Source organism: Scyliorhinus torazame, chromosome 1 (genome assembly GCF_047496885.1).
Source record: "Scyliorhinus torazame isolate Kashiwa2021f chromosome 1, sScyTor2.1, whole genome shotgun sequence".
In the NCBI taxonomy this organism is placed as follows: Eukaryota; Metazoa; Chordata; class Chondrichthyes; order Carcharhiniformes; family Scyliorhinidae; genus Scyliorhinus; species Scyliorhinus torazame.
In genome coordinates, this window is record NC_092707.1 from 177,874,857 (window position 1) to 178,019,035 (window position 144,179).

The window sequence follows — 144,179 nt, forward strand, 5'->3', positions numbered from 1 at the left end:
TGTAAGACTTCTCACTGAATCAAATAACAAGCATCCCTATAAAATGTGCTGCCTGGATTTAGCTGAATTATCCAGGGGTTGTTTTCATTCCAGCCTGATATCTCATGGTAAACAAATCCTTTTCCAACAATCAGATGATAAGAGTTTGTACTGTGGTCACTCTGATTGGAATCCACCTGTTGGGACTGAATCAAATCCATTCTCAGAAATCCAACCGCACCTAGACATCGCTCTCTCCTCCCTAGAAGCTCCTACACTGTCTCTGCCATCAGTCTGGCTCTTTTACCCAATACCTCCACCTGACTGCCTCTCCCTCTGCTGCCTGCTTCCTGGCTCTGAGAGGGAGGGGGGGTCAAAGGTAGCCAGCACCAGTCAGGTGATGTTAACACATGACGGCGTCAACCAAACCTGCTTGGCGTCCAAGTGCTGATGGACGTGCGAGTGGACCAATGGCGGTGCGGGCCGAGGGAGAGGGCGGCCGACGCACTGGAGGCGCTTAGCCAATGAACGGCGAGGCAGGTGAACTGAGCTAGGTTGCACGGCAGCAGAGCTCGAGCGGCGCCCAGAGTGAGTGCGGGCTCCCCGGGGCCGGTCTTCCCTCTCCTTCCCTTTCTCCCGAGCCCCGCGACATGTCCATCCAGTATGCGGACGAGGAGCCGCTGGCCGGCAGCTATGGGGTGGTGGACTCGTTCCCCAAAGACTTCGGTTACGGGGTGGAGGAGGCCGACATGGAAGGCAGCGAGTCGCAGTCGGACAGCAAGCCCCGTATTCTGCTGATGGGCCTCAGGCGCAGCGGCAAGTCCTCCATCCAGAAGGTGGTCTTCCACAAGATGTCCCCCAATGAGACCCTCTTCTTGGAGAGCACCAACAAGATCTACAAGGACGATATCTCCAACAGCTCCTTCGTCAACTTCCAGATCTGGGATTTCCCCGGCCAGGTGGACTTCTTCGACCCCACCTTCGACTATGAGATGATCTTCAGGGGCACCGGGGCTCTCATCTTCGTTATTGACGCGCAGGTAAACCGATTGCAGCCCCAATGTTGACTGAGGACTTTCCCATTGCACCCAGCCGCTTGAAACCAATGATGTCATTTGTTTAAGATGGAGGGGAGGGAGCTGGTAACTTGTTCAGGTTTTAATCCTCCCCCTCTGTGGTCACTGCACAGCTCTAAACATTTTCAATCAGGTTTCATGGTATTGCTTTTTTCCAACAAAAGAACCCCCCCCCCCCCCCAGGTCTCCAAAACATAGGACATCTGTTTGTCCCTTTAGCCCAACCATTTCTTGAAGCGTGCAGTGATTACATGGCTAAATTGAGGGAGCTTTGCTGTGAATAAGCCCTAAATTGGTTTGTTTTTCACCCAATGTGGGCAGCATGTGCTACATTTAGTACAGTACGAAGTCTTACAACACCAGGTTAAAGTCCAACAGGTTTGTTTTGATGTCACTAGCTTTCGGAGCGCTGCTCCTTAGGTGAATGAAGAGGTCTGTTCCAGAAACACATATATAGACAAATTCAAAGATGCCAAACAATGCTAGGAAGGCGAGCATTAGCAGGTGATTAAATCTTTACAGATCCAGAGATGGGGTAACCCCAGGTTAAAGAGGTGTGAATTGTCTCAAGCCAGGACAGTTGGTAGGATTTCGCAGGCCAGATGGTGGGGGATGAATGTAATGTGACATGAATCCCAGGTCCCGGTTGAGGCCGCACTCATGTGTGCGGAACTTGGCTATAAGTTTCTGCTCGGCGATTCTGCGTTGTCGAGAGCAGAAACTTATAGCCAAGTTCCGCACACATGAGTGCGGCCTCAACCGGGACCTGGGATTCATGTCGCATTACGTTCATCCCCCACCATCTGGCCTGCAAAATCCTACCAACTGTCCTGGCTTGGTACAATTCACACCTCTTTAACCTGGGGTTACCCCATCTCTGGATCTGTAAAGATTTAATCACCTGCTAATGCTCGCATTCCAAGCATTGTTTGGCATCTTTGAATTTGTCTATATATGTGTTTCTGGAGCAGACCTCTTCATTCACCTGAGGAAGGAGCAGCGCTCCGAAAGCTAGTGACATCGAAACAAACCTGTTGGACTTTAACCTGGTGTTGTAAGACTTCGTACTGTGCTCACCCCAGTCCAACGCCGGCATCTCCACATCATTACATTTAGTACAGTTCTGCTTTCGCCTGTTCTGTTCTCCCATTTGCAAAGCTGGTGCATGTGTTTATCTCGGGATCTAACATCAGTTTTCCAGAGGGGTTAGCAAATTTCTTTTGAAGCGGCTTTGTTGATGCATAGACAAGATACACTACATCTTTTGTGTGCGCGTGAACCAAGCTCAGCTTTGCATTGTGGCAAATTGTGTTGCAGGGAAAATGTGCAATTGCCAGATTATTGTTTTTAATTCATTCATGTGATCTGGGTGTCACTGACAATTTGTCTGATCCCTAATTGTTGTTGAGAAGGTGGAACTGAGGTGCTGCCTTGAGCTACTACATTCCAATTGGTGGAGGCACTCCCACAATGTCGTTAGAAAGGGTGTTCCAAGATTTTGACCCATTTATGATTAAGAAGCAGCAGTAAACTGCCACGGTGGAGGTGATGGTACCCCTGTGTGCCTGCTGCCACTGTCCTTCCAGGTGGCAGAGGTCATTAGCCTCAGGAGGCGCTGTTGAAGAAGTCTAGGTAGGTTTGGTGTGCATATTGCTGTCTCTGTTTGCTAGTGTTGGAACATCTGAAATTCTGTGCTTTTGTTCATTTTGGTCCATGGTGGTAATGAGGACCGGAGCTGAGTGGCCCTGGCAGATTACAGACTGAGCATTGGTGACCAGGATATTGTTATGCAAGTACTGCTTGATAACACTGATGCCACCCCCATTCGGCACTTTGCTGCTGATTGAGAGTAGGCTAATGGTGAGGGAGTAGTTGTCCCAGTTGGATTTGTCGTGCTTTTTGTGGGCAGGGCACATACCTGTTTTTTTTGTGGATGGGGGTATGCCTGGCTAATTTTCCATTTGGGTAGATGCCAGTTCTGTAGATATATTAATGGAGCTTGACTAGAGGTGTGGCTAATTCTGGAGCATAGATCTTCAGCACTGCAGCTAAGATGCTGTTAGGGCCCATAAGGTTAGCTGTAACCAGCACACTCCGCTGTTTCTTGATATCATGCGGAATGAACTGAATTACTGGTGTCTGGCATCTGAGGTGGAGACTTCAAGAGAAGGTGAGTGATCTTGTCCATTCGGCACATCGGCAACTGGTGATTGCAAATGCTTCAGCCTTGTGTTTTGCCTTCGCAAGCTGGACTCTGCCCCCATTGAGAATCGAGATATTCATGGAGCATCAGTCTCCATTATTTGTTTAACTGTCCACCACTATTCACGACTAGGGCTGCAGAGCTTTGATCTGATCTGTGGTTGTGTTCGTTTTTAGCTGTCTGCATGTTGCTTCGGTTGGTTAACATGCATGTAGATTTTTGTAGCTTCACCAGGTTGACACCTTGTTTTTAGGTATGCCTAATGCCGTTCTTGGCACACATTGAACCAAGGTTAACCTCCTGGCTTGATATGAATGAGAACGTGATGGATTGGTTAGGTAATGAGGCTACATATATGTACTGGGGTAAATACAATTCTGCTAGATCAGTTCAAAATCTATTTAGCACTGGTAGTGCTGCACCACACAATAGAGAATGTCTTCGTGTGAGGAAGGAATTTTGGACCCACAAGTGTGTGGTGGTCAGTTTTATTGATTCTGTCATGGACTGATGCACTTGCCACAAGTAGATAGGTGAGGATAACGTCAAGTAAATCTTTGTCCCGTGTTGGTTCTCTGATGATTTGCCATCGGGACACTGGCCAGAGTGGTAGCTGACATTCAGTATGAGGCTTTCTAGTGTTATGAGCCAGGGTTCAGAGAACCCCAAAGTGTATCATGGAGTTAACCTGACCCACAACTTTTAATAGATTGTGGTATGGGGAACACACAACCCACTCTACAGGTGTGGTACAGCAGAAATGGAGAACTATTTTTTAAAAGCAAAACAATGTTTATTCTATGAAATCAAGTTAACCCTATTAAAACATAGTGAACATCTTGGCAACCATTAATTCAAATACAACCCCCAAAGAATACAACACTAAGTAATCCTTTAAGCTTTCCTTTTGACATCCATAAGACTTAAAACACCTTTTACCAGAAGCACAATAGGTTTACATTCACTACTGAGAACATTTATAATTCTGAATTCACCAAATGATCAAGAGATAGTCTTTTGATGGCAGAGAGATCAACAATACACCTGCTCTGTCTGGCCTTAGCTCCCAACACTGAAAACGAAACTAAACCACACCCTGCAGCAAACAGCCTAAAACGAAAGTAAAAAGCTGACAGGCAGCCCAGGTCCACTTACTCTGACATCACTGCAGTAGTAAACACCCATTTCTTAAAGGTACTCATTACAGAAATTTATATACACATCCATTTATAAACACCCATTTCTTAAAGGTACTCTCACATGACACCCCCCCCCCCCCCCCAAGGGAAAAAAACTCAACTTCAAGATGGTTTCATTTTTCACCTTTTCACTATCCTTTAAGAACTGCACACAGTAAATATACTTTTTGGTTTCAAAAAACAACACTCGCAAACAGGTATAATAATATAGTCCATTTTCTTTTTTGTTCTTCCTCCAACTGAAATCCTTCTCAATTGACAGTCTCGTTGAACAAGGTCTCTGCACGATCCGTCCATTTCTCTACACCTCGGCATTTCTCTTTAAAGTCAGATACTTTAGTTGAATCTGATCACAGGGTCTCTTGTAATTCTCCAACACAGGAGCATTGGTTATCACAGCTTTCAGGCAGTCAAATGCCTGTCGAAAGACCGCTGTCCATGGAAATTTTCGACGTTTCTTCAGCAAGTCCATCAGTGGAGCAATCACGCTATAAAGCTTTTGCACAAATGTTCGATCAAATCCACTCATGCCAAGAAATCGCATTATTTCCCTTCGTCTTGAGGGTATTGAAAACACCTCATTAACTGTTATTTTCACATCCCATGTGACCATTCGACCCTGTCCGATTGTATGGACAAGGAAAGTGACCTGGGCTTTTCTAAATTCACTTTTGGCTAGGTTTATCACCAAACTAGCCTCCTGAAGTCGATCGAATAACTCCATCAGATGTTTCAAATGTTCTGTCCATGTCTGGCTGAAAATTACCAGATCGTCGATGTATACTGCACAATTGGGTAATCCTGAAACAACTTTGTTAGTTAACCGTTGAAATGTGACTGGTGTGTTTTTCATGCCAAGTGGCATAACTTTGAATTGGTATATACCATCTGGAGTCACAAAAGCTGAAATCTCCTTCGCCCTTTTGGATAAAGGTACCTACCAGTAACCTTTAAGTAAATCCAGTTTGGGAATAAAAGCTGATTGGCCTACTTTCTCAATACAATCCTTCAAACGTGGGATAGGATAAGAGTTTGTTCTTGTAACTGCATTAACCTTTCTATAGTCACACACAACCGTTGGGTACTGTCTGGCTGAAGTACCATCACTATGAAGTACTCCATTGGCTGCAACCCACTTCAATTCTGCCATTTTTAAGTAAACTCTCAATCTCTTTGTTAACCTGTGCCAATTTTAAAGGGTTAAGTCTATAGGGATTTTGTTTGACTGGAACAGAATTTCCCACATCTACATCATGTATAGCCATTTTAGTACTTCCCAATTTATCTCCACAAATATGCCCATGTGATAGCAATAACTCTTTCAGGTCAGTCCGTTTTTCCTCTGGAAGGTAACTCAACAATTTATCCCAATTTTTAAGAGCATCCTCGTTTTCCAATTTAATTTGAGGTGTGTCAAATTCACAGTCATCTGGATGTGGTTCGTCACTTTGAGTTCGAATCATTTAAACCTCCTTTTACTCTCCTTCCCTTTCAAAGTACCTTTTAAGCAGATTCACATGACACACTTGGTGAGTCTTTCTTCTATCTGGTGTTTTTGCCACATAATTCACCTCCCTTAATTTCCTTTCAATCTGTTAAGGTCCACAAAACCTTGCTTTTAAAGGTTCACCTACCACTGGTAACAATACTAAAACTTTATCTCCACTGGCAAAACTACGAACTTTGGATTTCTTGTCCACTACCCGTTTCATCACATTTGTGCAACTTTTAAATGTTGTCTCGCCAATTCACCTGCTCTATTTAATCGTTCCCTAAAATTTGACACTTAATCAATTTCTGATTTCTCACTCACCAATTTTTCCGTAATCAATTTAAGTGGTCCTCTTACCTCATGACCAAAAATTAGTTCAAAAGGACTAAATTTGGTTGACTCATTAGGTGCATCCCTAATTGCAAACAGTACAAATGGAATTCCTTCATCCCAATCCTCTGGATAATCTTGACAATAAGCCCTCAACATTGTCTTTAATGTCTGATGCCACCTTTCTAACGTTCCCTGCGATTCTGAATGGTATGCAGTTGATTTAAATTGTTTTATTCCTTAGCTATCCATAATTTCTTTGAATAACCTTGAGGTAAAATTTGATCCTTGATCTGATTGTATTTCTGTGGGTAGTCCATATCTAGTAAAGAATTTAAGTAACTCCTCCACAATCTTTTTAGCTGTAATATTACATATTGGAATGGCCTCTGGAAACCTAGTAGACACATCCATTATCGTCAAAAGATATTGATTCCCACTTTTCGTTTTAGGAAGCGGTCCTACGCAACCTATTAGGTCCCTCAAATGATGAAATGGGTATTAAGGCCGCTGGTTTTATCACTGCTTGAGGTTTCCCTATCACCTGTGTGACATGATTGACAAAATTTAACTACATCTTTATGTAGTACAGGCCAATAAAAATGTTTCTGGATTTTAGCTTGAATTTTCCTTATTCCCAAATGACCTCCCACTGGTATGTCATGTGCAACTCGCAACACCTCCTTTCTATACCCTACCGGCAATACTACTTGATGACCGTCTGCCCACTTTTCATCCGCCTGCATATGTAAAGGTCTCCATTTTCTCATCAGGGTATCACTTTTACGGTAATATCACTCTGGTATACACTCAGATTCCTCTTCCGTATATGCTTTCCGAAACATCCGTTTTAGTTCTACATCTTTCTGTTGTAACTCCACCAATTTTCCTGAACTAAAAATATCCGCCTCATCTTCCACCTGTTCTTGTTCAACTATCGAATCAAAATCGTTTCTGATAATTGCACTTCATCTTCACTCTTTGATTTATCCTCTTGTCTTTATCTGTGACTTTGCGACCTTGTTACTACACAATCCGGAAAAATCCCAGGATATTCGTCCTTCAACACTTCAGTTGTCTGATTTTCCACTGGCTTATCAACCACAGTAGGCATCACTCCCACCTGCAATCCAGCTATACCATTACCCACGATAAACTGTATTCCTGGACAAGATAGTTTCTCTATTACTCCTACCACTTCACCACTCTTCACTGGACTTTCCAACCTTACCTTATACAATTCAACACTACTCCTCTCACCCTGAATTCCACATATTACCACCTTTTCTGGCAACATTCTTCCCAAACTACATAACTCCTCATCTCTTCCCATTAAAGATTGACTAGCTCCAGTATCTCTTAAAATTGTGACTTATTTACCTGCTCCTCCTGATACACGTGAGTAAATTTTACCCACACAAGTAAATTCTTTAAAGAGATCTGGCACCTTCTTATCAATCATCTCTTGATCAGGCTGTACAATCTTTTGCACCCCCTTCGCTTCACTTGTGCTTTCCTTTACCACTTTAACAAACCCCACTGTCTTATCCTGTTTTACCACATCAGCCTTCCCAGTGCTTTTCTTCAACCACCAACACTGACTTTACATGGCCTAGTTTATTACAGTGAAAACATTTGAAACTTGTCATGTCTCTCCCACCCTCCTGGATTTCTTTTTTAATCTGAGGTACACTCTCCTTATTATCTCCCATCAGATCACCTTTACCATTACCACTTGAGTATTTCTCATGTCCCAATTTCTATCCCTCACAGGCTGAAACTGATGTCGGAAGCCATGCTTCGATTTATGAACTAATTCATAATCATCTGCCATTTCTGCTGCTAACCTCGCAGTTTTAACCCTCTGCTCTTCCACATGAGTTCTCACTACATCATGAATTGAAATTTTAATCTCTAAAAGTATAATTTCTCGGAGAGCTTCATGTGTTTGGCCTATTTTCAAAGCCCTTATCCACCTATCAAAATTACTATTTTTGATCCTTTCAAACTCCATGTATGTTTGACCAAATTCTTTCCTTAAATTTCAAAATCTTTGTCTGTAAGCATCAGGCACTAGTTCATATGCACCTAAGATGGATTTTTTCACCTCCTCGTACGTCTCCGATACCTCCTCCGGTAGTGATGCAAACACTTCACTAGCTCTACCTACCAGCTTTGTTTGAATCAGTAATACACACATGTCCTGTGGCATTTCATTTGTTTAGCCACCTTCTCAAATGAAATGAAAAAGGCTTTTACGTCCTTCTCGTCAAACCTTGGCAATGCTTGGACTTATTTAAATAGGTTCCCACCAAGCCTTTGACTTTGATGCTCTTTCTCACTATCCTCATCACTGTCATCCAACTGTACGTTTCCTTTACGCCTGCCAATTTTAACTGACTTGTCATGTTTCATGGCCATTTTCTGAACTTCAAACTCTCCCTCTTTATCTTTTTCCCTGATCTGTATCTCCCTTTCTCTTTCTTTTTGTTCTGCTAAGGCTATTCTCTGTTTTCCTTTCTTTCTTTTTCCTTTCTTTCTTTTTCCTCTCTTTCTTTTTCCTCTCTCTCACTTTTGTACTCAAGCTGCTTTAATTCTTTCTCATGTTCCATTTGTTTAATTTGCAACTGAATTTTTGCCATTTCCAATGAGACAAACTATCTCGGGCAACTTTAAATGCTTAGCCACCCCCATAATAACCTCATCTTTTCGCATTTTGTCAAGTAATGTTAACTGCAATGTTTTTGTCAAATCTAACAGTCTGCTTTTAGTCTCTGTTCATAAGGCACAGCGTGTGACCGTTTCCACCCCCAAAAATTTCAGAGCCTCTTTGGGGCGGCGCGATGCCGGACTGATTCGTGCCGTTTTTGGCGCCGGTGGGCGGACATCGCGCCGATTGCGGAGAATCCCGCCCATTATCCAGGTCAAAGCAGCCCACTTGATTACCAGCTCATCCACCAGCTTAAACATTTATCAGCTGCACCGCGGATGCAGCAGTGTTTACAATCTACAAGATACACTGCAGCAACTCACCAAGATTCTTTCAACAGCATCTTCCAAACCTGCAACCTCTATCATCTAGAACAGTGTTCTTCAAACCTTTTTTCCGGGGACCCATTTTTACCAACCGGCCAACCTTCGGAACCCAACACGGCCGACCGTTGCGGCCCACGCCGGCCGACCTGCGCGGCCCACCATTTTCTCTTACCTTGTTTGCTGCTGACAAAAATGGAGGAAATGGTTTTGGGTCCCTTTGGCCTCGTACACGCTCCTCCAATGGAACCTGTTCGATGAAGGTGAAGCCTTCTGGTGTCGGAAAGTATGGAGTCTCCATCTGTCAAGTTCTGAATTTTTAAACTAAAATGTTATCAAATAAACCCCCCCCCCCCCCCGAACTTGTAAAAACAAAATTTATTAAAATTAATGGAAAAAATAAATAAAACCCCCACGGAACTTGTAAAAAGAAAAGAATAAAATAAATGAAAAAAATAAAAATTAAATGAATTAAATAAATGAATAAAATATCACTACAGAACTTTTAAAACAAAAAGCTGCAACCGTTTTTAAAAAATAGCCGCCGCACTGCGCATGCGTGCCCGATCATCGTGCGCGCATGCGCAATGCGGCCCAATTTTTTTTACATGTTCGTGGCCGCTTGCAGCTGCCGTTATGAAAAGCCGGCTGCTGCGTGGGGATTTGCGCGATCGGGAGAGCCTGTGACAACGGCTCCGCGGCCCTCCCGACACCCGCCCGCAACCCACCTGTGGGTCGCGCCCCCAACTTTGAAGAACACTGATCTAGAAAGACGAAGGCAGCAGATACATGGGAACATCACCGCCTGCAGGTTTCCCTCCAAGCCTCACATTATCCAGTCCTGGAAGTATCGTCATCCTTTCACTGTCGCTGGTCAAAATGGTGGAAAACTTTTCCTAACAGCAAAGTGGTGCAGTTACATCACATGGACTGCAGTGGTTCAAGAAGGTGGCTAACCAGCACCTTCTCAAGGGCAGTTAGTGATGGGAAATGAAAGCTGGCCTAGCCAACAATGTCCACATTGCTGTGGTTTTACAGATGTAAATTACATATACACATTTGTCAGGTAGCACATGCTCAGCCCAGAAATAACCAGAATATGTAATTGTCTTGTCGTGACACACATGTAATTTATTTTTATTACGAATAGCCACCTGTTTATTGCAATTTTATTCTCCGTACATGTTAGCTGCACGTACCCATGACATGTCTCCCCAAGATACGTAGGCTGTAAGTTAATGCAACAGATGGTAGATAACAGATTAAAAAGGTTTATGCAGTATTTTGTTGATTTTTGCATATATCTTTGGATTACTCATGGAAGTTCAGTCTTTCCACTTTGTTCACTTGTACTAATTATTTTAACCAGAACAATGCAGCATTTAATTTAGTCTCTGTTAGATTTTGTCCTAGGAAATAAAATTTCCATTTTGTTAATTTTAAAGAATGGGACATTCTAAACTCCAGGGGGAAAAAATAACAAATAACAGAAATTAACACCTTGATCTTTACACCTGGTTTCTTTTATTTTCAACACTGATGTTGTGTTGCTACGGCAGTTTAAGCAAAACATTAGTTTTCACTTGCACTGATGACACCCAGCTCTATCTCGCCACCACCTTTCTCGACGACTCTGTTGCTAAAATATCAGATTGACAATCTGTCATCCGATATTGGATGACCAGAAATTTCCTCCAGTTAAATATTAGGAAGATTGAAGCCAAGCTCCAAACTCCGTTCTCTACCCAGTGACTCCATCCCTCTCTTTGGCAACAGTCTGAGATGAAAACAGTTTGTTTGCAACCTTGGATGTCTTGACCCCGAGGTGAGATTCTGACGGCGTATATACACCATTACTGAGTGCCTATTTCCCCCTCTCCGTAACATTGTTTGAATTTTCCCCTGTCTCTGTTCATCTGCTGTTAACGCTCATTACCTCTGCGCTTGACTATTTCAGTACACTCCTGACTGTCTGCCACATTATACCCTCAGATCATCCAAAATTCTGCCCGTGTCTTAACTCCCGCATCACCCTTTTATTCATTGACCTACATGAGCTGGTTAAACACCTTGACTTTAAAATTCTCATCCTTACTTTCAAATCCCTCCATGGCCTGGCCCCTCACTATCCTTGTAATCTCCAGCCCCCGAACATTTCCAGATACTTGCGCTCATCTAATTCTGGCCTGTTGAGCTTCTCCAATTTTAATGGTTTGCCTGAACCTTCACTTGCTTAGTACATAAGCTCTGGAATTCCCTCCCTTGCTCACTTTTCTCTTTAAGGCACTCCCTAAAAAGTAGCCTTTGGTCATCTGACCCAGTATATCCTTATTTGGCTCAGTGTCCTATTTTGTTTTATAATGCTCTTGAAGAAGCACCTTGGGATGTTTTATTATGTTACAGACACAATATTAATGGTGCTTCTCTTTCTGTATGTAAATCATTGCTTTTTGTTAGCATCGCACTGAATTTTCTGGGTCTCCTGCAATTAAGTTAGGGACTTGTACATCACCTTCAGCATTCAGTCCACCCTTGCTAATCCTGTTTAAAATGTCACATATTTGCCTTTCCTGCACCAAAACCACAACTTGGTCTTGATGTCTCAGCACGTCATTTATATTTTCTCTTTGTATTTATACTTCCTGATTAGCGGTGGTGCCCATCATGCAGCTGTGCAGGTAGGGGAATTCTTTCATTACTTTCAGATCCTCTCGTGGTTTTTAAAATTTAGGTAGTAGGAGCTGTCAGAATTATTGTAAAACAGCTCTCGCTGAAACATGCATCTGTTTTGATCAGTAGACATTTTCAAAATGTGATTCCAGGGTTTGGAATATATATTCTTAATTGTACGCTTGGTCTCTGACCTTATTCTATTTCTGAATCTGAAGCGTAGATGGTAAAGAGAGTTATCAGGTCTCCTTGCAACTGGATGTTTCATCAGCTTTCAGATACATTGAGTGATACTGTGTTTTGGGGCTAATATTTCACTGCAGTTCACATGTTAACACACTTTTATGGTTAATTGCAAGTCATTTTGTACTTCTAAGTAGTTTCTTTGTCATAACAATTTGAATGAACTGAAGTGAGTGACGCAGGAACGAGGAACCTAGTGCTAAAACTAATCATCATCACTTCGTATTAGAATACGTGAATCAAGAGCAGACTATAATGTTGCCAGCTTAAGTTTGATCCTAATAGAAGTACCTTTTTGTGTCTAACTTTTATTGAAGAGTTCACTTGTACCACCATTCCATTCCATCTCTTGAGACTAGCTGACAATCAGAAGAACACTGGCTGTTTTAACTTCATATATGGATGTCAGTGATGTGAACAGCTATTTTAAATGGTTGTCTGTCTCTTTAACTGCTTTGTAAATGGTGCCAGTGGTGTAACTGAAGTGACAATGTTAATAATGGGGTATTGGAATGGAGTGCCAGGGCAATGCAAATATCTGGAGATTGTATTGCAGTGTTGTGATCGCTGATGTCTACATTGAATAAGTGGAAGTAGCTATACCTGTCTACGTCCATTCTCTGCTTCTCCAGATTTGGCGAAGGTTTCTTTGTAAAGTATCTCCTTTATCCACATTTTATTACACATGTGCAATCTGAGTCATTGATTCTACTAGCAAAAAGTTACTTTATTCCTTACTCTTTCATTTTGTTGTACTTGCTACATGAGTCAACGTTACTCCAGTACTATGAATCTGAGATTGTGGCTACAAGATTCTCCCCTTCAGGGAGGATAGTAACTTCTGTTTCTCAAAAATTCATCATACTGTATTTTGTGTTGCTGCATGAAAGTTGCAGTATGTCTCTCCTGACTTTAGAAAGGAGCAAGCAGATCATTTACAAGAGGCAGTCACACATTCTGATAGGGTTAAAATATATTATCTGACCTAATAAAGACCAGAGGCAACCTAAATGAAGGTAAATGTGTTTTAAGGGCTTGGTTCTGCTTTGATGAATTGAAGAGCAGGAAGAAATGAAGTTGTTGTAATTATCAAACCCTCTTTGAATATTGTTTAAACTATTAATGATGACATTTCCACCAATATATGCCTGAATTGCTTATTGAGACAGATGGTGTCATAGGAACATGACATTGGGGGCAGGAGTAAGTCATTCAGTTCTTCAGATATGCTCTGCCAGTCAGTAGGAACATGGCTGATCTGGTTGTGTCTCAACTCAATTTAATCGTCTGCCCCCCATAACCCTTGACTCCCTTATCTATCAAATATCTGCCATGAAAGTTGCAGTATAACTCCTTTTTAAGTGGAAGCATCCTCCCATGACCTACTCTTATAGGACAACTGGCCCATCTAACCTGACTGCTGGAAGATTTTATACCATCGCCTACAGAACTGACTCAAACTCTACATGTCGACTTGATCTTGGGACGTCAACACTGGTCTCCAGCCAGCCGAATACAAAATGCCTATATGAAAGAATTCCTTGTTGGCCTCCTACATTGGACTCTGGAAGTTCCAATGTTCAATTTTTCTCTGTTGTACTGTAAATCTCCTTTTCTCTACCCTCCCTTTACTGTGTGAATGCGGAGTGGTCATGATGTTGCGATGCCGGCGTTGGACTGGGGTGAGCCAGTAAGAAGTCTTAGAACACCAGGTTACGGTCCAACAGGTTTGTTTCGAATCACTAGCTTTCAGAGCACAGCTCCTTCCTCAGGTGAATGAAGAGGTGCGTTTCAGAATGTTTCAGATATGCTACATCTAGTTGTTGGGTCATTTGGTCTCCAGTGAATTTGCAAGTATAGCTTCAATGCTAGTGTGAACTAATTTCACTCTATACTGATGAACATATAGAATATGAATTGTATGTGAATATCAAACTCAGGGAATGTCTCGTTCGGGTGTCAGAGCCTACATTGCATTTGGGTCCATTTTACAAGGGCAACTTGTATTCATTATGCCTTTAGTGCAATTTTCAAAGTCAAAATCTCGACCTGCAGGTGGGTCGTGCGGGCTGTGGGGGACACCAATGGTTATGGTGTAGGAACATAAAGACAAGCCATTGCAAGTGATTCTCTGGCTAGGATTAGATAGATAAGGTTGGAACCAGGTGAGAGCAGTCACACCCAGCTGGATAACAGTGAAAAAGCAATGGAGGAGTATGATGTGGTTCATCCTGTCAAAGACTGTAGAGAGGTTAACAAAGGTAAGGAAGGATTGTGCAACGTCCAGTTGTGGCAATGCAGTGAGCGGTCGGGTACAAGGCGACTCCCGTTCAGTGATGCGCTTTTGGCCCTTGTCACCCAATTTTTTATATATATTATATATATATATATATTTTTTTAAATTTAGAGTGCCCAATTCATTTTTTCCAATTAAGGGGCAATTTAGCATGTTCAATCCACCTACCTTGCACATCTTTGGGATGTGGGGGCAAAGCCCACGCAAACACGGGGAGAATGTGCAAACTCCACATGGACAGTGACCCAGAGCCGGGTTCGAACCTGTGACCTCGACGCCGTGAGACTGCAGGTCACCCGATTATTGAGTGTAATTTTTAAAAAAAAGAGTTTGCCCTTACTGGTCTCTGTTCTGATGTGGGATGCCTGCAGGGGGTAAAACCAGGCAGAAGACACTTAAAAATTCCTCACCTGAAAAAGCAGCACTTTGTGGTGTGGGGAAGAAAAACATGGCAGAGCCCACCAGATCGCCGACGCCTACCCTGGAGTCAACAGAGAAATTGATGAAATTCCTTGTGGGGTAGCTCTGTAAACAAAGTTGATGGCAGAAGATGTTTCTTGAGCAATTGAGGAAGCGGTGGCCCCCCTTCAGTTAACCTTGGAGAGGGTGGAGCAGCAGATGGAGGCACAAGGCAAGAAGATCCATGAGATGGAAGAGGTGGTCTCCGATCTTAGTGACCGGATTGCCTCTTTACAGGCTGAGGTTAAGTTGATGCCGGAGACCCAAAAGGTTTTAAGAGCCAAGGCTGAAGACCAGGAGAATAGGTCCAAGTGCCAAAATCTGCAAATTATTGGGCTACCAGAGGGTACCGAAGGTATGAATGCCACAGAATTTGTGGCGAAGATGCTTGCTGAATTAGTGGGCGTCTTTGCTAACCCTCCCGAGATGGACCGGGCCCACCGGTCACTACGACAGAAACCGAAATCTGGCGATCCATCATGGGCAGTCATAGTCCGACTTCGTAGATTAGTCGACAAAGACCGGATCTTGAAATGGGCGAAGGTCACGACGGAAAGCTATTGGGAAGGGCACAGTGTTTGAATTTACCAGGACATTGGGGTGGAACTGGCAATGTGATGAGCTGGGTTCAACAAGGCCAAGGCAGTACTTTACAAAAAGAGAGTTGGGATTCGGAATGTGTACCCAGCTCGACTGTGGGTCACGTTTAAAAACAAGGACCATTAATTTCATACGCTGGAGAAGGCGAATGACTTTGTGAGGAAGACCGGATTAGGAGAGATTTGATTGTGGTTATGGGATTTTTTTGTTTTTTTGTTTTTTTAGAATGTTCATGTATACAGTTCCTATTACAGTTAGTATTTGAGCTATTTGGAGTTCTGTGTTCTTATTCTTGCTCATGATAGTATGGAGTAGTTGGATTGGTCAATTAGGGGTGTGGACTCATTTATTTATTGTTTTACCTAATGTGTCCTTTTGGTTGGATGAGGGACTGAGCTAACTGGGTGACTGGCTCTTTCTGGTTGGGATTTCCCTTGTTTTTTTTTCTCTTTCGGACTTGCTCGATGGGGGTTGCCAGGCTAGTAGTTTCATTAGTTAATGGTAGCAAAGTGGGGGTGGGAGCTGCGGCTAGATGCTTGGGATGGGAATGGTTTCTGTTTTGTTTGCTGGGTGAGGTTGGTTAGGTTTTCTGTGTTTAGGGAGGGGGAGGGAATGGTTGCCTCTTTGAGCTGGGAGGAATGGTTAGCAGGTGTTTGGAAGGGTGAGGGAAGGCGAGGGGGTGTTGGGTGGACAGCCGCGGTGAGGGTTTGGAAGGTGGGGGTAGATAAAATGCTGTCCACAAGGGTGTCTTTATGTATGAGCTGACCAACCTGGGGGTGGAGGTGGCATCCATCTTGGGCGGGCCTGGATCCAAGGTTGGTTGGAGCCCATTTGGAAGTCTTCAAAGGGGATATGGCTGACTCTACTAGAGGGAAGGTCCGGAGGCCCCCCCCCCCCCAAACACACACAAGGTTGGTGACATGGAATGTTAGGGGACTTGATGGTCCAGTTAAAAGGTCTCGAGTGTCTACTTGTTCGAGGACTGTGAAAGCAGAGGTAATCTTGCAGGAGACACATTTGCAAATTTGGGATCAGATGAGACTGAAGAAAGGGTTGGGGGGGTACAGGTGTTCCACTTAAATTTTGATTCAAGGTCGTGAGGAGTTGCGATCTTGATCAATAAGCGGATGCATTTACGGCGACTAGAATTTTGAAAGGCTCTGGGGGGCGTATGTTATGGTGAGTGGGGTGTTGACTGGTGCACCAAATTGGGACGACGCAGATTTTATCAAAAGCCTGTTAGCAACCATCCCTGATCTGGACTCTCACCAGTTGATTATGGGGGGGAAATTTTAGTTGTGTGTTAGCCTGTGGATGGACAGATCAAGTCCCAGGTCTCTGGTTACTTCCAGGCTGGCAAGAGAGTTGGCTGTGTTCATGGAACAGACGGGGTGGGGGGAATTCTTGGAGATTTAGTCACCCAAAGGAGAGGGAGTTTTCCTTCTCTCTTGTGCACTGGGTCTACTCCAGAACAGACTTTTTCCTAGTGGGAAAGGCATTACTCCCAGGGGGTGGTGGGAGCTGAGTACTTGGCGATCGTAATATCGGACCATGCTCCACACTATATGCAGATGCGATTAGAGACGGGCCAAGCCCAGTGCCCACCATGGAGGTTGGACACATCACTCCTGGCTGATAAGGGGTTTTGTGAAAGGGTGACTTCGGCCATAGGAAATTCTGTAGATTCCAACTAAAATGGGGAGGGCTCTCCTTCCACGTTCTGGGAAGCGTTGAAAGCGGTGATCAGGGGAGAAATAAGCTTGTACAGGGCCTACAAGGCAGTGCTGGCAGCACTGAAAGGCAGTGGTTGGTAAATTCAATCTTGGAGTTGGATCGGCAGTACTCCACGGCCCCTACGACAGAGTTGTTGGCAGAGAGAATAGGCTACTATGATGTTTGAGCTTGAATCGACGGGTAATGTGGTGAGCCAGCTTCGCCGTTTGCGAGGGTCATTATGAGTACGGGGATAAAGCCAGTTGATTATTGGCTCACCAGTTGAGACGGCAGGCAGCAACACGGGAGATTTCTCCGGTTAAAGATGAGAGGGGAGAGTTGGTTACTGCATCGGATGAGTTTAATGGGGCTTTTGAGGATTTCTATCGAGGGCTGTACTAGTCTGAACTGCCAGAGGATGGCTCCGGAGATGGAGCAATTTTTGGGCAGATTGGACTTCCCAGTGGTAGAAAGGGTGAAGAGGGAAGGGCTGGAGGCACCTTTGTGTTGTAGGAAGTTATAGACTATATTGGTTCCATGCAATTGGGGAAAGCACCGGGGCTGGAAGGTTTTCGAGCTGAATTTTATAAACTGTTTGCAGCCTTGTTGGCAACGCACTTACTGTGAATGTTCAACGACTGTTGAGAGAGGTGCTGCCTGCCACGCTAATGCAGGCCATGATTTCTCTAATCCTGAAAAAAGACAAAAGATCCCCATTTCACTATTAAGCACTGACGCAAAAATATTAGCTAAGGTCCTGGCGAAATGTTTGGAGAGGTGCCGACCAGAAATGATCTCTGCGGACCAGGCCGGATTTGTCAGGGGCCGTCAGTTGTTGTCCAGCATCAGGAGGCTTTTGAATGGTCAAGTCGCACTCTTGTGGAGCAGGTGCCAGAGGTAATCATCTCCATGGATATGGAGAAGGCCTTTGACTGTGTGCAGCGGAACTACCGCTTCAAGGTCTTGGGGTGATTTGGGTTTGACCTGCCTTTATTTCCTGGGTGAAACTGCCATATAATTCCCCCATGGTTAGTGTCTGGATCAATGCTGTGAGCTCGGATTATTTCCAACTACACGGGCATGAGACCGGGATGCCCGCTGTCTCCACTATTGTTTGCGCTAGCGATTGAAGCATTGGCCGTTGTGGGGGTATTAAGAAGGGGGGGTGAGGAGCATGGTGTCCCTTTATGCGGACAAATTGTTGTACGTTTCTGATCCTCTCGCAGGTATGGAACTGTTGAAAACATTTGGATCCGTTTCAGGGTATAGATTGAATATGAACAAGAGCGAGATGTTCCCGGTAAATTCCCTGGAGAAGTGGACAGATATGGGTAGGCTGCCTTTTAAGCTGGCCAAGACAAAGTTTAGGTATTTAGGGATTCGGGTGGCGCATGATTGGAGCACAGGGTGTGTGTGTTGTTCAGGGGGGCCTGCAAATCACTCTCACGTTCTGGTCCTGCCCCAAGCTAGTTGGGTTCTGGGTCTTATTTTTTGAGTACATGTCAGAGATCTTTGGGGTCAAACTAGAGCCATGTATGCTGGTTTTTGGGGTGTCCGACTCCCCGGATCTCCTTGAGCGGGGTGGGCGGTGGGGGAGCGGAGACTGAAGTCTTGGCCTTTGCCTCCTTGGTAGCTCAGAGGTGGGTCCTCGGGTAGAGCTCGGCAGTGCCACCAGGGCCTCAACGCAGGTGAGTGACTTGGCAGAATTCCTCTGATTGGCGGGCGGCACGGTAGCATAGTGTTACTTTACAGTGCCAGGGACCCAAATTTAATTCCTGGCTTGGGTCACTGTCTGTGCTGAGTCTGCATATTCTCCCCTTGTCTGTGTGGGTTTCCTCTGGGTACTCCGGTTTCCTCCCAGAAGTCCCGAAAGGCGTGCTTGCTAGGTGAATTGGACATTCTAAATTCTCCCTGTGTACCCAAACAGGCACAATAGTTTGGTGACTAGGGGATTTTTGCGGTAACTTCTCTGCAGTGTTAATGTAAGCGTACTTGTGACACTAATAAAGATTAGTATTATTAAAAGATTAAATATACCCTGAGAGGGTCAGAAGAAGGGTTCTATTCCAGGTGGATGCAGTTCATCACTGGGAGGCGAAGTTATATAGTCAGCTGTTTAGTTGGGAATAGGCTTGAGGGGGCAGGAGTTGAGTCTCTTGAACAGTGGATGTTTAAAGTAGTTGGGTCACTGTATCCTTTCAAGTCTGTGGCCTTTGGACTTAAGGTAACAACAGGCTGTACAAGGGGAAAGGCAAGGGTGAGAGAATAAATAGTAAGCAACTGCAGGCTTAGTGCAAAATCTTAATCGTACAAATGCATCCTTAGGGGCTTGCAGACTGTCCCTGGGCTTCTGTTTAACACGTGTGCTAAATCATTTAAGTTTTCTAGGTATTTGTAAATTTGCCAATTTCACATTAGGGTGTAACATTTCCTTTTTTTGTAAATTTAGAGTACCCAATTCTTTTTTTCCAATTAAGGAGTAATTTAGCGTGGCCAATTCACCTAACCTGCACATCTTTGGGTTGCGGGGGTGAGACCCACACAGACTCGGAAAATGTGCAAACTCCACAAGGACAGTGACCCGGGGCCGGGATCGAACCCGGGTCCTCGGTGCAGTTGTGTAACATTTCCATGGCACAGCCTGTCATAGCTAAATCAATATATTGAAAAAATGCTTAGCTAACCAGTACTTGCTACCTGTCTATCAAGTTAGTCTTAATGGTGAGACTCTTGGAGTAAAGCAAGTTGTTACCTTATTTGAAATTTCCTAAAATGAAAACCAAACATTCTGTCCTACCTGCAGCATAAAATTAAGCTAGTGGGCAGATTTATGATTGAGCATTGTCATTTTCCTTTTTCTTTATCCCTCCTGCACTTGCACTCTGAGCTTTATTTTTTGCAGTGCGTTTACAAAGATTGAGGTGCAATGAACTCCCTGATATGCTGTCCTCTAAATCGGAAAGAATATGGAGGTCGGCACAATTAATTAATACAAATTCTGAAGATTTGAAATGCACCAATTACAAGCTCTCATGATAAAGCATATATTTGACTTTTGTGCCATCACTTTGGGCTTGGCCATTAATTCGTTTACCTCATTTGCAAAAGTACTTTTTTTTTAGCTTAGAACTTTTAAATGCTTACAAGATTGGTACTAACTTCCCTTGCTTAAAAAGCAAGCTTCGGTCTTCAGTGCAATGCAGCTGTAAGTGAGAATGACAATGAATGTTAGCTGCAAGAGTTGGTTGTATTTGCATCACTTGAACAACTATATCAAAGAATTAAGATTTTATAAGGTGTTGCTGCAAGTTTTTTTTTTTTTATTTCAAAGTTATTCAATGTTCCTTTAATTTATGGAGCAACACTCACTAACATTTTCAAAATGTCAATTCTATCTACATTTGACACTGTTGGAAGGAAAATGTGGATTCAGTGCCGCTTGCAAGCAATTTAATACAGATTTTGGTCTTGTGCAGCTGCCAACCCCTCTTTCTCAATGTGCAGTTGATGTAGTTTACAGGGATTTTAGCAAAGTATTGGACAAGGTCCCACATGGGAGACTTGTAAAGGAGACAAATGCACATGTAAAACAGGAGAATTTGATCTGGTGGATTCAAAGTTGGTTGAGCTGTAGGGTGATGACAGGTGGCTGCTTTAGTGACTGGAAGCCAGTGTCCAGTGGCCTATCTCAGGGATCTGTGCTGGGTGCCTTAATAATCATCATTTATATAAATGACTTGGATGACTATGTGGGGGGTAGAATCAGTAAGTTTGCGGATGACCCAAAGATAGGCCGGGTGGTTAACTGAGGCAGAGAGTCTTGGCTTACAGGATGGTATAGACTGGGTGGTCAATTGGGCAGAAAAGTGGCAGTTAGAATTTAATCCTGAAAAGTGTGATGGTGTTACACTTTGGAAGGTGCAATTTGACAAGAAAACGTTCAATGAATGGCACCACACTGAAGAGACCTTGGTGTGTTTGTAAATAGATCACTGAAGGCAGAAGGGAAGATTAAATGGTTTGGATGGAGCAGATTTTGTCAGAGGTGTCCAGGAAGCATTCCTGACTCAATATGTAGTAGGCCGACTAGGGTGAGGCCATATTGGATTTGGTGCTTGGCAACGAACTAGGCCAAGTGTCAGATGTCTTGGTGAGAGTGTATTTCGGTGATAGTGACCACAACTCCTTGACCGTTACCATAGTCATGGAGAGGGATAGGAACAGACATTATGGAATGGTATTTAATTGGGGGAGGGGAAATTATACTGCTATTAGACAGGAGCTGAGGAGCATAAATTGGGAACAGGTGTTCTCGGGGGGGGAAATGCACAACAGTAATGTGGGGGTTGTTTAAGGAGCACTTGCTGCGAGTGCTGGATAGTTTTGACCCACTGAGATGAGGAAGGAATGGTAAGGTGAAGGAGCCTTGGATGACAAGAGAAGTGGAGCTTCTAGTCTAGAGGAAGAAGGAAGCTTATGTAAGGTTGAGGAAGTAAGGATCTGGCACAGCGCTAGAGGGTTACAAGGTAGCCAGGAAGGAACTCAAAAATGGACTTAGAGCTAGAAGGGGGCACGAAAAAGCACTTGTGGGAAGGATTAGGGAAATACCCAAGGCGTTCTACACTTATGTGAAAAATAAGGGGATGATCAGAGTGAACATAGGGCCGATCAGGGATAGTGGAGGGAACTTGTGCATAGAGCCTGAGGAGGTATTCTAAATGAATATTTTGTTTCACTATTCACTAGAGAGACTGACCTTTGTTGTTTGTGCGAACCGCGTGAACCAGGTTAATAGGCTCGAACAGGTTGATATTAGGAAGGAGGCTGTGCTGGAAATTTGGAAAAGCACCAGAATAGATAGGTCCCCTGGACCAGACTAGATATACCCAAGGTTACTACGGGAAGCGAGGGAGAAGATTGCTGCGCCATTGGTGATGATCTTTGCACCCTCACTCTCCACTGGAGTAGTACCGGATGATTGGAGGGAGGTGAATGTTGTTCCCCTGTTCAAGAAAGGGAATAGGGAAATCTCTAGGAATTACAGACCAGTCAGTCTTGCGTCTGTGGTGAGCAAAATACTGGAAAGGATTCTGAGAGATAGAATTTATGATTATTTAGAAAAACATAGTTTGATTAAAGATATTCAGCATGGCTTTGTGAAGGGCAGGTCATGCCTCACAAGCCTCATTGAATTCACTGAGGATGTGACGAGACACATTGGTGAAGGTCAGGCAATGGGTGTGGTGCATATGGATTTCAGTAAGGCATTTGATAAGGTTCCCCATGGTAGGCTCATTCAGAAAGTTAGGGAGCATGGGATACAGGGAAACTTGGCTATCTGGATATAGAATTGGCTGGCTGAGAGAAGACAGCGAGTGGTAGTGGATGGAAAGTATTCCACCTGGAGGTCGATGACAAGTGGTGTCCCGCAGGAATCTGTTCTGGGACCTCTGCTCTGTGTTTTTTTATAAATTACTTGGATGAGGATGTGGAAGGGTGGATTAGTAAGTCTGACGATGACACGAAGATTGGTGGAGTTGTGGATTGTGTCGCAGGGCTATTGCAGGTTACAACAGGACATTGACAGGATGCAGAGCTGGGCTGAAATGTGGCAAATGATGTTCAACCTAGATAAATGTGAAGTGATTCATTTTGGAAGGTCGAATTTGAATGCTGAATACAGGGTTAAAGGCAGGGTTCTTGGAAGTATGGAGGAACAGAGGGATCTTGGGGTCCACATACATAGATCCCTCAAAGTTGCCCCCAGGTTGATAGGGTTGTTAAGAAGGCGTATGGTGTTTTGACTTTCATGAACAGAAGGAATTGAGTTTAAGAGCTGCGAGGTTTTGCTGCAGCTTTATCAAACCCTGGTTAGACCATACTTGGAATATTGTGTCCAGTTCTGGTCGCCTCATTATAGGAAGGATGTGGATGCTTTGGAGAGGGTGCAGAAGAGATTTACCAGGATGCTGCCTGGACTGGAGTGCATGTCTTATGAAGAAAGGTTGAGGGAGCTAGGGCTTTTTCTCACTGGAGCGAAGGAGGAAGAGAGGTGACTTGATAAGAGGTGTGCAAGGATGAGAGGCATGGATAGAGTGGATAGCCAGAGACTTTTCCCCAGGGCGGAAATGGCTTTCATGAGGATATAATTTTAAGGTGATTGGAGGAAGGTATAGCGGAGATGTCAGAGGTAGGTTCTTTACACAGAGAGTGGTGGATGTGTGGAATGCACTGCCAATGTAAGTGGTGGAGTCAGTCATTAGGGACATTTAAGCGACTGTTGGACAGGCACACGGACAGCGTAAATTGAAGGGGTGTAGGTTAGGTTGATCTTGGATTAGGATAAATAGACGGCACAATATTGTGGGCCGAAGGACCTGTGCTGTACTGTTCTATATTCTAATAGGGTGATGAAAAAGGCACATGGTTCACTTACCTTTATTAATCGTGGCATAGATTACAAAAGCAAGCAAGTCATGTTGGAGTTATATAAAACATTGAGGCCACAGCTGGAGTAGTGTGTGCTGTTCTGGTCGCCACATTATAGGAAGGATGTGATTGCATTGGAGTGGGTGCAGAGGCGTTTGACCAGGGTGTTGCCTGGGATGGACCATTTAAGTTGTGAAGAGAGGTTGGAGAGGCTTGGTTTTTTTTCACTGGAGCAGAAAAGACTGAGAGGTGACCTGATCGAGGTGTACAGATTTATGAGGGGCATGGACAGAGTGGAGAGGGAGCAGTTGTTCCCCTTAGTTGAAAGGTTGGTTACGAGGGGGACACAAGTTCAAGGTGAGTGGCGGGAGGTTCGGGGGGATTTGAGGAAAAACCTTTTTACCCAGAGGGTGGTGACGGTCTGGAATTTACTGCCTGGGAGGGTGGTTGAGGAGGGTTGCCTCACATCCTTTAAAAAGTACCTGGCTGAGCACTTGGCATGTCTTAACATTCGAGGCTATTGGCCAAGTGCTGGCAAATGGGATTAGGATTGGCAGATCAGCGCCTTCATGTTGTGGTGCTGACTCAATGGGCCGAATGGCCTTTTCTGCACAGTATTATTCTGTGAATCCTCCCCTTCCTTCAGGTACCATACCCTAAGAGGACATTGATGACCATTGTCTTGCACTGAATTGGTCCCTGATTATGCTTGATAAAATATTGCAGTTATTTGCCATTATCTTCTGCAGTGGGCTGACCAGGAAACTCTATTGCTCTTACTGCCTGTCATCAAGTGTATTGGAAGGATTTACAGGCTGATAAACTGACCTGTTGGCCATCAAGTCCTGAAATGGGACATGAACTCCAAGATTCTGGCCCAGTGGTTGGGACACTATAAATTACATCAGAAGATCCCTGCCTTCCATTCCCAACACCACTAAATTAAACTGAGCTGTCAATGATTTTACTTAATATTGGTCCATATGGTGGGTTGTATTACTCTTGCACCATAAGATGCCAATTTTCACAGATAGAAGCTGGTGATGAAATCAAAGTGAGAATGAGAACTGACTAGGAGCAAATGTGGTATTTTAAAGTTTATATCTATTGAAATAGTTCTGACACTTAGAGCTTTTTGTTTTAGTGTACCTATCATTTTCACAGTCTGAACCATTGATTGACTGTGTGATTTATTCATACTTAGATTCTTCAGTGTGGACACATTGATGGAATGAGTATATGAACCAGAAGATTGGGTACTGGTGAATTATTTTTACATCTTGAAAGTACTTTCTGGTGTCATAAGACTCTAAATGCAAGTAATTATTTTTTAATTGTTTATTTGAGCTTTATTCCAAAACTTGCAGCTCATTAAGAAAAAAATGTTTCCATCACCAAACCGTATTTATTGAGCCCCTCTGATTCCCAGTATCCTGTAGCCTGACCCTGTGTATTGAGGACCTTCCTAAGCATGCATTATTCTCCATACTGTTTCTCATTGAAAAATGGTTTTTTGAGCTTTTTCCACAAAATAATTGAAAACAAGATAGATTAATTTGAAAGCTTTTCAGTTTTATATTTAATTATTAACTGCTTAAAAATATTTGATTAGAACAAGTGGTTTAATTTTTTTCTTCTCTCGTGTGTTACGGTCTCAGTTGATATAACTGGACAGGAAGATCCTAGAATGGAACCCTGGCTCAAAAGACCGCAACTTTTACTTTTTTTATAGAACGTGGAGGAACAAAGTCACAAGACAGCTAATTAGTTTTAACAACAAGGAAACATCATTTATTAAACATAAAGTTGGATTGTTATACAATACTCCTTTACTTCTTAGTTTAACAAATACACAAGATTTGTAAATTAACATGGATTTAACAGTACATCTTAAATTATAATGGTCTCATTAATGCAAAAGGCCCCTTTAAGCACACAACATGATTAGTCAAATACACACTCTAAAACCAAGTTAGTGTCTGTGGATTTCTCCTCAGAATGCCTTCAGATGATCACATGAGAGTTTCCAAATTTCACTCCCAAAAACACTCTTTAAAATCGGCTCTTAATAATAATAATACTTTCTCTTAGTGGTTTGTATTCCAAAATCCAGACCAGGTTTTTCAAATTATACATTTAAACAAGGCTAGCTTCTGCTCCACTTTTAACAGCAAATCCAGACCAGGATTTTCCACCAGCCTCTTTAGGATATCTTTGTTTTGACTACTGTGCAAACTGCTTTAGCTGTTTTAGCAGCAAACTGTGCTTTAACTCTCGATTCTCAGACTCCATTAAATTGGCATCAGACATTTGTTTTAACTTTCGAAGGCTGCTGTCACACTTAAATCCAGTCATTGCAATTGTCTCTTTAACTCAGAACACTTTGTTTACTCATCCTTGAATTCTTCTGAATAATAATAATCACTTATTGTCACAAGTAGGCTTCAATGAAGTTACTGTGAAAAGCCCCTCGTCGCCACATTCCGGCGCCTGTTCGAGGAGGCCGGTACAGGAATTGAACCTGCGCTGCTTGCCTAGCCAGCTTCATTACAAGCCAGTTGTTTAGCGCACTGTGCTGAATCAGCCTACCATACCTTGGTCTCTGTTCACTTAACTCTAGACTTCTTGGACACTTTTTCTTTCTCTTGTTTTTTTAACTAGCTGGTTTTAGATATCTGGCGTCTGTTTTCTTAACCATTATTCCATGGTATAGCTTTACTTCTGCAAAAGCTGTGAGATGTTCCCTCTAACGTTCTAAACCAACTACTACTAGCAGAGCTTTGAGAGCTACCTTCTCTCTCGCTACATATCTTCAGCCGCAATCAAATTAGCTAAACTAAAACTTAAAAGCTTCTCTTCCTTACTAGGCTCTAGTTGCTAAGCAGCCACTGCTGATTTGTTTAATTTTTGTGCCATAGCCCCCTCTAAGCACAATATAAACACAGTTGGAACCTAACTAACCCCAACACATACAAACCAATCCAGCATGAATCTAACTATAGATTTTAACCCTTCCAAGCACAGCAACATTAAATTAAACCCACTTAAAACTGTACCATATTTCTTTTTTTAAATAAATTTAGAGTACCCAATTCATTTTTTCCAATTAAGGGGCAATTTAGCGTGGCCAATCCACCTACCCTGCACATCTTTGGGTTGTAGGGAGTGAAACCCACGCAGGCACTGGGAGAATATGCAAACTCCACACGGACAGTGACCCAGAGCTGGGACCTCGGCACTGAGGCAGCAGGATAGAAGGTTTGGTCTGACCTATATGTGGCTCCGGACCCATGGCAATATGGTTGACTCTAACTGCCCTCGGTTCAAGGGCAACAACTGCTTGCCTTACCAGTGACACACACACCCCGTGTTTTAAGAAAACAAAGGTAGTTTTTAAGAGACATGTAAACCAGATGGGTTTTCCCAATGTATGATAGTTGCCATAGTCACCATTACTGAGACTAGTTTTATATTACAGGTTTATTAATTGAATTTTAATTCCACCAGCTGCCATGATGGGATTTGAACCTATTTCCCCAGAGGATTAGGCTGGGTCTCTAGATTGCTAGTCCAGTGGCATTACCACCGGGGCAGCACAGTAGCATTGTGGATAGCACAATTGCTTCACAGCTCCAGGGTCCCAGGCTCGATTCCGACTTGGGTCACTGTCTGTGCGGAGTCTGCACATCCTCCCTGTGTGTGCGTGGGTTTCCTCCGGGTGCTCCGGTTTCCTCCCACAGGCCAAAGATGTGCAGGTTAGGTGGATTGGCCATGATAAATTGCCCTTAGTGTCCAAAATTGCCCTTAGTGTTGGGTGGGGTTACTGGGTTATGGGGATAGGGTGGAGGTGTTGACCTTGGGTGGGGTGCTCTTTCCAAGAGCCGGTGCAGACTCGATGGGCCGAATGGCCTCCTTCTGCACTGTAAATTCTATGATAAACCACAAAACCACCATCTCCCTCAGGATTATTTTTCAATCCTTGCTGTAGCTAATGTTTTTCTTCAATGTTAGCACCTCTGATAAATTTGTTTTTCCAAATAATTTGAAAACAAGCTGGAAGGTAAACGTTTAAAACCTTTTGAACTAAAATTTCACATTAAAGGTGTCATCACTTATTTTTAAACTTCAGAGACAGTTAACAGATGATGGTTTCATTTCTTTATACTAAATTTCAAGGATGGTTATTGTTTTTGCTGTGTTACCTGTACCCAAACGGTAATGTCAGTAAATCATAAATAACAAAAACCATGACAGTCAAATTTTTTTTTTTGATTTAACTTTTTGTACATAATGCCAGGGGAGAGGCCAACCTTTTCGAGCAGAATATCAAATGGGCTGCACATGCAAAATCACTTTGGGCAAACGATCACAATTAAACAGCGTGAATGACCGCATCATTTTCTTTTTCAATAAAACATTCGCATTTTTATTGAACAAACATCTGCGAGTTCCTTTTGAATGTCACTTTGAATGCCAATTCATGGCTTTATATTTACAACAAAACACACTTTGCTTTGGACAGCCATTTCGCTTCTGCTTTTCCTGGTCTTTCGTTAGTGATGCCACCTTTGGCATAGATAACCAAACACATTTTCATCCTGCAAAATGTTACCAGGAATTTTGCATATTTGATTGTAGGAATACTTACACACTTACATGCTATCACATAACCACACCACAGACCTTGCAATTCCTCTCAGCAGCTTCTTAGAATGTTGACACACCTATTTTCCTCTGTCCCATTTGATGTAGGGCACTGAAAGGATGAAGGCTTCCAAACCCCCCCCCCCCCCCCCCAAAAAAAAAAACTATGCCAATCTGTTCTAGAAGTCTTTAAATTACAAACAAAGTTGAACCCTCCTCATTGTTGGAAAGTAGTGGCTGCAGACTTGACCCTGAATGACAGCACCTGAAGGAAAGTGCATTAGCTTGCCCATTAACCAGCTGGCTGTCAAACAACAGAAGTGTGCTTTCATAAGCACACATGACTAAACGCCGGTTGACCTCTTGTTGAGAATAGGGTGTTTGTGACATGCACCGCCTACCAGCATATTTGATCAGGTTTATCTGGAATCACTAGCTTTCAAAAGGTGAGTGATGAAGGAACTATTGTAAGACTTCTTACTGTGCCCACGCCAGTCCAATGCCGGCATCTCCGCATCATAGCATATTTGATGTTCAAGTTATAACAGGATATTTTCTTCTTCTGTGAATCGGTGTGCCCATTTAATGACACAATGCAAAGAATGCCAGAATGCAGCATTGTAATCAAGCCGACATGCATAGGAATTGCAGGGTCTTGTTTGTGTACTTCATTAAATTTCAAAATTGATAATGATTAAGTCATCTACTTGAATGAAGGACCATGTCCATTGCTGACAGTGGGTTGCTCATGAGTGCTATGCAATGGTGACGGCGACTTGAGCTGGCTCAAATGGGACTATTTGGTCACTTTCCATGGCAGCACAGAAAACAAAAGTTACCTTTTATTGGTGGGTATCATCTTTATACTTGCCGTAACTCCATGTATGTCCACAAATATCACAGTAGTGGAACTAGTAGTCAGACCAGTAAGTAGAACATATAGTGCAGAAGGAGGCCATTTGGCCCATCGAGTCTGCACCGACCCACTTAAGCCCTCACTTCCACCGTATCCCCGTAACCCAATAACCCTTCCTAATCTTTTTGGTCACTAAGGACAATTTATCAAGGACAATCCACCTAACCTGCACGTCTTTAGACTGTGGGAAGAAACCGGAGCACCCGGAAGAAACCCACGCAGACACTGGGTGGACGTGCAGACTCCGCACAGACTATGACCGCTTCAGGCATACAAATGTCTGCTCGAGAACTGTGATGGATACTTTTCACTTTGAAATAATAGTTTTATTTATACGTTTTTTTTTTTTTGTTTTGTGGTTCGCTGTTTTTCCTACTATATATGATTAACCCACTAGTTTGAAGGAGTGACCATATTTTTGCTGTTTTATTCAGAGCATGGCCAGACCACACACATATCAGGATCTTAAACTTTGATTTTAAAACAGTTGGTGCATTGTCTTTGAATTGTGTTGTGGAAAATCTGTTAAAAAAAATACATCATCTATGGACAAATGTTTTCTACTCTGCAAAGCTTAAAAGCACTCGTCTGATTGATTGTTTTACAACCATGTTTACGAAAGGAAGGCTGGATATAAACCTTGTCTCTCCCCCCCCCCCCCCTTTTACTCTTAAGCTGGAAAATATGGTGCTGTACTTAATATTTTAATTCATTACCCATTCATAGAGGAAAATATTGCTTTGTCTGGTTTGGTAGTGTCGTTGCATGGTGTACTCTTTAATAGTGCCTTCTGACACAAATTATGTGCAAAAGAACTGGCTGCTCTGTTCCGCAAAATTGTACTCATCAGTCCTGGGAAAAATGCAATCCTTTAAATCTTTGCTTTTCTTGGAGATGTTGGATTCTCCAGGTCCTTCGTGACATAACTTTCCTCCTTTTTGGTGCTAAAATTTAGCAAGTCAAAGTAAATAACCCTGCTATTTAAACATTACATAATACAGTTATTGTACGGTTTAACATTAGCATCATTTGTGATTCAGGGTCCAATGATTGGGTTTTGTATTGATATTCGTATTTCATATGCAAAATTTAAACGTATAAGTTTTAATTTTTCCATTGGTCATTTGTGAGCAAAATATGTGCAAGTCACAGCATGTGGAAGTGCTGGTGGTTCCTTGTGCCTTAATCCCTCTTCGCTCTTGTGTACGCAGTCTTAGCCCACAAGACAATAGAAATCCACCCCCCCCCCCGCACCTCAATGACCCTTTTGCTCCTTGTTTGCTCCTCGGGCCTTCTGCCATGCTATTCACTGGCCTCTTGGTTCGCTGGCCAACCAGTATCTGCTCCTTTCTGTCCACTTGCCCTCCATGATGTTACAGCTTCACTGGCACTTGTCACCATTGTTGCCGGTTCAAAATCCAGAGCTTGGAAGCTTCATTGGCTGAAGATTCCAAGCCCTGATGAAGGCTTCTCACTTATAGCAGGAAGGAGCATTTCTTAATTCTTAAGGCCTGGCTAATTTAAGTATCAGTCTCTTCATTGTACATTACATAAGATTGCTTTTTTTCTTGATATCTACTGTTGTGCCAGGATTATTTATGTAATATTAATTGAACTGCCTATTTCTTTATTTGCTATTCGAAAGCACAAGCACGCTAGCTGCTATGAATAAGGCAAATGCTACCCTGTCCCAAAATCAAATCAAAATACCTTGAAGCCTCAACTTCCTTTCCCAAAAAAGTTATTTCATTGTGTATGTCCATGCTGTACAGCCATGCAGCGGAGTTACCAAATTTGGAGCAAAGTTTTTAACAAACATTTTATTGATGTATTTTTTTTGGCATTGTAACAGCCACAATATAAACAATGTACATGAGAATATAAACAGTGCAAATACCGCATCCCTCCCCAACAGGTCCCACCTTTATTCACCCCCTAATTTACTCTAACCTAACCCCCTCCCCTCCCCCTCTGCTGACGATTAATTTTCCGCGAGAAGTCGATGAATGAGGTGCCAGGTTCGATCCCGGCTCTGGGTCACTGTCCGTGTGGAGTTTGCACATTCTCCCCGTGTTTGCGTGGGTTTTACCCCACAACCCAAAGATGTGCAAGGTAGGTGGATTGAACACGCTAAATTGCCACTTAATTGGAAAAAATGAAAAAAATGAATTAGGTACTCTAAATTTATTTAAAAAAAGAAGTCGATGAATGTTTGCCACCTCCTGGTGAACCCTAACAGTGACCCTCTCAAGGCGAACTTGATTTTCTCCAAACAGAGAAAGCTAGCCATGTCCGATAACACGCGCGGCATGTGTCGATGTGGGGTCCATTTCGTAATTTCTCATCAAGTGACAAGAATTGTCTCGGTGCCAGTGCTTCATGTTCCGTAGGGAGGTTGCAAGGGGGGAGTCGCTATCGTCGGGTGGCGGGTCAGGTTGCGGTGTGGGCAAATAAATTGTTTCAAAGAGGCTGAGTGTATCGTGGTCGGGGTCTCTGTGCCTATAGTGACTGGGGCCTGTTTCGTGGGATTTCCATTCGGGTCTCTCAGGGGCTTCAGTAGTGCTGTCGCTGGCAGCCGAATCAAGCGTCAGGGTGAAATTTGATTCTGGGGGGTGGTCAAGGTCGTGTCCATGGATGTGTTGCTGGGGGAGGGGGAACTCTGGTTGTTAGTGGGCGGGTCCTCATTGTCTGCCATTGCCAATGAGAGGTGGTGCAAGTGGCTGCACTGTTCCATAAACCGTAAGCAGATTTACATGGAACCATCCAGATTTTCCGTTTGGAAAAGCGATTTTCTAAACCGAAGGGCTTCCTTTGTCTGAAATTGAATAGGGTCCTGCAAATTTAGGGGAGAGGAATGAGCTGGGGTTGTATAAGGTGATCATTACTTGTTGTCCGACCGTATACTCTGTCGGGTGTACTGTTTTATCAAAGCAAGCCGTACTCTGCTTTTGTTTAGCGCCTAGTCGAACAGCTGCAGCGAGCTGTGCTGCTTTAATATTCTCTACCATGTGTTGGACTGCTTTCTCATGGGTCAGGGCGATGACTGCGGGGCTGGCCAAATCAAGTCCGAATAAGTATTCGGTACCCTGCATGGATCGTCCGGTCATGAGGGTATGGGGGATATATCCTGTTGAGCTCGACACTGTTCCTAATAAACATCAGTGCGAATGGGAGAACTGTGTCCCATGTTGTATTGTGCTGCTGCACCATTTTCCTAAGGGTGGCCTTTAGCATCTGATTCATGCGCTCCACAATGCCGCTGGACTACGGGTGATAGGCAATGTGGAACTTTTGTTTAATTCCAAATATCTTCATTACATTTTTCATGGCCCTTCCCGTAAAGTGGGAACCTTGGTCCAACTCAATATTACGGGGGAGTCACCATCTCGTAAAAATCTGTTCTGTTCAGATCTTTGCGGTGGCCTTGGCTGTGTTTGTACTCAGTGGGAACGCTTTGACCCATTTTGTAAATGTGTCTATCACCACTAGCACATACTTGTATCCATTTCTGCAGGGGGGAGGGGGCCAATATAATCCAGTTGGAGGTTTGTCCACGGGCCATTTACAGGGCGGGTGTGTTGTAGCTGGGCCTTTCTCGCATACCTATTGGGGTTGTTTTGAGTGCAAATTAAACAGTTTTCGATGTAATGGGACACGTCTGTTTTCAAATCGGTCCACCAGCAAAGGGGTCTGAGGTGGGAAAGGGTGGATTCAATCCCTTGGTGTCCATGTCCATCATGGAAGTTACAAATTATCTCATAAATTCCATCTTTTAAAACGATTCTCTCATGCACCGTCAAAGAATTTTTAAATTTTTCATAGGGAGCTGGGAAGTTTCCTTTTAAAATGTCTCAACACTTCGTCGTCTTTCTGTGCCTGGGCTAGGTCTTGGATGTTGGTCTGTGAGACCTGAAGTGCATGTACTGGGGCACTCTTTGGGGGGGGTTGGGGGAGGGGGGGTGGGGGAGTTGCCAAAAGTGGCCATGTTGTGAGCCTGCCTTCGCTAGGGCGTCAGCTTTCACATTACTGGCCAGGGAGGAACGATGGTGGCTTCTCACTTTGACAATGCCGTATTTTCTGCCTTTAGCTGTCTGAAGGACATGTTTGAGCAGTGGGGCGGAGGGTAGAGGTTTTCCGTCCGCGGAAATAAATCCTCTCGATTCCCACAGCGATAGGAATTCCGTGAGGCTGTTGCAGACATACAAACTGTCCGAATATATGTCTGCAGGAGTCGGGAATGAATCGGGGCGCTGAACAATGTAAGCAATGGCCGCTAACTCGGCTGCCTGCGAACCTAAGTGTCCAGGCAACTTTAAAGCTATCTCTTCTTTTTTTTTAAATATTTTTATTAAGGTTTTTTAACAACACAATTTTTTCCCCTTACAAACAATACCCCCCCCCCCCCCCCCCCCGTAACAAAATAACGCAAATTCTCCCTGAGCAAGATATATACAAGGCAAGATGGTATATTTACATAGCTTTATACACTGGCTCTTGGCCGCGCGTACCATTTCCCCCCCACCCTCCATGCTATCTCCCACTCGTCCATCCCCTCAGACAGTCTCTCGTTCCCCCCTCTTCCCCCCCCCCAGGGTTGCTGCTGCTGCTGATCGACCTTCTTCTAACACTCCGCGAGATAATCTAGGAACGGTTGCCACCGCCTGTAAAACCCCTGTGCAGACCCTCTCAAAGCAAACTTAATTCTCTCCAATTTTATGAACCCCGCCATGTCATTAACCCAGGCCTCCAGGCTAGGGGGCTTCGCCTCCTTCCACAATAGCAAGACCCTTCGCCGGGCTACTAGGGACGCAAAGGCCAGAATTCCGGCCTCTTTCGCCTCCTACACTCCCAGCTCATCCACTACTCCAAATATTGCTAGCCCCCAGCTTGGCTTGACCTGGACTTTCACCACCTGGGATATTACTCCCGCCACTCCTCTCCAGAACCCCTCCAATGCCGGGCATGACCAAAACACATGGACATGGTTCGCCGGGCTCCCTGAGCACCTTCCACATCTATCCTCTACCCCAAAGAACCTACTCAGCCTCGCCCTCGTCAAATGCGCTCTGTGAACCAGCTTAAATTGTATCAGACTGAGCCTGGCACACGAGGAAGAGGTATTAACCCTACCCAGGGCGTCGGCCCATAGCCCTTCCTCAATCTCCTCCCCCAGCTCCTCCTCCCATTTACCTTTCAGTTCTTCTACTAGCGCTTCCCCCTCTTCTTTCATCTCTTGGTATATTTCTGATACCTTGCCCTCCCCGACCCATACCCCCGAGATCACCCTATCTTGAACTTCTTGTGCCGGGAGCAATGGGAATTCCCTCACCTGTCGCCTCCCAAAAGCCCTCACCTGCATATATCTAAAGGCATTTCCTGGGGGTAACTCAAACTTCTCCTCCAGTGCCCCTAGGCTCGCAAACGTCCCGTCAATGAACAGGTCCCCCATTCTCCTTATCCCCGCCCGATGCCAGCCTTGGAACCCCACCGTCCATCTTCCCCGGGACAAACCGGTGGTTACCCCTGATCGGGGACCACACTGATGCTCCCATTGCACCCCTGTGTCTTCTCCACTGGCCCCAGATCTTTAATGTTGCCGCCACCACCGGGCTTGTGGTGTATTTTGTCGGCGAGAGCGGCAGCGGTGCCATTACCAACGCCCCCAGGCTCGTTCCTTTGCAGGACGCCATCTCCATCCTCTTCCATGCCGCCCCCTCTCCCTCCATAACCCACTTACGGATCATCGCCACATTTGCTGCCCAGTAGTAACTCTCTAGGTTTGGCAAAGCCAACCCTCCTCGGTCCCTGCTGCGTTCCAAGAACCCTCTCCTAACCCTTGGGGTCTTATTTGCCCACACATACCCCATAATACTCCTACCTACTCTCTTGAAAAAGCCCTTGGTGATCACGATGGGGAGGCACTGAAACACGAACAAAAACATCGGAAGGACCACCATTTTGACCGACTGCACCCTACCCGCCAACGAGAGCGGGAGCATGTCCCATCTTTTAAAATCCTCCTCCATTTGCTCCACCACCCTCGTCAAATTCAATTTATGTAGGGCCCCCCAACTTCTGGCTATCTGGATCCCCAGATACCGAAAACTCCTCTCCGCCATCCTCAGCGGCAGGTCCCCTATCCCTCTTTCTTGGTCCCCTGCCTGTAATACAAAAAGCTCACTCTTCTCTACATTAAGCTTGTAGCCCGAAAACTCTCCAAACTCCTTCAGAGTCTGCATGACCTCCACCATCCCCTCCATTGGGTCCGCCACGTACAGTAGCAGGTCATCCGCATATAGAACATAGAACAATACAGCGCAATACAGGCCCTTCGGCCCACGATGTTGCACCGAAACAAAAGCCATCTAACCTACACTATGCCATTATCATCCATATGTTTATCCAATAAACTTTTAAATGCCCTCAATGTTGGCGAGTTCACTACTGTAGCAGGTAGGGCATTCCACGGCCTCACTACTCTTTGCGTAAAGAACCTACCTCTGACCTATATCTATTACCCCTCAGTTTAAAGCTATGTCCCCTCGTGCCAGCCATTTCCATCTGCGGGAGAAGGCTCTCACTGTCCACCCTATCTAACCCCCTGATCATTTTGTATGCCTCTATTAAGTCTCCTCTTGACCTTCTCTCCAACGAAAACAATCTCAAGTCCATCAGCCTTTCCTCATAAGATTTTCCCTCCATACCAGGCATCATCCTGGTAAATCTCCTCTGCACCCGCTCCAAAGCCTCCACATCCTTCCTGTAATGCGGTGACCAGAACTGTACGCAATACTCCAAATGCGGCCGTACCAGAGTTCTGTACAGCTGCAACATGACCTCCCGACTCCGGAACTCAATCCCTCTACCAATAAAGGCCAACACTCCATAGGCCTTCTTCACAACCCTATCAACCTGGGTGGCAACTTTCAGGGATCTATGTACATGGACACCTAGATCCCTCTGCTCATCCACACTTTCAAGAACTTTACCATTAGCCAAATATTCCGCATTCCTGTTATTCCTTCCAAAGTGAATCACCTCACACTTCTCTACATTAAACTCCATTTGCCACCTCTCAGCCCAGCTCTGCAGCTTATCTATATCCCTCTGTAACCTGCTACATCCTTCCACACTATCGACAACACCACCGACTTTAGTATCGTCTGCAAATTTACTCACCCACCCTTCTGCGCCTTCCTCTAGGTCATTGATAAAAATGACAAACAGCAACGGCCCCAGAACAGATCCTTGTGGTACTCCACTTGTGACAGAACTCCATTCTGAACATTTCCCATCAACCACCACCCTCTGTCTTCTTTCAGCTAGCCAATTTCTGATCCACATCTCTAAATCACCCTCAATCCCCAGCCACCGTATTTTCTGCAATAGCCTACCGTGGGGAACCTTATCAAACGCTTTGCTGAAATCCATATACACCACATCAACTGCTCTACCCTCATCTACCTGTTCAGTCACCTTCTCAAAGAACTTAATAAGGTTTGTGAGGCATGACCTACCTTTCACAAAGCCATGCTGACTATCCCTGATCATATTATTCCTATCTAGATGATTATAAATCTTGTCTCTTATAATCCCCTCCAAGACTTTACCCACTACAGACGTGAGGCTCACTGGTCTATAGTTGCCGGGGTTGTCTCTGCTCCCCTTTTTGAACAAAGGGACCACATTTGCTGTCCTCCAGTCCTCTGGCACTATTCCTGTAGCCAATGATGACATAAAAATCAAAGCCAAAGGTCCAGCAATCTCTTCCCTGGCCTCCCAGAGAATCCTAGGATAAATCCCATCAGGTCCCGGGGACTTATCTATTTTAAGCCTGTCCAGAATTGCCAACACCTCTTCCCTACGTACCTCAATGCCATCTATTCTATTAGCCTGGTGCTCAGCATTCTCCTCCACAACATTATCTTTTTCCTGAGTGAATACTGACGAAAAACATTCATTTAGTATCTCGCCTATCTCGTCAGACTCCACACACAATTTCCCATCCCTGTCCTTGACTGGTCCTACTCTTTCCCTAGTCATTCGCTTATTCCTGACATACCTATAGAAAGCTTTTGGGTTTTCCTTGATCCTTCCTGCCAAATACTTCTCATGTCCCCTCCTTGCTCGTCTTAGCTCTCTCTTTAGATCCTTCCTCGCTACCTTGTAACTATCCATCGCCCCAACTGAAACTTAACACCTCATCTTCACATAGGCCTCCTTCTTCCTCTTAACAAGAGATTCCACTTCCTTGGTAAACCACGGTTCCCTCGCTCGACGCCTTCCTCCCTGCCTGACCGGTACATACTTATCAAGAACACGCAGTAGCTGATCCTTGAACAAGCCCCACTTATCCAGTGTGCCCAACACTTGCAGCCTACTTCTCCACCTTATCCCCCCCCCCCCCCCCCAAGTCACGTCTAATGGCATCATAATTGCCCTTCCCCCAGCTATAACTCTTGCCCTGCGGTGTATACTTATCCCTTTCCATCATTAACGTAAACGTCACCGAATTGTGGTCACTGTCCCCAAAGTGCTCTCCTACCTCCAAATCCAACACCTGGCCTGGTTCATTACCCAAAACCAAATCCAACGTGGCCTCGCCTCTTGTTGGCCTGTCAACATATTGTTTCAGGAAACCCTCCTGCACACCCTGTACAAAAAACGACCCATCTATTGTACTCAAACTATATCTTTTCCAGTCAATATTTGGAAAGTTAAAGTCTCCCATAATAACTACCCTGTTACTTTCGCTCTTATCCAGAATCATCTTCGCCATCCTTTCCTCTACATCCCTAGAACTATTTGGAGGCCTATAAAAAAACTCCCAACAGGGTGACCTCTCCTTTCCTGTTTCTAACTTCAGCCCATACTACCTCGGAAGAAGAGTCCCCATCTAGCATCCTCTCCGCCACCGTAATACTGCTCTTGACTAGCAGCGCCACACCTCCCCCTCTTTTGCCTCCTTCTCTGAGCTTACTAAAACACCTAAACCCCGGAACCTGCAACATCCATTCCTGTCCCTGCTCTATCCATGTCTCCGAAATGGCCACAACATCGAAGTCCCAGGTACCAACCCATGCTGCCAGTTCCCCTACCTTATTTTGTATACTCCTGGCATTGAAGTAGACACACTTCAAACCACCTACCTGAACACTGGCCCCCTCCTGCGACGTCAAATCTGTGCTCCTAACCTCTATACTCTCATTCTCCCTTACCCTAAAACTACAATCCAGGTTCCCATGCTCCTGCTGCATTAGTTTAAACCCCCCCAAAGAGCACTAACAAATCTCCCCCCCAGGATATTTGTGCCCCTCAGGTTCAGATGTAGACCATCCTGTCTGTAGAGGTCCCACCTTCCCCAGAAAGAGCCCCAGTTATCCAGAAATCTGAATCCCTCCTGCCTGCACCATCCCTGTAGCGATACCTGATGCTCCTCTCCCCTGCGGACTATCCCCCTCCATTTCTGAGACTCCCTAAGTGATATGGCCAAGGGTTCGATCGCCAATGCAAACAACAGGGGGGACAGGGGGCACCCCTGTCTCGTCCCTCGGTACAGCCGAAAGTACTCTGACCTCCGCTGGTTTGTCACTACGCTCGCCACCGGGGCACCGTAAAGGAGCTTAACCCATCTAATAAACCCTCCCCCGAACCCAAACCTGCGCAATACCTCCCAGAGGTACTCCCACTCTACTCGGTCAAAGGCTTTTTCCGCGTCCATAGCTGCCACTATCTCCGCCTCTCCCTCCTCCGATGTCATCGTTATCACGTTTAAGAGCCGCCGCACATTGGTATTTAACCGCCTGCCCTTTACGAATCCCGTTTGGTCCTCGTGAATCACCCCCGGGACACAGTCCTCAATCCTAGTGGCCAGTACCTTCGCCAATAGCTTAGCACCCACATTGAGGAGCGAAATCTGCCTGTACGATCCACATTGCAGTGGATCCTTGTCTCGCTTTAGGATCAGGGAGATTGTCGCCTCCGACATTGTCTGGGGCAGGGTTCCCTACTCTCTTGCCTCGTTGAAGGTCCTCACTAGTAGCGGGGCCAGCAGGTCCACATATTTTCTGTAGAATTCCACCGGGAACCCGCCCGGCCCCGGGGCCTTCCCCGCCTGCATGCTCCCCAAACCCTTACTCAGCTCCTCCAGCCCAATTGGTGCCCCCAAACCAACCGCCTCCTGCTCCTCCACCCTCGGGAACCCCAGCTGGTCCAGGAATCGCCTCATCCCCCCTTGCCCCCCCTGGGGGCTGGGATCTGTACAGCTCTTCATTAAAGTCCTTAAATACCTTATTTATTTTCGTTGCACTTCGTACCGTGGCTCCCCTTCCATCTTTGATTCCCCCTATTTCCCTCGCTGCCGCCCTCTTATGGAGCTGGTGCGCCAGCATCCGACTAGCCTTTTCCCCGTACTCGTAAGTCGCCCCTTGCGCCTTCCTCCACTGTGCCTCTGCCTTGCCCGTGGTCAGCAGGTCAAACTCCGTCTGGAGCCGTCGCCTTTCCCCAAGTAATCTTTCCTCCGGGGCCTCTGCGTATCTCCTGTCCACCCGCAAGATCTCCCCCACTAACCTCTCCCTTTCCATTCCCTCTATCTTCTCCCTATGAGCCCTGATGGAGATCAGCTCTCCCCTGATTACCACCTTCAACGCCTCCCATACCACCCCCACTCGCACCTCCCCGTTGTCGTTGGCCTCCAAGTACCTTTCAATACACCCCCTCACCTTCCCACACACCACCTCATCGGCCAGCAGTCCCACATCCAGCCGCCACAGCGGGCGTTGGTCCCTCTCCTTCCCAGCTCCAGTTCTACCCAGTGCGGGGCATGGTCCGAAACGGCTATGGCTGAATACTCCGTTCCCCCCACTCTCGGGATGAGCGCCCTGCCCAGAACAAAGAAATCTATCCGGGAGTAAGCCTTATGCACGTGGGAGAAAAAAGAAAATTCCCTGGCCTGCGGTCTTGCAAACCTCCATGGGTCCACTCCCCTCATCTGATCCATAAACCCCCTAAGTACCTTGGCCGCCGCCGGCCTCCTTCCCGTCCTTAATCTGGAGCGGTCCAGTGCTGGGTCCAGCACCGTATTGAAGCCCCCTCCCATTATTAGTCCTCCTATCTCCAGGTCCGGAATGCGCCCCAACATGCGCTTCATGAATCCTGCATCATCCCAGTTCGGGGGCGTATACATTTACCAACACCACCCACGTCCCTTGCAACCTACCGCTCACCATCACATATCTCCCTCCATTATCCGCTACGATAGTCTTGGCCTCAAATGACACATGCTTCCCCACCAGAATTTCCACCCCTCTATTTTTTGCGTCCAATCCCGATTGAAATACCTGTCCTACCCATCCCTTTCTTAACCTGACCTGGTCCGCCACCTTCAGGTGTGTCTCTTGGAGCATTGCCACATCTGCCTTCAATCCCTTCAAGTGCGCGAACACTCGAGCCCACTTCACCGGCCCATTCAAGCCCCTCACGTTCCACGTTATCAGCCGGATTGGAGGGACTCTCACCCCCGCCGACTATCCATCTCCTTTTCTGGGCCAGTCCCTTGTCCCTCACTCTCCAGTCCCCCAGCTGGGGGACCCCCGTCCCAGCCACCTCTTCTGTGTCCCGTTCTCCTTCGGCCAGTGCAGCAGCAACCCTTCCCCCCCCCCCCCCCCCTCTCCCCACCTCCCTCCTCTTCTCTCCACCCCCCACCCCCCCCCGCTAGATCCCCATCTAGCTTTTTTGCTCCCCCCATATCCCTCCCGTAAGTCAGCTGACCCCGGCTTCCCCTGCCATCCCTTTAACCCCCCCGTGTGGGACTCTCCCAATCAATGTACATTCCTTTGTCCCCTTCCCGCCCGTTTTATTTATTTTTTTGCTGCGCGCGGGAAAAACCCCGTGCTTCCCAAAGCCTGCCCCGCCCCCCATGGCGCTGCTCCTGTCATGGCCTTGTCCCTCTCCCCCAGCCCATATATCCTTTCCTGCGCGTGGTTGACCCCTATGTACAACAAACATCATATTTCACCTCTCAAACACCCCCCTCCCCCACAAACCCTCAATTAGAGTCCAATTTTTCAGCTAATATAAAGGTCCACGCCTCTTCGGGCGTTTCGAAGTAGTGGTGTTGGCCATTATGTGTAACCCACAGTCGCGCTGGCTGCAGCATTCCAAATTTCACCCCTTTCCGCTGCAGCACCGCTTTGGCCCGGTTGAAACCCGCTCTCCGCTTAGCGACCTCCGCGCTCCAGTCCGGGTATATTCTGATCTCCGCATTGTCCCACTTGCTGCTCCGTTCCTTCTTGGCCCATTTCTGGACCCTCTCTCTGTCCGTAAACCGGTGAAATCTCACCACCATCGCCCTTGGCGGCTCTTTTGCATTGGGCTTCCTCGCTAGCACTCGGTGCGCCCCATCCAGCTCCAGCAATCTCGGGGGGGGCCTCCACACCCATCAGCGTCCCGATCATTGTGCCCACATATGCCGCGGCATCGGCCCCCTCCATTCCTTCTGGGAGACCCAGGATCCTCAAGTTGTTTCTCCTTGATCTGTTCTCCAGGTCTTCGAGTCTTCCCGTCCACGTCCTGTGCAGCGCCTTGTGCCGCTCCACTCTCTCCGCCAGGCCCACAAGCCCGTCGCCGTTCTCACTCACTTTTTCCTGGATCTCCTGAATCTTCACCTCTTGGGCTTTCTGGGTTGCTCCAAGTTTTTCCACCATTGCCAGTATAGGCGCCACCATCTCCTTACGCAGCTCCTCGAAGCAGCACTTGATGAACTCTTTCATCTCCTCTCTGTCTGTGGGCGCCGCCATTTTGTTTTTTTCATCTTTCTTCTCCCGCTGCTCCAGGGCCGCTTTCCTTGCCGTTTCACTGCGGGTCCGGTCCATGCAGGGCTGTAAGGGGCTTCCTCCGTTCTTCCCCACGGGTTGGGTTTTTTTTTTTTTTTTACAGGTCCGTTGGGGCTCCGTTAGCGGGCCCAAAAGTCCGTTTCTGCGGGAGCTGCCGACTCGCGCGGCTTAGCTCCGCATCGCCGCGACCCGGAAGTCCTAAAAAAGCTATCTCTTCTAAAGCGCGTCCCTGCGCATCCTCTACATAAATGCCACAGCCTGTTATTCTTTTTCCCTGAAGGACTGTGGAGGAGCCATCTACATAAATTCTCAGTGCTTTGTCTGTGGGCTGGGGTCCAATACCCGTCTTTCTTGGTACCGACTTGGGAACAAAGGGTCCTGTGGTGTGCTTGGGGGCTATGATCTCGCACTCGTGGGGTCCCTGAATAATGCAAATTATCGGCCAAAAACGTGTGCGTTTTTGTCCGTTTTACAGTGATGTCACGTCCCTGTAGGAGTAGGGTCCGTCGCGCTGTTTGAATTTGGCTTACTGTGCCGTCCTTTAGTCTGCCGTCCAATAAAAGCAGTGTCGGGGTGTGCTCGGTTAAAATGGTTACTGGGTTGAGTCCGGTTATGTACGAGAAGTACTGTACCGCCCAGAAAACTGCTAACAGGTGCCTCTCGCAGGCTGAAAATCCTTGTACGACCGGATCTAAGACTCGTGAGGCATAGGCTAGGGGTCCTAGACGATCGTGCCTTTCCTGCAGGAGAACGGCCAAAAGGGAGCGATCTGTGGTCGCCACCTCTATTGCGTATGGGGAGTGGGGTTCTGGAGCTTGCAAAGCGGGGGCTGTGCTCAGGGCACGTTTCGATGCATCCACGGCATCCGTGTGCAGTGGAAGCCATTTCCATGGGGCCTGTTCCTTTAGTAGCTCGGAAAATGGGGCTGCTTTTGTGGCGAATCCGTCAGTATGGTTCCGACAATATCCAACCAGTCCTAAAAATGACCGGAGTGCTGTAACATTTTGGCGCAAGGGCAAATTTACAATGGAATCAATGCGTTTGAGTTCTATTTCACGCTTCCCAAGCGTGATGACTGCACCTAAATATGTGACCTTTTCCTGAAGGATTTGGGCTTTCTTGGGGTTAATTTTGCATCCAATCATTGTAAGGAGTTCTAATAATTCAGAAATAAGCGAGCTGTGCTCTTCCTTGGTGTCAGTCTGTAGGAGAAAGTCGTCCACATACTGAACAAGTGGGAAAATTTAGATAATCCGTTTGCCAATTGTCTGTGAAAAATGGAGTGGGAGTTGTGGAAGGCACGTCCACATGTACTGCTGCCCCTGGAAGGTAAATGCAAATTTATACTGGCATGCAGTGCTATGGACCAAAAGCCATTACTGATGTCTAATACTGAAAAAAAAATTTCAACTGGAGTCCCTGTCTCAACATGGTCTCGGGACTTGTGGTAACGTTGGGGGCTGCTAGGGGAGTCACTTTATTCAATTCTCTGTCATCGATGGTCAGTCGCAATGATCCATCGGGTTTTCTTACTGGCCAAATCGGGGCATTATTTGTCAATGCAACGGGTCGAATCACGCCTTGATTCAATAAACTTTGAATTACCTTGGCTATCTCTCCCTCGGCTTGCTGGGGGAAGCCATACTGTTTCTGGGGCTTGGGATCAGGACCTGTAATGTTTACAGGTTTACTACACCTGGGATTTTTAATGTTTACTACACCTGGGATTTTGCTGCAGTCGTGCTTGTGCTGGGCAAATGCTGTCTTATGTCTGTTCAAGACCCCTCTAACCGCTTTGTCTGTGGTAATGGTTTGTGGATCAAACCAGTACACTCCTGTGCTGATTCTACGGGCATAATCTACTGTGAACGTGGTGGGGGCTCGTGCTGCTCTAGCCATTTTCCATATGCATCGGTTGACTGGGTCGAATGAAAGGTTGTGTGCGCTCATGAAATCGATGCCGAGGATGTGTTCTGCTGCCTGGGGCAAATCTACGAAAACAACCAAATGTTTTGTCCTAATATTACCGAGCTGTATGTCTACAGGGGCTGTGATGTGTCACTGCTGGAGGTGACCTGTAAAGTCACTGAGGGTAATGGTATCTGTAGTGCGCCATATCTCTTTCTGGAATATGATGGAGGAGTTTAACGTGGTTCGGGACCCTCCTGTGTCCCATAGGAACTCTACGGGGTATCCCAGGACTGTGCCTGCAACTACTGGCCTTACGGACTTATCCCAAAGGGTATTGCAGATCCAAGTTGGGGAGCCCGAACACCGTCAAACAGTGCCATTCGTGGCCGAATTATCTGGTCGGGTGCTAACGCTGTGAATGGGTCGGGTATTGTTTCTGGCGGGGGGGGGCGTTTGGGTGCTGATTCCTTTGCTGCTTCGGGGGGGGGGGGGGCTTGACATTCTCGGGCGTAATGTCCTTTCTGTCCGCAATTATAGCATTCCTGTGTCTTGGGGTGCTGCGCTGTACCTCTGCCTTTGTTTACACATGCGGGATCTTGATGTGCCCTTACTGGATTCATTGTGGCCTCTACTCTCTCATGCTCTGTCTTTTTCTGAACGGACTGTTCCCAAGCTCTGGACAATCGTTTCAGAACCCACACTTTATTGTGTGCTGGGTCTGAGGGGTCATAACTGCCGCATGCCTTCTGTCCTGCCTCTGTGGCATGGGACACTAACGTACGGGTCCATTTGGCCGTATTATCTGCTGATAAATGGATGCGGGCTAACTCACCAAATACCGCAGTAAAATGGATCCAAAGGCGTCCAGCAAACGCTGTTGGATGCTCTCCTTTTTTCTGCCTGCACTGGTTGAGTCCGTCTACCGGGTCTCCTCAGTTATATCCTATGGCGTCTAAAATGGCTGTTTTCATTTTGTGGAGGCTACCTCCTCTTACATTTTGTGGGTCGGGAAGGACTGAACTAACTGAGGGGTCCAAGCACATAACTATGAGCTTGACCTGCTCCGGCTCGTCTAAACCATACATGAGGGTTTGTTGTTTCACTAACTCGAAAAAGTGATATGGGTCTGATGTGGGGTGGAAAGTATCTATCTTTTCGTGGGCATCTCGTAACTGAGTGATCAATAATGGGGTGGTGTACACAAAATCGGGTTGGCCTTCCATGGTAACCCTGCGCTGCGTGGTAATGGGGTTCATTGGTTTGGTGCTGCCTGTGCAGTCGGTGGTACGGGTGCTTTTCTTTTCAGGGCCTGGGGGGCTCTATTTTGATTCTCGGTCTCTCTTGCGTACCGTTGGGCCATTTCACTGAGTTCCTGCCAATCGGGGCCGTCTTCCTGGTCTAGCTGTGGGCCAAAGGTGTCTCTAAATCCATTTTGAACTGATAGCAGGGATTGCAACCTTGCAATTTGCTGCCTGCATTTGGCATGGTCCAGCGAACTCTGTCTCTGTTCCGTGGTAGAACTGTGGAGTGCTCTGAGGGCTGCCTTCAGGTCCTTGCACTATTTCTTTAGCTGCTGTACCTGATTCTCTGTCTCTTCTCTTACCAGTACAGCAGGTAAGAGGCCTTATCATATTGGATTTGGAAGCTGCTAAGGTGGGTGAGACAGAATTGATGTGCCCTCTTGACATCATCCATTTCCTTGTCCTTCGCTGCTAACTGCTCCCGGAGCTGTACATTTAATTTCTCGCATTCACTTAAATCTCCCTCTCTACTTTTCTCCTTCTCCTCTAGCTGCTTCCGGAGCGTCCTCACGACCTCCTCTGTGCCTCGCAATTGTGCCAGACAGGACACGATTGCCATCGGCTTACGAACCTTAGTCACACTCTTCTCATGGATCTCGGTAAGGCTGTCCCACCAAGTCTGTCCTATGCTGCCAGGACCTGTCTCTTCATTCGCGCAAAACTCAGGCCATAGTGGCCATCCTTTCCCCTTTAGGTACTCCCTGATCTCCTCTTCCCATACGGGACACTGTTCTAATCTGTTGGTCGCTGCGACCTCGGGCTCTTGTGGATGCATAAGGCGTTCCATTGCCTTCATGGCCATCCCTACACATACTTCTGTCTCTTACCGGAAATTTGGAACTAGCTGAGGGAGAATAAAGCGGTGGTGCAAACACGGGTACGGCTCAAGCTATTTTCCGGTTTACGCATCTCCCGAAAGTTTCACGCAACAAAATCTATCGAGGTTACCGTATATCCCTTTGTTAGTACGCTTGCAAATTACAGACTTCCGAATTCTGGAGGTTTGATCGTTACTGGTTTAGCTTGTGGCGTCTCTTACTTTGCCAATTTGGCTTCTAATTCAAATGCTTTTGTGGGTTCTCTCGGAGTGACACGGTCACTTCTGGATTGAATCCCATCGGATGTCGCCAATAACTGTTGCTGGTTTCTTTAACTACTCGGTTTTCTCTGGCTCTTTTCCAATTAGGGCAATCAGTGAATTTGCCTTCTTTCTATGTTATCTATGTCCGAATGCTTAGAGTCGCCAGGTATCGAATGATACCACCACAAGTTTCAACCGGCTATCGATCAGAGAGCCAAACACCAGTTCAGTTAGTTAGTTCAAGGATACTTTATTTACACACAGCTAGTCATGCAACATAAACACTACTAGTTAACGACACCTATCAGCTAAGACAACCTGTACTTAACTTTGGGCACCCGGCTTAGGTCAGAAAACAGTGGCCGCTGTTCAACTCTGGATCTCTCTGGTTCGAAGGAGTAGCTGCTGCTCAGCTGGGCTCATCCTTCTGGTAGCGGGCGTTGAACTTGAACTTGCTTCTGGTGTTGCTACGTTTGGTGATGACCGCGACCGGCGTACCAAGGCCAAGAGAGAGCAATCATATGGCGGAACTCTTCTTATACTTGGGGAGTTTTTGCGCTCTTTTGGGCGGTCCTTCGATTTGGGCCTTACTAATTGGGTGATCCCTGATCACTCTGTTTGATTCCTTAGCCAATAAGTGGGCGGGGATCTGGATGGCTGGGCGTGTCACTGACCCCGTTGTTTGTGTTTCCCTTGAACAGGGAGTGGCGCCGAAATGTCTGGTACTGTCCTGGCTGCTTGAGTACCAGTCCTTTGTTTTGGGGAAGATGGGCCATCAAATGCTAATCAGCCTGATTAACATGCTAATGAGACGCAGTTTCGATACCGTCTGGACTTTTGCTGACACATGCATTTCAGGCTCTGAACCTGCCTGATTCTTGGCTTGTCCATTTTACCCGCCAGTCTTTGCAAGTTCCTCTGCACCTAGTTGGAAGTAGCCATCCCAGATGGCTGCACTCTTAAGATGTGCAGGGTGGTTGGTGGATTGCTCCTTTTAAAAAAACAAACAAATGATCAATTGCATGGATGCACAAAGTGTTTGCCTATTGCTTTGAACATCAAGACACAGAATTTGCTAGAGAAGGCATTTTGTGACATGCCCCATTGGTTAGATTCTCCCTCTTTCTTTAATAGCACAATGCATTTCAGATCTTGGTGACCAATGAGGTCCAACAATCTCTCCTCAACCAGTACGATTTAAAAATCAGAAAATAAAGAGGAATGACAAAAGAAGGAAGTGGGATTAGCATACAAATAAGGAGCAGGTCTTCAAGCCGGCTATGCCATTCAATAAGATTTGATTGTAACATCAAATCCACATTTCTTCTTTCCCCCACCCATAACCCTTCATCCCCATGCTGGTTACTCAATAATCTACCTGCCTCTGCCTTAAAAATATTCAAAGACTCTTGGTGAAGTAGCGTTTCGGAATTTTAAAGATGGAATGATTGAATGAGGGGGAGAAAAAAAACACGTTTGTTTTGTAAAGTTGGTTTACATTTTGATAATCTCTAGAAATAAATTACTACCTGCAGGAATGAGACTGCACAGTTTCAGTTCTTCTGTGCGAGGAGAGAATAAATCGGCATTGCAGGAACATAAGGTTTTGCCATTAAAACATCCTTTAGGTACCAGTTCTAACTTTGTGGGGCAGTTAATTTGTTTTAACAGTACAAATGCAGCAAATTCTTCAAAATGGGTAAGTTGGCAACCAGCTACTGTTTTGACAAGGCCAAAGGCAGGGCAGCACAAATTGTTCAGCAATTTGCAACTCTATCTCTTTGTGCCACAGATTTGATTGATTTGCACATTGTTATTTTCCCAACAGATTCTGGATTTACACTTAAATTATTGCTCCAGTAATGTCGTTTCCCAAAGCTGAACAGCTATTTGCAATTAATTTGTGGAAATGACACTGGTGAGATTTGCATCTGATTATTTTTTAACACCTGGCTGTCCCTTCTGCTTTCCTGGAAAGTTGTGGGCTTGAATAGTCGTGTAGGCGCAATTCTTTTGCCAAATAATCTAGCTTCAATTGAAAAAATTTGTACATTATATATTGCTATTTTTCATTGCACAGAATTCACCACCTTCCCTTTCCCTTGTTAATATACCATTGGATCAAATTTTTTTGGAAGTTTAGTGGATGACGAAGCGTATGTTAGAACATGAAGTGCTAATCGAATGTTGCAACTAGTTGAGTCGGAAACATTAGGGACCTTCAAGCGGCTATTGGATAGGTACATGGATTAGGGTAGAATGATGGGGTGTAGATTAATTTGTTCTTAATCTAGGTCAAAAGTTCGGCACAACATAGTGTTCTGTGCTGTATTTTTCTATGTTCTATGTTTAATCTCCCTTCTCACCTGATGTGGGTAAGGTTAGTGACAAAATCGTAGGTGCCGTTTCTATACATTTGTCCAGTCTAATTAGGAAATTAGCGAAAGGAGAAGTACTAAGTGATGCAGTGGGATGCACCATTGACACACCAAACTGTTAATAGCACAGAGCTCATGATATACAAGCTGTTCTCATGCAATGTGCCAGCAGCTCGTTGCAGAAATGTATTTGTAGAAACTTTAGAGAAAGTCTGCTCCTTCAGTGAAGGATGAGTATGTGTTGACAAAGAAAGTAAGCAGATAAATAATTAAATGGAGATGACATACCTTAGAAAATGTACAGAATTGATGGGACATTTGTTTAAAGGGGCAAATTAATCTTTATGTTTTATAAAGTTCTTATCTCAAAGTAGTAGTGCTGGGATTCTATGAATTCTGAAATATCCAGCCTTGCCAATTACCACGCGTTCAGTCTATTCTCTTACCAACAGTAAAGTGATGGGTTCAACAGCGCTATCAAATGGCACTTGCTTAGCAATAACCTGCCCACTGACATTCAGTTTGGGTTCCGCCACAACTGCTCAGCTCCTAACCTCATTGCAGCCATCCACAGACATTCATTCCCTCTATCGCCAACGCACAAAAGCTGCAGTGTGCACCATCTACAAGATGCATTGCAGGGGCTCACCAAGGCTCTTTTCACAGAACCTACCAAACGAAAAACCACTGACATCTAGAAGGACAAAGGCAGCAAATACACCCACCTGGAGGTTTCCCTCCAAGCTGATCACCATCCTGACTTGCAAAATCTTTGCCGTTCCTTTGCTGTTGCTGGGTAAAAATCCTGGAATGCCCTCCCCAACAGCATGACTGCAGTGGTTCAAGAAAGCCGCTCACAACCACCACCTTGAGGGCAATTAGTAATGGGAAATAAATGCTGGTCTGAAGCCCACATTTCTTGAATGAATAATTTTTTTTAAATTGGCTAGCTCAGTGCTATTCGAGTTTTTTTTTTTTAAATGGTTGTTTGGCTGAGTGCTTTTCTAAATGTGGAAATGAAAAGTAACTGCCTTGGGGCGGAGCAGGCAAGAGGAGAAATATACAAAATAAATGCCCTCTGTTTTATTTCATAGGTTTGTGTGTTGTATACTAAAAATAGATGGAAGCTCATGTGCAGTTTTGATGGGGCAAATGGTTTGATTCTGCCTCTAACTTTGTGATTTTCAAATTTAGTTAAGGGTACAACCTGAAGAGACTAAAAACATCTAAACCTTGTTATCAGATTGACAAAAGCAGAAGGGACTGCAGTTCCTGTCACAAAATTAATTTAAACCCAGATATTTTCTTGCAATGCCAGGGCCCAGACTGCTATCTCTTGCTGCAACAATAAATCTGGATTGCTATTACTGCCAGAATTACCATTTTGGTCTCTGGGCAAAAATATTTTACAAAACGATATACATCTGAACAGTGTATGAAATAGTTAATAATCAAATCTACTGGAATCTAAACTGCTTTTCCTCTCTTCCTCTACCTCACCCTAGACCTTGCTCCCAAATAAGAAATGAAACAAAAGTATGTGCCATTAATAGCCACGTCAGTGATTGGAACTGTTACTTGGTTAGTTGACAGAAAAATCAAATGTTGTAAAATAACCATCGTGATTGCTGTTTCATGAAAGCAAACAACTGTCTTTTGTTTGCTTTTTATTGATTGGAAAAATGTTCTCTTGTTAATGGTGTGTATATATGGTTTCTGTTGTCTTCCTTGCTAATGTCAGCTTACTGGTGAATGTTCTGATGTTGTGTCCTTGGCAGGATGATTATATGGAAGCCCTAGCAAGACTTCACCTGACAGTATCCAGAGCATACAAAGTCAATCCTGAAATCAATTTTGAAGTATTCATCCACAAAGTAGATGGTTTGTCAGATGATCACAAGATAGAAACCCAAAGAGACATTCACCAACGAGCCAATGATGACCTTGCTGATGCTGGTTTAGAGAAACTCCACCTGAGGTAAGTGATGTGGATGACAGTGTAACTGCTGCATTGCTGTCACGCTTATTGATATGAAAGATATCTTTCCCCTTAAAAAATTCTGCATTTATATTGCAATTAACTATTGATAGGAAAGAAAATAATTTTTTTAAATAAATTGAGTACCCAATTTTCTTTCCAATTAAGGGGCAATTTAGCGTGGCCAATCTACCTGCTGTGCACACCTTTGGGTTGTGGGGTTGAGACCCATGCAGACACTGGGAGAATGTGCAAATTCCACACGGACGGTGGCCCGGAGCCGGGATCGAACCCGGGACCTTGACACCGTGAGGAAGCAGCGCTAACCACCGTGCCGCCCCTAGGAATGAAATTCATTGGAGCAATTATCATATTCTTGATATTTATTTCAGAATCGCTGCTTCCAGCTCTTGGCTGTCCTAAATCCAATGGCATTTAAAATTTTGCTGTAGAAATAATGTTGTGTTAAGCCATTCTGCTATCATTGTGCAAATTATCCAACAAGTTTGAGGATGAAGAAATATGTCACGAGTTGCAACTTCCCAGATCTTGCTGTTCGAAATTTGCTTCAGTCAAACATGATCTTTACCTTATTGAATTTGCAGTTAATTTAAGTTATAGTGGTTAAATGTTAGTACCTTTTTATCAAGGTAATAATTGTTAATGTGTTAACAATCAACTTCTCTGGCCCAGATATTGAACAATGTAAAGCAGAGTTCCATTCTGACAGGTGGTAAATTTTTAGTGTAGCATTAGGATATCAGGCTCAGCAAGAATTAATGTATGACTGAGGAATAATGCCACCCACAGTGTGGTCTAAAGAGACACATGACCTGAGACATTGTGGACTAGACAGAGACCTGTATAGAAGCAAGCATGGAGTTAGCTTGAGCTTGAGCTGTGTCATTTATAATGTACATAGTTATGTTTTTATCAATAAGCACTTAAATGTTCAACTATACAAGAATGACTGAATATATAATGTATAACTTGACAGCAGCTTATGTAGAAACCTAGAATCTCAAAGAAGCTGGAGCAGAAATTCAAATGCTGAAAAGTTAAAGGGACAGCTTAAAAGCACCTGAAGTGAAGACACGAAATCATCTTTAAAAAAGCTGCGTCGCAGAATTGGGCGTCGCTGGTTAGGCCAGCATTTATTGCCCATCTCTAGTTGCCCTTCAGAAGGTGGTGGTGGGTTGCCTTCTTGAACCACTGCAGTACTTGAGGTGCAGGGTGCAGGAACACTCACTGAGCTGTTAGGGAGTTCCAGGATTTTGCCCCAGTGACAGTAAAGGAGCGGCGATATATTTCCAAGCCAGGGTGGTGAGTGACTTGGTGGGGAATCTCCCAGGTGGTGGGATTCCCAGGTATCTGCTACTCTTGTCCTTCTAGATGGTAGTGGTCATGGGTTTGGAACGTGCTGCCCAAGGAACCTTGGTGAGTTATTGCAGTGAACCTTGTAGATGGTGTGCATCTTGTAGATGGTACACATGGCTGCCACTGTTCATCGGTGGTGGGGGGGGGGGTTTGAATGTTTGTGGCAGGAGGAGCAGTCCAGCAGGTTGCTTTGACCAGGGTGATGTTGAGTTTCTTGCGTGTTGTTGGAGCTGCCCCCATCCAGGCAAATTGAGATTATTCCATTACACTCCTGACGTTATCCGTGGCCAATCCACCTAACCACATCTTTTGGGTTGTGGGGGTGAGAACCACGCAGACATGGGGAGAATGTGCAAAGTCCACATGGACAGTGACTTGGGACCAGGATCGAACCCGGGTCCTCAGCGCCGTGAGGCAGCAGTGCTAACCACTGTGCCACCATGCTGCCCTAGACCTGTTCCCTGTAGATGGTGGAAAGACTTTTTCTTTTTTGGGGGGGGGGGGGGGGGGGCGGCGGCATCAGGAGGTGAGTTACTCGTGTAGGATTTCTAGTTTTTGACCTGCCCTGGTGGCCACAGTATTAACATGCCAAGTCCAGTTCAGTTTCTGATCAATGGTAGCCCCCAGGATGTTGATTGTGGGGGACTCAACGATGGTAATGTCAAGGGGCAATGGTTAGATTCTCTCTTGTAGGAGGTGGTCATTGTTTGGCACTTATGTGGCACGAATGTAACTTGCCACTTGTTAACCCAAGCCTGGATATTGTCCAGATCTTGCTGCATTTGAACATGGACTGCTTCATTATCTGAGGAAGATAACTGAGCATTCATGAGCAGGTTATTGCTGAGTAAGTGCCGCTTGATAGCACTGTTGATGACTCCCTCCATCACTTTGTTGATGATGGAGAGTAGACCGATCGGGCGGTAATTGGCTGGGTTGCATTTGTCTTGTTTCTTGTGTACAGGACACACCTGGGCAAGTTTCCGCATTGCTGGGTAGGTGCCAGTGTTGTAGCTGTGATGGAACAATTTGGATAGGGAATCGGAAAGTTCTGGAGCACAAGTCTTCAGTACTATTGCCAGAATATTGTCAGGGCCCATAGACTTTGCAGGATCCAATGCCGTCAACCTTTTCTTGACATCATGTGGAGTGAATCATATTGGCTGAAGATTAACTTCTGTGATGCTGGGAACCTCCGGAGGAGACCGAGATGGGTCATCTACTCGGCTGGAGATTGTTGCGAATGTCTTTTGCACATATGGGCTGGCTCCTCCATCATTGGGGATGGGAATATTCGTGGAGCATCCTCCTCCAGTGAGTTGCTCAATTGTCCTCCACCATTCATGGCTGGATGTAGCAGGACTGCAGAGCTTAGATCTGATGCGATTGTTGTGGAATCGTTTAGCTCTGGCTGTTACTGCTTTTGCTGTTTGGCACAAAAGTAGTCCTGTGTTGTAGCTTTACCAGGTTGACACCTCATTTTTCGGTATGCCTGGTGTTGCTCTCCTGCACTCCATTGAACCAGGGTTGATTGCTGGCTTGGTGGTAATGGTAGAATGCAGATTGTGGTTGAATACAATTCTGCTGCTTTAGCACGGTGGTAGTGCCACAAACGCGTCGGAGGGTATCCTCAATATGAAGAAGAGACTTTGTCTCCAAAAAGACTGGGCGGTGGTCACTTATACCAATAGGTCATGGATAGATGCACCTGCAGCAGAGAGATTGGTGAGGATGAGATTGAGTATGTTTTTCCCTCTTGGTTCCCTCACCACCTGCTGCAGTCCCTTCCCAGCAGCTATGTCCTTTAGGACCGGCCAGCTGAGTCTGTGGTGGTACTGCTGAGCCATTCTTGGTGATGGACATTGAAGTCCCCCACCCAGAGCATATTCTGTGCCCTTGCCATCCTCAGTACTTCCAGGTGGTGTTCAACATGGAGGAATACTGATTCATTCGCTGATGGTGGCCGGTAATCAGCAGGAGGTTTCCTTGCCCGTGTTTAACCTGAAGCCATGAGATTTTGTGGGGTCCAGAGTCGATGTTGAGGACACCCATGGTAACTCCCTCCTGATTGTATACCATCGTGCCGCCACCACTGCTGGGTCTGTCTTGCCGGTGAGACAGGACATACCCAGGAATAGTGATAGCGTCTGGGATATTGTCTGAGTATGACTGTCGGGCTGTTGCTCAACTAGTCTGTGGGACAGCGCTCCCAACTGTGACACCAGCCCTCAGATGTTAGAAGGAGGACAACAGAGCTGGGTTTGCCGTTGTCATTTCCGGCCTGATTCGATGCCAGGTGGTCTGTCTGGTTTCATTCCTTTTTGTGTTTTTGCAGTGGCTGAATACACTGAGTGGCTTGCTAGGCCATTTCAGAGAGCATTTAAGAGTCAACCACATTGCTGTCGGCCTGGAGTCCCATGTAGGCCAGACCAGGAAAGGATGGCAGATTACTTTCCCTAAAGGGACATTAAGAATCTTTATTAATGTCACAAGTAGGCTTACATTAACACTACAATGAAGTTACTGTGAAAATCACCTAGTTGCCACACTATGGCGCCTGTTCGGGTACACTGACGGAGAATTCAGAATGTCCAATTCACCGAACAAGCACGTCTTTCGGGACTTGTGGCTAACGAGCACGTCTTTCAGGACTTGTGGGAGGAAACCGGAGCACCCAGAGGAAACCTACGCAGACACTGGGAGAACGTGCAGACTCCGCACAGGCGGTGACCCAAGCTGGAGATCGAACCCAGGTCCCTGGCGCTGTGAAGCAACAGTGCTAACCACTGTGCTACCAGTGAACCAGGTGAGGTTTTTTTTACGACAATCAGCAATGCTTTCGCCGTCATCATTCGACTTTTAATTCAAGATATTGCATCACCTGTCGTGGTGGGATTCGAACCCAGGTCCCCAGATCATCATCCTGGGTCTATGGATTACCAGTCCAGTGACAATACCAGTGTGCCACCGTCTCCTTCATGGACATCCATTGTGAGAGGCCACAGAGTCAAAGGACCTAGCTGGAATGAGCAAACATTTCGGTTCAAACTTGAAAAAGAAATTCCGAAAAGTCCATTTCCAAAATCACCATAGCCAAAATTGGGGGATTATGCAATGCCATGTGGCAGCTGAACTCGAAAGAAAATAAAGATGCGGAAGGTTTAAAAATCTCAGCCAAAGTTAGAATCAATTAAAATGCCCCCAAATCCTCTGATACTTCAGGAAAGGCCCTGAATCGTTGACTCTTAGCAAATTATACAGATCTTCTGAAGGATGTGACTACAGTAACCTTAAGTCAGAACTTTTATGGAATAGAAATTTTGTTGGAGTGGCTGAGGATGCGCTTTCAGACATACTACAGACGAAGGAAGATTTGATTCTCGAAAATGCTATTCGTATAGTCAGGCAATTTGAAATCCACTAATAGTACCAATCCATTTTACGTGGCAAAAGCAAGCCACAACCCCAACTGTCCAGCAGAAAAAGCAGCAGAGGCAGGAGACAATCCAGGTCAAAGAAAGGGATATCCAACTGACCGCAAGAGGGTGGGAACTTTGCAGTGCTGCTAAGCCAAAAACTTCACTAGTGAGAGAACTGTCCAGAAATCTCAGCGCAATGGTTCAATTGCAACTGCCTGGGGAACTTCGGAAAGCTATGCAAAGCTAAGACACTCAAATGGACAGAGGATCCCAATATGATACTTGAAATTGGTGTACCACACCAGGACGAGACCCTACTGTGCTTTTTGGGTGAGGTCAAGGGAGCTGAATTGTCCATTTTGGAAATGTGGACATCTCCATAAATGGTCAACTCGCCAAATTCAAATTCGGCATGAGGGCAAGTATTACAGTCCTCCCAGACAAGGAACTATGACTGTTGACATAACATCTGATGCCACCCACAACACAGCTGTACAGAGCACGCAGCATCAAGCTCCCAGTTAAAGGTACAGTGTACATTATTTGTAGTCCTCAATCAAGAATTTTCCCTTTTGAGCAGAAAGGTCTATGAACATGGGACATAGGAGTTGAAGTAGGCCACTTAGCGCAAGCTAATTATCTTTTTTCCAATTAAGGGGCAACTTAGCATGGCCAATTCACCCTGCATGTCTTTTTGGGTTGTGGGGGTGAGACCCACGCAGACATGGGGAGACTGTGCACACTCCACACTAACAGTGACCCGGGGCCGGGATCGAACCTGGGTCCTCGGCACCATGAGACAGCAGCGCTAACCACTCTTCTAAATTCCAGTGAAAACAATCCCAGCCTGTCCAACCTTTCTTAAGCCAAATATTTGCTCATTCCAGGTTTCAATCTAGAAAACCTCCTCTGAATCGCCTCCAGTGCCCCTTCTTTACACCCTTCTTTAAATAAGGAGGCCAAAACAGCACATAGTATTGGATATTCAGTCTCACCAATGCCCTCTACAACTGAAGCATAACTTCTTTACTTCTAATATCCTAACATTCTCAGTCCACAACATTGAGTTCAACAATTTTAATATCCGGTACATTTATTTTCACAATGCAAAAAGCCCTACCCCCACCCCCAACCAGGTCATCTGTCTCTTGTTCTTAAGATTGCTACAACTTGTTGCAATCTCTCCCAGCTGCAATTTAGTATCCAACACATTTTCTCTCTCTTTAGTTCTGATGAAGAGTCAATTAACTCTGTTTTCTCTCCCTACAGATGCTGCCAGACCTGAGTTTTTCATCATTTTCTGTTCTTGTTTCAGATTGTAGCTTCCCAGTATTTTGCTTATTCTTTAATTTCCTACCTATTTTTACATTGTCGGCTAATTTGGCTTCCGTGCCTCCCCACCCCCCAATCTAAGCCATTGATATAAATTGTAAAATGTTGAAGCTCCAGCACAGACTCCTGCGGGATTTCACTTGTCACTTTGTGCCAATCAGACAAAGACCATTTATACATGTATTGTTTTCTGCAAGCCGGTCAATCTTCTAGCCAGGCTAATATGTTGCCCCCTACACCATAGAAATGTAGGAACACCATGAACTTTTAGTTTCTGCAATAACCTCTGATGTGACACCTAATGCCTTCTGGAAATTTGAAGCACAGTACATCTATCCTTTATCCACAGGAGATATTACTGCTCCAAAACATTCCAATAAATTAGTTGAACTTGATTTCCCTTGCACATGCTGACTCTCCCTGATTATCTTGGGTTTTTGCAAGTGTCCAGCTATAACCTCCTTAATGATTGATTCTAACAACCTTCCCTCAACATACATCATGCTAAATGGCTGATGGTTCCCTGTTTTCTGCCTCCCTGTTTTCTGCCTCCCTGTTTTCTGCTTCCCTCAAGGGGTTATATTTGCTACTGTGATAACCGCAACATCCTTCAGAAGATTGAGATCAACCAGCAAGGGTCTAGTTCCAAATTTTAAAAAAAGAGTTTCCCAAACTTTGGCTTTGGCCGACTGCGGATCACATTGATGGAGGATACCAAGCCCATGTGCCTGTCTACACCACAGATAATACCGCACCGGCTCATGAAGCAAGTGCAGCAACAACTGGATGTGACTTACAAAAACGGGCTCATCTTCTCACTCGGCTGACTGAATGTAGTTCCGGCATGATCCAAGCTCCAAAGCCAAACCGGTTCCAACCATATCTGTCAGGGTGGCACATGGCACAGTGGTTAGCACTGCAGCCTCCAGGCACTGAGGACCCGGGTTCGAATCCCGGCAGTGGGTCACTGTCCATGTGGAGTTTGCACATTCTCCTCGTGTCTTTCACCCCCACAACACAAAGATGTGCAGGTTAGGTGGATTGGCCATGCTAAATTGCCCCTTGGGAAAAAAATAATTAGGTACTCTAAATTTATTTTTTAAAAACCATGGCCGGGATTCTCCGACCCCGCGCCGGGTTGGAGAATCGCTGGGGGGGGGGGGGGGGGGCACGAGAATCGCGCCCCGACGCCAGCCCGCCGATTCTCCGCCGCCAATTCTTGGGCGCCCGCAGGATCGCCGCCACGCCTGTCGGGGGCAGTTAAAAGCGCCCCCCTCGGCGATTCGATGGGCCGAGTGCCCACCGCGTTCGGCAGAGTCCCGCCGGCGTGGGTTACATATGGTCCCACCTGGCGGGGCCACAGAGTTCTGGTTGCGTTGGCCGTCCTGGTGGGGGGCAGGGACCTCCAAGGTGGCCTGACCCGCGATCGGGGCCTACCGATCAGTGGGCGGGCTAGTTCTGTGGGGGGGGGCCTATGTTTCTCCACGCCGGGCTCCTGTAGGGCTCCGCCATATTGCCCAGGGACCGGTGCGGAGACAGGAACCCACGCGCATGCGTGGACTCGCGCCGGCCGTGGCACGCCGGCTTTCGGGCGCCGGAGCTGCGGGCACCGCTCCGGCGCTGTATTAGCCCCCTAGGAAGGGGTGAATACCTGCCACTTGAGGCCCGTTGACGCCGGAGTGGCTCGTGCCGCTTTTCACACCGACGTCAGAACTTGGAGCGGGATTGGAGAATTCCAGCCCATATCTGTCGACCTGACACAATTCAAGGCAGTGGGAGGAGAAGTCTGCCCAATGTTTTCAGTGGCAACATCCTGACCAAGCTCCAAAAGCAGTGTTTTCAAAGCTCAATGCTAACAGTGGTGGCTGGCAACTTCCACTGGATGAGAAATCCCAATTGCTGACCACGTTTATTGCCCCTTTGGCAGGTTCTGTTTCAAGCGCTTGCCACTCGGCTCCTGAGATTTTTCAAGGCCCGATGTCAGCGATTTTTGAAGGCCTGGAGGGTGTCATCTGCCATACAGGTGATGTTTTCGTCCACAGCACAACTGGAGGATCATGACAGGAAGCTCACTGGTATCCTAGCACGCTTACAGGAAGCAGGGTTAACACTAAATGAGAAATGCAAGTATCCCAAGATCTCTGTTCAGTGCTGCTTAGGATAAATCGTCAGCAGGAAAGGTATCACGGCAAGCCCAGAAGAAAACAAAAAGCCATTGGTGAGCTCCTAGCCCATCTGTTCCAGACATCTAGAGCTTCCTGGGCAAGGTGAACCAGTTGGCAAAAGTTCTATCCAACCTGATACAGGCCACTGCAACACCCCAGAAAAGGCCAGACCTGGTGCTGGGCTATGCACCAGGAGCAAGTGCTTTGAACCTCCTACTATGCACTTGAGCGACTTGGAAGAAGACAAACAAGTATCAAAAACACAAACGACAATTCAAACAATGAATCAACAAAATTTGCCCAAAGTGACAGAGCCTACCACTCCTCTAAATGTGACCAGAACGAGATCTGGAAGGATTGTCAAGCATCCATAACGTCTGAATTTACAAATTCAGAGACTTGAGGGGAGAGCATGGGTAACATGATTATAATTGGGGAAAGACTTTGGGAAGATGTAATATGAGGGTGTTCTGGCACAGCGAGGATTAATGTGGCACTGGGAAACAGTACCGCCCACAGTCTAATCGAAAGAAACACATGACCTGAAGACTAGTGTCAGTTGTGGACTGGTCAGAGACCTACATAGAAGCAAGTGTATGTCACAGTTTGGACTATATCCTGTACACCACCTACATAGTTTTACATGTTATCAATAAACACTATTTTCAAGTGTACAATTTGCTCGTAACCTCGTTGAGCATTTTTTCCTTTCCTTCTCTTAAATGTTTTTTTCATCGTGCTCTTTCCCTCTGACAGACTGTTTGTCTCGCTTCTTAACTTCCATTGGTAAGCATGTAAATAATGTAAATGTTGCCACATTCCCAGAGGACCAAAGGCTGCTTTCCCTTTGAGAGCTGACTGGTGGTGATTTAACCGGAGGGCTGCCACATCTCTTGTGAAGACCAAGGTTGAGAAGGTGGGGCCTGCATGAATGACCTCAGGCGGACATCCCAGATGCCCTGTTGCTCTTGCTATGCTGCCAGCAGCTGGCTCTCCCAGAAAATTATGGCGCAACAAACAAAACTGAACTGTGCAGAAAAAGGTCAGATGTGGGCTGACTTGGATTGTATTTCCAGCAATTTTCAATTGTTGCAAATGCTGTGAATCTGAACAGTTTCTTAATTTGACATCTCCATGTCAGTTATTGCTCATGACAAGAATAATGAACCGTTTTCATTTGTAAACGGAACACCCTGTTTCATAATACTTCCTCTATCGTTTTGTTTAAAAGAGCATTAACCAATCTTGGAAGTAATTTGCAAACACTAGGCATAGTTTTATCTTTGTGCAGGTATTATTTTTCCTAAATAGCATCAATGACTGACTGCTTTAGGACAATTGCAGCCAAGGTCTTTTGAACAGGTTCTTCTACGTTTCCCATTTTAATGTTTTATGCTGCCAGCACATGGAGGGAAAGGCCCTTCTCTCCAGAACAACTAGTTAATTCATTTTCAGCTTATGACAATTCAGCAAATGCTCATAATACTTTAATACAGCTTTTAAAAAACAGGTTTGCGACACAATAGAAACTGCAAAACTAAAAACATAATTTTAATTCAACATCGAAACATAGAAAATAGGTGCAGGAGTAAGCCATTCAACCTTTCGAGCCTGCTCCGCCATTCAATAGGATTATGGCTAATCGTCTATCTCAAAGCATACTCCTGCACTCTCCCCATACTCCTTGACAACTAGAGTCTAGAAATCTATCTAATTTCCCTCATAAATATATTCAGTGACTTGCCGTCCATAGCTTTCTGTGGTAGAGATTTCCATCAGTTTCATCTCCCTCTGACTGAAGACATTTCTCCTCTTCTTACTCCTAAATGGCCTACCCTGTATCCTGAGACTGTGACCCCTTGTTCTAGATCCCCCAGCCAGGGAAAACAATATCCCTACATCCAGCCTGTCAGAATTTTATGTTTCAAACATTAAATGTTTGTTCTTGCAGCGCTCTCATCCTCAATTTCTGTTCTTTATTTTTTATAAAGCCTTAGTTTGCTCTAATTTAATCTATTTTTATGTCTGTGAACTAAGAAATGACCTTGCTAAATGGGTAAAGTTGAGTTCCTGGTGACTACCTGTGCCTTTAACCAGTGCATTTGTTTATGGAGCTAATTGTGGCAGTATAAGGATATACTGCCTTTCTCTGGATAAAATGATGCACGAAGATCTGCTCCTTGAAATTTGTCATGAATGCATTTGTCTAGGGTACCTGGTGCTCCTTATTCTTTTCAAAGCTCCCTTGTTGGAATCTTCATGTCATTTTCACAACCTCTCTCCATGACTAAAGCAACGTTATTAATTTATCAAGTGAAGAGTATAGAGTAGAAACCTGCGAATCATGAGCCTGAACACACTGCACCCACAGAACATTTACTTTGTTACATTACAGTCCTGTAGTTCATTTTGAATTGTAAACCATTGTATTCAGAACTGGCTTGGAATTGCAAAGCTTCCGGGAGGTTGATCAAAAAGGAGAGGCACTTTTTCCTCGATGGACCAGCTACTGCTAACTGAACAATAATCTTTTTTTTTATTCTTTCAAGGATGTAGGCATCACTGACTAGGCCAGCATTTATTTCCCATTCCTAGTTGCCCTTGAGAAGGTGGTGATAAGCTGCCTTCTTGAATCACTGCAGTCCATGTGGTGTAGGTGCACCCTCGGTGCTGTTAGGGAGGGAATTCCAGGATTTTGACCTAGTGACAGTGAAGGAACAACTATATATTTCCAAGTCAGGATGGTGAGTGGTTTGGAAGGGAACTTCCAAGTGATGATTTTCCCATGTGTCTGCTGCCCTTGTTCTTCTAGATGATAGTGGTCGTGGGTTTGGAACATGCTGCCTAAAGAGTCTTGGTAAGTTCCTGTGGTGCATCTTGTAGATGGTGTACGCTGCTGCTGCTTTGTGAAGCAATTTGTACAGACTACAAAGAATTTCATCATGTAATAATTATGCAGCCTCAATTTCTAGAGTTTCTCTAGCTGTTTTTTTTAAATGAAAGACAATATGAGCAAATATAGGTTGGGTTAAAACCAAGGCTTAATTTATGTGAAAAATTGACAGTTTGCATTGCATTTTGTTGATGCGTTTGTGGACAGGTTGAATAATTTTGTCTTTTTAGAGTTATATGTTTTCAATATTACTGATTATCTTGCCTTCCCTTCCAGCTTTTACTTAACCAGCATCTATGATCATTCAATATTTGAAGCATTTAGTAAAGTAGTACAGAAGCTTATCCCACAGCTACCAACACTGGAAAATCTACTTAACATATTTATATCGGTGAGTACCTGGATTAAAGCTGCTCCAATACAGATTGGGGAATGAAAGATAATTACAGGTTGAGCATCCCTTATTCAAAATTCAAAAAGCTCTGAAATCCGCACTTTTTTCCAAATGCCGATGTGACGCCACGAGTGAAAAATTCCACAAGGCTCTGAGAAGGTTCCCGGCTGAGCAGGTCCCAACGTGCAACACATGGTTGTAAGTGCTAGGTGGGGCTGTTTTGCCAGCAAAACGGCAGTTTGTTCTCAGCAGTCAGCATAGCCAGACGGTTAGCTTGGGTCACTGTCTGTGCGGAGTCTGCATGTTCTCCCTTTGTCTGTGTGGGTTTCCTCTGGGTGCTCTGGTTTCCTCCCACAAGTCCTGAAAGACGTGCATGTTAGGTGAATTGGACATTCTGAATTCTCCTGTGTACCTGAACAGGCGCCGGAATGTGGCGACTAGGGGATTTTCACAGTAACTTCATTGCAGTGTTAATGTAAGTCTCCTTCTGACACTAATTATTAATAGTGCTTTACTCAGTGATTATCGTGTTTCTTCTGTGCTTTGTGGTGTGAATATAATGTTGAAAATGTGCAACGGCCTGCAAATACCCCTATGGGTAACATTGAAAAGAAAAACAGGAAACATTTGTGCTTATCTATAACACAGAAAGTCAAGTTATTGCAAAAACTTGACTGGTGAGTGTGAGGCGTCTTCCAGAGGTGTATGGTGTTGGAATGGCGACCATCTATGATCTGAAGAAACAGAAAGACAAACTTAGTTCTGCTGAAAGTGATGAGCAGGAGCTAATGAAAAATAGAAAAACATTGCATAATGAAGATCTTGATCGTGAAAGAGTGGATTCGTCGGCATCGGAGTGGACATGTGCCACCTAACGGTATGCTGATCATGAAACAAGCGAAGATCTATCATGACGAACCTTAAATTGAAGGATATTCAGGCTGGTTGCAGAAATTTAAGAAACGACACAGCGTTAAATTTTTTAGATTTGTGATACTAAAGCTTCTGCTGATCACGAGGCAGCAAAGAATTTAATTTAGTTTGTCAAGATCATTATGATGGAAATCAACGCCAGATCAAATCTACAATGCTGATGATACATCGTTGTTCTGGTGTCGAAGTATTTCAAGGCAGACATAGGGGCACTCTTTGATCAGTCTTTATTGACATATGCACACGGAGAGCAAACCAGTGGGGTTCACTGCATTGCTCTAAATTAATCTAGTGAAGCAGAAAGATTTATACTTTGATTAACCATTAGCATTTACAGATGCATTCTAATCCTACATTTGCATGTCGCACACACCAATAATACCACCGTTAAACTTTCATTTTCGACCAATGAAAGGACAGTAATTCTAGCCAATAGAAAACAGGGCAAATGGACCAATAGAAAAACTAGCACCTTTAATCCTTATTTTGCATACTTATCTCCCGTCCTGCTCTTGGAGGTTATGGTAGTTCATAGAAAAGCGCATCCTTGTTATGGCTACTTCCATCATTCTGTCTCCACAGACTCATGTCATTCACTGAAGAACCAGTTTACTATGGATTCCATTCCAATTTCTGTCCCTTGCTAAGAAACAGTATATCATGGATTCCACACTGGCATTATTGTCCCTGGAAGACGCTGATTGCAGCAGAAGGCCCCTACAGGTGTTATGAATGCCAAAGGCAGAAAGACCGCAAGACACTTAGTCGGAAACACAGCCCAGTCCATCTCACGAATCTGCCTCCCATCCATTTACTCTATCTACACCTCCCGCTGCCTTGGGAAAGCGGGCAGCATAATCAAAGACTCCCCCACCCAGCTTACTCACTCGTCCAACTTCTTCCATTGGGCAGGAGATACAAAAGTCTGGGGACACGCACAAACAGATTCAAAAACAGCTTTTTCCCCGCCAGACTCCTAAATGACCCTCTTATGGACCGACCTGATTAATACTACGCTCCTGTATGCTTCACATGATGCCGGTGCCTGTGTATTCATATTGTGTACCTTGTCTTGCCCTATTATGTATTTTCTTTTCATTTTACTTTCTTTTCATGTACTAAATGATCTGTTTGAGCTGCTCGCAGAAAAATACTTTTCACTGTACCTCGGTACACGTGACAAAATAAACAAATCCAATCCAATGACACTGCTGGGATGTGCTGATGCAGCAGGCACGCACAAGTGTAAACTTGCTGTGATAGGCAAGAGCATGCGCCCTCGCTGTTTTAAATGAGTGAATAGTTTAGCAGTCCATTATTACGTAAGCAAGAGGGCATGGATCACCAGGAACATATTTTCTGATTGGTTTCACAAAACATTTTGTACCAGCAGCTCATGCGCACTGCAGGGAAGCTGGACTGGATGTCGACTACAAGATTGTTATTCCTTGACTATTGTTCTACACATCCTCCAGCTGAACTTCTCGTCAAGAATAATGTTCATGCTACATTCCCCAAATGTGACTTCATGAATTTAGTCATGTGACCAAGATATCCTTCAAACAATGAAGAGTAGAGATAAAGACTTTTTCTTAAACAGCATGTTGGCAGCAGAGAACAGAGAAAGGTTTTCGAAAAGGAGTTTAACATAAAGGATGCCATCTATGCTGTTGCTGATGCATGGAACACCGTCGATAAAGACTCCCTTATGCATGCCTGGCACAACATGTGGCCTACAACTATGTTCAATGATGATTATGAACAAAGTGAGAGTTTCATGGATTCTGTGTGAAGTGAGGAAAATATGATAACCGTACAAATGCAAAAGGAAAATCCTCAGATGCCATCAATAAGCTGAAGGAAATGGACATCGAAGAAGTTCTCAACAGTGAGAATGAGGCTTCAGTTGATCATTTAATGCCTGATGGTGAAATAGCTGAAATGGTTCTCAATCAAGATAATCATGATAATAGTGAAGACGAAGATGACATAGATGTCATGGTGAAAATGTGTGACTGACTTATTAAGGACTAGAACAGTGTGCATTCATAACGGAACAAGAAATCATATCAGTTTATAAAATCAAAGAGACTGCTTCGACAAAAAACATTGTTAACTATGCAGATCATGCTAGTAGAAACATTTCAAGCCAGCCAGCACAGCACATTCTCATCCTTTTGCATGAAATCTGAATTCAATCCCCACCTAAATTAATTGAAGCTCGGTTGGTTCAATGTACATCTTGTTATTTAATAAAAAATATTGCATTAAACTACCTACAGGCTATATGTATCTATATGCTGTAAATGAAATATAAATGAATTTGCTGTTTAGACTTGAGTCACATCCCTGTTGGATGAACTCCTGCATTATATAATATTACAGGTATTCCACAATTCTGGAATTCATAGAATTTACAGTGCAGAAGGAGGCCATTCGGCCCATCTAGTCTGCACCGGCTCTTTGAAAGAGCACCCTACCCAAGCCCTACCTCCACCCTGTCCCCATAACCCAGTAACCCCACCCAACATGAAGGGCAATTTTGGACACTTGAGGGCAATTTAGCATGGCCAATCCACCTAATCTGCACATCTTTGGACGGTGGGAGGAAACCGGAGCACCCGGAGGAAACCCACGCGCACACAGGGAGAACGTGCAGACTCCGCACAGACAGTGACCCAAGCCGGGAATCGAACCTGGGACCCTGGAGCTGTGAAGCAATTCTGCTAACTGCAGTGCTCTGAGATCCTTTCGGCCCCAAGCATTTTGAATAAGGGATGCTCAACCTGTACTTTTTATCTAATTAAAAAATCTGACTGGGCATTTCATTCTCTGATCAGTCAATAGTCTAAATTCTGTTTTCTCACTGAAGTTGATCAATTATACCAATAGGTATAATACCGATAGGTATAATACCGATGGGTATACCTTTTTTGGTGGAGTGCCGAACCTGCTTCACAACAATTCAAGCTAGGTGTGCAGAGTGAAGCCACCAAAGCTCATAATGTAATCTGCTGCAGTTCTTTTTCAGGTTCTGGACTGCTGTTCATTCAGAACTCGAGCAGAACTGCAGCAGGAGGGAAATTCTGCAACTTGATCCCTTCTACTGAAATGTAAATTAAAAATGGCAGTCTGAGTCGACAATTCATTGAGCTCATCCAATTATTTATGTTTTTGTTTTAAAATTTCTTGCTCATTTCCTTAGTGTTTGTGGGATTGAGGTTTTCTAAGATAATAATAATACTTGCTTATTGTCACAAGTAGGCTTCAATGAAGTTACTGTGAAAAGCACCTAGTCGCCACATTCCGGCGCCTGTTCGGGGAGGCCGGTACAGGAATTGAACCCGCGCTGCTGGCGTTGTTCTGCATTACAAGCCAGCTGTTTAGCCCACTGTGCTAAACCAGCCCCTAAACCAGATGGAACCTGGCCCGATGATTTAAGGTGAATTGCATGGGACCTAAAGCTTGACCGTCACATTGCGAGACCTGAAATGTGTCAGCTGCTTACCTAGGAAACAAAAATATTTATTGGAAAATTCAAACCGCAATTGATCACCTTAAATATTTGTAAATGTGATTGATCACTTGAGTATAAATTTTTCTACTTCCTATTGTCCTCTTCCTTCATTCCTTCCTCGCCCATCTCACAAAATTGCATCAATTGAGATTTCGATTGTAAATTTGTGGGAAAACTGGGTTTAATTTAGGTCATTAGTTATTTTTAAAAATGCAAATCTGTGCACCTTTTCCAAATCCTATGAAACATTTTCCATATCTAGCCGAGAATTTCTTTCAATTCTCAGCACGTGGTGCTCTTTAGAATATGCTTAAAATTATAATTTGTCATCTAGTAATTGTCACCTTTATGCCATAAATATTTTTCCAACAATTTGAACTGAGCAGTATCAATAACGCCGCAAAATGGGAATTTAGTACTGTAGGAATTGAATTATTAGATTATTTGAATTAAATGAGTTGGACTTTCAGAGTAGATCATATGGCATCCAAATAATGACTGCAGGGGGAACTTAACAACCAAAATACAGAGCAGACAATATCCCAATTGCCTTTGTTTGCATCATAACCAAAGCAGTTTCTGGTGTACTTGTACTACTGTCTGCTTTAACAGTTCAAAAAGAAAGAATCAAGGTTTTGTGTTGGTGCAAATCACCCTTCAATCAATGATTTTATTTAATCAAAGCATGATAACCCAGATGCTTAAACTGCTCCTTTTTTACCTGCAGAATTCTGGGATTGAAAAAGCCTTTCTTTTTGATGTAGTCAGTAAAATCTATATTGCCACGGACAGTTCTCCTGTAGACATGCAGTCATATGAACTGTGCTGTGATATGATAGATGTGGTGATTGATGTCTCTTGCATTTATGGGTAAGTAACTCGATGTATTAATAAATATATACAATTTTTAATAGACCTCTAAGCGTTACTCTGATCCTGATTAGTTTGCCTGTTTTCAATGTCACCAGAAATATTTACAGATTGAGGAGTAAAAGATGGAATTCAGTAGTTTTTTTCCCATCACATTGCTAGTATGCACAAGCAGTGGATGAAAATGAGTAAGTTGGTCCTCCTGGCAATCCTTGTTTGGAAGACATGTTTTCCTATAATCCCAATAATAGAATGGTACAGCAAAGAAGGAAGCCATCCAGCCATCATGCCTATGTCGGCTCTCTGAAAAACCCATCCAATTAATCCTGTTCCCCTGTCCTTTCCTCTAGCCCTGCATATTTTTCCCCCTTGAAGTATTTATCTAATTTAATTTTGAAAGTTATTAAATCTGCTTTCACCACCGTTTCAGACATAACGGCTCACTCTGTAAAACAAAATCTTCTCATCTTCCCACTGGCTCTTGTGCTCATTACCTTTAAATATGTATCCTCTGGTTACTGACCATTCTACCACTTTCTCGTTTCCTGCCCTAATGGTGCAGAAAGCGCTTCTCAGAGCTGTACATTCTAAGTGGTTCAGGTGATTAAAGAATCCTGCTGTGCTGTCTCTGTTGATAACTGAAGATGCATTTCAGATTCAACAATAAACTCATCAGTTTTCCACTTTCCAACTCCGTGTGTGTGTCGCAGCTCATTTCTGGGTAACGAAGTTTCCACTGAGTGTAGTGGTGCAGAGCAACACACCTGGAGAGCGGAGGCTAATATCCTAGAATCATATACACAAGGGGGCCGTTCTGCCACATTGTGCTGGCTCTTTAAACGAGATATCAAATCAGTCCCAGTCCTCCCCACTTTTCCTATTACCCAGAAAATGGTATATTTTCAAGCACTTCTCCAAATTCCCTTTGAAATTTTTTGAATTTACTTGACCATTCTTCAGGCAGCGCACTCTAGATCATAGCAATTTGCTCCATAAAGATTGCTTCTTTGTGTCGTTTCTGTTTCTTTTATCAATTGTCTTGAATCTTTTTCCATTAATTACTGATGCATTTGCAATGGAAACTGCTTCTCGTTTACTGTTTCAAAAGCCTTCTAGATTCAGACACCTCTGCTTAACAGTCTCTGCCCTAAAGAGAATCCAAGTTTGTCCAGAACCTATCAAGAGGTTCCTCTGCTTCTGTTTTAAAAAAAAAAAACTGGCAAAGCATTTGTTCAGCATTTCTGCAGGCTACGGCAAATATTGTGATGGCAGTTTTCTAATTCATGGTGTAGCGTGTACTATATCCTAGTTTGAAAAATGTAAGCAATATTTTAAACAGGAATTTTCTAGCACTCTGTGTATTCGCCATCTAGTGACTGAAATTACACACAGCAGTAATATGGCAAAAATTTACTTCAGTTTTTCTGTGACTCCCCTTCCTCTTTTTATAACGGTCATTGGTGCTAAATTACATTCTAGAGAAAAGCAGGAAGAATTGACCTATGAAAGTAATACATATAATAATTTATCTCTGCAGACTTAAAGAAGATGGCACTGGGAGTGCATATGATAAAGAGTCTATGGCAATTATCAAACTCAATAACACAACAGTCCTGTATCTAAAGGAAGTGACTAGGTTTCTTGCTCTTGTATGCATTCTAAGAGAGGAAAGCTTTGAGAGAAAAGGTAATGTTAAACTAGGGTCAGAATTGCTGTTTAATAAATATGCTAAGTTTTCTTTGCTACAGGACTTGTAGCAATTATTTTCCTCTTTGATTTTGGCTTTGTTTATCCATTGCAGTGGTGCTGATAAGAGCATTTTTAATTTAGTTGTCCAATATTTTGACTGTTTTAATGCGGCTTATCTTCGGTATTTTCCCTTTTCAATCCAATAATTTACCTTTTTCCTTTCTAAAAAAAAAAAGTATATACATTGAGGCCTACGCCATGTTAATGAGACTATTCTGTCATGTTAGGAAATGTGCTGAAAGACCAACCCATCTTTTACCCATTCCAGAAAGGTGAGCATGGCCATACCACACAAATTATTTGGAAAAGCGATTGCAGTACGGAGTACTATCAGGCGCTCTTGCTTTGGTCGGATGCAAGGGTTTCCTGGCTTGGATATAGACCATGCATGACATTTTAAATAATCCCATTGAGTATATTTTATGGGATTTGAAGTATGTAGTTGTAATATTTCACAATTTCAATAGCAAAGAACATTGAAGTGCTCTTCACATTTACCATTTCACAGTTTCTTAAGGGCTCTGCTATCTTGAAGGATACGACTCAACTTTTATAGCTCTTTCTTTTGTGAAGCCGAGTTTAATTTACAGCCCTTTTTCAATTGGGATTTCTATGCTGCCTATATATTTTGGCAAAGGTCTTTCCTACCTCCATCAGGAAGTTGTGTGGCTGCGATGAAAAATGAATAAAAGTGAAAAACTGAAAACATGTTTCTCAGTGTCCCTGCTTTCTGTTACAGGTTTGATAGACTACAATTTCCATTGTTTTCGTAAGGCCATCCATGAGGTATTTGAGGTTGGAGTGAGTGCTCACAGACCAAGCAGCCACCAAGTGAATATGCAAAACATGAAGACAGTGACTCACAATGGCACACCCAGAGCTGCTGTGTAGCCCAGCCATAGGATGACTGTGCCAACCTTCCTGTGATCTAAGTCTGATGACACAGCAGTTGACAAAACAAAGCGCAAGCAGAGCACAACAGGACTTGCATTAAAGATTAGAGTGGTGCCCTTTCTCTTGATGAGAAGAACTTGTGTACTGAACTTTTGTGGATTAACGCTAAGCGATTCTGTAAGCTGTATCTGTACACTGGGAGGTCTAGCGCTGTCAGTACAGTGGTGGCTTTGCAAAGTACCAAACCCACAATCATGCCAGAATAATATTTCCATTGGTTCAGCCTTTTAATCTGATTTGTACTGATGTACAAATAGAATAAGATAACATCCTTTTCATGGCCTAAATATGCCAACAATTGATTTATTGTTCCAAGTGTTGTCTGCCCATGACCGACCCCTTGCCTCCCACCCCACACCACAAGTTTTCTTTTTGAATTGTTCCTATCTAAAGGCTTTGGTTTGTGGACCCTTGGTGAAAGTTAAGATAATTGTAGTAGTGTATGCTGCTACTGCCAATGTTAAAATAACTACGGTCACCTGTTTTGTCAAAAGACCAATTATTGTTTTGTGAAGTATTTATGCAGGGCCTCAAATGGGGATACTGTCTGTATGAATAACTTTGTCCTGACAGTTATGTAGCATTACTTACTGCTTAGGATGGTCCAGAATGTGTGCACTAGTGCTGGTACTAATATCATTCCTTTAGTACATTGCAAATTGCAGTTTGGTCCCCTTTCAATTTCAGTGGAGACAGAACATTGAAATATTCCTTCACTGCAAAAGACTAATGCCAAAAAATGCACAAATGAAAATATAAAAAGCTTGGATTAAAATGAATGGAGGATGGAGTGAAGGGAAATGGAGGCCCAGAACCAGCTGTGTGGTTTGGTGTGGTAATTTTCAGCATCCTGCAGTTGCATTGCAGATTCCTGCAGGAAACTGTTGTCAAAAGCTTATTTAACTTTGATCTAGTTCTGTTTACAAGTTGTGCAGAACATTCAAATACAAGCCAGTAATGAAGTGAATTGAATGCGAAGCCATTGATCTCAACTGAATAATAGTTTATTCAGAATACTACCAATAATGACCATAAATAACCACTTGGCTTCCATCATCAATTAATGATACTAAGTGAATTGAGTTTTTGCTTTTCATAAAAGGCAATTGCACAGTCACATGAAAGTCAACTGGCCAATCAAGTAATACAGGTGAAAGAGGGAGATATGTCATTGAGGGTAGTAGTAATATCAGCATGTGTTTAAATGATTATACTATATGGCAGAGCCTTATACAACAATATTGCATATCCTAATGCACAAAAACTCCCTATTGTTACTACTACTTGTACTGTGTTTGACACTCCCTTTATCAGTACATCTTTAAAAGCCACTGTATATTTTACTTGTATATGCATTCAGTTTGATTAGAACTGATACCAGCACACTCTGCAGGTGATTTTGAGTGTGCCGGTGATTTTGAGTGTATGTTGTTGACTTGCTTCAGTATTCATTTAAACCCTCCATATTCCTGATCTGATAACTTGATGCCTTTATATTTATAGCTTCTTTCTTTCACAGACCTGTTTTAAACTTGGGTTATCAATAAATCTGTAACTGGCTTCAGATGTTTTGTCCTTTTCGTGGAATTCTGAATCTGCTGAAAACTATTCTATAATTTCAAATGAAGAACATTTAAGGATCTATAGAATGAAGTTTGTTTCATTTAGCTGAAGCCAGCGCATCCCAATGATTTGTTTCATTCAAAATTCCTACTGGTCAATGGAAAAACAGCACTGTTCAGAGGATGGTGTACTAACTTTTGTGAACGTTAGATCTGTGTGTTTTGATTTGGTGAATGTGAAACTAAATTATATTTACATGATCAAATCTGCTAACCATTACTTCAATAAAATAAATATTGACTAGGAAGTCCACAGAACTTTGGGAGATGTATGACAAAACTTGAACTTGCTTGACTTGCCCCTATTTGGGTGACTGCTTATCTGGAAGATTATATTTAAAATATTCTACAATTATCAATAGATGAAGCAAAAAGAAACATAGCAGATTGTTGTTAAATATTTCAGAAGTAGATCATAGCAGGCTTTTGGTAATCAGACTTGACACTGCTCCCATACTCAACAAAAGTTTCATTTTGATAAAATGACCCAAGTTCTAAAGCAGATGGGGCGAAATATCATTGTTGTTATGGCTAGCAGTTGATATACACCTTGAAATGAGGCTATAGTCCTATCCATCTAATATAAATGTTGACTGACTCTTAGCATGGAATAATCTGTGAGCTGAGCTAAAGCTGTTTTTGATTTGCCTTGCAACTTTTTGATGCATTGTTGGTTAAATGTGATGTGTAAGGTAATTTTCCTGCAGAGGATGGAGAAATGATTGGAGGGCGTGGCAATCCGGAGTTGCTGTGACACACCTAATGTCTAATTTCTGGTGTTTGCAGAGGCTTTGGTGCTTTACACATGCCTTCCCTAATGTACAGTGGTGCATAGGGATGTACAGAGGTACATAGGGATCTGGAGATGGGAAGACTTTATAAGAACTGCTTATGCATTGGCTTCCGACACCAGAACGGAGTCAGCTTGGTACTATCAGCTTCTTTGAAATGCACTCATTTAGCCCTTTCAGCAAGCTGATTGTTATTGCAAAGTTGCTGTTATGGCTGTTATCTTTTTCAAGATTCATTATTGTGTAATGAGACTATATATAAGCAGCCTACTGAATCCTTGTATTGTCTACAAAACAAAAATGCACATTCTGATGTCAGAATGTGTGCTGGAATAAACCTGTAATTTTTCATCTGCAGTGTTGCAATGTTTCTTCCCCTTTTCCCCTTTCTCTTTCTCTCTCCACGCCCCCCCCCCCCCCCCCCCCCCCGCAAATCTCGGCAGTCTGTTGCTGATCTAAAATCAGGTGTTGTTTTCTTTAAAGCCATGCTGCATTTTGTTAATATACCAGATAGTTGAGGATAGCAAACTATAGTTATTGGTGAATTGAAATTGCAAGACAGTAATCCTATTCATATCTTGTATGATGAGAGCAGCATTGATTCTTTGTTCCCCAATTGAAGTCTCAATTAGATTGCTTCATTCACTGGTAGCCATCTTATACCAGAGGGTACTTACCATTTTTTTTTAAAAATCACCGTTGAAAATTGGCTTCAGCTCTATTGTCTGGGTGGCAAAATATCAAATTATATTTTTGTTGGGGACTAATGTTTTTTTAAATATATTTCGGTGGTTCTCTGGATTTGGGATTTTATGTATACTGGAAATGGCATACTTGGTATTATAGATGCATGTATTAGTGTGATTATCAGAACAAATAACCATTAGACCGCTAAACATCAGAGTGCATGTAATGCAAATTATTCACGACACTCAAAAGCATTGGTGTGTGGAATTATTCTTTCATTCTTGCTCAATTCATTTTTTGCAACAATAACATGTACAATTCAAAAGGCGGTCTTTCAGAACGCAGAAATACTGGATCGAGAAGGAAAGAAATGCAAGATCTATTCTAAACTCTCAAGAACATGATGCGAGCCACCAACATTTCAGACCAGGAAGTAACACACTTTACCTTTGGTGCTTTGAACTCTTGTGTACTTTTGAATTTGAAACTAGTTGAGACAATTTTTATTTTATCCAGTCTCTATATGCTGGTGTAGCAAATGATGGAAGTAATATGGGTGAAAATTTGGACATTTGGCTTTGGTCTTTAGATGTTTGCATGAAGTACTTATACAATGGGGTGTTGAACTCCATTTACATGGGCCTGATTTAACATCCTCGCACTTAATGTGGGCCATATTCAGCAAAAGGTTTCTGGACTTACTTGGGTAGAAATTAATGTTTCACCCATTTTTTTCACATTACCAATTTCTGGGTGAGGTCCTGAATCTAATTTGTGCTGTGCTCCTTGCTGCATTTAGATTTCCCAGGCAGCTGTCTGAAGTTTGAATTAACTTCAGTATGTAGCAGTGGGGTCCTGTTTCCTGTTTCAGGGCTTTTAAAACAATTATCATAGAATGTACAGTGCAGAAGGAGGCCATTCGGCCCATCGAGTCTGCACCGGCTCTTGGAAAGAGCACCCTACCCAAGGTCAACACCTCCACCCTATCCCCATAACCCAGTAACCCCACCCAACACTAAGGGCAATTTTGGACACTAATGGCAATTTATCATGGCCAATCCACCTAACCTGCACATCTTTGGACTGTGGGAGGAAACCGGAGCACCGGGAGGAAACCCACGCACACACAGGGAGGATGTGCAGACTCCGCACAGACAGTGACCCAAGCCGGAATCGAACCTGGGACCCTGGAGCTGTGAAGCAATTGTGCTATCCACAATGCTACCGTGCTGCCCTTTGAAAAATGTGAGTTTAAAAAAGGACCACCGTAGGTAACAAGTGGGAATGTGTATTTAATAAAAAGCACCATTGCAGGTGACTGAAGTGGTAGGGGGACAATGTCCCTATTTGCTTCCCCTCATTGCCCAGCAATGCGGGAAGGCTCAAATTTGATCCCCTAGTGCTGGATGACATGTCTGGTGGTGTGGCAATGTGCCAGTGACTTGACTGTTTTGTTCAAATAAGGTCTGAGGCCTAATTTTGGATGAGTCTAGGCTTCTGCGATAAATTCAGTTGAAATAGGAGCATCAAACTCACGGTAGCTTGTGACTCAGAGAGGAACTGAAGGAGCAGTTCTGCAGCATGTTTCTCTTCAAGCCTGATATGAATGGTGGTGGTTGGAACTTGCCATGTAAAACTAGGGTGCACATTTACTTTAACAATGAAAATTCTCAGTCTCCATATATTCCATTTCTCGTTTGCATAACATCAATTTTTTCACTTTATCCACAGTCAGTTCCAACATCTCATTCCACTATATTTCCTTCTCTTTTCTCCTGCATCCATCCCCAATTTCCCAACTCTTATTCTCGACTATCTTTCCCCCTTCCTTATCCCTCTGTGGCCCCTCCTCTAAGTCCCATTCTCACCAATGCAGATTGGAGTGGAATCTCTTAATTGTTTCAATGTACATTGGGCTAGACCTACATCAACCTCACAGGAGATTCATGTGGGAGTTGATGAATCTGTTTATAGCTTTCTATGTTCATAAAGGTAAAACCTTTCAAATTTTCTACTGGTGTTTTCCTTAATGAGTAAAGCCAATAGTGATAATCTTTCTTGAAGTGATACAAAGAACAAAGAAAAGTACAGCACAGGAACAGGCCCTTGGGCGCCGACCATGCTGCCCATCTAAACTAAAATCTTCTACACTTCCGGGGTCCGTATCCCTCTGTTCCCATCCTATTCATGTATTTGTCAAATGCCCCTTAGACGCTACTATCGTCCCTGCTTCCACCACCTCTGGCAGCGTGTTCCAGGCACCCACTACCCTCTGCGTAAAAACCTTGCCTCGTACATCTCCTCTAAACCTTGCCCCTCGCACCTTAAACCTATGCCCCCTAGTATTTGACCCCTCTACCCTGGGAAATCGTCTATGACTATCCACCCGGTCTATGCCCCATATAATTTTGTAGACCTCGATCAGGTCGCTCCTCAACCTCCATCGTTCCAGTGAGAATAAACCGAGTTTCTTCAACCTCTCCTCATAGCTGATGCCCTCCATACCAGGCAACATCCTGGTAAATCTCTTCTGCACCCTCTCTAAAGCCTCCACATCCTTCTGGTTGTGTGGCAACCAGAATTGAACACTATACTCCCAAGTGTGGCCTAACTAAGGTTCTATACAGCTGCAACATGACTTGCCAGTTTTTATACTCAATGCCCCGGCCAATGAAGGCAAGCATGCCGTATGCCTTCTTGACTACCTTCTCCACCTGTGTGGCCCGTTTTTAATGACCTGTACACCTAGATCTCTGACTGTCAATACTCCCTACCTGCATTAGACCTTCCAAAATGCATTACCTCACCTAGAAGATAGAAGCATATAAAGGTGAATGAAGTATCTGGAAATGTGACTCTTCCTCAATCTGTAAGTGTCTTATTTTAATTCTCCGAGAAACACTGCTTTTTGCCATCCCAAAGTTTGTAGGGGGTGAGTTGAGAGCAAAAATGTTTTTGTACAAATTCAAAGCACATTTTCCATTTGTTAATTGACCAAATAAATCCTTAAAAACAGCTTTTGTATTGGGATTGAATATTACAATGTACTGGCATAAAAAAAATGCAATAACTTTTATAGATTGTTTTTAGTGTATGCACTAAAATGGAATAAGTTTAATCTTTGTTCCTGGGAAATGCTTGGGGCTTGCAGCACCAGCAGAGGGCAGAATATACACAATAGTTAACATTCTGTTTAATACTATGAGCATAGGAAGCTTCTAACAACGAGAAATAGTTGATTCTATGATTTATAGACTGCAGTGTCTGTCAGTCAACTCCTGTAATACCATTTGAAAGGCTCATCTTCCTTCAATGAGGGCAACTTCTTTGGGAGTTGCTGACAACTTTTCAGAATTCACCGAGCTAAATCTTCATAGGATATGTTCAGCTCGGTGTTTTTTTGATATCAAAACAATGCAGGTAGAGACTGCTTTCTCAATATTGTGCATGCCAACTGTCATTACTATTTTGTCGATGTCTCATTCCATGCTTTTATACTGTTTTGCTTTGTAACTTCTTTTGTGGGCTTTAACCAATGGAGCCATCATTTTGTCCACAGATTTGTTCAAACCCCCTCACACGCCAATGAAATTGACGGCACAGGATCAAATATCAGCTGACTAATCCATGTTTACTGAATGAACATAGCTGAATCCAGCCTAAATTCAATGTGCATTGTGATTCACCCCCAATTCATCATGGTTCTGAAGTAAGATCATCATTCATAATATGTGGTGTTTTACAAATAATTGTTTGGTGGTACTGAACTTTGAGTATTGCTGAAAAAGAGACATTATTTGTCAAAGCTTTTCATCTTGTGCTCAGGACAATCACAGGAATACCAATGTCAGGGAAAACAACTTTATACTGCAGAGTACTGATTGGTTGGCAAGTTGACTGGTAGAGGCGTTGCCATATAGAATGCACTATTTGATGGTGACTGACAGTTAACTGCCAAGCATTTTTTTAAGTTAAAACCAGGCAGATTGATTGGCATTGCCCTGAGGAATGAACCAGCAAATGGCTATCACTTATTTTGCTTCGGCACAATTTGAGTACATGTTCTTTGACCGAACATGTACGAAAGCTCTGTCTGCTTTAGCTAAAGAAAACAACTGAGCCGTTTGCTGGTTCAATAACTGTTAAAATGGAACCTTAAAAACTTGTTACTTTGACTTTCCTCATAGATGCAGGATTATCAGGCTGTTGCCTCGAGTGATGGTTTTTATTATCAAGGCTGGTTGTAACTGATTTGAGATGGGGAATTGTTCTGGTTTGAATGCATTAGTTGCTTTAATTGGAGCATTCTTGGCACAGCCGGGCTTTCAAATATAAAATTGGAACTGGAGTTGGAATTGTAATGAGTTTTATTTGAAATAACTTACGAGGATTATAACAAGCTCCAAAATGCCAAAATTGCACCACATTGCCTGTTCAAACTTAGCTTGCGGATGGGGGAATGCAGTTGTAAAATATATTCCAAGACTTAAGCACTTGCATTCTCTCTAGTAATTTCTAATCCACCTCTGTTGCAAACTACATTTTTATATATTTCAGAAAATATTTGTCAGATAACTCATGGCAAATACATAGAACATACAGTGCAGAATGAGGCCATTCGGCCCATCGAATCTGCATCGACCACTTAAGCCCTCATTTCCACCCTATCCCAGTAACCCAATAACTCCTCTTAACCTTTTTGGACACTAAGGGCAATTTAGCATGGCCAATACACCTAACCTGCACGTCTTTGGACTGTGGGAGGAAACCGGAGCACCTGAAGGAAACCCACGCAGACATGGGGAGAACGTGCAGACCGGTCTGGACAGACCGTGACCCAGTGGGGAATCGAACCTGGGACCCTGGCGCTGTGAAACCACAGTGCTAGCCACTTGTGCTACCGTGCTGCCCGGTACTGCTGAACTTTCAACCTAACTTCATGCCTTTACGATAGCTTTCTGGGGTTGTATCAATTTTGTTTTAAATTGTCAGTCAACCTTTCCTTGATCTTTACTTTCAAGCCCCACCAACAAATATGTTGCAGACTGAGGATCTATACTTTTCCTAGTCCTTGGTAGGATACCAAATTCACTTGTTTACTAGCTGAAGTCTGGCGGGATGGAGGTGTATTGTTCACTACTCGATTTACAAGTGTAAGCAGAAAATTCTACTTGTACACAAGCTTTCAAAATGCTGCTAGCCCCTTTCTGTGGCATGTGCGCATATTCCTAAGGATTTACGTGGATTACCCCACCTGAAAAGAGTTTTTTTTAAAGAGGTATATTCTGGTTCAATTTAAAATACATTTCATTGATAAATATTGGATCCAAAAGTTCATGATCAGGTTAAACGAACATTTGAGAAATATCATTAAGGTGCAATCAGAAACAACTATAATGAAACCATTATTTGTTCTCTGAATTACTCCGTGCTGAATTTGTGCTGATATTTTGTTAACTTTGGGTTCAAGTGGGCAGCACGGTGGCACAGTGGATAGCACTGGGACTACGGCGCTGAGGACCCGGGTTCGAATCATGACCCTGGGTCACTGTCTGTATGGAGTTTGCACATTCTCCCCGTGTCTGCGTGGGTTTCACCCCCACAACCCAAAAAGATGTGCAGGTTAGGTGAATTGGCCATGCTAAATTGCCCCTTAATTGGAAAAATATAATCATTGGGTACTCTAAATTTTTTTAAAAAAAGAAAAAGCAACAACTTTGGGTTCAAACTTAAGCAGGTGACTCCGAAGAACTAATGTAATTTGATTGTACTTAATGGAATGTGACAGTAGGTGGCAGGCTTGATCCGGTCTTTACGACTGAGTTGGCCAATGACTGGCAGATATTGGCGAAGGATTGTTAACTTGTTTAATTTAACCTCGGCAGCCATTCTTTTGAACCTATGAAAGTTCTATTCAAATTTTCAATAAATATGATTGTAATTTGGTCCAAAATCAATTTATTACAACAAAACCCTAAACTTAAATATTCCTCTGAATTCATTTAGTGTAAATTTTAATTTAATTTCATGGATTTGAAATATTCTCACAAGCAATATCAGAAATTAATACGAAGCATTAGAAATATTGTGATATATTAAATATGTTCGTATTAAAACAAAATTGAAGTTATACGAAATAAAAGGATTTTTCAGCCCAGTGAAGTATCAGATCAGTGTTCCTTGCTGAAGAGAATGGATTGAGTCCGATATATTTTTTAATAGGAAAGCAAAATTGTGGTCCATGAATCATATATGAAATATCGCTAGTAAAGAAATCCAGGTGGAATATGTTGATCAACAAAGCATTGTTCCATGATTTGCATCCAGTGCTGTTTACTATTGAAATCTAACCTTGTGGACAGATTTCTGCACTCTACTCAGCTTATTATTACAGTACTTCATAAAAGATTTAAAAAAAAAAAAACAATTTATGCCAAAAAGTATTAGGAAGACCCTGAGGACTCATTAAACTGGTGACATGACATTAGAAGGCAGCATCCATAACTGATGTTCAAGCAGCTCTCCTGCAGCTGGTCTGTAGGAAACCACATTGACTGGGCACGCCTTAGGTTTGTAGAAGCTGTATTCTATTGATGATGCTCATTTGTTTTAATTGCTTTGATGTGATGTGGGCAGTTTTGAGGTGGCACAAAGCAATTCTGAAAAGGTAGGGTTCATTTGCGCCTCTACCCGTCAGCAACATCTTTTGCTGATAAGGGTGGTGAAAATCCATGTTTTGTGTTTACATCCTTCAATGTCGAACATGCGACTGAGAAGCGTATTTGTGTGATCGGGCGGTGTGGGGGGGGGGGGAGGAGAGATTGTTCTTGTGGGGATGTGGGATGGAAATAATAAACAGATAAGCATGAGAGCAAGTATGAGTGGAATGATGAGATATTCTGATATCTCTTTAAAATGATGGTCACAAGCATTATAGAAATAAAAGATGTTTTGAAGAAAATGCATGTATGCGTGTAATGCATTATAAGCATTAGATCCTAGCAAGTGGGCCAGCAGGTCCAAAATAAATAGGTTAACTGAAGTTAGTGCTTCCCTCAGCAACCCTCTTTCAAGTGCTCCTTTTCCCCCCTCCCCAGCCTCCAGACTGCCACCCTGAGACACCCTTCATCTGAACCTAGTGCTGTTATTTGAGGGATTGCATCCTCCACTGTTCTTCGTTTTTGGAGATTTTTAAGACCACGAGTAACAAAGGCAAAGGAATATCCTAGTTGGATTCCTACTTCCTGTTGAGTCACCTGATCTCAGGAGCAGGTTACAGAATCATCTTTCAATGGGGGAGACCATTATGCCATTGCTACAGGGGTCCCTGCTTGAAGTATGTATGTATCCAGAAAATTACCTGGAACATCCACATCATTATTGTGGTCATAATAGCCATTGGTATTCTGTATTCTGCAGTGAGTGTTTTATCTTATTCCCCAAAGCCTTCCCACCATCTACAAGACACAAGTCAGGGGCTGCTAACATATTAAGTGCCTATACTTAAGTTTGACACCTTCCAGCACAAAGTCTGCTTGATGAACACACCAAACACACCATCCATCACCTTAAACATTCACTCCCTCCACCCCTAGTGCAGAGTGTCTGCAGTAGGCAGCACTGTAGCAACTTGCCAAGGCTTCTTTGAAAGTACTTTTCCCATCCCTACTACCCAGACGGACCAGGGTAACCGATGTTTAGAAATCCACCACACTGTTGGAAATATATTGTTGATTTTTCACTGTTGGTATGTCAAAATCCTGGAAGGCTACCTAACAGCATTGTGGTATACTTATTTGGACTGCAGCAGTTCATGAAAGACTGATAGACATTCTGGCTTTCCAGGAACAACCAATCCTATGAATGAAAAAATAAATTAAAAATTTATCTGCAGTATGAGAATAGAAGCAGGTTCCCCTCTCCATAACTTTATGGCTGGACAGTATGTTGATATTAGCTGGGATCAATTGTGGACAATGAACATGAATTAATTATTGAAGGATGATTGATGTGTGTGGAACTGTCCAGCACAGACACCATCTTCAGGAGAGGAGGTGGTGAAGAGAAGGAGAAAACGGCGGAAGCTAAAGGTTACATACTAGGTTTTCTAGGAGAAATAACATGTCACCTTGTATTGAAATTCTCTAAACTGTTGGTCAATATCAGTCTAATGTTCACGTGAAAAAATTGCCCCTTGGTGTCCAAAGATGTGCAGGTTATGGGGATAGAGCGTGGGAGTGGGCTTAGGTAGGGTGCTGTTTCAGAGGGTCGGTGCAGACTCAATGGGCCAAATTGCCGCCTCCTGCACTGTAGGAATTCTATGGTCAGATATTCAGGCCAAACAAATAAGATTTTTGTTCATTTTGATTGTGGCACTTGTGAAGACCGGATTACCAGGAAGTTGATTTGAAAGGGACCAGAGCAATCATTCAACAACTCAGTAATGTGACTTTAGTAATATCTATACAGTTGAATCCTGATATATACATTTTTTGGTTTCCTTAAGAACCTTTGAGAATCATTATATTATTCGAATCAGTCCTCCTATTCATTGCAAACCAGTACACCACAGCCTATTCAATCATCCATTCAGCAACCCAACCTATAAACAGAAAACTGGACAAATGCATGGATTGGACTAACGTGATTAAACTTCTAAACTACGCTGCTGTCTCCAGGTAACTATATTTCATGGACAAAGTATTAAAAACAGGCCAATGGGGCAAACATTTACAGACCAGTTAGAGGGTATATTTTGCATTTTCAGCTCTGTTATAACCACAGTGACGGTCCACATTGTAGATTACCTCTTACAGCATTATATCCTCCATGATTGACTTTAATACAAACAGATTAAATACAATTTTTTTTCCTTTATAAAGCACATATACCATAGCCACTTCAATATTTTGTTAACGTTCAACAATTCTATGCTGACAAGTATTGCTGAATTTTTTTTGCAAAATAGTAATCAATATTTGAAAGAGAACATAGGAATTAAATTGAGAATATAATTCATGGACCTACCTTCACCTGCTATTTCCTGTGTGAGATACTCCTAAAAATTATGTTTGACAAACGCAAGTACAAGCTCATGCAGGTAAGTAAGGAATGGAATTAATAATAATACAGGAAAACATTTGAAATTCTTTCATTTTATTTTACTTTGATTTAAATTCTTGAGTTAGAGGTTTGATTACAATGGTAGAGGAAAACAACAGAAAAAAGCTGTGTTAAATACAGAAAATTGTTGTTATACAAGACATTGGTAAGACCACACATGGAATGCTGTGTTCAGTTCTGGTCACCCTATTATAGGAAGTATATTAAATTAGAGTGCAGAAGAGATTTACGAGGATGCTACCAGGACTTGATGGTCTGTTATAAGAAGAGGCTGGATAGGCTGGGACTATTTTCCCTGGAGCGTAGAAGGCATAGGGGTGATCTTATAGAGGTCTATAAAATAATGAGGAGCATAGATAAGATAGTCAACATCTTTTCCCAAAGGTAGAGGCGTCTAGAATGAGGACATGGGTTTAAGGTGAGCGGGGAGATACAAAAGAGAGCAGAGGGGAATTTCTTTCTCAGAGAGGGTGATGAGCATCTGGAACGAGCTGCCAGAGGCAGTGGGAGAGGCGGGTACAATTTCTTCCTTTATAAAACAGACAGTTACATCGGCAGGGTGAAGACAGAGAGATATGGATCAAATGCGGGCAAGTGGGACTAGCGTAGTGATAGAAACTGGGTGGCATGGGCCAAAGGGCCTATTTCCATGCTGTAGACACCTATGACTGACTCTAATTAACATCTTCAATTTTCAGAATATCTCTAAATGCTCTACATCCACTGGATTATTCTTTATTGTGTGTTGTTATATAGACAAAAGCACCATTTCCTTTTGTGCACAGCAAGGTCCCACAAACAGCAAGTGAATTACAAGATTTTTTTTGGTGCTAGTGTCTAGGGAACTGGAAAAAGTCCTTCTTCGCCCACCAATAGTGGGAATATATATTTGAGTAAGCCGATGGGGCCTCAGTCTGATGTTTCATCCAAACAAAGGCCCCTCTGACTACACAGCAATGTTCAATACTGCACAGATGTGACAGGTTTGGGGGGAATGTGAGGAAAAACCTTACCCAGATGTGGTGACAGTCTGCAATGCAATACCTGGGAGGGTGGTAGAGGAAGTCACATCCTTTAAAAAGAACCTGGCTGAATATTTGGCACGTCATAACATTCGAGGCTATGGGCCACGTGCTGATAAACGGGATTAGGTAGGTCAGGTGTGCATTTGATGGGCCGAAGGGCCTCTAATGCACTGTGATTTTGTGATAATGTAAAATAAATAAAAAATGTATCGGCCCCATGAGTTACAAACATTTGCACTGAGGTCCTGAATTGAAGGATTTTCCAGATTGTAGTGAAATCCACTCAGTAGATATCGATATACTCAGGTTTTTCTATTTGGTGCACCCCAAGGTTTGGTGTCAGTGGTTTCTTCTACTCATCCCAGAAGCCTTTAAACAGTATGAAAATACAACATTTTCTGGCAAATTAACCCCCAGCCTTGACTTGAGTTGGGACAAATTAGCAGCCCGGCTCCAGTCATTATTCATTATGTCATTATGTGTTAGGCACTTAACTCCTGTACTACATAATTTAGATCTAATAAAAAATCCATGACAGTATTCTTAGCCACTTCATTAGGTCACTAATTTCTTGTAAAGAATTGTACATTAATCCTTTTCACAGCTCCTTATAAAATGGCATATTGTTATTTTATGCTGGTAATGGGATGCTCATGCCCTGGCACCCATTGCATGCCTAAGAAGCTTTTCCATTAGTGTTCAGCATAATTTCACTTGGAATGAAACATATTGCATGTTCACATTTTCATAACACTTACTAACCAACAATCTTGAGCAAATCCTGTATTTTAGATGTTATTGATATTATTTTTAATAAAATAAAACAATATTTTAACTGCTTTATGCCATCGCACACGGCTTAATGAAACATTTGTTATACACAGTCATTCAGCAACTGTTAGGTCATCACTGATGACTTGGCACTCAGAATGGACACTCAGTCTATATTGGGCTGGATTTTGTGATCCACACTGTGGTGAACTCTTGAGATATTTGCCACCGTTCAGGATCGCATATCTGCACTGCAAGTTGCTAACATAATAATATAATCTTTATTAGTGTCACAAATAGGCTTACATTAACACTGAAATTAAGTTACTGTGAAAATTCTGACGTGTGACACCCTTGCACCGAAAATGGAAAGTTGTGCTGGGTGTGTGCTCTCTAGAGGAGCCTCCTGAGGATAGTCCTGCCGTCCTGGGCTAATTGCCCACCATGAACGCTGACTTTTATAGGTTTTTTTTTAACTGCAATTATTGCAACTGCACAGAACCTGCTCGAAAGAGTTTTAAACACCTGCCCCACCCCCGCCCCGCTTGTGTCTGCAGCTTCACACTTGCAGGAAGTTGGTGGCTGCAGCAGGAGAGGTGAGGAGGGAACTTTCCGAGGTAAGTCAGACCACCTCAAAGGTGGTGGTCTGGCTGCAAAATCCACTTTTGAATTTAAATTTTGGTTTGAGCAAGGGCGCCTCCATTTTGACGCACACACTCTTGACGTGTCTTTCATTCCTACCTGCCCTCACAGGCTTCTGATTGTCCTTCCAGCTTGGAGAGCCCACCAAGCCCTGTCCTCTGAGCATTGATTTGCCACCCTGGGGTCTATCACAATAAGTGACCATTTCCCACAGTGGCGCATTTGATCCACATTTCCGGCAGACAATAGGGTCAGGGTAAGTCTTGCCTTATATTTCTAACAGGTTCTGCAGGGGTGCCAGGGGGCAATGTCGGGGCACTGCCCAGCATGACCCTCACCACCTGGGGGATTTAGTTCCCTGTGTGTCCCCAGTGTGGTCATCACGACTGCTTTAGATTTGGATTTGTTTATTGTCACGTGTACCGAGGTACAGCGAAAAGTACTTTTCTGCGAGCAGTTCAACAGATCATTAAGTACGTGGGAAGAAAAGAAAATACATAATAGGACAACACAAGGTATACAATCTAACTACATAAGCACCGGCATCGGATGAAGCATACAGGGTGTAGTGTTAATGTTTAGTTTTTGAAAACCAGTCGTGATTCACGCCGGTGTGATATCACTTCAGCTAGGTTGGAAGATACGTTATGGGCAGAAGTAGCTACATTAAACACGCTAATTACAATGTATGCAAATCAGGCTCCTGCCCTTCCTGGGCATGAACCTGATCGTGTCATTGGAGGGTGGTGGGGAAGATCCCAATTTGAAATCTTGCTGGCGCCAATAATGCTTTTGGCCACTCGTGAGATTTAGTGGCCATTCTGGGATTTGTGCCTGTGGCGAGCTAAATCGCGGCAAGTGAGTGAATTTTTTGAGAGGTGAATACCACTCCTTCACCACTGATGGCAAAATCTGAGCATTTGTGTTGTTTTGGACACTAATAAACAGGAACGTCCTTCTGTTCAAGAAGCAAAAAGAAAGCTGATAATTGGCTTACACAGTTGTGTGCAATGACAAAAGATTTTGGGTAAAGTGAATGTTAATACTGGAACAAGTTAGCTTGGAGATGGTTTTATGGAGCCCGTCAAGATTATGAAACACATGGAGGAACTGGGTTCTCAAGGAAGGTTCAAGACTGGGAAAGTTCAAGACAACAGACTCAAGATGAGAAAAGGTAAATTAACTGTCAACATAACTCCATGCAGGGGGCAGTGCAGGTGTAATAACTGAGATGGTTAAAATATTTCAGAGGGTGGTGGTTGATTAATGAAACACCTACAGTGGTAGAAAGATGACCACTAATTTCCCATCTGTTTGCGCATGAGTGGGTGAGCTGGAAAGACGGTTGTAAGGAAATGAGCGATAAGTTATATAAGCTGCATAACACTGGTCAAATGTTGTTTGTTCCCTACTGTAAAGGTAGTCCAGTGAGATCCTCAATTGCTCTACACTTTTCCAGTGAACACAGCTGTCCTTAAGAATGATTCAGGCCTTGAGATGGGAAAGGGCTCCCTCAAGTTTTGAACAAATCTTATGATAAATAATTAGTTAGAAATCTTATTTTGGTAATTGAATGTTCATTGAAGGTGAAGTGCTATTTTTCACTATCTAGCAATAAGTATTTAGTGTGGCAAAATGTCCAGTGTTAATTCACAATTGAGGAATGAACTGCAAATGGTTACTGTAAACGGAGAGAGTCAGGGGAGTTGACCAGAATCTTGATAAAAGTGGCTGGTTTAAGGAGAGTCTCAAAGGAGAAGAGGGAGTGGAGAGATAGTGGGCTTTAGTAAAATAAATTCAGACCATGGAGTGTAGGCAGATGGTCGCCAATGATGGGGTGATGGAGAAGGGGCTATACAAGAAGTTGGAATCAAAAGAACAGTGCATTTGGGAGGATATAAACCCCTTGAAAGTATTCCAGAATAGGGGTAAGTGCATACAAATATTTAATGCAAAGATACAAGTTTTAAAGGGAGACAGGGAGTCAAGTTAGGCCATGAAGACAGGGATGATGGATGAGCTGTACTCTGAGAGAAAAAAAATCAATGGCAAAAGCAGTAGCCTTGAGAAGGGCAGTGCTCTCTCTGACAGAGCGATGAGGGCCTAAGCAATGGTGGGGGGAAAAACTACTGGAGAGGTAGAGTGAATAGCTGAAATCATGGCTCATATATGAGCAAATCAGCTTGAGTCTTGTAAGGGAAATTTGAATGTGATGGATTAAAAAGCAGACCTTTCCTGTAAGTAATTAACAGCTGTAATCTCAAGATTATTCACAATGGTATAAACATGACCAAAAAGGAGCTGAAGATTAGTGCAGTAAAGTGCCAGATTTGAGTCATGGGAATGGGGTAACCCTCTGACTCCAAAGCAAGAATACCACTGCTGATCATGGACTGTCACTTCGAACTTCACATAGGCATGGTACTGTTAGTAATTGTAGAAGTCACAACAGCACTAAATTCTCGTATGTAAACATTATTTCAAGCTGTCAGGAGGAACTTTGAATCAGCTGTGCAAGTCACAGATACTTTTTTTGAGCAATTGTAGTTCATTCCCTATGGACAACTGACAGCAACACTAGAAGTTGGAACAATTTCACTGAGTGGCAGAATACAAGAAACCAAAGTTACAGCTTTGCACCTATACAATCATTCATGCTTCATCACGCAATGCCATTGCCTAAACGAATCGGAAAAGATTGCACCCTCAATATTCAGCTCGTCTGCAGCCACCAGCAGTGTTTCATGTAAATAGTTGTTTGCTTCCCTGACAGGTGTCATAATGCCTTCATTTTAAGACAGACCCGACAATATTCAACCCCAAAAATCAAGGCTAGAGGTGTCTTCTGAGGCTGCCTTCTGTGACCGTGGTTCAGGACACCAGTGGTTTCCCAGCTGCAAAGATGTTTTGTAGAAACATGCCTCCACCAGAATGATATTTGAGCATAATTTTAGTTCAGGCAGTGTTTTGATGCCTGGATTGATCCGAGGACATTCTGTATTGAGTATGCCAAGGATTCACCAGGCAAAGAGGGATTATGGAAGCTGTAATGAAGGAAGGTGCCCAGGTATAGTTAGACCCACCAGTATGAGAACCTGAAGCTGCACAAAGTTGCAGTTCTTGGCTGGCTCTAAGGGAAACTGCATTATCTTTCATAAAGGCAAATCTCTTGCCTCTTAAATTGTGCATGTGCCCACTGCGTTAAAGTCTTGTTGACATCTTTGTGCAACTTATGCTTTTCCTCACATTTCTTTATTCGTGTTTTTCACAAATTTGTCACTCGCGGCACCAGATGAAATCAGTTTCCAACCTTGGCAAGAATGGCACTCTTCCCATCAAAGCTGTACTGTGACCATATTTCTATTAACCGTGTGCGTGTTCTCATTTGTTTTCTACCATGGTGCTTTCTCCTGCTGTGAAATAAGTCAACTAAACTCTAATCTGGAGCTTTACACTGGTACTAGGACAATGGCAGGCGGAGGTTGGGGGGGGGGGGGGGGGGGTACTGGCTGCTGCATTAATAATGTGACCTGGAACTGAGGTAACCTTTGTCAGCTGAGCTCTGAGACGGGGTTGCAGTAGTTGTCCAGCTGTGTGAAGAGCCTGAGCATGCGCTGTTTCTGGCACTTGTGCTTGTTTCGAAATAGCATGGTCTAGATTTTCCATTGCGCTGAGAAAGAGCAAAAGCATCTGTGCCCATTCCAGCTTGCCCCTGTTAACTGTGCACTGACATTGTGGCTTCCTAGTGTGTGTGTGTGATGGTGGTGGTGGGCGGGGTGGGGGGAGCACACCAGAACAGGTCACAACCCCAGGGATCCTGCAGCTGCTACTAGAAGCATGGAGGTGTGGGGGTGTGATGTGGTTGGGGGGGGGGGGGGTGTTTGTGATTCCTGATCCCCAAATTAGGAGCAGGTCTTTGTATTGGGGAAGTGGCAAGGGATGAATGTACACCTTGGGGGGCCAGGGAGAAGCACTCCTGTTCCTCTGGCCATATGCAGTTTTGTCAGGATGCTTAACCTTTCGACAAATCAGTCCTCACCTCCCTTGGACTGCTTGGTTTCCTGAGGACCGGGAGACTGCTGACCACCGTAAAACCTGTTGGTTACACCTCATTAAAAGACGGTGATCGGAAATCTCTGGTCATTGCGATTCACTTATCCTGCTGCCAGCGCACCACAGCCCATGGGTTTTCCGGCGACGTGGAGTGTTTACAATGGGAAATTCCATTGACAAGCAGTGAGAGGACGGAATCCCACTGCCAGCGAACACCGGCTGCCGGGAAACACACGGCTGAGCGAATAGCGAATCCCGCCCTGTATTTCATTTCCCTGTCTCCTTCTCCCATAAAACTTGGAAGTGAGCAGGTTGGAATCAGCTTTCAGATTTTAAAAGTTTTAACATTTGCGCTGACTCCAATTCACCCATTTTTGAGGATTAAATTTCATCTGTTCGGAAGCTGCTGAAAGAGGATGGTAGTTGGCAATGTTCTGATGATCCTGTTCATGTACAGCCAGAAGAAGGATGGGCCTATGTGAAGCGCTTGGGACAAGGTCTGCTAGGTGTTGGTGTATCACCACCTACACCCCGGCAGCTACTCTAGGGCAGGAGTCTGGGGAATTCTCAGGCTATCTTAGGAATTTCTCCATTTAGACCCTGAAAGACCTCAGTGGAGCTAATCCCATGTCCAACATGGCCTTTCGTGTTTTTAAGACCTTCTGAGAATTTTACGTGAATGGAACAATCTGTCCTAGACGGAATCAATGATCTTCTCCAGCATTTAGTGGCTCTGGTAGGAAATAAAGATTATTTTCTAAATAAAATGCTCTTTAACTTGTTTAGGACATGGGCATCTTCAAGAAGAGTGATGAAAGCCAGAAATGTTGAGTCTATATTCTTTGTGCAAATGGTAAGACTATAACAAATAAATTAAAATTGAGTTCAGCTACAGGAATAAATTGTGACCAGGTTGTATCCTTACCTGAGGCAGAGGGCTTCATTAAAATATAGATATGGGTGTCCATTGATGTAATTCTAACTCCATGGTACTTCAATCCTTGTTTTCAAATCCCTCCATGGTCTTATCCTTCCTTATCTCTGTAATCTCTCTCATCTAAACATTCCCTGGAGATCCGACCTCCTGAGCACCCTAAATACATTTGCACCATCATTGGTGGCTGTGCCTTCAGCTGAAGAGATCCTCCGCTGTGGCACTCCCTCCCTAAACGGCTCTGTCTCTTGGTAACTCTCTTCCTGTAAGGCACTCCTTCAAACCTATCCCTTTGGCCAAGCTGTTAGTTGCCATCCTAATATCTCATGTGGATCAGTTTCAAATTTTGTTTGAAACTCCTGTAAAGTACCTAAGATTTTTACTATGTTAAAGGTGCTATTGTGTTGCCACTCTTCCTAGCATGTCTTCTGCCATTCTTGACTGCTGTTTATTCTTTTGTGCTAAATACTCATTTTCTTTTCAATACTCAATGCCCAAGTTTGTCATATGATTTGAATACCAATTTTATATATGGGGAGAGATCTTCCGGTATCTCTCTTGCATCTTGAAAATGTTAGAAGGAAAATATTATCATCTGATCGTTAATTCTTCTCTCATTACTCACACTCCACTTCAGCTGCTCGCTGTTGCAGTCTTGGCATATATTGCCCGATTGCCATCGCCTGTGGTGCTGGTGTGAAGCCGGTGTTGGGTGATTGAAGCATCAGTGGAGATAGATCTGATTTGACCCCGTGCACAAGTTTCAGTTGAGCCCAAGAAACTGGTGAAAAATCAGGCAACCATTTCAATACGGAGTGGGGTTCATATCCCAAATTAATGCCTCTTTCTCTGATTCATAGAATCATAGAATTTACAGTGCAGAAGGAGGCCATTCGGCCTACTTAAGCTAACGCCTCCACCCTGTCCCCATAGCCCAGTAACCCCACCTAACCTTTTGGACACTAAGGGCAATTTAGCATGGTCAATCCACCTAACCTGCACATCCTTGGACTGTGGGAGGAAACCGGAGCACCCTGAGGCAACCCATGCAGACACGGGGAGAATGTACAAACTTCACACACTCACCTGAGACCGGAATTAAACCTGGGACCCTGGAGCTGTGAGGCAGCAGAGCTAGCCACTGTTTCTCCTTCTCTCCCCCCCCCCCCACCCCACTCCCCTGTGCCCCCCCCCCCCCCCCCCACATGCCACCATGCCTTGTTGGGAATATGTTGATTTTTTTCCCCCTGCAAAGTAGTGATGGGTAGAGGCATGTTCAAAATTGACATGAAATCTGCACTGAAATGAGGACGAGGTATGGTTTAAAGAGACTATCAAAGAGTAGCTTTTTTCTGGATCTTTCACTAAGTTGAAGACTTTTGGCATCCGTATTTTAAATTGTTGGATTAAATTAAGGGAAGGCGATGAAGCAGATCACATTGAATCAGAGATGGACTTCCTTAACCAAAAAGCTTTATCTACAGGAAGACACATACCTATCTTATATTGTCAGAGGATAATTGCTTTCATCAGGGCTGACACCAGAATGAGAGGACTTTGTGATATTCTAAGGCATCATTAATGGTATGCATACAATTCCATGATCTTCCTAAACCCCAAGGTTTTTGCTGCATCTGTGTGCTGGTTGTGTGTTACATCATGAAACTGAGTGTTCATATCCCAGGAAGAGGGCATGATGGCCTCAAATGATTAGGCTTTTTTTGCACACTCCAGCTGCAAATCTCAACACCAGTAAACTGGGAAATGGGCTGGTACCTGGATACATCAGGTGGAGGCTGGATGGGTGAACGGACCTCCAGAAAGGTACAAGTGGCGTCACCCGAGGAGAGTCGAGGCCACTGAAGAATTTTGGTCCCTCAGAGGCACGGTTTTAAAACAAGAACAACTTTTATTCATATAGCATCTTTAATATAATAACACCATACAAAGCTGCTTCTCAGGAGCATTATAAAACTAAAAATGACACCAAGCCACAAGAGTCGATGTTAGGTCAGTTCACCAAATACCTGGTTTGAAGGAGTGTCTTAAGGAAGAAAGTGAAATAGAGAAGCAGGGAGCTGTATGGAGGGTGTTCAGAATTTATGGACTGCCACCAAAGCTGGGGTGATTAAAATCCAGGGTGCTCAAGAGGTAGAATTAGAGAGGTGCAGGTATCTGGGAGGGTTGTGGGGCTGGAGGAGATTACAGAGATAGGGAGGGGTGAGGCTATGGAGGGATTTGAATATGGGATGAGACTTTTAAAACCAAGACATTACATTATCAGGAACCAAATGAGGTCAGTGAGCTCAAGGATGATGAATGAATGAGACTTTGTGCAAGAGTTTTGGATGAGTTCAAGTTTCCAATAGTACACTTAGGCAGACATTCTTCTGTTTCTGTAGCTAGCTATCCTGGAAAAGGTCTCTAGTCTGTTGCCAGAAGCTTGTAGCTTGAGGGGTGCCACTCCGCATCAAATGTGGCTCACCAGGAGCCTCTTGCTATCTTACCGCCAGCCATTGGTGTGTTGGAAGGATTTTGCAGGTTGGTACTCGATCTGTTTACCAGCCTTCCTTGGCCATCAAGCTCTGGGGTGGGACTCAAAACTAAGGCTTCTGGCTCAGAAGTAGCGATGCTACCCACTACACCACAAGACCTACTTTACGTTTACAAAGGGTAGAATGAGGAACAGCAGGCAGGACGAAAAATAATTATTTTGTGATTGTTTAAAATGAGGCAATATCAGGTGATGGGATTTACCAATAATCTCATGTAGTCAGCAGAAAATCCTCTACATCCTGTTTTTCCTGTAAAGCAGGTGGAACAAAATGTACAGGAAATTAATTATAATAAGGGAAACTATTCCCCTAAATAAATATTTGAATAAACAGGATGTCCATTAGTTGGATTGTGCTGCATTCAGATAATCTTACATTTATATTTGGCACGTCCCCTAGCCCTTTGAGGGCTGGAGGACCATTTTTGCATCAAAATCAAACAAAAGATTTTATTTCATGCTCCGAGCACTATGAATTGTTTAATTCGCTGTAGTTCTCCAACTCTGTTTGATTATAATCAGCATTAGAAATTGATTCGTTTTTGAAGATGAATGAAAGAAAAAGTACACACTTATTTTGAAGATTCAAATAATCTAAGTACTGAGGGTGCTAATAAATAACCAGCACTTATCTTTTGAAATGTAAAACCATTCATTCTTTGAACATAGTGTTCCAACGTAATCAGGAAACAGCACTTAGAGGTTTAAAAAGCTGCCTTTGTGAATAACATTTTCACAGCGGAACCGAGGGATCTGATACAGTTTCTCTCTGTAAATGTGGTAGACAATGATTTTTAAATTATTTTTTCATGGAGCTTTGGAAGTGGCAATGGGGAGTATTTTACTTCTCGCTAAAGAGAATGAGTTTAAATATCAGAGTGGTGGGTAGGATATGTGTCAAACTGAATAGTAAACCCAAAGCAATCTGAAAGTAGTCTAAGTAAGACAAGTAGACTTGTTTGGAGTACTTTAAGATGCATCTGTCCCTCAAAGAACACTGATACTCATGCATAAGGGTATAGACCTCTGTGCCCTGCCACTGGAACATCTGTACAAAAGGAGTGCCATTCCCAAACCTTACCATATGAGTGTCTTCATTGACACAAGGGGTCTGATTTTCTGTACCTATCATTCTCGCAATCAGCTCCAGGTATCTCCTTGCTAACCACTGCAATGGTCACATAGAAAGATAAATCGCCTGGGCTACAAAATTCACCAGAATGTTGTAGCCACCTAAATTGGCCAACTCTTGATTTAAATTGGCGAACGGCAAAGGCTGATGGGAAAGTCAGCCAACAAGTCAGAAACCAGCAGCTGCAGGTTTGCTGTGTATTTACCTCTGCAAAGGCCAGACAACATCGATACCAGCGACCATCAGCATAACAATGTAGCAGCCATCTGCATACTGATGAGCAATCCCCGAGAACAATAAGTAACATTTTGGACACACAAAGCAAAGCCAGACTCCACGGCGCCAGCAGGAGCCAACACAAAGGAGGTGAACGAGCACCTCGAGACCTCCCATCGATCAGGGAACCGTTCCAGTATTGGAGAAATCGAACCAAGCGATTGGGACAAAGTCCAATCACTTGGGGCCAGGTACAGGGTCCGCCCCGAAAGGTGGGAAGCCCCTGGGGACTATAAGAGTTAAGCCCCAAGTTCAAATCGCTCTCTTCACCTCTGCATCCTGCCCGGGTCACCCAGCAACACGAACAACATTGACCGTGACTGGTGCAGTGACCCCCGAACAAAGTAAGTCTTAATTCAATGCTGGCTATGAGATAGGCGCCCCTAGCTACCAATCTGTACCAACTTCGAATCCCGCAGACTCAGAACCCGAACGAAAGGCCATTTGTTCCCCTGACCTGGTGGGCCAGTCCGAAGTTAAGTATAGGCCTGTTAATTATAGAAGTAGCTTAGACGTAGAATTTGTGCATGAGTAGCGATTACGGTGTATAATAAATGTGCTTTGATTTGAATCTTACTAATCAGTGTATTGGGTTATTGATCATTACTCGGACTTGAACCTCGTGGCGGTATCATAAAGATACCTGGCGACTCGAGAGCAAAGGTAATAAAACAGAGCAATTGAACCAAGGAGGAAGTTAGCAACAATGTAAATCAAGTGAAAGGACTGGAAATACGGAGGAGTTCCCAGTCCCAAGGGTCTCTTCACAATTTAAAACATTTATTTATCTAATTCTGATGGGAAGGAGTGACCAAGTGCCTCCCCAAAATTCTTCGCACCCCACAATGCAGACGCCTGGTGAATGCCTTAAATGACATGGATACTCACCACATCAATGTATCTGTGTCACTGGTGGTACAGGGATTCAGAATTTCCATGCCAATAATAATTAACTTTCAATGGAATTGGATGGAGTACATCCCTGTGGCTTGGACCCAAATCAATGAGCTTTTGATCAATAGAAATAAAATTATTTTTCAAATTAAATTTTGATTGCACATAGGGTATATGTGCAATCATCATACCTGGTAATTTAAGAAATCCAGTTGGATTGGTGTGAGATACAATTCGGACAAAGGAGAAAGGTGCTGTGTTCTAAGAGGCTCAGCTTGGCTTTGTGGAGACGGGGCACTTGCACTGCTTTGTATTGAACACGGGGGGAGGACTATGGGGTGCCTTTGCACAGCAGACTAGAAGATTCCATACACTGGGTTGTATTATTAGTTTTTAGTTTCCCAAATGACCTAAATTTAGGACCTCCAGGTTCAAACCCCTTAAAGGCTTGACTGATCGCCACCACGTGCCTTAATTTTGCTTACTTTCACATGCCCATATATCAGTCAGGTGAACTTTGAAAGTTCCCTCTTTGATACTCCATGGAATGTTCCTGTGCAGGAGAAAAAAGAGAGATGGACTTTGCCTGGTTCTCCCCATTGGAAATGAACACTTGTCCAGCCAACTGCCTAAAGAATATAAATGTCACTCGGAGTATTCTTCAATGTAAACGGTCCAGCCCATCCCAGTTAGAAGAGGTAAAGTACAGGGGAAAGTCACTGAATGATTAATATTGGAAACTTTGACTATATTATGATAGCAAACTAACAAAGTGCCAAATTTCATCCGACTAAAGTATTGAGGAAGGTAAATAATGTTAGCAAAATTTTATATTGTTGCAAATATATTCTCGCATTCATTTTTGAAAGAATTGTATGCTGCATTGAGCAATGATTTATTGCTATTATTAAAATGTTTGGGTTGTCTGAAGCCATAAAAAAATGGAATCCTCAAAATGTCACTAAGTTCTAATTGACGTAGTTTAATAATTTATTTGATTGGGGGTGGGGGGGAACCTTGTTTCTCCCATGCTGATTTTAATTTCTTTGATTGGGAGGGGCACCTTGTTTCTCCCATGCTGATTTTCAGGCCTGGTAAGGTTGTAATTTATATTACATATTTTCAGAAAAACTGATTTTATCAACAAAAATTATGACTGGCCTTTACTTTTATGAGATGCAAAGAGCATTATATCAGACCATGGATTACCCATCTATGCATGGAATCCCAATGGTGTTTTGCTGAAGACTTGGTGAACAAAGAAAAAGTTGAGTTATTTTATTACAATCCACTACCTCTGTATTGTACACTCTGACAGGACACACAATAGAGAAAGTCACCATCTATAACCTGGTAAAAGTTATATGAAAAATTCTGATTCAAGTCACGATGCTGGAGTAAAACCCTGGAATTATACAAGTAAATATTGGACTTTAATAAAAGATCTGAGTTGTATATTTTTAAAAACTGGACAGAGACCCCGAAGATGGTTGAGAATGTATAACTAGCCATTGACTGGAATGGCTGCAGGGGGAACCCCTCCCCATGCTTCCACACAAGGTAATTGTAAAACTATCCAAATACTGATTACCAACCCCGGTAAGGACAACAGGACATAAGCACCATCTTCTCTCCAAGCCCCTGGATATAATGGCCTGGATGAGCTGGCACGTTATGGTCCTTCGAATATACATTTGGGGGTTAAATGCCTGCTTAATTAATAATAATCTTTATTGTCACAAGTAGGCTTACATTAACACTGCAATGAGGTTACTGTGAAAAGCCTCTAGTTGCCACATTCCGCCGCCTGTTCGGATACACGGAGGGAGAATTTAGAATGTCCAAATTACCGAACACGTCTTCCCTGCTTGTTAGTGTGTGTGTGTGTTTTGCCACACTGAACAGAATACAAAAACCTAGACAGGGCCCCTGCAAAGATAGCCAAGCCAGCCTTTGCAGGGACATCTAAAACTCTCTCTCTCCTTCTGTTGCTCTTATTAGCCTTAGTTTTAGTAGCTCTGATTCTGTCACCTTTGCTCACGAGTCGCCAGGTATCTTTCTGATACCGCCACGTGGTTCAAGCTCGAGTAATGATTAATAATGCAGCACACCGCTTAGTAAATGTTAAATCAACGATCATTCATTATATACAGCAATAAATACTTATACAATAATCCTACTTCTAGACTATTACCTACCACTAAAGGCCAATACTTAACTTTGGTGATGGCCCATCAGGTCAGGGAAACAAATGGTCTATCGAATTGGGTCTGGCCTGCGGGATTCAAAAAGGCTGGTACGGGTCGATAGTCTGGAACACCTATCTGGTAGCGATCGCTGGAGTAACACTTACTTGTTCTTTCATCGAAGGGTCTCGAAGGTTGCGAGTAGGAGAAGAAGGGTTGATCTGAACTTGACCCCTATTTTTATAGTCCCTAGGGGCTTCCCGCCTCTCGGGGTGGACCTTGACCCTGGTCCCAAGTGATTGGACTTGGTCCCAATCACTGGGTTCGATATGCTCCAATAATGGGGCGATTCCTTGATCGGGGGGTGGTCGTCCACCTTTCTTTTTCTCAGCCACTGCTGGCGCCGAAAGGTCTGGATCGGCTTTCAATTGCTAATTTGTTGCAATTGCTCCCGGGGATAGCCGATTAAAATGCAGATGGCTGGGTTAATGTGCTGTTAATGGTTGCAGGTATCGGTCTGGGCCGACTTCCCCAGAGCCGAATACACTGTTCTGTCTGCAGCTGTCCGTTTGAGTCCTGTTGGCTGATTTTCCCATCAGCCTCTTTGGTTCGCCATTTTACATCGGGGTTTGGCCATTTTACTCGGGAATCAGCCATTTTAGGTGGCTACATGTCTGTGAAAGCCAAGAAGCCAGAAGAAGGATCGCAGCTGGAAAAGAACTGAAATCTCAACCAAACCACGAGGACATCTGAAACGAAGAATCAACTGTTCGCCAGCAGAAGCCAACTATACTGAAAACAATTGTAATGGCCGCAACACGTTATCATCCATTTCCAGAAACTCAGGTTCCGTATAACTAGGGGCTTTTCGCAGTAACTTCATTGCAGTGTTAATGTAAGCCTACTTGTGACAAAGGTTATTTATTTTATTTTTATTTTATTTAACTTAAAAAAAATATTTACTTACTATTGGACTCTTTGTAACCCTAAACTCAAGAAAGACTGGTTGAATTGGCACCTTTTTAAACATAGCTATTGGATCTGAAAAAGGTATCTAAGGGAAAAGGAATCTTGTTGGATTAATCCTTTGTTGCTATCAGCAGAGGGTGGGTTGAATAAAGACACCAAGCCAGTCATCCCTCCTCATTCAGGTTTGTAATAGTTTTTGGGGGTATCCCCGCTGGATGGTGAAAAATTGAGGTGTTTTGCCCAAATCAATAACTTCAGGGACCTCACCTGGGGTTGGTCGATACATTTACATCAACACAATTTATGTTCTTTATCCCTCACATTGTGTTAACATAGACACAGTGCTGATGATCATGTACGGTAGATCAGCTGGAAGGAGTTACTAAACCCGACTGCAATGTAACTGAGTTATTTGCAGTGGAATAACATTTAACACTGAGATAAATCAACATTTAGCCTCAGTTCCTTCCCACCGATGGGTTCAATAAATTTTCCAGGTTGGTACTTCAGTCCTTTCACCCACTCCTATCGTTTAAAATTTAAAAAAAGATCTATTACAGAACAGCATATAAGGATGTTAATCATTGTAAATGTTTGATTTTTAAAAGATTCCCTGATGGCAAAGCTCATAATTCCCCTCCAATGATAGGGAATCTTAAGTATATTGTCCCAGAACTTTTTTAACCCTTTGGATGATGGAGCTGAATACAGGTCTCAGGATACTAACACACACTTCCTGAATATATATGGATTTGTTTCTACCCTCTTTTAGTGCTGGGGTTAATCTATTCATTTTAAACTGATTAATGCTGTTGCAGAAACACTGGAGGGAGGGATATCTCACATACATAATTGTTTGCACATGGTGCAATTTCATGCAAAATCTGTAATTCATTTTACATTTTTGGATTTATAATTTATTACTGAAAATATTTTGAAACTGCAACAGGTAAATAGGGGTTCAAAAATATGACACAGGATTAAGGAAAGGCACTGATGTGAACAAAGCATTCATAACTGAAGACCATGAGCATAATTTAGATTGGTAGTGGGTTTGATTGCATATGGAGCGGTTGAGTTGAGTAACACAGACATATTTAAGGAGAAGCAAGATGAGGGAGAAATGAGTCAAAAGTTATGCCGACCGAGCGAGGTTAAGTTGGGTGGGAGGAGACTCGTGTAAATCTTGGCCTAGACTTGTCCCATTTCTGTGTTGTGATTTTGATGCACTGCATAAAGATCCACTCCTACATCAGGTATGGAATCACGGAAGTACAAAGTTGTGGGGCTCATTTTAACTTAACGGAGATTGCAGGACTGTAAGAATATTCTATCTAAAGATTATAAAATGTTATTTTTTAAAAAGACTCATCAAAATTGCTAAGTGCTTTGCTTGCAACAAAGCAACAATGACTGAGTGGAGCAATCTTGTCCCCATGCCAAAACTCAGTTGCTTGCTGCATTAGTGCAGGTGTAGGTGCAGGACTGGGTAAGAATTGCTCAAGTACTGAGCCCTGAGAATGTTTGAAAGCACTCCCAACATCTCAGAAAATCCCATCCCCATATATTAAAACACAAACATATAGAAATTATGTTCAAAATTAAGTAAATCACATCAACAACATTGTTTCAATGAAATTGATCCAGTGGCTTTATGGAGCTTTTCTGCCATGTGATAAGTTTGACAGGGGTCCTTGGGCAACAGCCTGGTAAGCTTGTGTGTTAACTTGCCCCAGGAGCTTCTGGCTGTCAGCCTGGTCCAGACATTGACTCTCCTCTTAAATCCAGGAGATGGGGTCATTTACAACATAGTGTACGTTGCCTGTGTCATTCACCCAGCCAGCTAATCGGGGACCAAAAGAGAAAATGCTGGAAAATCTCAGCAGGTCTGGCAGTATCTGTAGGGAGAGAAAAGAGCTAATCAGGGAGGTGGGCCATTGAAACTCAGGCTTAAAAAACGGGAATCCAGTATTCTGTAGCTGCTTTCCTAACCAATTAGTGTTTTGCCCTACTTATGCCTTGCTACAGTGAGCACACATGAATCATGCAGATGTATTTTATGATGCCACAGGCAACATTAAAGTGGAGGTTTATCTGGTGGTCATTGTCATCTTGACAGTTCCATCTCCTTCCATTGAGTCAGAATGAATCGGGCTCAGAACTGAACAGGATTCCCTCCCGCCCTTCAATTTTCACTCCTTATGTCCAAATTGTATGATTTGTTTCCAATTAATTGGGAGAAAATAGCCTAAACAGATTTGGGAAGCGATGTACATCTGCTAGCTGTTGGAAAAGTTCGAAATCAAGCTCTTCCAGTAATCTGTAAAAAGGTCAGCAATCGTTTGAATCGAGAACAGTCCTGCCTCGGCTCGTTATGGGAATACCCTCCCAATTTTACATGCAGCAGGCAACTCACCACCTGCAACTCACCACTGCCTTTGGACGAGACCCCAAGAGCTGCTGACCGATTAGAGCAAAGGCCCAGCAGTGCCCATTTGGAACAGTGGCAATTGCTGGGACTGCAACCAGGCAACAGCAGCATCAATGGAGGAAGCCCCAGAACTGAGGTAAGTGGATTCCGGCTCCGGCACAGGGAGGAGGGAAACTCTTGTCAGCATACCCTTCTATTCATTTCTCCCTCAAGTACATGTCATGGTTCTCGTTAAATGTATCTATGCCACTCCCCTAAACTGCTCCATATTCAAATTCACTATCAACCTAAATGAGGCTTATTTATGGTCTACTGTTGTGAATGCTTTGTTCAGAATAGTCCATATCCTCAATCCTGTATTTACATTTTTGAATCCCTATTGACCTTTTTCAGTCTCAAAATATTTTCTGGAACAAAATATAGGCTGGATGTGAAACTATTAATCAGATGTTACTGAACTGAGATAATAGCATCTTTTGTTGCATATTAATTAAAGTGTTTCTTTATTAATTACGAATGACATGGATGTTTAAAATTATACTTTTGATATTGGATTTGTTTCAGGTTCTACAGATTTGAGACAGATTCAAAAGAGATGCACAATGAGGCATTCTTGCATCTACATGTGAACACACGAGTCTGCTTGGACTAAGATCTCAATTAGTTTTCACTCACAACAAAGCTGAAAGTTTGGTTTGTTCCCCACCAGACTTAATGTTGCTGGACCATTCCATTATTGGTACAATTTTTTCATGGGTTATGTGTAGCTCTGATCAGACCACCATTTAATTGTCCATCCTTAATTGCCCTTGATAAGGTGGTGATGAGCTGCCTTCTTGACCTACTGCAACACTTGTGTATGTACACCTGTAGTGCTATTAGGGAGGAGACCCAGAAGCAATGAAGGAATGGCAACATATTTTCACATCAGCTTAGTATGTGGCTTGTAGGTGAATTTACAGGTGGTGGTGTTCCCACTTATCTGCTCTATTTGTTCTTCAAGGCGATAGAGGTCACAGCTTCAGAAGGTTCTGTAAAAGGAACCTTGACAAGTTGTTGCAGTACCTCTTGTAGCTGGTATACACTACTGTCTGCGGTGGAGGGTGTGAACGTTTAAGGCGGCGGATAGAGTGCCAATCATTCTTTTGTTCTGGATGGTATTGTTAGAGCAGGAAAGTGGAGATTTTTCTATCATGTTCCTGGCTCAGCTATCAAAAGAGACTGGATAGGCTGGGGTTCTTTTGCTTGAAGCAGAGAAGGCTAAGGGGAGACCTGATTGAGGTGTATAAAATTGAGGGGCACAGATAAGATGGAGAGGAAGCAACTTTCCCCCTTAGCGGAGAAGATAATGACTACGGAACATAGTTTTAAGGTAAGGGGCAGGAGGTTTAGAGGGTATGTGAGGAAAAATGTTTTCACCCAGAGGGTGGTAGGAATCTAGTACTCAGTGCCTGAAAGGGTTGCAGAGGCAGGAACCCTCACAACATTTAAGAAGTATTTAGATGAGTACTTGATATGTCATAGCATACAAAGATACGAGCCAAGCGCTGGAAAATGGGGTTAGAGTAGATGAGAGCTTGATGGCTGGCGCAGACATGATGGGCCAAAGAGCCTCTTTCTGTACAGTAAAAACTGTATGAATCTCTATGACTTGTTCCTTTTTATAGAGTTTACAGACCTTGGGCAGTCAGGAGGTGAGTTATTCACCACAGCATTCCCAGCCTCTGACCTGCTGTTGTAGCCACAGTATTTCGACTGGTCCAATTCAGTTTCTGGACAATGGTAACCCCCAAGATGTTGACAGAGGGGAATTCTGCCATGGTAATGCTGTTGAATATCAAGGGGAGACGATTAGATTCCCTCTTGTTGGAGATAGTCATTACCTGGCACTTGTGTGGCACAAATGTTACTTCCCACTTATCAGCTCAATTTTGAATATTGTCCATGTCCTGCTGCACCCAGCCAAGGATTACTTCAGTATCCGAGGAGTTGCAAGTACTACTGAACACTGTGCAGTCATCAGACAGCATTCCCACTTCTGGCCTTACGATGAGGGAAGATCATTGATGAAGCAGCTTTTTGGGTGCCATTCCCAGAAAGATTTCTAAGTGTGGTAGCAAGCGGGAATTGTCCCGTTTCCCGGCGCTCAGCCCAGCGAGGCCGGCAAAGCTATTCAATGTTAATTCATCCACCTAACGAGGCCTCACGGACTTCTTGCCGCAAATTATGCTTAACAGCTGATTCCCTGGGACCGCGCTCACCGGCCCCTGGCTAACAAGGTCGAGCAGCACTTGCTCAACCAACCCCGGCCAGCCAGCTCGCACCAATGGCGCTGAGGAGAACATCCCCAAGATTCAGGGGCGCTGACCTGGGGAGACTGCAAGATGCAGTGGAGGCCAGAGGGATGTCCTCTTCCCCCGAGGGTCCAGGAGGGTTAACCATAGGGCAGCCAGTGCTGCGTGGGATGAAGTGGTGGCGGCTGTGAGCCAAAGGAGTGTGACCAGGAGGACTGGCCTCCAGTACAGGAAGAAAGTTGGTGACCTAAATTGGGTCCCACAAGTGAATAGGCACCATAGCTACCCCCACCCCCTCCCCCACCCCAAGACCTCTTTTTCCCAACCCCCACCTCATGGGAACGTCTACTCCCTATCCCCCAACCCCTCCTTCACCCCCCCCCCCCCTCCCACCATTGTGAACCACGCGTGTGGCTAATTATGCCCTTTCTCTGTCTCCTCAGGAAAAGCTCTCCCACAACCATCTGGAGAGGGCCCAGACTAGCGGTGGCATGCCGGACATAAGAATCCTCACCACCTTCAAGGAGTGTACCCTGGAGATGACTGGTGTGGCCAAGAACAGAGCGGTCACTAGTGCGGAGGCTGGCAGGTGCCGCAGAGATGAGGAACCACCGTGCTCCACCCAGGGGACCTGTCAAACATGAGTTGTTACTGCCTTACTGACTGACCCATCCCTCCCACTGGCCACATGTCCATTGTCCCGCAGGTCCTCCAGCCGACGGTGCTGGCCCATCCCAGGCAGCACCCTTTCCAGCCTCCCAGGAGACCACCTCAGAGGAATGCCACCATAATAGTCGCAGCACAGCTGCCATCCCCACCCTCCACCAACACAGATACACACTTCTCGGTGGGAAATGTTGGTGGTCAGGCTTCTGGGGCATAATCTGATGAGATTATGGTACATCAGGTGGGTGCAGGAACCCCCAAGCGAGACAGCAGTCAGAGGTCTGCTGGGAATCAGGAATCAGCTGGGTCCCAGCCTGATGCTGAGCCTGTGGAAAAGGGTTACCCGGAGCTGATGGAGACATTGGGGAGCGACCGGGACATTCAAAGGGAGATGTCAACGACACTCCAGTAGATCCATAGCCGCTTGGAGGAGTCCCAGAGGATAAGGGCACAGGAGATGTCGCCGGCAATGAGTGGCACCGAGGCCAACACTGCTAGGGTGGTGACCGCAGTGGAGAGCCTGATGCACAACGTCAGCATCATGAGTGAAGGTGTCCAAGGTACCGCGCAGTTGGTGACGGCCATGGCCTAGGGTCTCGACAGAATGTCCGCCTCGCTGGGGGATGTGACCCAGTACCAGGCTGACCTTGATGAGGTTCTGCGGGCCATCTCCCGCTCTCAGATGGGCACGGCTGAGGCACTATGGAGCTTGTCCCAGTCGCAGGTGGGCATTTCCAAGGCGCTGCAGAGCATGGACTAATTACTGAGGAGCACCGCTGAGGGTGTCAACACGATGGTGTAGACCATGGCGTACCACCAGAGCTGGCAGAGCCAGATGATGCAGGGGCAGCCGGGCCTCAAACCAGCTGTCCCTCTGTCCCAAGGTGAACCCAAGGCCCTATGGGCACCAAACGTGAGGAGGGGGCGCTGTGTGTTAACCTGGACCCATCCCATGAATGAGGTCACGTCTTGCAGCCAGCACATGGGACAAGGCGGCATGGCTGTGCATGTGCCACCAGCAAGTGAGCCGGGGACCTCCAGCCCCAGAGGACGCCTGTAAGGGGCATCGAAGACCACGGGACGAGGTAAGCAGCTGTCTGCCTCCACCTCAGATGTGCATCCTGAGGACACACCGATACTTGGTGGTAGAGTTGAGAAGGCAAAGCACATTAAGGATTACTGAGGGGACTGGGGGAGGGAGGGTGGGGGGTGAGGCGGCTGGGGATAAGGCAACACCATCGGGAGGGTGGGAAATTGTAAAACACATGTTATGGGAGAGGTGTTTTCAGAACCCCAAAATGTATCATGGAGTTCACCCAACTCCTACCTTTAATGGATTGTTGCTTTTGAAGCACACGGCTTGTTCCCCAGGTATAGTGTTACAATTATGGACATGTGGGTTTTTAAACAAAACAATGTTGAAGCTATGAACTCAATTTAACCTTTAAAAAAACAAACATTGAATATCTTAACACCCATTACTTCAAAGATAACCCCAAAAGACTACAACGCTAAATAATCCTTCAAACTGTTCTTTTAAACATCCAAAAGACTTCACCTTCAAAAACAGACATGAGGTTACATTCAATATATTTATAGTCTTTGGATTTGCAGACATCAACAGACCAGTTCTGTGTTTTCTTCCTGCAGCTCTCAGCAAAACACACAGACACTCCCAGCTTTCTCCTCAAATTGAAACTAAAAACTTCAAAATGGCTGAGCTGAAGCCCAGCTCCGCCCACACTCTGACATCACTGCATTTCTCAAAGGGACATTGCTTAAACATCCAATTCTTAAAGGCACTCTCACGTGAAACCTCCCCCCAAGAAAAAAGACCCATCAACTTCAAGATGGTTTCATTTTTAACCTTGCACCATCAATTAAGAAATGCTCACAGTAAAAATACTTTTTTGTTTAAAAAAAACAACACGCAAACAGGTATAATAATATAGTACATTGTTCTTTGTTCTTCTTCCTCCAACCGAAACCCTTCTCGATTGACAGTCCCTTTGAACAAGAAAGTCTCTGCACGATGCATCCATTCCTCTACTCCTCGGCATTTCTCTTTAGAATCAGATACTTTAGTTCAATCTGACCACAGAGCTCCTTGCAATTCTCCAATACAGGAGCATTGGTGATCACAGCTTTCAGGCAGTCAAATGTCTGTTAAAACTCCGCTGTCCATTGAAATTTTTGACGTTTCTTTAGCAAGTCCATCAGTGGAGCAACCATGCTACAAATCTTTTGCACAAAGGTTCGATCAAATCCATTCATGCTAAGAAATCCCATTATTTCCCTTTGTCTTGAGGGTATCGGAAACTCCGCAAGGAAAGTGATTCGGGCTTCTCCAAATTCACTTTCGGCTAGGTTCATCACCAAACCCGCCGCCTGAAGTCGATCGAAGAGCTCCATACTATGTTTAAAATGTGCTTTCCATGTCTGGAAGTTGGAAATAAAAGCAGATTGTCCTACTTTCTCAATGTAATCCTTCAAACATGGGATAGGGTAAGAGTCCGTTCTTGTAACTGCATTCACCTTTCGATAGTCCATACACAACTGTTGGGTACCGTCTGGTTTAGGTACCATCACTATGGGTGAGCTCCATTGGCTGCAACCCACTTCAATTATGCCATTTGTAAGCATACTCTCAAACTCTTTGTTAACCTGTGCCAATTTTAAAGGGTTAAGTCTATATGGATGTTGTTTGATCGGAACAGCATTTCGCACATCTACATCATATATAGCCATTTTAGTACTTCCCAATTTATCTCTACAAACTTGCCCATGTGATATCAATAACTCTTTTTCAGGTCAGTTTGTTTTTCCTCTGAAGGTAATTTAACAATTGATCCCAATTTTTAAGAACATCTTCATTTTCCAATTTAATTTAAGGTATGTCAAATTCACAGTTACTTGGATTTGGTTCGTTACTTTGAGTTAGAATCATTAAAACCTCCTTTTTCTCTCCTTCCCTTTCAAAGTACCTTTCAAGCATATTCACATAACACATTCGGGGAGTCTTCCTTCTATCTGGTGTTTTTACCACATAATTCACCTCACTTAATTTCCTTTCAATCTGATACGGTCCACAAAACCTTGCTTTTAAAGGCTCCCCTACCACTGGTAACAACACTAAAACTTTATCCCCACTGGCAAAACTACGAACTTTGGATTTCTTGTCCGCTACCCGTTTCATCGCGTTTTGTGCAACTTTCAAATGTTGTCCAGCCAATTCACCTGCTCTATTTAATCGTTCCCTAAAATTTGACACGTAATCCAATAGTGTAACTTCCGATTTCTCACCCACAATTTTTCCTTAATCAATTTAAGTGGTCCTCTTACCTCATGACCAAAAATTAGTTCAAAAGGACTAAATTTGGTTGACTCGTAAGGTACATCCCTAATTGCAAACAATACGAATGGAATTCCTTTATCCCAATCCTCTGGATAATCTTGAAAATACGGCCTCAACATTGTCTTTAATGTCTGATGCCACCTTTCTAACGCTCCCTGCGATTCTGGATGGTACGCAGTTCATTTAAATTGTTTTATTCCTAAGCTATCCATAGCTTCTTTGAATACCTTTGAAGTAAAATTCGATCCTTGATCCGATTGAATTTCTGTGGGTGGTCCATATCTAGTAAATAATTTAAGTAACTCCTCCTCAATGATTTTGGCTGTAATATTACGTACTGGAATGGCCTCTGGAAACCTAGTAGACACATCCATTATAGTCAAAAGATATTGATTCCCACTTTTCGTTTTAGGAAGCGGTCGTACACAATCAATTAGGACCCTCGTAAAAGGTTCCTCAAATGCTGGAATGGGTATTAAGGGCACTGGTTTTATAACTGCTTGAGGTTTCCCTATCACTTGAAATGTGTGACATGATTGACAAAATTTAACTACATCTTTATGTAGTCCAGGCCAATAAAAATGTTTCTAGATTTTAGCTTGAGTTTTCCTTAACCCCAAATGACCTCCCATTGGTACCTCGTGCAACTCGCAACACTTCCTTTCTATACCCTACCGGCAATACTATTTGATGAACTTCTGCCCACTTTTCATCCGCCTGCATATGTACAGGTCTCCATTTTCTCATCAAGACATCATTTATACGGTAATAACACTCTGGTATACTCTCAGATTCCTCTTCCGTATATGCTTTCTGATACATCCATTTTATTTCTACATCTTTCTGTTGTAACTCCGCCAATTTTCCTGAACTAAAAATATCCGCCTCATCCTCCACCTGTTCTTGTTCTTTTTTCAACCATCTGATCAAAAATCGTTTCTGATAATTGCACTTCAACTTCATCTTCACTCTTTGATTTCTCCTCTTGTCTTAACCTGTGACTTTGCGACCTTGTGACGACACAATCCGGAAAAATCCCAGGATATTCGTTCTTCAACCCTTCAGTTGTCTGATTTTCCACTGGCTTATCAACCACAGTAAGCATCACTCTCACCTGCGATCCAGCTATATCATTACCCAAGATAAACTGTATTCCTGGACAAACTAGTTCCTCTATTACTCCGACTACAACTTCACCACTCTTCACTGGAACGCTACTCCTCGCACCCTGAATTCCACATATCACCACCTTTTCTGGCAACATTCTTCCCAAAATACGTAATTCCTCATGTCTTACCATTAAAGATTGACTAGCCCCTGTATCTCTTAAAATTGTGACTTCTTTACCTGCTCCTCATGATACACATGAGTAAACTTTACCCATACAAGTAAATTCTTTAAAGACATCTAGCACCTTCTTAACAATTACATCTTGAACAGGCTGTACAATCATTTGCACCTCCTTTATTTCCCTTGGGCTTTCCTTTACCACTCTAACAAATCCCACTGTCTTATCCTGTTTTACCACATCAGCCTTCCCAGTGCTTTTCTTCAACCACCAACACTGTGACTTTACAGGGCCTAGTTTATCACAGTGAAAACATTTGAAACTTTTCATTTCTTTTCCACCCTCCTGGATTTCTTTTTTAATCTGAGGTACACTCTCTTTATTGTCTCCCATCAGATCACCTTTACCTTTACCACTTGATTATTTCTCATGTCCCCAGTTTCTATCCCTCACCGGCTGAAACTGATGTCGGAAACCAATCTTTGATTTATGAACTAATTCATAATCATCTGCCATTTCTGCTGCTAATCTCGCAGTTTTAACCCTCTGTTCTTCCACATGAGTTCTCACTACATCAGGAATTGAATTTTTAAACTCCTCCAAAAGTATAATTTCTCTGAGAGCTTCATACGTTTGGTCTATTTTCAAAGCCCTTATCCACCTATCAAAATTACTCTGTTTGAGCCTTTCAAACCCCATGTATGTTTGACCAAAGTCTTTCCTTAAATTTTGAAATTTTGTCTGTAAGCTTCAGGCACTAGCTCAAATGCACTTAAGATGGATTTCTTCACCTCCTCATACGTTCCAGATACCACCTCCGGTAGTGATGCAAACACTTCACTGGCTCTACCTACCAGCTTTGTTTGAATCAGTAATACCCACATGTCCTGTGGCCATTTCATTTGTTTAGCCACCTTCTCAAACGCAATGAAAAAAGCTTCCACTTCCTTCTCGTCAAACCTTGGCAATGCTTGGACATATTTAAATAGATTCCCACCAAGCCTTCGACTATGACGCTCTTTCTCACTATCCTCATCACTATCATCCAACTGCACGTTTCTCTTTACGTCTGCCAATTTTAACTGACTGTCATGTTTCATGGCCATTTTCTGAAATTCAAACTCCCTCTTTATCTTTTTCCCTGATCTGTATCTCCCTTTCTTTTTCTTTTTGTTCTGCTAGGGCAATTCTTTCTTTTCTCCTTTCTTCTCTCTCCCTTTCTTTTTCCTCTCTCTCTTTCTCTTTCCTTTTCCGCTCTCTCTCTTTCGTATTCAAGCCGCTTTAACTCTTTCTCATGTTCCATTTGTTTAATTTTCAACTGAATTTTTGCCATTTCCAATGAGTCAAACGGTATCTCAGGCAACTTTAAATGCTTAACCACCGCCATAATTATCTCATCTTTTCGCATTTTGTCAGGTAATGTTAACTGCAATGTTTTTGCCAAATCTAACAGTCTGCTTTTAGTCACTGTCCGTAAGGTACTGCATGTGACCATCTCCACCCCCAAAAACTTCTGAGCCTCTGAAAGAGCCATTGTCCACAACACACTCCCCACTTAAACTAAAATACCACACCGGAAAAGCAACAATCCTTCACTGTCTTTAAGTTCACAAAAGTCAATCCAATAGATAGACTTTTATCCCCCTCGAGCCCCCAATTGTTATGGGAGAGGTGTTTTCAGAACCTAAACACGTGAGTTTTTAAACAAAACAATGTTTATCTTATGAACTCAATTTAACCTTTAAAAAACAAACATTGACTATCTTAACACCCATTACTTCACAGATGACTACAACACTAAATAATCCTTCAAACTGTTCTTTTAAACATCCAAAAGACTTCACCTTCAAAAACAGACATGAGGTTACATTCAATATATTTATAGTCTTTGGATTTACAGACATCAACAAACCAGTTCTGTGTTTTCTTCCTGCAGCGCTCAGCAAAACACACAGACACTCCCAGCTTTCTCCTCATACTGAAACTAAAAACTTCAAAATGGCTGAGCTGAAGCCCAACTCCACCCACACTCTGACATCACTGCATTTCTTAAAGGTACATTGCTTAAACATCCAATTCTTAAAGGCACTCTCACATGACACACAATAAACGCCTCTGTGCACAACCAGTACGGCGCCCATGTCACTTTCTTCCTCAATGCGCTCTAACCTCTGAACCATTGGCCCATTTCTTCAGGCATCGTCCCCTCCCCATGGCACCCACCCTCCCTCTGATTGTGGACATGTCCCTGGAGCTGTGTCCCATCCCCTGGGTTTTCGGATGTTGGCTGCTGTGTGTGGCGTTGCCTCTCATAGAGCTCAAGTACAATGTCCAGGCATCAAGGAGTGGTTGGGGTGCTAGGCAATGACTCCCACATGCTACATGGCCGGCCCACCCATGGGAATCCACTTGGCTTGTGTGAAGTGCTCACTTAACCACAATTGCCAATTTCCTATTAGCATTAGCCTTCAGCCGAGTGGCCAGAGGCCTCGGCAGTCAGTGGGGGTTATGGGTGGTCGGTAGTGCAGATGGGTAGTGAAAAGGGTTGCTCCTGGAATGGGCAAACATGATCCAGGGGTTGGCATGGTGGGGACACGAGCGGTTGCCCCCCAGCGCAACCCCAACCTGCCATGGCCCACCCCTGCGGAGTTCCCCCCCCCCCCCCCAGCCGAGCACTGGAATAGCAAGCCCAGCGACCCCGGCCTCTTTGCCTGTGAACAAAGGTGGCTACTCCCCTCTTCGGCTCCCCACAGAGTCCCTTCCACCAGGTTCACGTTTTTAAAAAGGAATACTAATCGGCTCCAGCGTGAGCACTTGCTGGGGAGGCTGCTGAATGATGGATGGCGTGGATATGGGGTGGCTCTCGTTAATTGTATGGAAATGGGGCATAAGTGGTAATTATTGATTTCTCATACTCTACAGCGAGATCTCGATTTCGCTTACGGGAACGGGCTGGTTGCATCGCAAACTGTTTGGTACCTGGCAAGGTTCTTGTTTTTGGACTCCTGCTATTCACTGGCTTTGTTTCACTTGAGCGAAAGCGTAACGAGGCCAGAGAAGCGCGCCCTTAATTTTTAAAAAATTAATTTTTGGGATGTGTGCACTGCTGGCTGGGCCAGTATGTATTGCCCATCCCTGATTGCCCTTGAACTGAATGACTTGCTCGTCATTTCAGAGGGAATTTAAGAGTCAACCATTTTGTTGTGGATCTGGAGTCAGGTAAAAATGGCAGATTTACTTCCCTTCGTGCACCTGATGGGTTTTTATGATAATCGACAATGGTTTCATGATCATCATTAGACTTTTAATTCTAGATTTTTATTGAATTCAAATTTCACCATCTGCTGAGATCGGTGTGGAACCCAGATCCCCAGAGCATCACCCTGGATCTCCAGTGACAATACCACTGCACTACCAGCTCCCTCAGATGTAGATGATTGGGCTTGGGGACACTAACCTGAGGAACTCTTGCAGTGAAGTCCTGTGATTGACCTCTAAAAATCATCTTCCTTTGTGTTAACTATGACTCCAACCAGTGGGGAGCATTCCCACTGATTCAAAATCACTTCAGTTTTACTTGAGCTCCTGGATGCCACAAATGGCCAATAATATCTTGATGTCAAGAGTAGTTCTCACCACATCTGTGGACTCAGCTTTTTTATCCATGTTTGGATTGGAAACTTCCTTTGTTTTTCATGCAGCAATGGATGACTTGGACAGAGTTCCCTTCTATTTCCCTCTGACTGTCAGCCAAACTAGTCCAAACACAAGTGAAATGACCATGGAAATCATTGCCTTTGTCAACAGATAACCCCTTTGTTCTGAGCACTGTTGTGAAACAGACCTGTAATATTACCAAACACACTATACTTCAAGCACAGTAAGAAGTCTTACAACACCAGGTTAAAGTCCAACAGGTTTGTTTTGATGTCACTAGCTTTTGGAGCGCTGCTCCTTCCTCAGGTGAATGAAGGGGTATGTTCCAGAAACATATATATAGACAGATTCAAAGATGCCAGACAATGCTTGGAATACGAGCATTAGCAGGTGATTAAATCTTTACAGATCCAGAGATGGGTTAACCCCAGGTTAAAGAGGTGTGAATTGTGTCAAGCCAGGACAGTTGGTAGGATTTTGCAGGCCAGATGGTGGGGGATGAATGTAATGCGACATGAATCCCAGGTCCCGGTTGAGGCCGCACTCGTGTGCGGAACGTGGCTATAAGCTTCTGCTCGGCAATTCTACGTTGTCGCGCGTCCAGAAGGCCGCCTTGGAGAATGCTTGCCTGGAGATCAGAGGCTGAATGCCCTTGACTGCTGAAGTGTTCCCCGACTGGAAGGGAACATTCCTGCCTGGTGATTGTCGCGCGATGTCCGTTCATTCGTTGTCGCAGCGTCTGCATGGTCTCGCCAACGTACCACGCTTCGGGACATCCTTTCCTGCAGCGTATGAGATAGACAACATTGGCCGAGTTGCACGAGTATGTACCACGTACCTGGTGGGTGGTGTTATCACGTGTAATGCTGGTACTCATGTCGATGATCTGGCATGTCTTGCAGAGATTGCCAAGGCAAGGTTGTGTGGTGTGGTCGCTGTTCTCAAGACTGGGTAGTTTGCTGCAAACAATGGAATGTTTGAGATTGCGCGGATGTTTGAAGGCAAGTAGTGGGGGTGTGGGGATGACCTTGGCAAGATGTTCATCTTCATCGATGACGTGTTGAAGGCTGTGAAGAAGATGTCGTAGTTTCTCTGCTCCGGGAAAGTACTTGACGACGAAGGGTATTCTGTCGGCTGTGTCCCATGTTTGTCTTCTGAGGAGGTCGGTGCGGTTTTTTGCTGTGACACGTTGGAACTGTCGATCTATGAGACGAGCGCCATATCCCGTTCGAACGAGGGAATCTTTCAACGTCTGTAGATGTCTGTTACGCTCCTCCTCGTCTGAGCAGATCCTGTGTATACGGAGAGCTTGTCCATAGGGGATGGCTTCTTTAATGTGTTTAGGGTGGAAACTGGAGAAATGGAGCATCATGAGGTTATCCGTGGGTTTGCGGTAAAGCAAAGTGCTGAGGTGACCGTCCTTGATGGAGACGAGTGTGTCCAAGAATGCAACTGATTTTGGAGAGTAGTCCATGGTGAGTCTGATGGTTGGATGGAACTTATTGATGTCATTGTGTAGTCGTTTCAGTGATTCTTCACCGTGGGTCCAAAGGAAAAAAATGTCATCGATGTATCTGGTGTATAACGTCGGTTGAAGGTCCTGTGCGGTGAGTAGGTCTTGTTCAAACTTGTGCATGAAGATGTTGGCGTATTGGGGTGCGAATTTGGTCCCCATGGCTGTTCCGTGCGTCTGGATGAAGAACTTGTTGCCGAAGGTGAAGACGTTGTGATCCAGAATGAAGCGGATGAGTTGCAGAATTGCGTCTGGAGATTGGCAGTTGTCGGTGTTGAGTACTGAGGCTGTTGCAGCAATGCCGTCGTCATGGGGGAATGCTGGTATAGAGTGCCGAGATGTCCATTGTGACGAGGAATGTGCCTGGTTCAACTGGTCCATGGGTGCTGAGTTTCTGTAGGAAGTCCGCTGTGTCGCGACAGAAGCTGGGCGTAAAAACGGGATGAGGTACTACAATCAGAATTTAGGGAGTTAGGAGATAAGTTAAAAAGTAGGACCTCAAAGGTAGTAATCTCAGGATTGCTACCAGTGCCACGAGACAGTCAGAGTAGAAATTCAAGAATAGTCAGAATGAATGCATGGCTTGAGAGATGGTGCAGGAGGGAGGGGTTCAGATTTGTGGGACATTGGAACCGGTTCTGGGGGCGGTGGGCCCACTACAAATCGGATGGTCTACACCTGGGCAGGACTGGAACCAATGACCTCGGGGGTGCTTTTCCTAACACTGTTGGGGAGGTTTTAAACTAATGTGGCAGGGGGATGGGAACCAGATTAGGAAGTTAGAGGTCAGTAACGAGGCAGCAACTAAAGCCAGTAAGGTACTAGATAATAAACTCAATGTGGCTAAGGGGAAGAGTAGACAGGGAAGAGATGATGAACGCAAAGGGACAGGTGGTCTGAGGTGCATTTGTTTTAATGTGAGAAGTGTAGCAGGTAAGGCAGATGAACTTAGGGCTTGGATTAGTACCTGGGAATATGATGTTATTGGCATTACTGAGACTTGGTTGAGGGAAGGGCAAGACTGGCAACTATAGATGCTTCAGGAGGGATAGAGAGGGAGGTAAAAGGGGTGGAGGAGTTGCATTACTGGGCAGAGATGATATCACAGCTGTGATTAACGAGGGAACGATGGAGGATTCGAGCACTGAGGCAATATGGGTAGAGCTAAGAAATAGGAAGGGTGCAGTAACATTGTTGGGACTTTACTACAGGCCTCCCAAAAGCGAGCGTGAAGTAGAGGTACAAATATGTAGACAGATTATAGAAAAATGTAGGAGCAATAGGGTGGTCGTGATGGGAGATCTTAACTTCCCCAACATTGAATGGGACCCGTGTAGTGTTGGAGGTGTAGATGGAGCAGAATTTCTAAGGAGCATCCAGGAGAGTTTTTTAGAGCAGTATGTAAATAGTCCAACTCGGGAAGGGGCCATACTGGACCTGGTATTGGGGAATGATCCCGGCCAGGTGGTTGAAGTTTCAGTCGGTGATTACTTTGGTAATAGCGATCACAATTCCGTAAGTTTTAGAATACTCATGGACAAAGACGAGAGTGGTCCTAAAGGAAGAGTGCTAAATTGGGGAAAGGCCAAGTATAACATTCGGCAGGAGCTAGGGAATGTGGATTGGGAGCAGCTGTTTAAGGGTAAATCCACATTTGAAATCTGGGAGTCTTTTAAGGAAAGGTTGATTAGAGTGCAGGACAGACATGTCCCTGTGAAAATGAGGGATAGAAATGGCAAGATTAGGGAACCATGGATGATAGGTGGAATTGTGAGACCAGCTAAGATGAAAATGGAAGCATACATAAGATTTAGGCGACTTAAAACTGATGAAGATTTGGAGGAATATCGGGAAAGTAGGACAAATCTCAAACGCGCAATAAAGAGGGCTAAAAGGGGTCATGAAATATCTTTGGCTAACAGGGTTATGGAAAATCCCAAAGCCTTTTTTTCGTATATAAGGAGCAAGAGGGTAACTAGAGAAAGGATTGGCCCACTCAAAGACAAAAGAGGGAATTTCTGCGTGGAGTCCGAGGAAATGGGTGAGATTCTTAATGAGTTCTTTGCATCGGTATTCACCAAGGAGAGGGACATGACGGATGTTGAGGCTAGGGATGGATGTTTAAATACTCTAGGTCAAGTCGGCATAAGGAAGGGGGAAGTTTTGGGTATTCTAAAAGGCATTAAGGTGGACAAGTCCCCAGGTCCGGATGGGATCTATCCAAGGTTACTGAGGGAAGCGACAGACAAAATAGCTGGGGCCTTAACAGATATCTTTGCAGCATCCTTGAGCATGGGTGAGGTCCCGGAGGACTGGAGAATTGCTAATGTTGTCCCTTTGTTTAAGAAGGGTAGCAGGGATAATCCAGGGAATTATAGACCTGTGAGCTTGACGTCAGTGGTAGGCAAAACTGTTGGATAAGATACTGAGGGATAGGATCTATTCACATTTGGAAGAAAATAGACTTATCAGTGATAGACAGCATGGTTTTGTTCAGGGAAGGTCATGCCTTACAAACCTAATAGAATTCTTTGAGGAAGTGACAAAGTTAATTTATGAGGGAAGGGCTGTAGATGTCATATACATGGACTTCAGTAAGGCGTTTGATAAAGTTTCCCATAGCAGGTCGATGGAAAAAGTGAAGTCGTATGGGGTTCAGGGTGTACTAGCTAGATGGATAAAGAACTGGCTGGGCAACAGGAGACAGAGAGTAGTGGTGGAAGGGAGTGTCTCAAAATGGAGAAAGGTGACTAGTGGTGTTCCACAGGGATCCGTGCTCGGACTACTGTTGTTTGTGATATACATAAAGGATCTGGACGAAGGTATAGGTGGTCTGATTAGCAAGCTTGCGGATGATACTAAGATTGGTGGAGTTGCAGATAGCGAGGAGGACTGTCAGAGAATACAGCAAAATATAGATAGATTGGAGAGTTGGGCAGAGAAATGGCAGATGGAGTTCAATCCAGGCAAATGTGAGGTGATGCATTTTGGAAAATCTAATTCAAGAGCGGACTATACGGTCAATGGAAGAGTCCTGGGGAAAATTGATGTACAGAGAGATCTGGGAGTTCAGGCCCATTGTACCCTGAAGGTGGCAATGCAGGTCGATAGAGTGGTCAAGACGGCATACAGCATGCTTGCCTTCATCGGACGGGGTATTGAGTACAAGAGTCGGCAGGTCATGTTACAGTTGTATAGGACTTTGGTTAGGCCACATTTGGAATACTGTGTGCCACATTACCAGAAGGATGTGGATACTTTCGAGAGGGTGCAGAGGAGGTTCACCAGGATATTGTCTGGTAAGGAGGGTGCTGGCTATGAAGAAAGGTTGAGTAGATTAGGATTGTTTTCATTGGAAAGACGGAGGTTGAGGGGGGACCTGATTGAGGTCTACAAAATTGAGGTATGGACAGGGTGGATAGCAACAAGCTTTTTCCAAGAGTGGGGGTGTCAATTCCAAGGGGTCACGATTTCAAGGTGAGAGGGGGAAAGCTTAAGGGAGATGTGCGTGGAAAGATTTTTACGCAGAGGGTGGTGGGTGCCTGGAACGCCTTGCCAGCGGAGGTGGTAGAGGCGGGCACGATAGCATCATTTAAGATGCATCTAGACAGATATATGAACAGGCGGGGAACAGAGGGAAGTAGATCCTTGGAAAATAGAAATCAGGTTTAGATAAAGAATCTGGATCGACGCAGGCTGGGAGGGCCGAAGGGCCTGTTCCTGTGCTGTAATTTTATTTATTCTTTGTTCGATGTTCACCAAGTAAACAGACTGGAAAAGTAAGTATTTCACCGAAATCAGATGGAATAAACACATCAGATGGGCAAATCAATGCCAAACGCATCTCAGTTTATCAACTCACTCTATCCAACAGTGACATTAGAAACATTCGTAATCGGACTGTTATGGCCTGTGTGACAAATTGTGCAGAATGGACTCAACAACTACAACACATTTTGTTGGGCATCTTACCCATTTTATTAAAACAAACATCGGAAGATTTTCTGTGCGAATTGAGCCAAAATGTTACTTTCCTGAACTAAATATTAGTTGGGCCCCTTCACCACAGATTGGATTCTCAACTTGGACAATTAATGATAGCGTAGCAGAAGTTGATTCTGGCAAAATATTCGGTTATTTATGTGGATACACTTGTTATTTGACATCTACATCTTACACAGGAATGGGCAAAGATAGAAACATTCTTAGTATGCTGTATCATCATGGAATGGAAAGGCTTCAGAAATAAAATCATAAAAGAACAGTTTAAAAACACACAGAATGGCAAATAGAAGATATTTGGAGAATAACTATTTGTAAAAATATTAATTGGTGGCTAACCTTCTAATCTGCACACCCATTCTCACGCTCAGATGTTTACACACAAAAGTCATTACTGCAACGACATTGTGGCTCGATCTGTCTCCAAGGTAGCTGTCAATCACAGTCTTTCTCTTTCCCAGAGGAATTAATTTTGCCTGGAGACAGTTGCTGAATGTGTGCTCTCCGGCTGCAGTGCAGCAGATGGAGCATACCTGTCAATCATTGTCACTAATTATTAACTTCTGCCACTTACCAGATCGCAATGTATTTTCCCCTGATCCTTGGCGATTTGATGTTATAAGCTGCCACAGAAATAGATACGTGATCGTTTTACTATGTGTCACACACAGCACTCCAGGAGGTCAGCACCCTGATCTCGCTGGGTGACTATAATTACTTTTTTGCGTCCAAGTAAAATATGAGCAACATTTTTGAACAAAAATGATGCACAGTTAAGGTACAACATGCAAGTATTAATTAATTGGAGTATTAGCTTCCAGAAATTTGCCACATTTATACAACAGGCCTGTGGTTTTTTTCTGAACACAATCATTTGCAAATTGATCCTGTAAAGGGGAGGTATTGTGCTGTAGCCTCAAAGATCTCTGCTGCAATTATGCCACCTGGGTCACATGAAAATTGATGCTGGGGTTGATGTTAACACCCTGAATATGGTGAAAATTTGCATTGTGTTTTTCAGTTGTTTTTACAAAGAGGCTAGAGTTCAAAATTAAGTATCAGTGGATGGCATAACATAATTGCGTTGAAGACCAACTTTTGCACCTCTGTACCTAAGACTTTAGTGTCTTGTGATTTTTGGGTAGAGAATCATAGGATAAATTGAGACAGATATTTTGTCTTGTTTGGTTCTTCTGGTTGTTCTAGTGCCACCCAATCAGGTGGAATAGTGTGAAGAAGCATTCATTCCCACTTCCCTTCCCCCTAAAGGAAGTGGCAAATAGTTCCTGTGGGAATAAGTCAGAAAAACCTGAATAAACAAAGATTCATTAAAAAAATAGAGTAAACAATTGTACAGGTTTCTCAATCTTTTATAAACTGTCCTCAGATCCAAACATTTCCGAGCAGGTTAATGGACCACTTATCAGAATTCAGTTTAAAGTTAAAAAATGTAAATAATCTAAGCAAACTATTTAACTTTATGAAATTTTCTCCAACTTCATAATTCAAAAATATTGCTCAATAAACAGTTTCACAAAGTCCTGAAAATTAACTCACCTGATTCTAAGATGGACTTTCTGCCGAGATACTCTAGCTTGATTAAGTGCTTAATTAAGTCACACTTTTTCAAATTAATTGCCGATGGTTTATTATCTGATTTATTACACTGATGTAAAATCTCGCCGACAGCTCTGGCCAAAGAATAATCAGCTCAGCATCTTGCACTGTAAGAGCAACATCTCCAAATAAAGCCTGCACAGTATTTTTGACTAAATTTTCTCTTTGTGGCTAACTAGGGAAATATAATAAAAGAGAAAACTGGCATTGAGGATTTAGGCCATGATAAACCATCAGTGAGGTTTGTGGCAAAGACAAATTGTTCAGGCACTTGAAACCCATCAGCGAAGCGAATCAATCGCAAACAGCTGCCAGTGCAAACAAGGTTTTTTTTCAAAAAAGAGATTGGAACACAATTGTGAGTAACTGGAACATATCTTAAAAGAAAGATGAAGTTTCAGGTGTTAACTTAACATTGAAGTGGGTAGAAGCTGCGGAAACCGCGCATATGGCACTGCAAATGGGCTGCGGGACCGGGCCGAGCCTACGAGGCTGCCCGACTCTACAACCTCTGCTCGGGAAAATAATAGTCCAGGGGAGGGACAAAATCAGTTTTGCTTGTGGCATAGGAGATCACTTGCTTCTTTAAAAAAAAAATGGAAGGGAGGAAAGCTGAACAAGTACAAACCAGGAAACAGGGATCCTACCTGAATTCTTGAATCATCTATTTGTTGTTTGTGTTTAGTGATTTCTTTTGTGCTTATGCTTTTGCCATTTTCTTAACTTTTTTTCGGATTTGTTTGGTATTTTATTTCCAAGTTTCATTCAGTTCTTATTCAAGTGTATACCAGTGAGTAATTAACAATAAAGTTGTATTTTTGACACCACCACCGACCAGACGATTGATTCATATTAGAAGACAAAAATAAGAGTCCCCACAGGGCTCCAGAAAAATGCAGGAAAAAGTTGTGCCATGAATGCATTTGATGAAGACTGTGAGACATGGAACCTGTATGAAGAGAGATTTCAAATGTATCTTGTAGCTTACAGACACCAGAGGACCTACAGGCTGCAACATTCCTCAATTTGGTAGGGCGTAAAATGTATGCTACTACAAAATCAAATAAGGAATTAATAAAAACCTTCAAAGTGCATTTCTCTCCCTGACTGCTCTTAATTGCAGAAAGGTTTTGTTTCCCCGACTATGGTCAGGAAGAAGGTGAAAGCATTTTGCAATTCATAGCAAGGTTATGTAAATTAGCAAAGTACTGTGAGTTGGGTACGACACTAGATGAGACCCTTCGTGATAAGTTGTAATATGGACTTCGAAATGAAGTTATCTGGAGAAAACGTCTGATTGAAATTGCTTGAAGTCTGAGATTTGCAGTGGAAATAGCTGTATCCATGGAACTTTCAGCAAAAGAGGCTTCACAGATTGGAGTTGGAGTGAAGATCCGCAGGATGGAGACCGTTAAAAGTAAGTAAGTGAGGGGTCTACCATGTCACCGCTGTGCACAAGTGGAACATTTAGCAAGAGAATGCTGGAATAAGGAGAATCAATCTAAGAATTATGGTAAAAAGAATCATATTGCCAAAGCATGCTGGTCACATCAAACCTCACCAGCACAAAAGAGACATACGATAAAAGTACAGCCAAGTCTACAAGTCGAGTTTACAAGTTGAATGAAGGAACTAAAGACTCACTCAGGGACAACATACCAGAACAGCTTCAAGAGCTGAAACTTGGCATCTTGTCAGTAAGAGGTGATCAACAATGTTTTTGGGTATTCCCAAACCTTGATGGTAACCAAGTCAAAATGGAAGTGGATACGAGAGCAGCTGTATTATTGATGCCAGAGAGAATATGCAATCAAAAGCTACAATATCTAATGTTATTAGAAGGACATACATAGAAGCAGTCCTACAACTAACAGGATACATTATGGTGAAAATGGAAGTTAAAGGTCAAAGAGTGGAATTGCCTCTCCACACTGTCCAAGGAAACTTTCCTGTCTTATTTGATAGAGCATGATTGAGCAAGATAAAACTCAACAGGGCCTTCGGCCATCATGGATCAACTAATTGATTCAAGGAATGACCGACAGAAACTTCTCAAAGTATAAAAAGGTGTTTGAAGACTCACTGGGCTCAATGGCAGGAGTTGAAGTGAAACTCAAGATTAAGCCAAACAGTACACCTAAATGAATCAAAGCCTTCAGGCCAAAAGTCGAAGAAGAACTTGAAAGACTAATTGAAACAGGAGTCATTGACCCAGTTGCTACCAGTGATTGGGCTACACCAATAGTTCCTGTTTTGAAGCGTGATGGTTCAGTCAGAATATATGGAGATTTTAAAACCACAATTAACCGAGTATTGTGTGCAGATTACTATCCACTGCTGCTGATTGAAGACTTATTCGCGGGATTTTCTGATGAATGTGGCTGCAGAATTACAACCGTTACTTACAATAGGGACACACACAATATTTTTCATTGCAGGAGACTTCCATTTGTGATAACTTTGGCACCTGCACTTTTTTAGAGACATATAGAATTATAGAACCGTAGAATTACTACAGTGCAGAAGGAGACATTCAGCCCATCGAGTCTGCACCGACCTTCTGAAAGAGCACCCTAACCAGGCCCACTCCTTGGCACTATCCCCTTCACCCCACTTAACCTGCACATCTTTGGACACTAAGGGGCAATTTGGCATGGCCAATCCACCTAACCTTCACATCTTTGGACTGTGGGAGGAAACCAGAGCACCCGGAGGAAACCCATGCAGTCACAGGGAGAATGTGCAAACTCCACACAGTCACCTCATGCTGGAATTGAACCTGGGAGCCTGGCGCTGTGAGGCAGCAGTGCTAAACACTGTGCCATTGTGGCTCAAATTCTGAATGGTCTAACTGGTGTACAATGTTATCCAGATGACATTCTCATCACAGGTTCAAGTGAACAAGAACAGTTAAGAACTTGGAAGTTATCCTGACCTGATTACAAAAATCGGCATCTTAAGAGTCAAAAAAGAAAAGTGTGACCTTTTCAAATCAACTATCTAGGTCACATTATTGACAAAGGTAGTTTACATAAAGAACCAAAGGTGATAGCTGAGACCCCAGAAGTTTCACTTCCAGAAAATGTGATGCAACTGAGGTCATTTTTATGATTGTTCAATTATTATGATAAATTTGTACTAATTTTATCATGAGATTGAAGCCATTACACACTTCATTATATGTCAAAAAGGCGTGGCACTAGGCTGAAGAATGGGAAAATGTGTATAAAACCGTAAAAGAAGTTTTAAATAAGTCAGTTATTGGTCCACGACAGTCCCAAGCTGAAGTTGCAACTTGCTTGCGACATACCACCCTATGGGGTTGGTGCAGTTGCCTTGCACATAATCATAGAAATTACAGTGCAGAAGGAGGCCATTCGCCCCATCAAGTCTGCACCGGTTCTTGGAAAGAGCACCTTACTTAAGCCTCACTTCCACCCTATCCCCGTAACCCAGTAAGCGCACCTAACCTTTTTGGGCACTAAGGAAAATTTTAGCATTGCCAATCCACCTAACCTGCCAGCACATCTTTGGACTGTGGGAGGAAACCGGAGCACCCGGAGGAAACCCACGCAGACACGGGAGAACGTGCAGGCTCCGCCCAGACACTGACCCAAGCCGGGAATCGAACCCAGGGCCCTGGAGCTGTGAAGCAAAGGTGCCCTTGAGAGGAACGACTGATAGCATTTGCTTCATTAACACTTACTAACAAAAAAACAAATTATGCTCAGCTAGAAAAGGAAGCTTTGAGCATCATATTTGGTGAAAGAAAGTTTCACCATTGCTTTTATGGGCATAATTTTAAACTTCTTGACAGATCACTGACCCTTGACGACAATCTTCGGGCCATATAAAGGTATTCTTTCTTTGGAAGCTAGCCGGCTACTGAGATGGACTGTTGCAAACAATATCAGCTATTGAAGTGAAATTCCCTGAACTGCAGATCAAACCTCTGCAGTTTGGGTTCAAATCCCCATACGCTACAAAATAGACATACCTGGGCTCAGGGTTGAAAGAAGAACAACAGGTCTTTTAAAGCATACAACTGCTAAAATCTCTGTCAGAGCTGAGAATTCTGCAGCAGGTAACTCACCATCTGACTCCCCAAAGCTTGTTCTCCATCTACAAGGCACAAGTCAGGAGTGTGATGGAATACTTTCTATTTGCCTGGATTAGTACACTCAAGAAGCTCGACACCACTCAGGAAAAAGCAGCACGCTTGATTGGCACCTCATTCACCACCTTAAATATTCACTCCCTCCACCCCCGATACATGGCAGCAGTGTATATCCTCTACAAAATGCACTGCAGCAACTCACTAAGATTCCTTTGCGAGCATGTTCTTAACCCACGACCGCTACCATCTAGAACGACAAAGGCACCAGACACATGGAAACACCACCACCTAGAATTTCTCCTCCAAGCCACACACCATCTGACTTGTAAATATATCTCCGTTCCTTCACTGTCGCTGAGTTAAAATCCTGGAATTCCCTCCCTCGCAGCACTGTGGGTATACCTATCACATGGACAGCAGCGGTTCAACAAGACCACTCGCCACCCACCTTCTCAAGGTCAATTAAGGATGGCCAATAAATGCTGGCCTTTGCAGCAATGCACAAATCCCATGAAAGGGAAAAAAATTTAAAAACCTTAAGTAACGCCATCTCTGACGACAATGGTATCCTTCTTCATATCCATATTACTTTGCATGATTCAGATTTCCTTACTACTATTTCCTGCCCGGGGGGGGGGGGGGGGGGGTGGGGGGGCATCACCCGGCTCTTTTTCAACACCTTTTCAAGCTTTCAACATCCTGGGCGCAATTCTCTGAAAATGGGGCTATGTCCCCACATTGCGAGAAAATGGACGCAAATCACTCTGGACTTTCCTGGAGAAAGTCCAGAGTGATTCTCCGTTTTGAAGGGGACTAGCAGGACCCTGATGTAGTCCTCGCAGCTCCGGCTGCCGATACGGGGTCGCTCACTTCCGGCCGGGGGCAAGCCGGCCACAACAATATAGCTCCCCCACCCCCAGATCATACGCGCCCGTCAATTGGTGGCCCCTGATTGCGAGCCTGGCTATCCGGGAGGGCCCCCCCTCCCCCCCCCCCCCCCCCCCCCCCGGCGACCGATCTGCCCCCCCCCCCCCCCAACCAGGGTGGCCGCGGACTGGGTCTGCAGCCGCCACTCCAAGCTCACGCCGGTTGGACTCATGGGGCGTCATTCTCCGACCCCCCGCCGGGTCGGAGAATGGCCGTTGGCCGCCGTGAATCCCGCCCCCGCCCCCGCCGAAGTCTCCGGTACGGAGATTGGGCGGGGGCAGGAATCGGGCCGCGCCGGTTGGCGGGACCCCCCACTCAATTCTCCGACCCGGATGGGCCGAAGTCCCGCCCAGAAATTGCCTGCCCTGCCGGCGTAAATCAAAGCTGGTATTTACCGCGGGACCAGGCGGCGTGGGCGGGGCGCGGGGCGATCTGACCCCGGGGGTTGCCCCCACGGTGGCCTGGCCCGCGATCGGGGCCCACCGATCCGCGGGCGGGCCTGTGCCGTGGGGGCACTCTTTCCCTTCCGCCTCCGTCACGGCCTCCACCATGGTGGAGGCGGAAGAGACTCTCCCAACTTCGCATGCGCGGGAAACTGTCGGTGGCCGCTGACGCTCCCGTGCATGCGCCGCATTTCCGCGCCAGCTGGCGGGGCACCAAACGCCATTTCCGCCAGCTGGCGGGGCAACAAACGCCATTTCCACCAGCTGGCGGGGCAACAAACGCCATTTCCGCCAGCTGGCGGGGCGGAAATCCCTCCGGCGTCGGCCTAGCCCCTCAATGTTGGGGCTCGGCCCCCAAAGATGCGGTGCATTCCGCACCTTTGGGCCGGCACGATGGCCGTCTGATTGGCGCCGTTTTTGGCGCCAGTCGGCGGACATCGCGCCGTTGGGGGAGAATTTCGCCCATGAGTGAACCACGCCGGCAGGAACTCGGCCAGCTGCCGGCTGAGAATCACCACGGAGGCCTCTTTCAATGGCCCCCGACCGCGCGACTGGTTCGCGGAGAATCGCGGGAAGGCATCGGACCCGATCGCAGGTCTGACGTCTTATTCTCTGCGCCCGCGCTGACCGCAGTTTCGGCACGGAGGCTCGGAGAATCCCGCCCCCTATCCTCCAGGTATTCACTTACCTTGACTAAAATCTTACTTACCTCTGTATTTGAAGCCATTGTCTCCTCCCGATTCCCTCATTATTATCTATCCTCACAGATCTGCTGCTACAATTCTCAGTACAGCATTCTTAAAGCAGATAGCTACAGATTAGAATGCACCTGGCACCTAACTGCCAGGCTGCTCACCACAAAATCTGGCCTGACATTCTACGGCAATATCTTCCCCGCTGTTATTAGACTCCTGAAGTTATGCACTGACCTCATTAACACTCCACCCCTGTATGCTTCACCTGATGCCAGTGTCTATATAGTTACATTGTGTACCTTGTGTTGCCCTATTATGTGTTTTCTTTTATTTCCTTTTCTTTTCATGTACTTAATGATCTGTTGAGCTACTCGCAGAAAAATACTTTTCACTGTAACTTGGTACACGTGACAATAAACAAAATCCAATCCAATGCTTCCCTTTGTTGATTAAAATATTTCTACTATTCTAGGATTATCTCAGAGAGTAGAGAAAATCTTAGCTATTTATTCTCAATGACTAAGCAGCTCTTCTGAATCATGAGGAATTCATATATCTATTTTCCTATCAAAAATTGAGGTAACTTCCTCACCTACCTAGCCAATCTTGTCATTCTCTCAGCCCTCCTGGACTTTTATTCCAACTCCGTGTCCTTAACAATCTCCCAACAGATGACTTCACAATTATCCCTGCTTGCCGGCAATTATCTGACACTGTCAACAATTCTTATTTCAGGCTCCAGCACCTTTCATAATTTCCATCAACAGCACAAAGAATCATCTCTCCAAATGCAACCTTATCTCCAAAGCAACCTTCCACTGAAATCATTGAACATTTCGTCAGCGCACAGTTCCACATCCATCGTTCCACCACCATTGCTTTTCTAAATCTCTTCAATCATTTCTGCCTGGTTCACATCTCCCATAGTAGATTTTTTACTGTAACCTATATGTCCTCATTGGGTTTGCTCCAAAACTTATTATTTATTTTAAGTATGGATATAAAATATTTTATGGTAATATTCAAAGAGGATCAGTGAGTTCTCCCAAGAGAACAATGGGTGGGATTCTCTGATCCTGAGGCTAAATGTTGATGCCGTCGGAAACGCCATTGTGTTTCTCGACGGCATCAACACAGCCCCAGGATCAGCAATTCTGGCCCCTACAGGGGGAAGCACGATGCTGGAGCGCTTCATGCCACTCCAGTTGCTGATCCGGCCGTGGAATGGGTGCTGGGGGATGCGGTCATGCGCAGTGGGTCCGGCGCGAACCAGCGCATGCGCAGTCCCACCGGCGCGATTTCCGCGCATGCGCGGTGTCTCCCTTGTTCGCACCGGCCCCGACCCAACATGGCGCAGGAGTATAGGCGCCGCTGCGGAAGAAAGGAGGCCGGGAGACAGCGAGACTGGCCCGCCGATCGGTGGGTCCCGATCGAGGGCCAGGCCGCATTGGAGGCCCCCCCCCCGGGGTCGGACCCCCCCACCCCACAGGCCACCCAGGACCCTTCAACGCCGAGGCCAATTCATTCTTGTTTTGAAATCCTTCCATGTCATTGCCCCAATCTTCTCCCGCCTACAACTCCCTTGAGGTTTCTGCACTATTCCGAATCTGGCCTCATGAACATCTCCAATTTTAATCACCCCACCATTGGTGACCATGTGTTGGCCTGGCAAGACTGGAAGCTCTGGAATTCCCTCTTTAAACCTCTCCACCTCCCTTTCTCCTTTAAGGCCAAGCTCCATGGCCAAGCTTTTGGCCATCTGGCCCAATATCTCCTTATGTCGTGAAACTGTCATTACCCTGTTAAGCTGACGATAGCATTTGACATCTGCACATATAGAGTTTCATAGAAATTACAGTGCAGAAGGAGGCCATTCAGCCCATTGAGTCTGCACCAGCCCTTGGAAAGAGCACCCTACCGAAGCCACACCATCACCCTATCCCCGTAACCCAACCCAACCTTTTTGGACATGAAGGGTGATTTAGCATGGCCAATCCACCTAACCTGCATATCTTTGGACTGCTGGAGGAAACCGGAGCACCTGGAGGAAACACACGCAGACACGGGGAGAACGTGCAGACTCCGCACAGTCCCAAGCCGGGAATCGAACCTGGGACCCTGGAGCTGTGAAGCAACTGTGCTAACCACTGTGCTACCGTGCTGCCCCCACAGTTAACTCTGGAAAACCAGGGATTCTGGCAGTGATTTTCTGAGCCTCCACATGGTGTGCTGATGAAGCCCCTGCAGTTGGGAATCTTCTGAAATCACTTGAATTAATATAAACTTTCATTTTTATGTGAGGAGTATCACTGTAAAAAAATCTCTGAAAAATATTTTACCTTGTTGATTGAAGTTTTTAATAATGTACTAAGTTCATAATTACTGATAAACAGCCTCTCTGGCTTTGAAAAATCAATGTTATATTTGTGCATTTTCAAATATCTCAATTATGATAAGTTTTTAAACTAATAAAAAATATATTTTTCAACTTTTATGCTGTCATGACACATAGATCACTAGATTCTTTGGGGGAAGATTACTTCATGATCAGTGGTGTGCACCTTCACTTTGCTGCAGTGAAATCTGGGTCCGTTAAACACAATTCCAACTATTATGATATTTTTGTAACACTCTCATATGCAATATTGTGGTGTAGTTGGACTTCAGCTCCACAACCTTATCCCACTTACTTGGCTTTGAGGACTCCAATACCTAGGGGAAACAGCACCAACCCTGTTTCATCATTGCTGAATTTGAATACTCAGTTAATAACAATTTGAATGATTCATGATAAACCTACTGTGCTCTCTGGAGCCTCATTTTCACAATAGTGTCAGATGGATTTTGATAAGTCATCCAGTGTGTTAATTTTTTTAAGGATTAAGAATACATAGTGTACTGAAATATGAAACTGAAAGCAAATAATATTGGTTCTTATTCGAGTTCCTAGACCATGACAAAAATATACAGCAGCATTCATCCTCAGGCTATAAGCTTTGAGAAGCCGAGTGAATGTGTTTTTATTATAAACATACTCTATTTCCTATCACCTTGAAAACCACAAAAACCTTGTGCTGGATTATGGGTACTGATAGATGTCAACTCTCAGGAATTTGACTCCCATTATAAGGATTCCAAGATACTGTCAGTGATCTCGGCAATTTGGCAGTGATGGTACACATTCTTGACTCTCTAAATAATGTCGCTTCAAAATCGATAAATTAGCATTGGCAGCAGAGCATAGAGCCTTGCAATGAATTGTAGTGCCATTTCCAGAACTCTTATGACAATGCAGACACATCATTTTAAATCTAAATTTCTTAAAATGTTGTATCAAATATATTCTATTAATATTAGATTTAGCTTATTTGGTCATTTTTGTTTATCAGGGTGAGAGATGTGAATGGTGGGGTGGGGTGGAGTATTTTTTTGTCACTTTTACTTATTTTATGTGATATGAGCATCGCTGGCCACGCCAGTATTTATTGCCCATCCCTAATTGCCCTTGAGCAGGTGGTGGTGTGCAATCTTCTTGAACTGTTTGTGTTAGCAGCTAGCGCAGCCAGACAAGGATTAAGACTGTAAATTTCTGCTCTGTAATTCTTGTAGTTTTGGGTGTCTGCCTTGAGTGCCCACAATTCCAGTGCCATCCAATCTCAGAGATCGAACCTCAACACATCAAAATAATCAGGCAGTAAGTGCCGCCCTGCACCAGGGAAAGACAGACACTCTCATGGGGCTCAGCAATCCCAGTAAACTGCTGGGTATCAGATTACCTGACTGTTGGAAGACTCTGTAAGTCCCTTTGAGCATTGGGATCCATAGTCATGATGGCAGCTGTCTGAGCTTGCCTGGCAGCAAGCTGAGATTTCATGAACTCGGTCTGAGCTTCCATGCTGTAGCACTCAGGTTTTGGGTGGATTATGTTTGTGCTGCAAAGGACGTTCAGCTGTCAGCCTTCAGACTCTGCATCATGGGCGGCTCCATGGAATTGGCCACTGCTTTAATGCTGGAAGAAATTGCCTCCAATCTCTGTGGAAAGTTGGTGGCAGACTCCTCCATGCTCCATGACAGTGACAGTCTTTCTGGCAGGTCTGAGAATGCAGCAAGCATTCTCTTGTGCCCAGCCATCAACCATTTTATATATGTTGCCCATCAAAGTACCCATCTGACGTCCTATGTGTCACCTCACACTCTACGCTACTCTTGTTGTAGATCACTCATGCTTGGTGACTTGCCACAAACAGATCTCGCCTCTGTGTTACCCTATAAAGCTCACGCAGTGTCTGCTGCATCCGAGCTTGTGGTTGTGAGTTTGAGATTGAGCTTCAGTGCTATCCCTCTTCACCTCTTGATTCCACTCCCATGCTTCACCAGGTGACAGTTCTGAAAGACGAAAGGCACAAGGGTGGGTTTGTGATAAGGGAAGGCTGAAAAGCAGGAGATAGATGTCTGAACCAACTGCATCTGTTACAGCACACTCTGGGGTGAGGGGAAAGTGGGAAATGCGAAGTTGGATTAGGTCAGAATATACATTCAACTTCAATGGTTTCAGCCTGCCACTGCCTATATCCTCAGTAATGGCCACATCAATGATTGCCAACAATGTCTCTTCCATAAGGGTAGTGTCATGCCATCATGCCTGCCACGCACCCCCGGCCCTCCAATTGTTAGTCACAACTGCCTGTGGTTATTTACCAGCTTGCCCTGTAAGAGAGAAGTACGTATGCCAGTGGGTGTGGTGTAGTTTTTGGATTATGTGCCTGTTATAGCTGAATAGCTCACATTGTGTGCACGATGTGAGATGTGACTGTGAGGCTAAAGTGCTAAGTATTCGAGGAAGAGCTGAGGCGATGAATTTGAGGTCTGAGTCGGGCTTGATGTAGACTGATGGGAGCTGAGAAAAGTGGGGGACGGGGAGGGGAGGGGGGTGGCTGGTGAGCAGAGCAGTGTGTGAGGCAAGTGGTTTATTTGAAATGAAATGGTGTTTGGATGCATTCTTACACTGACCTTGACCACTTGTGTGAGGTCATTGAACTTCTTTCAGCACTGCAGTCAGGCTCTCACTGCTAAACTGCTGGCATTGACAGTGATGGCTAACCGTTTCCATTGCCTTCTCCGTGCCTGTTCTGAAGGGTCTCCTGGCCCATGTGGAAAGAGGACCTCTCTCTCCACCATTCCACCTCCGGCGCCAAAGGCAGAAAATCTTGAAGTACTCTCACTGCCTTTTTGCATCATTTTCCTGCTGAGAGACTCTTCCATAAGTAGTTCCGCTTTAGCCAGAATGCACATCCACTTTAAGAGGCTTTAAGTGGTGTTAGCCTTGCAAAGACTTGAGTCCCCTGTTGATGCCTGTATTCAGCCGTGTATAGCACTGGCCTGCACGCTATTTAAATGAATTGTCAGCATAATGTTTATGTACTGCTTGCATCCCAATGAATTGACGTAGGTTAATCGCACATTGTAATCCACCCATTATCGGGTCTTATCCAGTTTTGAAAACAATTCTCTGATATAGACTAATAATATCTACATCTAAAATTTGGATTTTCTTTTGTAGCATTGACAAAAAAGCAATTGGAAGTTGCCATTTGTAAGGTAGTCTTGTTCAGAATGACCATGTGACAAATAAGAGAAATTAATATTGATGTCATAAAAAATGTTATTCTGTAAATTAGATTATGCAGACAGAAATATTGGGCACAATTTTTCTAATACTTCTCTGGGTGCCAAATGGCCAGGTAAAAATAGGGGCAGAGATGTGTTTGCCAAGTTTCTGCCCCTTCTCTGCTGCTCCAGAATTTCTGGGACTTTCCTGTGGGCAGTGGAAGCAGAACCTGCAGTAGGTCTGGGCCCAGTTCAGGTATGCTGATAAAGCAGGAAGAGGCATTTCTAGCGGCTATTTATTTGGCACCCTGGTGCAGTGGAGCCCGGCGATAACCAGCGACGGCCTGTGCCCAGGCCCCCACTGAGCAAGGGAACAGCAGTGGTTCAGCAGGCAGGCGAAAGACTAATGGAAAATAGAGTTGACATTAACTGTTCTTATTGGGTGTGGAATGGGTTGCAATGAAATAGTTTACACACATGAACATCCATTCTCCGGCAAGGCAAGAACCTGCACAAGGGTGTTCAGGTAATAATCTGAGATAGGCAATACTTCTGTAGTTAGGGAGGAAATCTGTCCTTATCTTAATTGTTAACCACTTGGGCTACGTATCCCTGAAAGCATCCCTTGAACTTACAAGATTGATATTACTTTGTGGATATTTGTAATAAATTCCTTTGGCCACTACTCAACAAAATTTATTTCAGTGTACTTGTAGCATGTAACCTGAATTGAGTGATCATAAACAGCACTGTTTAAATGTTCTGATCTCCCTCCCTCTGTTCTAAGTACTGTATCCATTTCACCTGGAGAAATCATGACAAACTCCAGCACATCTTGTCTACAGAAATGATACATGGTAGTAAATGTCCATTGTCATGTCCTGATGGTAAAAGCATGGCATATCTCAACTAATGTGACATGGATATCAGGGAAGACATTTGCTACCTAACTGGGAATATTTTTATGGTACAGACAGACACCAACTGTTGTATTCCTTACCCTTGGAATGGTGTAGGCCAAATAACACTTTTTGAGCTCTCCACAAAATATTACATAGAAACTGAAAGCAAAGTAAATCAATATTACCATGAATAGCAGGAGGTGCGGTACAAATTGTAGCATTCTCCATTTTTAATTGAGAAGTTATGATTATAATCTGATGCTCATGATTACAAACCAAAATGCAGGGTATTTTAAATATATTCTTGTGTTTTCTATTCTGAAAACACATTGCAGAGTATTGTGAATATATTCTTGTTCTGTCTATGAATGAACCAGATTGGGGAGTGTGATGAACATATACTCATGTCCTCTATTACTGGATCAGCTTGCAGGGGTTTGTGAATCTATTCTGATGTTGAAATGAAAAATGAAAATCGCTTATTGTCACAAGTAGGCTTCAAATGGAGTTACTGTGAAAAGCCCCTAGTCGCCACATTCTAGCGCCTGTTCGGGGAGGCTGGTACGTGAATTGAACTGTGCTTCTGGCCTGCCTTGGTCTGCTTTCAAAGCCAGCAATTTAACCCTATGCTAAACCAGCCCCTGTTCTATATTACTGAAGCACATTATCAAATATGTAGTACCATTGGCCCAGTGGCATGGAGGAGCTTGTTTCCATGCTCTCTCAGGTTCATGGAGAAATATGTACTCTCCTACTTTTGTCCCTTTATCACTGGTAGTCATCAACCTTTCGAATTGATGCCAGTACAGTAGTGCGTTGAACTTGAGGCTGTGCTGAGGGGTGGAGTTGGGGGACAATGCCCATTTATGCCACCCTGTCAGTGTACCTGCAGATCCAATTACATCCCAACATGAACGTGCAGCTGATATTAATGGGGACAGCTACACTCACCATCTCTCCTGTCATAAAGCACTGGGAATATAGATTTTTTTTTTCACTTGTGCCTTTTTTTGCCTCTCCTCTCATGCAAATTAGCTGAACCTGAACATAACAGCCTGAAGTCGAAAGAGTTTAACTAAAATTAAAATTCAACTGCCTCATTAATATTTCATGCTGACCATAGGCCATCTCCTTGCTGTGGTGCCCTGTATGATCCTGCTGGGCAGGCATTATCCCCAAGCTGGTTGAATCCTGCTCATGTATGAAAACATATTCCACAGCAACCTGTATAATGAGAGGACCTTCTCTTTTCTCCACTAAAGTGTAGGAAACTGGACCCTCCAAAAAACAAAGTGTGAGATTGCAACCATAGATGTGAAACTCTCATCAAATATAATGGAGTTCCCCAAGTGGCAGCATCAATAGTAATTAAAGTAAAGTTGCCATAGTCCCAGGTGACCATAGGCTGCTTTCACCTTTTGAGGGGAGAGTTGACTGGTGCTGATTTAACTTGAGGACTACCACAGCTCAGGTGAGGGGCAAGGTTGAGAAGGTGAGGCCTTCACGAATAACCTGACCAGGGCTGAAAACAGTGCCCTGTTTTGCTGTTAGAGAGATTAAAAAGTATAGTTATAGTAGTCCACATAGGCACGCATAGTCAAATAATATATGGAGCCAAATGATATATAGGTACTGAATGAAGCAGCGCTATTAGGAGAGTAAACCACGTTATAGTGCAAATAATATCAGGAAGGACAGGTTAACATTCTTGATGGAATACAACATCAGCACATTTTCAGCACTTGGGGATTTTTCTTTTCATTCTTTGAACTCAAAGATGTTCTTGCTGGGCTTTTGGAGTTTTGCTCTTCACTGCCGTAGAGTTGAGAACAAAACTTCCCCTTATTGTACCTGTGTTTACTTTGAATTGACCTCTTGGTACATTGGACCTCTTCATTCACCTGAGGAAGGAACAGCGCTCCGAAAGCTAGTGACATTGAAACAAACCTGTTGGACTTTAACCTGGTGTTGTAAGACTTCGGACTGTTACTTTGAATTGTGAGAGTCCATGAGAGTTTGCATTGATGATATCATTCAGAAGGAATAACCTTGATGGACTGCAGAACTGCTTTCAGATCCTCTAATAATAATAATCACTTTATTGTCACAAGTATGCTTCAATGAAGTTACTGTGAAAAGCCCCTAGTTGCCACATTCCGGCACCTGTTCGGGGAGGCCGGTACGGGAATTGAACCCGTGCTGCTGGCATTGTCCTGCATTACAAGCCAGCTGTTTAACCCTGTGCTAAACCAGCCCTTCTCTCCTACATTCGTAGCTTCACAAACAATTTGATGGGAGCTGTAAACCATTTATGCTGCAGCTGTGGTGTGTAGCCATTTATTCAGGATTGTTGTATTTGTTTGAGAAATTGGACAAAGCAATGGTTGCTCAGGAGACAAGTGGGATCTCTCTGGGAACAGGTGGATAGGCTTGATACTCCAGTTCATGACTGGCCAGCTAATAAGAGTCGCAGCTCACTAATAGAACGCAGAGGTCTAAATCTTCCTTTGGAGATTGGAATTCTTCTCACTTAGCTCTGCATGACAATGTCTAAGCAGGTAGAGTAGTCTTAGCAAGCAATGCCACTCTCATCTCCAAGGTCAGATGCATTTCTGTAGTTACACACCTACAGGAGCTGACACAGTGGCTTGGATTACTCCAAGGGTTCTTTGTGATCGGACACAATGTAATTAAGAGAACAACGACAGGGGCGGCATGGTGGCGCAGTGATTAGCACTGCTGCCTCACAGCGCCGAGGTCCCAGGTTTGATCCCGGCTCTGGGTCACTGTCCATGTGGAGTTTACACATTCTCCCCATGTTTGCGTGGGTTTCGCCCCCACGACCCAAAGATGTGCAGGCTAGGTGGATTGGCCACGCTCCATTGCCCCTTAATTGGAAAAAATGAATTGGGTACTCTAAATTTATTTAGAAAAAGAGAACAACGACAGACGTTCATCAACTCTACTTTATTGATAAGAATATAATATAAAAATAATATAAGATAAGAATACAACACAAGAATTTCTCGCCCATCAGCTCGTCGGCGACCCCGGTGCCGACAGCGGCTTTGAGGTTCGACTCCTGGCACTTGTTGCGACTCAGGTCCGAGGTGAAGTCCAGCGAGCGAGCAGAGGGCCTCACAGTTATACAGTGGAATAAACAAATCTAGGAGAGATAAGCACTTGGTAGGTCAGCAAGATGTTGTAAATATTTGGATAAATAAAGTATTAAACAAGCATAGCTTGGCATGAGAATGCCTGAGTTTGAACACCTGGTGCTTTTATGTCCCAGTCAACATCCTGGCCCTGGACGGCTGTCAAGGAGCCTCACAGTGGACAAAATGAACCCATCTCTTACACACACAGACATGAATGACGAATAAAGTATGGGTTTAAGCGATTGGCACCTTTTGCTTCATACGTGAACTGCATATACTCAAAGCCTGCAGAAAATAAGTCTCTCTTTTCAGTACTGAACATCCTGCAAATTTACAATTGTGAATAACATCAGCTCACTGTTAACTTTTTAAGAATCTGAATTCATATAATTTAGAAAGAAAAAGAGCGGGTGCTTTGGGGTGCCAATGTGCTGTGTCGTCAATGTGCTGTGCCACCATGATAACTTGAAACTCAATACTGGGTATCTAGTTGTGAGCTAATAGGGGGCAGATATTGATTGGTGGCTGTAAAGCAGGAAGGAGAGGATGTAGGACAATGAAGTGGGCAAGACTACTTTCATCCACATCCACATTCAATTAGTTGATCTTTGAGAAACTTGGAAGCATGTTTGCCCTCAAACATTCCGTCAGGAAATAGGCATAACAGTGGGAACGCAATGGGACAGAGGAAAGGACTGGTCTCAGTTTGGCCAGATTCCTGTATATTCTGCATTCTTTATTTGAAAACAAAATCAAACACTGAACAGTTTATTTTGATAAATTCAGAGATCAGCAGACTCAAACCGCTGCTAGAGATACAATCATATCACACTTTTCTTTCAGGATTGATTGTGTGACCAGGGTGATCATGCCATTCTCTCAAAACCACAGCATTTAACTCTTCTCCCCAACTTGGAGACCACCCTGAACCATTGAAAATCATAGAGATTTACAAAACTCTTCAAATTAATCTGTTGAATACTGGATCACATTTCATTCACTTAAAATGAAGGTTTTGGTCAGGATCTCTGTAAGATTGATCAATATCGAGGGTAAAGAAAGAAAGGTTAGCCTTGCTAGTAGATTCTAAGGAGCCAAAAGGGTCTTTTCCCTGCAGCATCGATCTACCCAGTTTCATAACATTGCTCTCTGTAAGTTGTGGCTCTATTTAAAACTTATGCTCATGACAAGAATGCATCACCCAAAAGATTCTTAATTTCATATTTTTTATTTAAAATTTCATACCTTTGTTATATCAAAGATTATTTCAGACAGCTCTGGAGAATATTACAGTTTATATTGCCACGCACAAATATATACTCATGTCTGTTAGCACTGGAAGCCAAGTCTTGTTAAGTTTCTGGTTGCAAGCACACTGGGAGTGCTTCATCAGTCTTTGAACAGTGCTTCTGTCAACCTGGCTGACAAGTACAAGCAGCGGCATGCCTTGCAGTAAAAGCGTGTGATAACTTCCCTTTACATGATATATTCTAGACATCAGGAGTCAGAACGCACCTCACCTCAGAACATTTCATCTCAGCTGTCCAAAGTGACACACTGTAACAGGATGAGACAGACGTGATCATTCGAGCACAGATGCCTCTATCCATCAGGTTGGGCCAATATGGAGGGGGGGGGGGGATGGAGGAGTGCAGGGAGGAGGCAGGGAGTGGTAGAGGAAGACAGTTTTAAAATAAGACATTGTACTTATTTCTAATTTAGGTGCCATTCCCACTCACAACGCAAACGTGCCCGTGCATACCCATTTTACCCAGGATACTGTTCAGAAACTTAAGAGATGACAGGTGTAGGACATTGAATATCCACTTTACCCTCTCTTGTCAGTATCACATGCCCTTGTTTGGGATATATTTAACAAAACTCACTGGCAATTCAATTTTTTTTAACAAGACTCTGTTCCCCATTAGGGCTCAGGTACAGTGCCAGCCCTGCCAAAGTTCCAGGGCTTTGCGGCAGCATGTTTAAAAATGCTATTTCATTTCTAAAATGGTAACGTTCCCACATATCTGACTGTCAGAGTATTTCAGTTAAGAAAGGTTATGCAGCAAGGCCATGCTATCCACCTACTTTGCCAAGGAGTGGTAGAATGTGGATTGTGCCAGAGATTTCTTATGTGGCAGATTCTCATAATGGGTCAAATTGGCATGGAGAGGCATGACGCCAAGTGGGATTTAAAAAAAAAAAAGAGGGCTAATTGCACAGCAGTAGAAACAAAGTTCTTTGCGTTGTAGAATGATGTGGAGGACACAGCCAAAAAAAGAGTGGAATTATTAAGGGGCACAGTAGCTTAGTGGGAATGTTACTGGACTAGTAATTCAGAGGCCCGGACAAATATTCTGAGGGCGTGAGTTCAAATCCAACCAAAAAACGGGACTCAATAAAAATGATTATCTTAATAATAATATTCATGAAATTACTGTATTGTTCAAACCCATCTTGTTTACTAATGCTCTTCAGGGGAGGAACTCTGGTGTCCTTAGTCAGTCTGGCCTATATGAGATCGGAATGTGGTGACTAAGGGCTTTTCACAGTAACTTCATTGCAGTGTTAATGTAAGCCTACTTGTGAAAATAAAGATTATTAATATTAGATGGGGATAACAGAATTGTGTGCTGTAATTTAGTTGTTAGAAGATGGAATGCACTTTCAGAAAAGGTGGTGGCAATAGATTCTGGAGTAACTTTCAAATTGGAATTGGATTTGTATTTGAAAAGGAATAATTTGCTGGGAAATAGAGGAAGAGCGGAGCATTAGGACTAACAATAATAATAGTCTTTAGTGTCACAAGTAGGCTTACATTAACACTGCAATGAAGTTACTATGAAAAGCCCCTAGTCGTAACACTCCAGCGCCTGTATGGGTACACAGAGGGAGAATTCAGAATGTCCAATTCACCGAACAAGCACGTCCTTCGGACTGTGGGAGGAAACCGGAGCACCCGGAGGAAACCCACGCAGACACTGGGAGAACGTGCAGACTCCACACAGACAGTGACCCAAGCTGGGAATCAAACCATGCTTCACCCTGACGCTGTAAGCAACAGTGCTAACCACTGTGCTACCGTGCTGCCCATCAAAGTGGAGAAAGAGGCAGCAGAGGCTAGGTTGACTGAATGGCTTATCTCTGTGTTGTAAAATAAGATGATTCGTTAAGAATTTCAACATTTGAAAATGTCTCGATATATGATTTGGATCTTCGGTTAAATCCGTATTAGATTTAAAACCATGAAAATATTTAAAGTTTGTCTGGACAAAGAAAACAGACATTAATTTTTTCAATGAAACGTTACAGGGCTGTGAGCTAATAGGTTGCTGTCCATCTTGTTTGAAACAATATGGTGGAGGTTTGAAAATAGTTTTTAAGGGTGTTGTTGATGCTTGACTCCGAGGTCACCAGAAAATTGATTTGTTAGACGGAGATAAAGTTAAACTCAACTGCCACCCAGCACAAAGTGAACTTGCTACAGTGTGTGGTGATATGCCTGTGAATAATATTGTATACACTCAGCAGGTGGCGTCAGACATCAGTCATGTGACATCTGGCTATCGCCAGAAGGTTGTAAGGCATACACCAGGACAGTCGCACATAAGAGTAGTTCCATGAGAGTCCATGTAACTCAATTAGTAACTTCGTCTGCATAGCATTATGATTGTTAACTTACTACATGTACATCAATAAATCATCATTCTCGTTAACTGAATCATTGCAAAGACAAGGTCACAGAACATGGCATCGTACCAGGAATGTTGAAGATTTGAAGGTAACAGCAGAAAAGGTGAAGTTAAATCGGCCAAAGAATGCAAAAAAAAATAGAAAAGATTCTTCCACCGACCTGGTGAACTGCGACCATTGGTGACTTAACGCAACAAATGACATTGAAGTTGAGATGGAAGGTTTAAAGGCACCCCACCAGCTTCAAGTCTCGGGTAATGTAGATGAAAACTGCCGTGTCTTCAAATAGCAGTTTAAGCTCTATGTCTCAGCCCTTGACCTGCAGGCACAGCCTGACGAAGGGCAAATTGCATTGCTGTTCACGGTGGCAAGTCCACAAGCAATTGAAATCTATAATACATTTGCTTTTGATAGTAAAAAGGAGAGCAAGAGATACAATGAGTACTTTGATCGGCATTGCTCTCCGAAAAAAATGAAACATTTGGAAGATATATTTTTTGTATGCGTACCCCGAAACCAGGCCAATCGTTCTACACTTTTGGAACTGACTTGAGGCTGAAGGCCCAATCCTGCAATTTCAGTTGTTACAGGAGGAAGACCTGAAATTGGAAAACGCGATAAAGATTTGTTATGCGAGTGAGTTGGCTGCACAGCACATCAGTACACTCACTCTGAAACATTTTGGTGCCAACTTGGAAGAAGACACCAACACCATCAGCACTGTGACGCATGTCAATAAGAAATGTGGTCTCAGTGCGGGCGGCCATTTTAAGCGGCCGACTGGAGCTGCCATCTTGTGCCAGAAATGTGGCAACCGACATGGCCCATGGCAATGTCCAGCCTTTGGAAAAGTATGTTCCAGGTATGGCCATGTCAATCATTTTGCGAAACAATGTTTTTCGTGTCCTACAGTGGACCAAATCAGATCAGTAAACGTGGTTGAAGAGATGCATCCAGACGAACAGTTCTTCATTGATCACATTTCAACCAAGGACCCGAAGAGTCCGACCCACAAAGATGAAAATGTAATTACAAAAAATCACGACCTGAGTAAGAACAAACTTGATGCCATCGAAACCAGATGGTAAGAACAAACCTGATGCCATCAAAACCATTGGTCGCCTCCTGCGCGAATACATAATTCCATGTGCAATGTTGTACTTTACAGGGGACATCTTTGCAGAAGATACTGACTCTGATGATGAATGCTATGATGATATATACTGAGACTACGAAGATGATACAGAAAGTAAAGACATGGAGGGTGAGCCAGATGAAAATGACTCTGAAACGCTGGTGAACCTGTTTCGCGGGAGTAATGGTGAGCTAGATGAAGAAGCCCGTGAAGCGCTGTTCCGGTGGTTTGGCGTGAATGATGAGGTGGTCACAAGGGATGTCCAGACTGCGCTGAACACCAAGAAGTGCGAAAGCTCTGAAATGGGGCACTCTGAAATGAAAAGTGAGATTGCAATAGCCGACACCTCGGAGGAACAGGACTCAAATAAAACTAATAACAGAAGACATCATACCTGGACACCTCTGGAGAAACTGGCTCCAGAGGCATATGGTAAATCAGCTCAGGCCTCTGAAATGGTTCTGGTAGTTGACTGTCTGAGGCTACTTCACCAAAAGATGAATTAGAGGAGCTGATGGCTACTTCGCTATGTAGCTCGACAGATCACACGTACATAACAGTGCAAGACCAGGATGACCCATCACTTGCATTGTCAGGACCAGACATCTGTGTTGCGATCTCCAGTGAGCAGGAGCCATAGATACTCCAAAAAGTACCCAACATTATAGATGAGGCTTCAATCAGGCACCAGAGTGCGAGCTCTGCAACCACCAGTTGAAAGCATAGACTTGGTCGTGACCACACAGTCCTTCAGAAGCACGCTGGCACAAGAAGTTCCAACTGAAGATCCGCACACTTCTGCTCACATGGTGCAGACCAATAGTAAGACAGGGGTTGCCAAACCCAAACGCAAAAAGAGAAGCACTCACAAAACGATTATCAAAGCCAAAAAGAGGAAGAGACGGAGAGTGGGAGAGGCAGTACATCACACTGATGAAACCAGGAGCGAAGATGTTGATGTTGTCACCAACAGGTCAGAGACTCAGCAGCAAAGACCGTGTAAAGAAACGCAAAAATAAAAAGTTGGTGACATGGGTGTGGCCAACAAAGAAACATGTCTTCAAAAAGCGTCACGTCAAAAGGAATATGGAGCAAGAAACTGGCACACAAACCAGTCTTCAGAAAAGCTGGCAAGAGCCCAAACGATCAGTGGGGTGATCCCGTGAGGGAAGCACAATTGGCTGTGCACAAGGCACACACACCTAACAGGCATGTCTTTGGACACATTAGGTAAGTCTGTTTATACATTAAATATGTAAAGTAAAGATATTAATCATGTTTGTATATAAAGATCAACATCTCCAAAGGAAGGGGGATGTGGTGATGTGCCTGTGAATAATATTGTATACACTCGGTAATGCGACCTCCCACCAGGAGGTGGCATCAGACATCAGTCATGCGACATCTGGCTATTGCCAGAAGGTTGTAAGGCGTACACCAGGACAGTCGCACAAAGGGGTACTTCCAGGAGAATCCATGTAACTCAGTCAGTAACTTGGTCGGTATAGCATTATGATTGTTACCTTACTCCATGTACATCAATAAATCATCCTTCGAGTTAAGTCACCAGCAGTTCTGTAGAATAATTGCAAAGACAAGGTCACAGAACACGACACAATGTACCAGTTCCCACAAGTTATGAAGCCAAGTGTACAGTTTAAAAAACCTCTGATTATGATGCATTAACAATGCACACTATTATTAATGAGCATGTGGGGGGGGGGGGGGGGGGGATGAAGATATACACTGTGAGTTGTGCATCTCGAGAACTAGCTTGTTGATTTATGCCACTCACCATTTGCTTCGCACAAACATCTTGTCCTCAGCTTTCCTGTTACTTTTAAGAAGTTCTGATTTCACACATAACTTTCTGTGGCAAATGTGATGGAAAATATAAGTCCAGTAATTAACAGCACATGCATCTTTCCGTTTTACAATGGCATTGTATTCACAACAATCGTACAATCAACTTCTACATCGTAGAAATGAAGTACTGTGAACTGGGAAATCCTATTCTTTTAGTATGCTGTTAGATTTTTAAATGTCAAATTTATTTTTATTCTCCTTTTCACTTCCTTTACTTTCCAGAACCTTTTCTATCCCACTTAATTAAATCTTTATTTTTCATTCTATTTCACCTGATTTTAACTTCACCCTCCTTCTCACTTGTAGCTCTGCTTTTATTCTCATCTCTTGAGTCTCATTGGCTCAGGCGCTTGGTGTTCTGTTGCTTTTGTCACACCCTCATCAGCTCGCACTTCCAACAAGTTAAAAGGGAGAACAATTAAATTGAGTTGTAGTGTAGTGAAAGAAGTCTAAGTGGGCCTGTCTCAAGATGCCCTGCTCCAGCCAGATCTGATCCAATTAATTCATAGTATAGAACTACTCCCAATGCAGGAACAGACCATTCAGCCCAACTAGTCTGTGCTATGTTGATGTGCTATACAAGTTTCCTCCCATCCCATCTACCTCATCTCAGCATTGCAACAAATCTTTTTATTCCCTTTTTACTCAGGTACTTGACGAGTGTCCTTTCCCATCACTGATGTTAAACTGACTGGTCTACAGTTTGGACATACATAAAGCTAGCGAGCAGAACTCACCATTCTCCTAGCGCCGTGTTATTCACTGGCGGCGGGATTCTCTGCTCCCACTGCTGTCGATAGGATTTCCCATTGAAGCCACCAGACACTGCTGGGAAACGTTTGGGCGGGGGGGGGTGCTGCCTGCGGGACCAGAGAAACCCACCACCAGCAAAGTTCCGGAGAATTCCGGCCAGTGCCTTTTCTACCTCTTCTGTAGTTCCCTAATATGTGAAAGTGCATACTATCCAGACCATGGGTTTATCCGCTTCTACTTTTGTTAATTTGTCGATTTGTCACTCTTTCTATTCCAACTGTATTGACAATCCTTTTAAGTTCATCCTCAAATAAAGTGGCTACTTGTTACCTTTAAAGAGATGAAGTAATTATTCAATAGCTCTCAATTCCCTATCATTACCTGCAATTTCATACTACTCATTCCTCAGTAACCCAAACCCAATTTTATTTTTATTTTTGTGTTTGTGTCTATGGAACCCTTTAATTCATTTATATATTCCTTGATAATCTGGTTTTGTAATTCTGCTTCACCTTCAATTTTTAAAAAAAACTCACCTCCTAATTTATTTCGGCCCCCTCCAGTTTTCAACTTCTTTAGGTTCAAGTAATAATTTTATGCCTTTTCCTTGAGATGAATTTTCCCTTGTTCTTTATGGCGGGGAGTGGTTACCAGAGCAATAGGTCAGAAGGTGAAAAAATTGTGGGAGAACTAGGAAATAGGGCCAGTATGGTTCTGAGGAAGAGCAGACAGGGAGATGTTGCTGAAAACTGGTGGCCTGAAATGCATATGTTTTAATGCAAGAAGTATAACAGGTAAGGCAGATGAACGTAGAGCTTGGATTAGTACTTGGAACTATGATGTTGTTGCCATTACAGAGACCTGGTTGAGGGAAGGATAGGATTGGCAGCTAAACGTTCCAGGATTTAGATGTTTCAGGCGGGATAATGGGGAATGTAAAAGGGGTGGAGGAGTTGTGCTACTTGTTCGGGAGAATATCACAGCTGTACTGCGGGAGGACACCTCAGAGGGCAGCGAGGCTATATGGGTAGAGATCAGGAATAAGAAACCCACAATGTTGGGGTTTTATTACAGGCCTCCCAACAGCCAGCGGGAGATAGAGGAACAGATAGGTAGACAGATTTTGGAAAGGAGTAAAAGCAACAGGGTTGTTGTGATGGGAGACTTTAACTTCCCCAATATTGACTGGGACTCACTTAGTGCTAAGGGCTTGGACGGGTCAGAGTTTGTAAGGAGCATCCAGGAGGGCTTCTTAAAACAATATGTAGATAGTCCAACTAGGGAAGGGGCTGTACTGGACCTGGTAATGGTGAATGAGCCTGGCCTGGTGGTAGAAGTTTCAGTAGGGGAGCATTTCAGGAACAGTGACCACAATTCAGTAAGTCTTAAAGTGCAGGTGGACAAGGATAAGAGTGGTCCTAGGGTGAATGTGTTAAATTGGGGGAAGGCTAATTATAACAATATTAGGCGGGAACTGAAGAACCTAGATTGGGGGCGGATGTTTGTGGGTAAATCAACATCTGACATGTGGGAGGCTTTCAAATGTCAGTTGAAAGGAATTCAGGACCAGCATGTTCCTGTGAGGAAGAAGGATAAATATGGCAAATTAGGGGAACCTTGGATAACGAGAGATATTGTAGGCCTCGTCAAAAAGAAAAATGAGGCTTTGTCAGGGCTAGAAGGCTGGGAACAGACAAAGCCTGTGTGGAATATAAGGAAAGTAGGAAGAAACTTAGCAAGGAGCCAGGAGGGTTGAAAGTGGTCACGAAAAGTCACTAGCAAATAGGGCTAAGGAAAATCCCAAGGCTTTTTACACTTACATAAAAAGCAAGAGGGTAGCCAGGAAAAGGGTTGGCCCACTGAAGGACAGGGGATGGAATCTATGTGTGGAGCCAAAGGAAATGGGCGAGGTACTAAATGAATACTTTGCATCAGTATTCACCAAAGGGAAGGAAGTGGTGGATGTTGAGTCTGGTGAAGGGTGTGTAGATAGCCTGGCTCACATTGAGATCCAAAAAGACGAGATCTTGGGCG

The 144,179-nt window shown here is 44.0% G+C and overlaps 1 protein-coding gene across 1 annotated transcript; it reads left to right on the plus strand.

Annotated features, from left to right (window-relative positions):
• Positions 1 to 523: 523 nt before the first annotated feature.
• rragca (Ras-related GTP binding Ca) lies at positions 524 to 73,131 on the plus strand. The gene is made up of 6 exons (XM_072501275.1): positions 524 to 1,019; positions 50,565 to 50,764; positions 62,227 to 62,341; positions 67,522 to 67,664; positions 69,202 to 69,350; positions 70,153 to 73,131. The coding sequence occupies exons 1-6, from the start codon at positions 630 to 632 to the stop codon at positions 70,302 to 70,304; spliced, it is 1,149 nt and encodes a 382-aa protein (XP_072357376.1). The 5' UTR covers positions 524 to 629; the 3' UTR covers positions 70,305 to 73,131.
• The last annotated feature ends 71,048 nt before the right edge of the window (positions 73,132 to 144,179 follow it).

Bases quoted from the DNA above. Each gene is read 5' to 3' on its own strand.
- rragca (XM_072501275.1), top strand. From the start codon at position 630: ATGTCCATCCAGTATGCGGACGAGGAGCCGCTGGCCGGCAGCTATGGG. The intron at 1,020-50,564 runs GTAAACCGATTG...TGTCCTTGGCAG, and splicing joins TCTTCGTTATTGACGCGCAG to GATGATTATATGGAAGCCCT. The intron at 62,342-67,521 runs GTGAGTACCTGG...TTTTACCTGCAG, and splicing joins TACTTAACATATTTATATCG to AATTCTGGGATTGAAAAAGC.